At 36.6% G+C, this 144,179-nt stretch overlaps 5 protein-coding genes across 5 annotated transcripts; 4 read left to right on the top strand and 1 right to left on the bottom strand.

The window, feature by feature from the left end:
* The first annotated feature begins 45,427 nt into the window (after positions 1 to 45,427).
* LOC133321724 (uncharacterized) lies at positions 45,428 to 46,231 on the top strand. Its single transcript, XM_061530805.1, has one exon. It carries the CDS (start codon positions 45,428 to 45,430, stop codon positions 46,229 to 46,231), a length of 804 nt encoding a protein of 267 aa, XP_061386789.1.
* Positions 46,232 to 80,307: 34,076 nt separating this feature from the next.
* Positions 80,308 to 143,039, bottom strand: LOC133321723 (chromatin-remodeling ATPase INO80). The gene is made up of 12 exons (XM_061530804.1): positions 142,783 to 143,039; positions 139,382 to 139,575; positions 138,181 to 139,309; positions 137,065 to 138,106; positions 136,439 to 136,832; positions 136,032 to 136,372; positions 135,706 to 135,967; positions 133,867 to 134,034; positions 99,142 to 99,300; positions 92,205 to 92,307; positions 91,809 to 91,909; positions 80,308 to 80,703 (listed from the first exon to the last, which is right to left on the bottom strand). The coding sequence occupies exons 1-12, from the start codon at positions 143,036 to 143,038 to the stop codon at positions 80,308 to 80,310; spliced, it is 4,545 nt and encodes a 1,514-aa protein (XP_061386788.1). The 5' UTR covers position 143,039.
* LOC133321722 (putative serine protease K12H4.7) lies at positions 107,640 to 111,016 on the top strand. Its single transcript, XM_061530803.1, has 7 exons — positions 107,640 to 107,852; positions 107,921 to 108,102; positions 108,171 to 108,406; positions 109,995 to 110,232; positions 110,301 to 110,461; positions 110,534 to 110,821; positions 110,904 to 111,016. The coding sequence occupies exons 1-7, from the start codon at positions 107,640 to 107,642 to the stop codon at positions 111,014 to 111,016; spliced, it is 1,431 nt and encodes a 476-aa protein (XP_061386787.1).
* LOC133321721 (putative serine protease K12H4.7) lies at positions 115,440 to 118,095 on the top strand. The gene is made up of 5 exons (XM_061530802.1): positions 115,440 to 115,661; positions 115,732 to 115,913; positions 116,914 to 117,381; positions 117,461 to 117,630; positions 117,698 to 118,095. Exons 1-5 carry the CDS (start codon positions 115,440 to 115,442, stop codon positions 118,093 to 118,095), a joined length of 1,440 nt encoding a protein of 479 aa, XP_061386786.1.
* Positions 119,192 to 120,905, top strand: LOC133321719 (putative serine protease K12H4.7). Its single transcript, XM_061530801.1, has 5 exons — positions 119,192 to 119,401; positions 119,468 to 119,649; positions 119,734 to 120,201; positions 120,276 to 120,445; positions 120,508 to 120,905. Exons 1-5 carry the CDS (start codon positions 119,192 to 119,194, stop codon positions 120,903 to 120,905), a joined length of 1,428 nt encoding a protein of 475 aa, XP_061386785.1.
* Positions 143,040 to 144,179: the final 1,140 nt, after the last annotated feature.

Genomic DNA, 144,179 nt, shown 5'->3' with positions numbered 1-144,179 from the left:
CTATGGGGAGGTCTGCGGCCATTCGGCAAGGTATGCAATGACAATTATCAATACAAAATGTTTATCGACTATCAACAGCCAGCAAAAAGGAACAAGTTTTTTTTACCAAGTGGACATTTGACATTCTTGGGCCATTGGTCACTATTACAAGTTATCATGATGAGGATGATGACGGAGATACACTCTGGGTGGGGAAGGCGACAAAAGAGCCTATAAAACAAAATAAAATAAAACATCGAAAAAAGTAAAAGTTGTCATCAAAGTAACACCTTTCGAAATAAGGACAAATGAAAAGAAAACTCATGAAGGGGATAAAATCAAACTCGTTTTCTTTGGCGGAGATAAAAAGAGGAGGTGTTGCCAAAAATTGTCACTGTCCAATAAATTGTCATCTAAACAATTTTTATTACACACATAACTAGTCCTTATAAAATAAATACTTTTTTCAGTTTTGTTTGCGGAAGAGTGTCTTCTTGACCTTTGAAAATGGTCATTGTTTGAATGTTTGTTTTCCAGTTTCAGGAGGGTTGTCTATTTTGACAATATGCCATTTTCAAGTAGCCTTTGGTCATACCTTTTGTTTGAATCTTCAAACGCTGAGTTTTTTTGCCTGTTTGGTCATTATAAGTTATAACTGTCAACACCAACCATAACGAATGCGTTACGAGTTGGCCATTGATGTTGTGTCACAGCATTGTCCTTCGATGACAACAATGGTTATGTTTAAACTAAAAATATTGTCTTTTGTTTGGGTTCGGTTGGGGTTTCATTGAATGTTTGAGGTTAATAATGAAATGCAATATTTCAACCATTCGACAAGGTAGGTAAAATAAATAAAACTTTAGAACCTTGAAAATGGGAATAAAGAATATTTTTGGAGGCATCTGTAGCTTCTAAGGCGTGGATTTTTAAAGAATATTTTTTGAGGCATCTGTAGCTTCTAAGGCGTGGATTTTTAAAGAATATTTTTGGAGGCATCTGTAGCTTCTAAGGCGTGGATTTTTAAAGAATATTTTTTGAGGCATCTGTAGCTTCTAAGGCGTGGATTTTTAAAGAATATTTTTTGAGGCATCTGTAGCTTCTAAGGCGTGGATTTTTAAAAAATATTTCTGGAGGCATCTGTAGCTTCTAAGGCGTGGATTTTTAAAGAATATTTCTGGAGGCATCTGTAGCTTCTAAGGCGTGGATTTTTAAAGAATATTTCTGGAGGCATCTGTAGCTTCTAAGGCGTGGATTTTTAAAGAATATTTCTGGAGGCATCTGTAGCTTCTAAGGCGTGGATTTTTAAAGAATATTTCTGGAGGCATCTGTAGCTTCTAAGGCGTGGATTTTTAAAGAATATTTCTGGAGGCATCTGTAGCTTCTAAGGCGTGGATTTTTAAAGAATATTTCTGGAGGCATCTGTAGCTTCTAAGGCGTGGATTTTTAAAGAATATTTCTGGAGGCATCTGTAGCTTCTAAGGCGTGGATTTTTAAAGAATATTTCTGGAGGCATCTGTAGCTTCTAAGGCGTGGATTTTTAAAGAATATTTCTGGAGGCATCTGTAGCTTCTAAGGCGTGGATTTTCAAAGAATATTTTTTCAGGCATCTGTAGCTTCTAAAGCGTGGATTTTTAAAGAATATTTCTGGAGGCATCTGTAGCTTCTAAGGCGTGGATTTTTAAAGAATATTTCATGGAGGCATCTGTAGCTTCTAATGGATTTTTAAAGAATATTTCATGGAGGCATCTGTAGCTTCTAAGGCGTGGATTTTTAAAGAATATTTCATGGAGGCATCTGTAGCTTCTAAGGCGTGGATTTTTAAAGAATATTTCATGGAGGCATCTGTAGCTTCTAAGGCGTGGATTTTTAAAGAATATTTTTGGAGGCATCTGTAGCTTCTAAGGCGTGGATTTTTAAAGAATATTTTGGAGGCATCTGTAGCTTCTAAGGCGTGGATTTTTAAAGAATATTTCATGGAGGCATCTGTAGCTTCTAAGGCGTGGATTTTTAAAGAATATTTTTGGAGGCATCTGTAGCTTCTAAGGCGTGGATTTTTAAAGAATATTTTTGGAGGCATCTTTAGCTTCTAAGGCGTGGATTTTTAAAGAATATTTCATGGAGGCATCTGTAGCTTCTAAGGCGTGGATTTTTAAAGAATATTTCATGGAGGCATCTGTAGCTTCTAAGGCGTGGATTTTTAAAGAATATTTCATGGAGGCATCTGTAGCTTCTAAGGCGTGGATTTTTAAAGAATATTTCATGGAGGCATCTGTAGCTTCTAAGGCGTGGATTTTTAAAGAATATTTCATGGAGGCATCTGTAGCTTCTAAGGCGTGGATTTTTAAAGAATATTTCATGGAGGCATCTGTAGCTTCTAAGGCGTGGATTTTTAAAGAATATTTCATGGAGGCATCTGTAGCTTCTAAGGCGTGGATTTTTAAAGAATATTTCATGGAGGCATCTGTAGCTTCTAAGGCGTGGATTTTTAAAGAATATTTTTGGAGGCATCTGTAGCTTCTAAGGCGTGGATTTTTAAAGAATATTTCATGGAGGCATCTGTAGCTTCTAAGGCGTGGATTTTTAAAGAATATTTCATGGAGGCATCTGTAGCTTCTAAGGCGTGGATTTTTAAAGAATATTTCATGGAGGCATATGTAGCTTCTAAGGCGTGGATTTTTAAAGAATATTTCATGGAGGCATCTGTAGCTTCTAAGGCGTGGATTTTTAAAGAATATTTCATGGAGGCATCTGTAGCTTCTAAGGCGTGGATTTTTAAAGAATATTTCATGGAGGCATCTGTAGCTTCTAAGGCGTGGATTTTTAAAGAATATTTCATGGAGGCATCTGTAGCTTCTAAATAGGCGTGGATTTTTAAAGAATATTTTTGGAGGCATCTGTAGCTTCTAAGGCGTGGATTTTTAAAGAATATTTCATGGAGGCATCTGTAGCTTCTAAGGCGTGGATTTTTAAAGAATATTTCATGGAGGCATCTGTAGCTTCTAAGGCGTGGATTTTTAAAGAATATTTCATGGAGGCATCTGTAGCTTCTAAGGCGTGGATTTTTAAAGAATATTTCATGGAGGCATCTGTAGCTTCTAAGGCGTGGATTTTTAAAGAATATTTCATGGAGGCATCTGTAGCTTCTAAGGCGTGGATTTTTAAAGAATATTTCATGGAGGCATCTGTAGCTTCTAAGGCGTGGATTTTTAAAGAATATTTCATGGAGGCATCTGTAGCTTCTAAGGCGTGGATTTTCAAAGAATATTTCATGGAGGCATCTGTAGCTTCTTTTAAGGCGTGGATTTTTAAAGAATATTTCATGGAGGCATCTGTAGCTTCTAAGGCGTGGATTTTTAAAGAATATTTCATGGAGGCATCTGTAGCTTCTAAGGCGTGGATTTTTAAAGAATATTTCATGGAGGCATCTGTAGCTTCTAAGGCGTGGATTTTTAAAGAATATTTCATGGAGGCATCTGTAGCTTCTAAGGCGTGGATTTTTAAAGAATATTTCATGGAGGCATCTGTAGCTTCTAAGGCGTGGATTTTTAAAGAATATTTCATGGAGGCATCTGTAGCTTCTAAGGCGTGGATTTTTAAAGAATATTTCATGGAGGCATCTGTAGCTTCTAAGGCGTGGATTTTTAAAGAATATTTCATGGAGGCATCTGTAGCTTCTAAGGCGTGGATTTTTAAAGAATATTTCATGGAGGCATCTGTAGCTTCTAAGGCGTGGATTTTTAAAGAATATTTCATGGAGGCATCTGTAGCTTCTAAGGCGTGGATTTTTAAAGAATATTTCATGGAGGCATCTGTAGCTTCTAGGGCGTGCATCTGTAGCTTCTAAGGCGTGGATTATTAAAGAATATTTTTGGAGGCATCTGTGGCTTCTAAGGCGTGGATTTTTAAAGAATATTTCATGGAGGCATCTGTAGCTTCTAAGGCGTGGATTTTTAAAGAATATTTCATGGAGGCATATGTAGCTTCTAAGGCGTGGATTTTTAAAGAATATTTTTGGAGGCATATGTAGCTTCTAAGGCGTGGATTTTTAAAGAATATTTTTGGAGGCATATGTAGCTTCTAAGGCGTGGATTTTTAAAGAATATTTTTGGAGGCATCTGTAGCTTCTAAGGCGTGGATTTTTAAAGAATATTTATGGAGGCATCTATGGCTTCTAAGGCGTGGATTTTTAAAGAATATTTTTGGAGGCATCTGTAGCTTCTAAGGCGTGGATTTTTAAAGAATTTTTTTGGAGGCATCTGTGGCTTCTAAGGCGTGGATTTTTAAAGAATATTTTTGGAGGCATCTATGGCTTCTAAGGCGTGGATTTTTAAAGGATGTTTTTGGAGACATCTGTAGCTTCTAAAGCGTGGATTTTTAAAGAATATTTCTGGAGGCATCTGTAGCTTCTAAGGCGTGGATTTTTAAAGAATATTTCATGGAGGCATCTGTAGCTTCTAAGGCGTGGATTTTTAAAGAATATTTCATGGAGGCATCTGTAGCTTCTAGGGCGTGGATTTTTAAAGAATATTTTTGGAGGCATCTGTAGCTTCTAAGGCGTGGATTTTTAAAGAATATTTCATGGAGGCATCTGTAGCTTCTAAGGCGTGGATTTTTAAAGAATATTTTTGGAGGCATCTGTAGCTTCTAAGGCGTGGATTTTTAAAGAATATTTTTGGAGGCATCTGTAGCTTTTAGGGCGTGGATTTTTAAAGAATATTTCATGGAGGCATCTGTAGCTTCTAAGGCGTGGATTTTTAAAGAATATTTCATGGAGGCATCTGTAGCTTCTAAGGCGTGGATTTTTAAAGAATATTTCATGGAGGCATCTGTAGCTTCTAAGGCGTGGATTTTTAAAGAATATTTCATGGAGGCATCTGTAGCTTCTAAGGCGTGGATTTTTAAAGAATATTTCATGGAGGCATCTGTAGCTTCTAAGGCGTGGATTTTTAAAGAATATTTCATGGAGGCATCTGTAGCTTCTAAGGCGTGGATTTTTAAAGAATATTTCATGGAGGCATCTGTAGCTTCTAAGGCGTGGATTTTCAAAGAATATTTCATGGAGGCATCTGTAGCTTCTAAGGCGTGGATTTTTAAAGAATATTTTTGGAGGCATCTGTAGCTTCTACGGCGTGGATTTTTAAAGAATATTTCATGGAGGCATCTGTAGCTTCTAAGGCGTGGATTTTTAAAGAATATTTCATGGAGGCATCTGTAGCTTCTAAGGCGTGGATTTTCAAAGAATATTTCATGGAGGCATCTGTAGCTTCTAAGGCGTGGATTTTTAAAGAATATTTCATGGAGGCATCTGTAGCTTCTAAGGCGTGGATTTTTAAAGAATATTTCATGGAGGCATCTGTAGCTTCTAAGGCGTGGATTTTTAAAGAATATTTCATGGAGGCATCTGTAGCTTCTAAGGCGTGGATTTTTAAAGAATATTTCATGGAGGCATCTGTAGCTTCTAAGGCGTGGATTTTTAAAGAATATTTCATGGAGGCATCTGTAGCTTCTAAGGCGTGGATTTTTAAAGAATATTTCATGGAGGCATCTGTAGCTTCTAAGGCGTGGATTTTTAAAGAATATTTCATGGAGGCATCTGTAGCTTCTAAGGCGTGGATTTTTAAAGAATATTTCATGGAGGCATCTGTAGCTTCTAAGGCGTGGATTTTTAAAGAATATTTCATGGAGGCATCTGTAGCTTCTAGGGCGTGCATCTGTAGCTTCTAAGGCGTGGATTATTAAAGAATATTTTTGGAGGCATCTGTGGCTTCTAAGGCGTGGATTTTTAAAGAATGTTTTTGGAGGCATCTGTAGCTTCTAAGGCGTGGATTTTTAAAGAATATTTTTGGAGGCATATGTAGCTTCTAAGGCGTGGATTTTTAAAGAATATTTTTGGAGGCATATGTAGCTTCTAAGGCGTGGATTTTTAAAGAATATTTTTGGAGGCATCTGTAGCTTCTAAGGCGTGGATTTTTAAAGAATATTTATGGAGGCATCTATGGCTTCTAAGGCGTGGATTTTTAAAGAATATTTTTGGAGGCATCTGTAGCTTCTAAGGCGTGGATTTTTAAAGAATTTTTTTGGAGGCATCTGTGGCTTCTAAGGCGTGGATTTTTAAAGAATATTTTTGGAGGCATCTATGGCTTCTAAGGCGTGGATTTTTAAAGGATGTTTTTGGAGACATCTGTAGCTTCTAAGGCGTGGATTTTTAAAGAATATTTTTGGAGGCATCTGTGGATTCTAAGGCGTGGATTTTTAAAGAATATTTTTGGAGGCATCTGTAGCTTCTAAGGCGTGGATTTTTAAAGAATATTTTTGGAGGCATATGTAGCTTCTAAGGCGTGGATTTTTAAAAAATATTTTTGGAGGCATCTGTGGCTTCTAAGGCGTGGATTTTTAAAGAATATTTTTGGAGGCATATGTAGCTTCTAAGGCGTGGATTTTTAAAGAATATTTTTGGAGGCATCTGTGGCTTCTAAGGCGTGGATTTTTAAAGAATATTTTTGGAGGCATATGTAGCTTCTAAGGCGTGGATTTTTAAAAAATATTTTTGGAGGCATCTGTGGCTTCTAAGGCGTGGATTTTTAAAGAATATTTTTGGAGGCATATGTAGCTTCTAATGCGTGGATTTTTAAAGAATATTTTTGGAGGCATCTTTAGCTTCTAAGGCGTGGATTTTTAAAGAATATTTTTGGAGGCATCTGTAGCTTCTAGGCGTGGATTTTTAAAGAATATTTTTGGAGGTAACTGGAGATATCATCTAAAGCATATTTCGTCTATAAAGATCTTCGTCTCGAGATTATCCAGTCTTCTCGTCAAATTTGAAGTAATTGGAACACTCACAAAAATGTATCAACATCTTCCAACCTGAACCAGTTAAACAAATTAAAACATTTGGGGTTCAATTACTTCATCTTGGTCCCAAAGCGTTGTTGTAATTAAGCAAAATTGTATAGTCCACCAAGTTATGACCCACAAAAGCAACATCTTGAACATGATGTTAACTCTGTGTAAACTCATCTCATTAATTTGGAGACGAGAAAATAATTTTTGTTGTTTTTCTTTGCTTGCTTAAAACGTCACTCAGTCCGTCACTCACTGTGAAAGGCGCGCGCAAAAATCAAAACTGACAGCCGCGACAGACAGCAGACATTCGTGAGTCTGAGCAATGCGTGTGTGTGGTCACCAGCGACAACAGGCCAAATGACTCAATTATGATTTTTTTTTTTTTGTAGCTGTTGTTGGATTTTAGCCACCGTTTTTGGCTTTATTTGGCGCTTTGTTCATGCGTTTTTATTTCTCTGTGTGATAGCCACTTGCCTCATAATACCATAATTGACTTGAATTAAAAAATTAAGACAAAAAAACAATCATCTCAACTGACTGCCCAAAAAGTTAAATGAATATCAACTTTTATGGGTTTTTATTATTATATCATTCATGATAAAATAATAATAATAAAGAAGCTCACGAAAAAAAACCATCAGACAAGCATAAAACATAATTTAATTGACAGCAGGAGTTTGAGAAAAATTATTTCATTTGTTATTAACTAATTACTGTCAATATTAGGGGGTTAATAATATAATTAAATATGTGTAGCTCCCTTAGAGATTATAAAAGAAACAAATTAGAAGGCTAATAACAACTACAATTAAAAATATTATGTAAATGAAAATTCTATTAAATAAAGTTTATGTTTTGAAACATAAGACTAAGGAAATAAAGTTGTTTAAGGTTTGTTTCTTAAGTCTTTCGTTTTTTTGGATGGTTGGTGGTGGTGTAAATGACCAAGGTCAACTATTTTGCAAATAGTAGCTAAACAAATTAGATAAGGCGGATTGTTTATGAGAAAAACATCATATTTTCCATACAATAATTAAACAGAGGTAGGACCTGTAAGTTCAAAGTTTTGTCCAAAGTAAATCTCCCAATACTATGGAATTTGTTTATTTTGCGGTAATTTGTATATCCTCCAAAATACAGATACATTGTAATGAAATATTGCTCTTTCTCAGACTTTCTAGGCAAACATCTGTTATATTTGTATGTCTTGTACACTTTCCATGGGGGTCATGGGCACAAACTTGGTTGTATTCGAATTATAAAATGACTAACATCGAATACCTTATTTTTTTCCACGAAGGACAGAAATGAACTGTAGTATATATCGTGAAGAAAGAAAGAGGTTTGAGATTTTAGAAATCCGTTAATATTTCCCCTACATATTTCCCCATCTCAGTAAGGTAATTAGTGTTGTTATTTCTCAACAATTGAATTCGTAAATATGTAAAGCTGGACTTTTATGCCCAACGTTTTATTGTTTTCCTTGCACGTCCGGCATGCGATTTTTTCAACGCAGCTAATAATTCGTAAATGCGCTTGCAAGATGAAGTTTCCTTCACAGATTGAGGGTATCTCTTTGACCCATGACTTCAACTCTAGATGTGTTACGCAAAAGCACTTCGGTCTAGTATTTTTTTATTATTTTAAAGATGGTTTCTCTTATAGCGAATTTGCTGTCCTTTAGGATATTTATTACTATTAGCCTAGAGTTCGAATCAGTTCAAACACTCAGTTATTGCTACTCCAGCCAAATTTCGTTTAAATCGAACAAACATAGGCCCTTCGGTGCACCATTTACATAAAACCAAACGAAAATATATAAAAGGCCTATATCAAAATCCGATTTCAACAAACCTTATGACGCATCATTTTTTCCTCAATTGCAGTTGCTATGCAAAATTTTGCTCAATCGAACAAACATTGGGAGTTTAGTGTATCATTCACAAAAAATCGGACGAAACTATATATGGGAGCTATATCGGAATCTGAACCGATTTTAATAAAACTTCACAGACTTCAGTCTGGACATAATTCAATACTCTGTGCAAATTTATGTCAAAATCGGATAAATATCGGGAGTTGGTGTATCGTTCTAAATCGGACCAATATTAGGAGTTTGGTGCACCATTTACCTAAAATACAACGGAACTATATATGTGAGCTATATTTAAATCTGAACCGATTTTCTCCAATAGGGTTCGTCCTTGGGCCAAATAAGTGACATATGCCAAATTTCATCCAAATCGAGTAATAAATGCGACCTGTACTTTGTTCCCAAAAATAATTGGACGGGCAGATGGACATGCATATATCGACTCAGAAAGTGATTATATGCATATTCTCAAAAGGAACCATGGGTCTATCTCGATTCCTTTTGCCTGTTACAAACATACGCACAAAGACATAATACCGTGTACTACAGTATGGTGAATAGTATAAAAAATTTTAATTTTGAATTATATAATACTTAATACAATAAATATTGTAAAAAAATAACCAATCGGCGCAAAAACCCAATAGTACGGAATTAACTCGCGTTATAAAAAGCACGTCTGCATAAATACCTAATAAAAGTTTCGTGAAGAAATGTTTAATAATCACAGAGGAGGCCATCCGGGTGAAGTGAAAGCTGTTCTACCCTGGAAATTGCAAAGGGACTTAAATTGGACGTCGTAAACACATCTATGTTGCGCGGATATACGTCTAATTATGAGGGAAATCTATCTATCTATCCTAGCTTCACATTGTAGTGTCTTTTAAAAATCTCTTTTTTGGCAAAAAAAAGTAAACATTTGCTCACGATAGATGGCTCAGATGATTTGAATGAATCAGCAACACGGGTTAGTATTATTGAAATGCATATCGTCATCATAAATGCAAACGGACGTAACTACAGAAAAATTCGAAATTGACTATTTGTTTGATTATTGTTCGTCTGATCAAACTACATGTTCACACAAAAATTTAGACATCAAACGTCTAATTAAAGAAATTCAAACGGACGTAACTACAATAGTATTTGTTTTTTAATGCAAACAGACGTAACTACACTCCTGTAAAAAACTAATGCTCGAAACATTGAAGATAGAAATTCTGAACTTATATTAATGTCACTTCAGGGATGTTATATATTGAAAATGAGATATATCGGCTCCCATATAGCGGTACCCCAAAATTATTTTAAAGCTTTTTTAATTTTATTTAACAAATTAGCTTTAATTAGGTATTTTTGTTTCCCCCCTGGGTGGAAAAGTACCCTGTGCAAAGTTCTATCGCTATCGGAGAATTATTTTATGCTTTTAGTGGAACATTTACATAAAACCGGTCGAAACTGTATATGGGAGCTATATCGAATTCTGAGCCGATTTTCACGAAACTCAACACACATCACTCTAGACTCAATTCAGAACGCTATGCAATTTGATGCAAATCAAAAGAAATATAGGGACTTTAATTCACCATTTACACAAAATCGGACGAAAATTCGTGTGGGAGCTATGTCTAAATCTGAACCGATTTCAACAACGTCACTCCGGACTCAATTTGGTACGCTGTACAAATTTTAGTCTCAATCGGATAATTATTAGTCACTTTGTTGTACTGTATACCAAAGGAAAACCAAGGTAGTTTCTGACTTCCACGAGTCGCCCTGATGGCCACATGTTGTCTAGGGCCACAAAAATTTGCAGAGGGGTTGGGGAACACCAAAATAAGATTCCAATAAAAATTTGAAAGCTATAACGAATTTACTATGATTGTTTTAGAAATATTATCATTTAAGAATCGACTTTTGAGTTCCTACATCTAGATCAGATCCGTTTAGACTAATTTAAAACAAAAAAACTTCACGATAGTCCAACTTTATAATGAATTACAGAGCTATCTTTGGATGGGTGCAAATGTTCCACGGTTATTGATCTACGTATAATTTTTTGGTTATTGACCGTAGGGTTAAAACGAATTGGCTGTGATTTTGTATTTTCGGTTGGTCCCATACCTCCCAAATCTCGATATTCAAGTGTGTTTGACAATGTTTTACTTCGAATTGGCTCTAATTTAATATTTTTTATTCTCATTGGGTAGATGCCAATTGCCTATATTCACTTAGGTTTCGGAGTATCCCCCATGAAACGATCGCCCAATATTCGGTGTTGTGGTCACGTTTTTAAAACGAATTGACTCCAATTTGTTGTTTTTCATTCTCATTGGGTAGAAAATTAGTTTGAATATTGGCACATTTTTCTTGGTAGCCCCCATAGAGCGGTACATATCCTCATTTCTATATGTTGCTGACATTACTTACTTAGCTAGCTAGTGATAGAACGGTTGTTCCATAAGTCGAGCTCTTCCAATTTGAAGGACCATGTTCCGAGATGGTGTTTTCTACTTGATATTTCCATCTAGTTCATGGCCTTCCACTCCTGCGCGAACCATCAGTAGGCTCGCTTTTATATGCCTTTTGAGCTGGGGCATTCTCATTCATTCGCACAACATGGCATAGGCACCGCTGCAGCTCGATACGAATGACTATGTCCGCGTATAGATTGTAAAACTCGTGGTTCCTTCGACGCCGATATTTACCGTCGACACAGATTGGCCCGTAGATCATTCGGAGAATTTTTTTTCTCAAACACGGAATTAAATATAAAACAATATTATTCAGAAAAAAATTGTATATGTCTATGTTGGGACATAGACCTTATATAAAGCCAACCAAAAAATATGTTTGCGGTTTCGATGTCGATATTTTCGATGGTGGTCCATCTGATTGATCGATAAGCACAATCATCAAAGAATATACAGGCATGGATACAATATTAGTTTGTGAAAGTTCGAGAATTATCGCCTGCAAATCGACTTTAAATTATTGGAAAGGGAATTGGTGCAAAGAAATTTGGGCCTCAATTCCAATATTTCGATGAGTTACATTTATGCCGTAACAATGCGTATGTAGCCTGGCTGAGGGTATAATTCATATCATAGCAAATCATTCATCTCACTACATGTACCGAGTATGTTTAAAAATATGTTTAATTGAATAACATAGAATATATTTTATATATAAGGACCCACCATTTTAGAAATGTTGACCTCCTGGTCCTGGTAGAACGTTTCAGCACATTTCCGCTTTTACTAGTATTTGAAGCCTCTTCCGGTCACTTTAAAAAAAAACTCTTAACAGATATTAATTTAAAATATAAAATTCGAATATTCTCGGATTGCTTGACTTCAATATTACATAAAATCGACTTTACTTCGCACTTCAATTTTTGGCAGAAGAGGATACATTTTATTTGCAAAATAACATAAAATTCATTTAAAGTATAAAATTGTTGCCTTCTACCAATTTTTATTATTTCCATTTCAATTTTGAAAACCCATCCCATACCTCATAACTTTTTAACAAAATAGTATTGCCTTTGGTGTGGCACACAGTAGCTTTAAAATCTATTGAATACAGAATCTTTTCAACATACATCTTGCAGCAGAACAAAAAAAAAAACGTTATTGCAAATATTTTTTTTTCTAGCACCAAAAAACAACTGCAAAAAACTAAACTTTTTATCTGATTTAGTGGCATCATGCAATGTCTATAAATTATGGACACACGTAACGTACCGTTCCGTAAAATATAATGTGATGATGACATTTTTCGCTATTTTCTATAGACTGACTATTTATTTTTTAAGAAGAATTCCTACCTAGATCTAAACACTTTTTTATTCACATTTTTTTCTGTTGTTGTTATTGTTTAGCGTTATGACTTATAGAATTTATGCAAAACAAACTACAACAGCAACTATGAAAATGTCTACAAAAAATCCATATTTGCATAAATATCGTTTTTCCACAATTCAATTGAAGGTAAACGAAAAAATAAATACACATACATACAGACATATAAAGGCAACGTAATATCATAGACAACGTTTAGAAGAAAAAAATACTAGAAAATTTATGGAGATGAGCAGATGGCAGCCAGCACGTTACAGCTATTGCTGAAATGGAAGTTCCAACAGATAATATAAAATGGTTGGGTTTTTTTATTTAGTATTGTTTTTTTTTTTTTGTCTGACTGCCTGTTTTTAAATTATGTCTATGCCTAAACATATTAAAGCTTGTAGACAAAGGACTTAGAACACAAACTTGATTTGTGCAAAAATATATATTTATATGTTACATACATATTAGTTGCTTAACCTATGCGATTGAGAAAAATATTTTAAAGGAGTATACAAAACATCGTACATCGAGATGTACAGAAGTCAGAATGAAGTCCGAAAATTCTACCAACGGGTAAAACACCAAACCGAAGGCTTTGATGGAGGCACATCCTCCTGTAGAGATAAAGAAGGAAACCTGGTGACAAATACCGACGGCGTGTTGAGGATCTGGAAAGAGCATTTTGAAAAACTTCTGATATCAAACAGTAGTATTGAAGTGGATACCCCAGAACCAATAATAGATGACGGTATAAAGTGTATACCACCTAGCCAAGATGAAGTCAGAATAGCAATCAATCGGTTAATGAATAATAGAGCGGCAGGTGGCGATGGGTTACAAGCCGAACTATTTAAGATTGGTGGTAAGATGCTGTTAGAATGCATGCCCAATGATTGGAACCTCAGCATCCTGTGTCCCGTGCACAAAAAAGGAGACAAAACGAGATGTGCCAACTATAGAGGAATAAGTCTCTTTCCCATCGGTTATAAAGTGTTATCCAGCGAACTGTGTGAACGACTGAAGACAATGGTCAATGACATTATTGGACCATACCAAAGTGGCTTCAGACCTGGCAAATCCACCATTGACCAGATTTTCGCTCTGCGCCAAATCCTGGAAAAACCCCCACGAAAAACACATCGACACATTCCACCTATTCGTCGACTATAAAGCCGCATTCGACAGCCCTATCCGTTCAGAGGTGTATAAAGCAATGTCTGCGTTTGGCATTCCTGCAAAATTAATTCGGCTATACAGGATAACTTTAACAGGCACAAGATCAGCAGTTAAAGTTGGAAAGGACCTCTCGGAGCGCTTTAATACCGAACGAGTATTCAGACAAGGTAATAGCCTGTCGTGTGATCTTTTTAACATCCTGCTGGAAAAGCTCATACGAGAGGCAAAAGTGAACAGAAATGGCACTCTGTACACCAAACAACCCATATTACTCGCCTACACCGATGACATCGACATAATGGGTCGAGAGCGGTAACAGCCACCTTTGAACAAATTGAGAAGAAGTCTGCCAAATTGGGTCTGGCAGTAAACGGCGAGAAGTCCAAGCTGATGGTATCAACACGCAAGACGTCCAGTAGACTCGGACCAACTGTGGAACTTGAGAACTACAGCTTCGAGGTAGTCAAAGATTTTATATACCTTAGTACCGCCATAAATAAAACGAATGACATCTGTTTTGAAATTTGGAGAAGGATAGTGATGGCCAACCGATGCTACTATGGTCTGAGCCAACAACTCAAAAAAAAAAAAAAAAAAAATCCGAAAGATTTATGGGCCTATCTGCGTACGAGCTATTCTCGGACATCGACATTGTTAGACTTTTGAGCTGCAGCGACTACGTTGGCTAGGTCATGTTGTGAGAATGGATGAAGATGCTCCAGCCCAGAAGGCATATAAAAGCGAACCAGCTGATGGTTCACGCAGATGGGGAAGGTCACGAATACGATGGAAAGGCCAAGTCGAAGACAACATTGCTGAAAATGGTCTTTCAAATTGGAAAAACTGCACAAAAGACCGACGCGCCTGGAAATCTTTTCTAAGCTCGGCTTATAGAACGAAAGTTCTGTTACAAGCTAGCTAATAGCAAACCACTTACACCATGTCAATGGTGTCAGTGGTTTGCAATTCATCCAACTTCCAGTTTTCGTTGAGTCTATGTCAACATGGATCTAAAATTCCTTTTCCTAATAATTCGAAGTCCAAAGAAATCATAGTCCACAAATTTATATTTTCATAAAATAACTCTGGTATTTTGTATGGGTTTATCCCTATTTCAGCTCAGGGACTATTTAAAATATTTTATACACCTTACCTTAATTTTCCGAAAAGCACACATAATAAAGACAGTCTGTTAAAAAAAATATTTTAAGTTCGACCGGTACGAATTTTTTCTATCATTTCTTCGCAATACGAATAGAGACGACTGCACCATCCTGCTCGTAATTGAGCCAAATCTACTAAGGATTGCCTAGGCATTCGGCGGCTCTTCAGCTGCTATAGGTGGGGGCCCAGATCCAAGGACTGCAGTTAACTTGTATTAATTTAACACGTTGGAATCTGCATCAGTGAGCATGCACACTGACTTGATATTGAGACCTCTCTCTCTCTCTCTCTCTAGATCATGCAGATTCTTCCTGACACTCCTGGGTGGAAGATTTCTATTCAGAATATGGTAGCCAGAGGATACTTTCTTAAGCATTACTCCAAAGCATATTATTGTAGAGAAATAAAGCAAGGATCTTGGTCTACTGTTGCAGTTCTCAGTCCGTCGTTCTGACACGCCAGAATACTTCTTCTTTGTGTAGCACTAGTATTAGCGGACCACACAGGAAGCACATAGCTGGACACAGTCCGATCTATCGCTTTATAAATGGTCAAGAATATTTCATGTTCTGCGACCCAAGAGCTGCCGGCAAGCGGCTTGAGGACCTTGTTCCAAATTTTCGACTTGTGACAGATTGATGTGGTTTGCGCGGGCGATTTAAATACGCTATCGAATGTAACTCCTTGTGTTTTGGGGATGTTGGTGAACAGAATTTTATGTCCTTCGACCTGTATATCCAAATCATTTTAATTTCCGCAGTGCACGTGGTGAACAATGTGGCTGAAGATTTCGTGGCGTATATTGTCATATTCATCGCTTGGAAGAAGGCTGCTAAATATGCGAGATAGGTGTTAAACTATACACATATCGCTTATTTGCTAAAAGACCGCCAATAAAATCTATTTTGCAGGAAATGCGTTTAAGGTTTAAATTTACTCACACCTTATATGGGACAGAGGAAATTCTACAGGTTCTCAGAGTGTATATAAGATTCATCGGAATTTTTTATACAATTTTAATTTATTCCGATCTGATTTCCTCAACGATAAGACCCAACGTCAAGATCGAGAAATCATCTGAATACCGAGCGGGGAATACCGGAAAGGTATCACCGAATCCTAGAGAACTCTCCGTTTTGTTCTACAGGGTTTGGTTTTTATTCCGGAACTCCACATATGACTGGTATCCACACATATAGATGATTATCCAACGTTTCAAGCTTGACCGGAGAGAGAGAGCGTTCTTGACGTCCTCAAACAATATGGCATGAGTTATGGTATGAAAGGTCTTTGATACGCCAACACAGTTCTATGACACGACCGGTTCTAATGCAATGCTTACGGCATCCATGCTGAGAATGAGTAAAGGCTCAAAGGGATTCGCTACTGGCCCCAACAATTTACGATTCACCTTGACAGGCGACCACCCTGCCCATTGTCTAGGTTTCGGGAACAATATGGGTGGCAATAGAGAGCTTATCCAGCTGTTTCAGTCATACCTATATATTCCTCCATATATATTCCTTCAGGACCAAACGCTGTAGTTGACATAGCGCTACGGATGACCCTTGTAACATCGACTACTCTTAACTGTGGTGATACCTCCTCGGCAGGAAGATATCTCATACGACATAGTACTGTCGTCCTGTCGATATCAGGAAGATCAATCATCTGTTCGGACAAGACACAGCTTCGTCTCTAAATGTGACTAATGTAAGCGACTTAATCGTTGCTCCCAGATAGTACACATCGGTTCCAATGTTGCAAAACTTCAGATGCTCTAAACATTTATTCCACTTAGGCTACTTTCAACGTGAGTTCCCCTAACCTGGGATCGGCTGGGTTAGATTGACTGAGTCCATCACTCCCATTCTCTGTTGAGAAATTAGGTCTCATTTTGCTTATTCGATCAGCAAGAATAAATCTAGCGGCAAAGATATCCTGAAATTTTCGTACTTCAGAAGGAATGGCAAGTTCTCTGAAACGATGAACTCCATTAAACCCTACCAGTTGTAGGCGTTGCAAGCAGAATGTAATGCGGATAGGTGGACTAAAATTTGGCATGTCGGTTTCCCAATTGATATATTTGGTTTCTACCACATGTTGTATCCATCGTGGCTCTTTGCTGTAAAGAACCGTCAGTGAGTTGAAAACCTCCTCTCAGAAATATGTTTGATATCGTTAGAATCTTTCATAGCACATAATGAAGGATATAAAGTATCAGGATGGTCAAATTTTCCAATTTACATTATTTTTAAAGTTTTTGACAGATTTTCCAATGGAATTCTTATATGCAATTTTTGGTATAGAGGCTGTGAAACTGTATTTGATTTTTAACATATTTGTAAAGCGCTAAAGTTAGATTAGAGGTTTTCTTCGATGTAGATATATCTTCTTTATCTAGTCAGCGTAGTACTGTGTTCTAATGCAAAAATTACTTCGGGCAATATTTTAAAAATGAAAAGTTGCTCTCTAATTGGGGTCACGTTATTTTTTCAATTATCGACTTCCGAATTCGACGCTTTGACTCCGAATACACCGCTCTAAACTTCATACACTTCAAATTTTAATTTTCTTAATAAAAAATCATTTTAATTTCACAAACATTAAAAAAACACACATTTTTACATATCGCCTCCAGCCACACTCACTACTTAAATCTTATTAAACGTCACAAATAAATAAAATATATGGAATTATTAAAAAAAAAGTTATTTAAAATATTACCTAATAGTCATCTCCACCAGTTTGGCTTTTCAGATGCACAGCAATGTGTCTAGCATTGTGGATGTGAATGTGGTACCCAACCTGTGGCAGACTCCAGACATATTAACAAAATAAGTGAAATGCCAAATAAAAGAAGGAAAAAAATCCTCAACTTAATTTATAGTCTTGTACAGGTGCACATATTTAAATTTTCATTTTCCGCACAATTATGATTGTAAATGAATTTGTTGCTGGTAAGGAGGTTGGTTTAAAAAATGGGGTAAATATATCAGAAAATCTTAATAAAACTGTTCCGTTAAATAATTTCAAAGTCTTCCGCAATAATATCAAAACGTGGATCTACAAAAGGTCTTTAACACGACAAGACCTTCTGATAGACTATATGTAGACCTCTGAACTATTACATGAAGTACTTCTGGACTTATAAATACACATCTTACGTTCCTCTTTATCTAGAATATCTGATCATCTATATGAAGACAATTGCCTTATGGTCGAGGAACTAATGACGTTAGAAGAATAAGACCGTCAGCTCTTCTATGCAGAAACTCTTGAGTGAAAACGAAGACCTCCAGTCTATAGAGGAACAAACATAATTTCAGTTCTTGCATGGAAGTAGAAGACCTTCAGCTCTTCAATGAAGAAGAAGTACCCCAGCTCTTCTTTGAAGAAGACTTCCATCTCTTCTATGAAGAGGAAAAACTATACTATGAGAAGGAAGGTCTTCAGCTCTTCTATGGAAAAGAATGAAGAAGAAGAAGACCTTCAGCTCTTCTATGAAGAAGAAGACCTTGAGCTCTTATATGAAGTAGAAGACCTCCAACTCTTTTATGAAGAAGACCTTGATCTCTTCTATGAAGAAGACCTTGAGCTCTTCTATGAAGAAGAAGACCTTCAGCTCTTCTATGAAGAAGAAGACCTTGAGCTCTTCTATGAAGAAGAAGACCTTCAGCTCTTCTATGAAGAAGAAGACCTTGAGCTCTTCTATGAAGAAGAAGACCTTCAGCTCTTCTATGAAGAAGAAGACCTTCAGCTCTTCTATGAAGAAGAAGACCTTCAGCTCTTCTATGAAGAAGAAGACCTTCAGCTCTTCTATGAAGAAGAAGACCTTCAGCTCTTCTATGAAGAAGAAGACCTTCAGCTCTTCTATGAAGAAGAAGACCTTCAGCTCTTCTATGAATACGAAGACCTTCAGCTGTTCTATGAGGAAGAAGAAGACCTTCAGCTGTTCTATGAGGAAGAAGAAGACCTCTAGCTCTTCTATGAGGAAGAAGAAGACCTTCAGCTCTTCTATGAGGAAGAAGAAGACCTTCAGCTCTTCTATGAGGAAAAAGAAGACCTTCAGCTCTTCTATGAGGAAGAAGAAGACCTTCAGCTCTTCTATGATGAAGAAGAAGGCATTCAGCTCTTCTATGAGGAAGAAGAAGACCTTCAGCTCTTATATGAAGAAGACCTTGAGCTCTTCTATGAAGAAGACCTTGAGCTCTTCTATGAAGAAGACCTTCAGCTCTTCTATGAATACGAAGACCTTGAGCTCTTCTGCTCTTCTATGAGGAAGAAGAAGACCTTCAGCTCTTCTATGAGGAAGAAGAAGACCTTCAGCTCTTCTATGAGGAAGAAGAAGACCTTCAGCTCTTCTATGAGGAAGAAGAAGACCTTCAGCTCTTCTATGAGGAAGAAGAAGACCTTCAGCTCTTCTATGAGGAAGAAGAAGACCTTCAGCTCTTCTATGAAGAAGAAGACCTTCAGCTCTTCTCTGAAGAAGAAGACCTTCAGCTCTTCTCTGAAGAAGAAGACCTTCAGCTCTTCTCTGAAGAAGAAGACCTTCTGAAGCTCTTCTATGAGGAAGAAGAAGACCTTCTGAAGTTCTTCTATGAGGAAGAAGAAGACCTTCTGAAGCTCTTCTATGAGGAAGAAGAAGACCTTCATCTCTTCTATGACGAAGAAGACCTTCAGCTCTTCTATGACGAAGAAGACCTTCAGCTCTTCTATGAAGCAGAAGAAGACCTTCTGCTCATCCATGAGCAACGTTTTTTATGAGGACGAAGAAGACCTTCTGCTGTTCTATGGGGAAGAAGGAGACCTTCAGTTCTTCTATGAGGAAGAAGAAGACCTTCAGATTTTCTGTGAGGAAGAGGAATATCTTCAGCACTTCTATAAGGAATAAGAAGACCTTTAACTTTTCTATGATGAAGAAGAAGGCCTTCAGCTCTTCTATGAAGATGAAGGCCTTTAGCTCTTCTATGAAGAAGAAGACCTTCAGCTCTTCTATGAAGAAGAAGACCTTCAGCTCTTCTATGAAGAAGAAGGCCTTCAGCTCTTCTGTTATATGGAGAAGACTTTCAGCTCTTCTATGAGGAAGACCTTTAACGTTTCTATGAGGAAGAAGAAGACCTCCAGCTCTTCTATGAAGAATACCTCCATCTCCTCCATGATGAAAATCTTTTGACCTTTTTTATCCAAATGTTTTATTCCGCCATAACTTCTCTTCACCTGCCTCTTTTTTCACATTCAAAATTAGATAGGATATAAAACAAAAGATGATACATTCCCAACAACAAAACAAACAACCACATGAACAAATTAGAGTCGTTATCTGCCGCTCAGCATTTCTAACCACTTGCTTTTACCAAAACAGGGAAAAAAAAACTCCCGTCCATAGCAAATGGCCAAAACTGGCCGACTGGGCACATGTGCTGATACTGATCTACATACATTTTAACAAATTAACAAACATTTCGATGTACTTAGTCAAAAGACAGCAGAGGGAGCGGTGGCTGCTACCACAGCGGACGTTCCAAAGCCGAGGCTAACATTCAAACTAATGCTGCTACTGCTTCTGCTGCCGCTCATTGTTGCTACCATGGCGCCCAATTGTTGCATAATCGTCGCCAAATGTGGTGGCAAACGTCCAAACCGACACCCAGTAAAAGTTGTTGTTAATGTTTGTTGTTCTCTTTTTTTCGTTTTGTTGTTGCTGTTAGTGTTGTGGTGGCCTGCAACATGTTATTGTTCTAAAGCCAACATTAATTTGCATAAAGTGTGAACAACATTTTTTTTGCTTTACATTCTTCCTCTTTGGTGAAAAAGCAAAAACAAAATTAAAAGTGAAACACCAACTACAAAAAAATCGGAAACAATTTGCCACTTAGATGAGAGTGTTAATGAAAAATGTCTGCCATTCAGTGAAACAAACAAAGATGGATTAGCTCTAGCTAAGTGCGGTAAATGCAAATTGTTTTGTGTTTTAAATATGAAACAAAAGAAATGTTGTTGCTAAAAAGATTATGGCAAGATTATCAGTTCTAGTTGCTGGTAGTAATTGCTGATGATTGTAGGTTATGAGAAATTTTAAGTGAATAGAGAACAATTTGAATATTTTAAGTTTTTTATTCTATGAGAAATTATTGTGTGATTGAAGGAGTATTTAACGAATTGAGTACCAACCCTATTTAAGCTATTAACAAGTGAAAAAGCGTTAAGTTCGGCCGGGCCGAACTTTGGATACCCTCCACCATAAATATACTGATAGGTACTAGAAATGAAAATATAGGGAACATACCAAAAAGTGGACCTATACCGACATTTGTTAAAAAGGTAAGGTATGTAAACCATAATACAAATTTAAGAAATTTTTAAAGGATAATTATACCCTCAGCCTTATGGCTAATGAGGGTGTATACACTTTAACACGATGAAAATGTGCCTCATCGAAATATTGGTTCTAGACCTCATGTTTCTTTGGACCAAATCCGTTTCAGAAAATTAAGATTTCATCCAATCTTTGCCCATCTTATTATTTCTTCCAAACTTAGTTCAAATTCAAAGATGGGGAAAATCGGTCCACTCCTTCTGAAACCTCCACACAGGGGCTAGGTCTAAATGCGGCTATATTTCATTATCAAACCTTACGTTCTAATTTTGTATCTCGCTATCCTCCGCAGGTGAAATGATTACAATAGAGTCTTAGAACCAAACTCAAAACGCGGAACAAATCAGATAACTATTTTAATATAAACCAGTAAGGAAAGTAGTAAAGTCGGACGGGGCCGACTATATGATACCCTTCACCACTATGGGTATATTAAACAGGACTATTAACATGAAATTGGATGAAATATAATATGTTATATTTATCTAAATGTGAATCTACCTAGATCTGTCCATAAAGAATGTAAATCGACTTCAAACAAATATAAACAGGTCATCCGTTGGGCTATGCCTGCACTTCTAGAAAACGCAACTACGTAATTCTATGCTCAATTTTGTACGTTGTGCAAAATTTGATGTCAATCTGACTAACATGAGGAGTTTGATGCCCAATTTACTTGAAATCGGGCGAAAATATATATGGAAGCTCTATCCAAATATTAAGCGATTTCAAACACACTTGTCACAGGTGCGTAAATTACTTAAAATCAATCTATAAAGCAGACATCACTCTAGGCTCAATTCAGTACGTTATGCCAAATTTCGTGCAAATCGAAGGATATATAGGGACTTTGGGGCACCATTTACATGAAATCGGACGAAACTATATATGGGAGCTATATCTAAATCTGGACCGATTTTCACGAAACTTGGCAGGCATCATTCTAGGCTCAATTCAGTACGTTATGCCAAATTTCGTGCAAATCGAAAGATATATAGGGACTTTGGGGCACCATTTACATGAAATCGGTCAAAACTATATATGGGAGCTATATCTAAATCTGGACCGATTTTCTTGAAACTTGGCAGTCATCACTCTAGGCTTAATTCAGTACGTTATGCCAAATTTCGTGCAAATCGAAGGATATATAGGGACTTTGGTGCACCATTTACATGAAATCGGACGAAACTATATATGGGAGCTATATCTAAATCTGGACCGATTTTCACGAAACTTGGCAGGCATCATTCTAGGCTCAATTCAGTACGTTATGCCAAATTTCGTGCAAATCGAAAGATATATAGGGACTTTGGGGCACCATTTACATGAAATCGGACGAAACTATATATGGGAGCTATATCTAAATCTGGACCGATTTTCTTGAAACTTGGCAGACATCACTCTAGGCTTAATTCAGTACGTTATGCCAAATTTTGTGCAAATCGAAGGATATATAGGGACTTTGGGGCACCATTTACATGAAATCGGACGAAACTATATATGGGAGCTATATCTAAATCTGGACCGATTTTCACGAAATTTGGCAGGCATCATTCTAGACCTAAATGATTAGGCTGTACCAAATTTCGTGCAAATAGAAGGATATATAGGGACCGTTTACATTAAATCGGTTAAATATATATATATATATATGGGAGCTATATCTAAATCTGAACCGATTTTTCCCAATTTCAATAGGGTTCGTCCTTGGGCCGAATAAGTGACCTATGCCAAATTTCATTCAAATCGGATCATAAATGCGACCTGTACTTTGTTCACAAAAATACATGGACAGACAGACGGACGGACATGCATAAATCGACTTAAAAAGTGATTCTATGCATATTCTCAAAAGGAACCATGTGTCTATCTCGTTTCCTTTTGCCTGTTACAAACATATGCACAAAGACATAATACCCTAGAGTGACAGTGTGGTGATGGGTATAAAAAGGGGGTTATATGGGGACTACCCCAAAAAGGGGGCGAATATTAATAATTTTTGGTAGGGAGATTTGTTACCATATACGACAACAAAATACCAAATTGCAGCAAATGTGGTTAAAAAACGCGCTTAAGACCCCCAAAATACCGAAAATTGGGGGTACCCTTATATGGGGGCTATCCGAAAAAAATTACCTATATTCAAAATTTTTTGTGGGAAAATTTGGTACCTATTAAGAACTCCAAATACTAAATTGCAGCTAGTTCGGCGGAAAATTACGTTCAAAACCAACAAAATACTGAAAATTAGGAGGTACCGTTATATGGGGACTACCAGAAAAAGTTGACCTATATTAATAATTTTTTGTGGATACATTTAGTACCCAATAAGAACCCAATGTAGCTAATTTCAGCGAATTCGGCTGAAAAACGCGCTCAAGAACCCCAAAATACCGAAAATTAGGGGTACCCTTATATGGAGGCTACCCGAAAAAATGGACCTATATTCATAATTTTTTGTGGAGAGATTTGGTTCATATTAAGAACTCAACATACTAAATTACAGCTAATTCGGAGGAAAAATACGACCAAAACCCCCAAAATACTGAAAATTAGGAGGTACCGTTATATGGGAGCTACCAGAAAAAGTGGACCCATACTTATAATTTTTTGTGGAGACATTTAGTACCCCATAGGAACCCAATGTAGCAAATTTCAGGGAATTCGGCTGAAAAACGCGCTTAAGATCCCCAAAATACCGAAATTTGACGGATACCCTTATATGGGAGCTATGCCTAAACGTGGACCGATATATCCCATCTTCGAACTTGACCTGCCTGCAGACAAAAGACAACCCTATGCAAAATTTCAGCACCCTACCTCAATCACTTCAGAATGTAGCGTGATTACAACAGACGGACGGACAGACGGAGGGACATGGCTAGATCGTCGTAGAATTTTACCCTGATCAAGAATATATACTTTATAGGGTCTGAAATGAATATTTCGATGAGTTACAAACGGCATGACAAAATTAATATACCCTCCATAGTATGGTGGAGGGTATAAAAAAACACTCGAAATCGAGCTTCAAAATGTCAGCATCATTTAAAGGTAGATGCAGTTAAAATTTTGAAAAATGATACATAAGGGGCGTAGTCCCCATTTTGCTGGCTTCTAGTTTTACTTTGGCACGAAGACCGTGAAATGAGTGGCTTAATCACAAATCGATAGAGAACATAAAAAAACTGGTTCGCCTCAACCTGTTTTTACATATTTTTTTACATTGAAGTAGACACAGCTTCCACAAAAAAAAAAGTTTGGAGATCAATATCATGAACAGTTTGCAACGACAGATCAATTAACCCAAAACTATTAACTTTTTTCATATACTTAAGTAATTCCCGAGTTATAAAGAGGTGAACCTCCGCTTCAGCTATGTTAAAAAATTGGCAATATATATATATATATATATATATATACCCAAAACAATTAAACGACGAACCTCTTATCATTATATCAATAAAAACCCTCTTTAATGTTTTTTATTAAATTCCGACCTGCATTACCTGCAGCTCTTTCCACTTACCCCCAATTATCGAATAATTAGCATGTAAATTGCCACCACATTTTTTATTTACTTTTGAAAAGGGTAGATACAATAATACATTTCATTTTTTTATGAACAATTTTAAACTATGAATATTAAAATTTTTGAATATTCTTATCACATGTCGTATGTATGTCGGATCCATTCGAATTAGATCAATTTTAAACATTTGTAAAAATTTGCATAAAACACAAAAAACCTAATATATAGGTTTTATGCATCCGAAAAACATAAATGGAACCTTAGCTATTACAAAACTTATTAACTGCTTAATGAAAATTAAAATTAACTGTTGCAATTGTGGCACGCATGAATGGCTCATGATTATTGAAAATATTGAAGCACTTTGAATAAGTTCAGTTTTTTTTATTAAGGGTTTATTTAGTATTGATAGATTCTGGAATTTGTATTTCTCAATGACGTCTGAAAAATTATATCAATGTATAAATTATATCAAATGTATTCGATGAATTTCCAATAGTGGAAGGTTATGTGAGGTCATTGGTTTATATCATATTAGTTAATTATATGACGCCCTAAAGTATGCAATACAAATTAAGGTATTAATCTGCTAATGACCTTTTTAAGAGAAATTGAAAACAGACAAATTTCAGAAATGTATACCAGAAAAAAATAAGTATAATTCAAAAGCAATTTTTGTTATTTCGGTTTCTCCTTGGGTACAAAATCTTCCTACTACAAAAACAAACACTATTTGGCGCACCATCGAAAATTTGTGGATTTTGAACCCATTTCCTAGCTATTTTAAATACCAAGATGGGGTCAATAGCCGTGTTAACGTTAGTAAAAACAATTTTCTGATCAAAATATACGTAAAATGGAACCAAAATCAGATTTTCGAACCAACATTGAAGGCTTGAATAATTTTTGTAGGCCCAATTAAGGCGTGAATATTTTTATACCCTCCGCCATAGTATGGAGGGTATATTAATTTTGTTTTTCCGTTTGTAACTCATCAAAATAATCATTTCCGACTATAAAGTATATATTGTAAAGTACATATAGTCGCAGGCAGGTCATGTTCGAAGATGTGCTATAGCAGTCCATGTTTAGGCATATCACCAATATAACGGTACCTCCCAATTTTCTGTATTTTGGAGTTCTTGAAAGCGTTTACCAACCGAATTATATAAAATATAAATATAGGTCCACTTTTTCTGGTAGCCCCTTATATAAGGGTACCTTCAATTTTCAGAATTTTGGGGGCATTTATCTCATTTTTCAATTGAAATGACTGTAATTTAGTACCTTGAGTTGTTATTGGGTAGCAAATCTCTCCACTAAAAATTATAAATATAGGTCAATTTTTTCGGGTAGCCCCCATATAACGGTACCCCCAAATTTATGGTATGTTGGGGTTCTTCAGCGCGTTTTTCAACCGAATTCGCTGTAATTTGGACTTTTTAGTCGCATTGTTAACAAATCTCCCTACCAAAAAGTATAAATATTCGCCCCCCTTTTTATACCCTTCACCACACTGTGGTATTAAGTCTTTGTGCAGATGTTTGTAACAGGCAAAACGAAAAGAGATAGTCACATGGTTCCTTTTAAGAATATGCATAGAATCACTTTCTAAGGTCTTTCTGGCATAGGTCACTTATTTGCGCAAGCACGAACCCTATTGAAATAGGGAAAAATCGGTTGAGATTTAGATATAGATTTTTGTTTTACCGTTTTCTTTATTAAAAAAAACACGGTTTTAAGTTTTGAGCGATGTTAATTTATTTTCAAATTGAACACTAACTGATATTTTACAATTTTTATTGATGCTTTTAAATGATTTTTTAAATGAGAATAATGCTTATCTTAATTTTAATAATTCCGAAGAACTGTTACTATTGTGACCCAGTTCTTTGGAATTGATGATTTTGAATTTTAATTTTATAAAGTGATTGAACTTATAATAAATGCTTCCTTTCAATATGAATTATTACTTAGCTTTTGTAAGTTGACCCAATTATTTGGAGTTAAAGATAATTAATTAGTTAAATAGTACGGAAGTTAAATTTGGTTTGTTTACGAATGGGTGAAAAGAAAGATTGACAATTAAATAGTAAGGTGGTTCGTTATAATTTATAGAAAAGAAAGATATTAAGGTGGTTCGTTATAAATTATATTATAAACATTGGTGTGGCTATAACAATATAGCTCCCATATATTATCGCCCGATTTAATGTAAATGGTGCATCAAAGACCCTATATATCTTTCGATTTACACGAAATTTGGCACAGCGTAATGAATTAGGTGTAGAATGATGTGTGTTAAGTTTCGTGAAAATCTGTGCAGATTTAGTTATAGCTCCCATATATATTATCTTCCGATTTTATGTAAATTGTGCACTAAAGACCCACACACTTTTGTACAATGAACTATAGGTAATATAAATTAATCTGCGACAATTCTCGTGGAAATCGGTTCAGATTTAGATATAGCTGTAGTTAGTATAACCTAGAAGTTAGATAAAGATTCTACACCAAACTCCCCAGGTGTGTCCGATTGGCACAAAATGTTGCACAACATACTGAAGATACTATAACATAACGTGTGGCTTTTTTCTTAATCGATTCAGATTTAGATATAGCTTCTATATATAGTCTCGTCCGATTTTAAGTAAATGGTGCACCAAACTCAGATATTTATCCAAATAATCACCGGGTGTCCGATTGATATTTGCTTTAAATTGATTTACATAATTTTGTCCCATTGTAAGAAGCAACTCTATATCTGACCAAATGAAAAATTTAGTATAGGTTGAAAAATTACATGTTTATGGATCCAATTTCATTTTACTGGTCATTCAAAGATGTGACGTCTGTTAGGATTCACCTGTTGAATATATCCAAAGTGGTGAAGGATATCATATAATCGGCACCGTCCGACTTTACTACTTTTTCATTAGTTCCGTGTGCTGGGGTTATCCCCATATAGGCGTATTCTACAATAGTATGGGGGAGGATAGTCGTTACTCGAAATAGTCAGTTTTTACCAGGGATGGTCCGTGTGACGAATTTTTAGGTTTCCGACTGTCAAAAAGGTGTAAACGTCGAAAAGGTCATATACCTGTATAAAATGTAATTAATGTAGTAAACGTCATCTATTTGAATATTATTACCATATACCATTATTTTCAAGAATATATTTAATTTTTACATACATCTGACTTTTCCGTACTAAAACTGATACAAAATTCAAAACTTTTTGGAGAAGAAAATTTTTAAATTTGGTATGGATTTGAGTAAAGCATGCGTAATTTTCAAATTGTTTAATGGAAATAACTATTTCGTAAAAAACCTGATGGTTTTGGATGGGTTTTTGACGTATGTGTTATACGTCGGAAATGTATGTCATTTACGTCACTGTTTCTGACGGACCACCTCTTGTTCTTACCCTACAAAGTATGGAATTCTAAGACGATTTAGCCATCTGTTGTAATCATTCCGCCTTCTAAGGAGTTCGTGATAAAGAACTCGAACCTAACGATAATGAAATATTTCGGTCCCAGATAATGATACCTCCTGAAGGAAAGAATTGAGGTACCGAACTAAATATTGGTTTCGAAATTGACATATATCGGTCATTAATTAGGAGTAGCCCTCATATAATGATAACCCCAAATATTCGCCAATTCCTACACTATGTAATCAATATTGGTCCCCCCTTTAGGGCTATGCCTCACATAACTTTGCACTCTAAATTGCAGTAGTTTGAGGATTGTTATATACTTGTTCCAATGTACCATGCGTTTTCAGTATTGCTCCAGGTTTTGGGGTTTTCAGATTTTAGGGAAAAGTCCTATTAAAAATCTCAGAAATGTATATTTGATGTACATAATGGTTTACATAAATCGGTTTGTAGAATTGTGGGAATAAAATTATATTTTCATTTCAAATATCTTTCAGTATACCTATGGTGGAGGGTATTCAATGTTCGGCGCGATCGAATTTAACGTGGATTTTTAATAATTTTGGGCCCTATTAAGACGTGCGTTTTTAAATAATATTTTTTTTATGCCCAATTAAGGCGTGGATTTTTTAAATAATAATTTTTGTATGCCTAATTAAGGCGTCGATTTTTTAAAAAATAATTTTTTCCGCCCAATAAGGCATGAATAGGCCAAGTAAGGCCTGTTTATAGGCCTTACTTGGCCTATTGATTGAACGCGAAAAATTTAATGTTTTGGTATTTGTCCCATAACTTTTGAACTACTGAACAATTATTAAAAAATGTTCAAAAGTGCCTCTACAAAATAAATATTATATCTTAAAGAGTTATATTATTTTTATTACATTTTATTTCAATTATATAAAGTAGTACCACATAATAAAACTTTTGCAAATATATTTTTCTTTTTTTCCTAACATCATAATTCACTTTCCAAATGGAAACATTTATCTTATCCTTAAACTAGGATATACTTAATAATAATCTCTTGCTTAAACTAACAACTTAATTAAATAGCATAAAAAATACAATTTCTCTCTCTACTCCATATAATTTAATTTTCAGTGCCTTAATCCGCACCTTCACCACTTGGCGGATAATATAACGGAGTAGTACTGGCAGCCCTCTCGGAATTTGCTGGTGAGGGAGCAGGACTCATGGCAGGGCTGCGGTTAATCGGTGTGGCAGCTGGACTGCTACCAAGTGGTACAACCAAAGGGCCGATGGGTTTTCGGGTACGAGGTGCACCTCGAGAACCTATATTTACAGGACCTCCTGTCTTAATGCGTGGTCGTCCAGGACCACGTTTTACTGGAGTGGGCACAGCTGTGGGTGTAAACAAGCCTTCACCGGTATTGGTGACACTGGATTCCATTGATACTCCTACACCATCTGCAAAACAAACAAAAAAAAAAAACGAAAATAGACAGTTAATCCATTAGTGAGTGAATCGTTATGTATAACGATAGTCATCTTTATAAACAAAATATTTGGTTGCTACAAATGTGTACACATGTCGACAAGTAATTAATGTAATTAGATAATTGTCCACGGCCAATGATAACCCGATGCGGTAGCTGTGACTGTGACATTAGTCAGTGAGGTGAGTAATACATTTGTTTGTTGTCCGAAATCTACTCTTAAATGCTATCATTTGCAAACATATCACGTTTATTAGTTGACAAACAAACAAACATACGTATGTCCGAATGTTGTTTTTTGTGGTCTGGACACACAGACATGTCCAAAAACAAAATAGAGAAACACCATCTGGTCCCATCAAACGGGCATTATGGTAATGCAGAACATATGTAAAATTAGCCATAATGGTTTTTACGCTAATTAGCAAAAATTGTAATACAAAATCGTCGTTTGAAAAGGGCACCTCATTTGTGGTAAGCTGATATGTATGTGGCGATGTCTACACATTTGTTTTTACATTTATTTTAAATAATGGACAAACTGAACGATAAATTCTGATTTTACCAAAAGCGCTCCAATCACATTAATGAAGAGATATATCATTAATGGTGAGAATCAGTTTAATTTTAGAGTACAGAGGTAACACCAGACCGAAATATTCCTATAGAAGAAGACCTCTAGGTATTCTTCGTAGGACAGCTCTATAGATCTTCTTTACATACAACCTCTTGAGGAATGCTTCTTCATAAGAAAAGCCCGAAACCATGGTCTTTTTCATAGAAGAAGTATTCTTCGTGGAAGAGATCTCAAAATCTTCATGGAAGAGCTGGAGTGTTACTCTTCCTCATAGACGATCAAAACGTCTTCTTCGTCATAGAATAACTGATCTTTTCTTTGTCATAGAAATCTCCAAAGAAGATTTTTCATAACGGTATTTTTCATAGATTAACTGAAGGTCTTCTTCATAGGGAATTTATTTTTCAAAGAGGATCTGGCGGTCCCCTTATCTATATAGGAGCTAAAGGCCCTCCTCTTAATAGAGGAGCAGAAGTTCGTCTTCTTCCTCATAGAAGAGCTGGAGGTCTTCTTCATAGAACATCTGGAAGTCTTCCTCATTGAAGAGCTGAAGATTTTACTCTTCCTCATAGAAGAACTGAAGGTCTTAAAGGAGCAGAAGGGCTGGAGGTCTTCTTACAAGAACTGGAGGTCTTCTTCATAGAAGATCTGGAAGTCTCCTCATAGAAGAGCTGAAGGCTTTACTCTTTCTCATAAGAAACTGAATGCCATATTCTTCCTCATGTAAGAGTTGAAGGCAATCTTCTTTCTCATAAAAGAACTGAAGTTCTTCTTCCTCATGGAAGAGTTAATGTCTTTTTCCTCATAGAAGACCTGGAGGTCTTCTTCTTCCTCATAGAAGATCTGGAGGTCTTCTTCTTCCTCATAGAAGAGCGGGAGGTCTTCTTCTTCCTCATAGAAGAGCGGGAGGTCTTCTTCTTCGTAGTGGAAGATATGATGGTTTTCTTCTTCCTTATAAAATAGTTGAAGGTCTTCTTCATACCAGACCTGGATGCTTTCTTCTTCCTCATGGAAGTCATGGAGGTTTTCTCCTATTAGACCTAGAAATTTTCTCCATAGCCAATGTCTGCAGCCCTGCTTCTTCAACGAGGAGCCCTTCTTCAAAGAAGAATCCTAGATCTTCTTCATTGAAGAGACCAGGTCATTTTCATAGAAAAACCCTAGAAGTGGAGAAAGGAATGTTTTCTTCTTTAGGGAGGTCAACTTCACCAAAGAGCTGAAGGCCTTCTTCGTAAAATAGAGAGTTGTAGGTATTTTTCTAGGTCTTCCAGAAGAGCAGTAGGAAGACCTGAAGGTTTTCTTCTTCCTCATAGAAGGTCTCAATTTTTCTCATAGAAGAGTTGGATGTTTTATTCTTCTTCATCGAAGACCTGGATGTTTTCTTCCTCATGAAAGTCCAGAAGGCTTTCTTCATAGAAGTCTTGGATGTCTTCTTCATAGAAGTCCTTTAGGTCTTCTCATATTAGACCAGAAGGTCTTCATATAGAAGACAAGAAGTTTGTTTTTCATAGAAGACCAGAATATCTTCTGATAGAATACCAGAATATCCTATCTTCGCATAAAAGACCAGAAGGTCTTCTCATAGAAGACAAGAAAAAGGTTTTCCAATAGAAGACAAGAAGGACTTCTCATAGAGGGCCAGTAGGCCTTCTCGTAGAAGTCCAGAAGGACCTGAAAATCTTCTCATATTAGACGAGAAGGTCTTCATATAGAAGACCATAAGGTCTTCATATAGAGGGCCATAAGGTCTTCATATAGAAGGCCAGAAGAAGACCAGAATAGCTTCTGCTAGTATACCAGAATATCTGCTCTTAGTAGACCACAAGGTCCAGAAGGTCTTCTTCATAGAAGACCAGAAGGTCTTCTTCATAGGAGACCAGAAGGTCTTCTTCATAGAAGACCAGAAGGTCTTCTTCATAGAAGTCCAGAAGGTCTTCTTCATAGAAGACCAGAAGGTCTTCTTCATAGAAGACTAGAAGGTCTTCTTCATAGAAGACTAGAAGGACTTCTTATAGAAGAACAAAAGTCGTCTCATAGAATATCAGATGGTCTTTCATAGAAGATCAGATGGTCTTCTCACAGAAAAATCTTCTACTCTTCTCATAGAAAGCCCTCTAGCCTTTTCAAAGAAGACCCGAAGGTCTTCTCATAAACTAGAAGGTCCTCCCATAGATGACATAGATGTTCTCATAGAAGCCCAGAAGGACTTCTCATAGAAAAGCAGAGGGACTTCTCATAAAAGACCAGAAGGTATTCTCATAGAAGAAAAGAAGGTCTTCTCATAGAAGATTAGATGGTCTTCTCATAGAAGGTCAATCAAAGGCATAGGAGTCAGAAGGTCTTCTCGTAGAAGACCAGAATGACTTCTCATAAAATACAAGGAGGTCTTCTCATAGAAGAACAGAAGGTCTTCTCATAGAAGAACAGAAGGTCTTCTCATAGAAGAACAGAAGGTCTTCTCATAGAAGAGCAGAAGGTCTTCTCATAGAAGAACAGAAGGTCTTCTTATAGAAAATTAGATGGTCTTCTCATAGAAAGAAATCTAGCCTTAGTCTTCTCATAGAAAGATCTCTAGCCTTCCCAAAAAAGACCAGAAGGTCTTCTTTAGAACATTAAAATGTCTTCTTTTACAAGGATGTAGGCATATAGAAGACTAGGAGGTCTTTTCGTAGAAGATCAGGAGGTCTTCTTATAGAAGACTATGAGGACATTTTAAAGTAGACCAGTAAGCCATCTTGTAGAAGACCAACATTTTTTCATTTAGAATACCAAAAGGTCTTCTTGTAGAATTAGAATCTATTCGTTGCAATCGGAATTCTTATTTTCTCTTCAGTTTGTAGTATTGCAAAATTTGGGTATCGCGGATCCCACTGTCAATTTAATGACAACAAGTGCTGCTACCCACAACTACCTCCATTCTATCTAACGAAACTTCCATGGTGATGGTGACCACAAACCATCTATATTTACATTTGGATGGTAATTTAAAAATAGTAGACACTCAATCCCCATCAGACATTCACACAAAACATTGGTCAATGCAACAAATAGTTGACGCGACACAATGTAAACGTCGGTGTTGCTGCTGCTGTTGTTGTAATTTTAAATCGATTTAAATCCGATTTATGCAATTAATGTTAATTCGCGCAACAACTAGAAGCGAACACATACGAAATACGTGTTTCATTCGAAAAAAACTCCATTTGGTAAAAATGCTTTATGTTGTGTCAAAGAAAAGTAATTTTTATCGACATTTTGTATAATCCGCTTCGTAAACAAGTGGTCAGATTGAAAATGAAACGTGATGGAGTCGGCCAGTTGTTGAGTATGGATATTAGTTGGAAAATTGCAAAAAAAAAAAAAAAATACAAGATGTCAGCTATAATTTTGAATTATTTGATTAGCTACCACTTAATTTGTTAATATAAGGTTCTCAGTTAGATTGTGACATGCCAAATTTGTAATAACTGGGGAAGTGTATGTTTAAAATGAATTAACGGAAAACCTATACCTCTTCGTAGATTTAGCTTCAAAGAAACATAGTTACATCCATAGTCTTAAAGAAAGTTCCAAAAGCCACCTAAGTCAATATACCTAATTAGTCCCTATCAATGTTCAAGGTCCTATCACAATTTTCCAATCTGAATTTCTGTAGTTTGTAGTTTTTTTTCTCTAGCTATCGTTTTAGTTTTAGATTTTGCGTAAAGGCGAACTCGACACTAAAATTCTCCTGTGGTCCTCAAATTTCATATAGTGCATATGGGAAAGAGACTGATCAAGTTTTTATACCCTTCACCACACTGTGGTACAGGGTATTATGTCTTTGTGCATATGTTTGTAACAGGCAAAAATAATCGAGATAGACCCATGGTTCCTTTTGAGAATATGCATAGAATCACTTTCTGAGTCGATTTACGCATGTCCGTCCGTCCGTCCGTCCATGTTAAATTGTAAACAAAGTACAGGTCGCATTTATTATCCGAATTGGATGAAATTTGGCATAGGTCACTTATTTGGCCCAAGGACGAACCCTACTGAAATTGAGAAAAATCGGTTCAGATTCAGATATAGCTCTCATATATATATTTAACCGATTTAATGTAAACGGTCCCTAAATATCTTTCGATTTGCACGAAAATTGGTACAGCCTAATCATTTAGGTCTAAAATAATGTCTGCCAAGTTTCGTGAAAATTGGTCCAGATTTAGATATAGCTTCCATATATAGTTTCGTCCGATTTCATGTAAATGGTGCACCAAAGTCCCTATACATCTTTCGATTTGCACCAAATTTGGCATAACGTACTGAATTAAGCCTAGAATTATGTCTGCCAAGTTTCGTGAAAATCGGTCCAGATTTAGATATAGCTCCCATATATAGTTTCGTCCGATTTCATGTAAATGGTGCACCAAAGTCCGTATATATCCTTCGATTTGCACGAAATTTTGCATAACGTATTGAATTGAGCCTAGAATGATGTCTGCCAAGTTTTGTGAAAATCGGTTCTGATTTAGATATAGCTCCCATATATAGTTTCGTCCGATTTAAGGTAAAGGGTGCACCAAAGTCCCTAATTATCTTTCGATTTGCACGAAATTTGGCACAGCGTACTGAATAAAGCCTAGAATGATGTGTGCTAAGTTTCGTGAAAATCTGTTTAGATTTAGATATAGCTCCCGTATATATTTTTGTTCGATTTAAGGTAAATGATGCACCAAAGTCCCTAAATATATTTCTATTTGCACGAAATTTCGCACAGTGTATTGAATTAGGCCTATAATGATGTGTGCTAAGTTCCGTGAAAATCGGTTCAGATTAAGATAAAGCTCTTATATATACTTTTGTCCGATTTTATGTAAATGGTCCACTAAAGTCCCTATATATCTTTCGGTTTGCACGAAATTTGGCACAGCGTTATGAATTAGGTGGTTTATGTTTCCTGAAATCGTTGAAATCGGTTCAGATTTAGATATAGCTTCTACTTAGTATAGGTTGCAGAATGACATGTTTATGGATCCAATTTCATTTTACTGGTCCATTAAAAATGTGATGTCTGTTAGGATTCATCTGTTGAATATACCCAAAGTGGTGAAGGGTATCATGTAGTCGGCCCCGTCCGGCTTTACTACTTTCCTTACTGGTTTTTTTTATTATCGTCGACATGAATCAAAATATGTATAATTATATAGGGTATCATATAGGCGATCCCACCAACCTCAACCACTACCAGTTCATATTTTCCAAACGTTTGTGATATGTGTCAACAATATTTATGATGAAGTTGACTATTAAGATATGACTTAATATTCAAGATTTGTTGAGAAAATTTACGATGTTGTAAGACAGCAATTGAGGAGAATGGTTAGAGATTACAAACAAATATCAAAATCATATACGGAATTCAAAGGGAGGCATTGTACAGTCAAATTTGGTGATTTAAAGCTTAAATAGATCAAGGTCTTAGAATGGTGATATTTTTACAACAACAACAAAATATTTGTTCTGCCATCAATGTATTCCCCTTCAAACAGATCATTTTTAGAACAACGATTCTTAATTCAAATTCAAAAATGCCTTCATAGTACTAAAGTCGATCTGATATATCGTTTTGAAAAAAATGCGCATTTAATAAACGAAGAAAAAATATTTTCACTGACTTCCGTGATATCATTAACAATTCATCTTTAAAGTGGCACTTCACTTTAATAGGGGGAGGAAATAAAAAGGGGATGCTAACCCAAAAAACGATTTCCCGTCAGCGTTTCAAAAAGAAAACAAAAATCATAACACGTACTAACCCAAAAAAAACTTCGAACAGAAAAAGAACATCACTCTCCAGATGCTGTGTATGGATGTTCACCACAAACGAGGGTAAAAAACATTTTAATCGAAACAGAGGGAGGACGATTCGATATTTTAAACCCCAAAATTAAAACAATAAAATTTGTTTCAAGTAGGTATTAAAACATTTCTGATACAGTTTTAAGTGTTGATTGTGGTTAATCGGTGGTTTTTAATACAAAAGATTAAAATTTGAAATTTGGATGAGGAGCGGAAATAAATCTTATGCCACGTTTTTATACGGAAGGCAGACAGTAACAAGGGGAGGTCGATTTTAAAATAATCATTATTTTAGTGGATGAACAACTTACCCTCTGCATTTGATCCTGTCGCTGATGCGGGTCTTTGCAATGGTGTACCATTTCCACCGCCACGACGTGTGCTGCCTCGTGGTCGACCACGTTTTGTGCCACGAGGATGATGACGCCGGCGTATGGGACCAAGACCACCAAAGTCATCAAATAAGGCTGGAAATAAAAAAAAACAAAAAAATATTATTAACGATTTTTGAAACTTAAAATAAATAAAAAAATAATTACAAAATATTTTAATATTTGTAAATATTTTTCAAAGATATTTTATTTGTAGATTTTTTAAATATTTTTAAATACTATTAAAGGCGCCGATTTTTCAAAATAATTTTTTTAAGGACTATTACAGGCGTGGATTTTTGAATGATTTTTCTAAGGTCTACCATAGGCGTGGATTTTATAAATAATTTTTTTCAAGGTCTACCATAGGCGTGGATTTTATAAATAATTTTTTTCAAGGTCTACCATAGGCGTGGATTTTATAAATAATTTTTTCAAGGTCTACCATAGGCGTGGATTTTATAAATAATTTTTTCAAGGTCTACCATAGGCGTGGATTTTATAAATAATTTTTTTCAAGGTCTACCATAGGCGTGGATTTTATAAATAATTTTTTTCAAGGTCTACCATAGGCGTGGATTTTATAAATAATTTTTTTCAAGGTCTACCATAGGCGTGGATTTTATAAATAATTTTTTTCAAGGTCTACCATAGGCGTGGATTTTATAAATATTTTTTTTCAAGGTCTACCATAGGCGTGGATTTTATAAATAATTTTTTTCAAGGTCTACCATAGGCGTGGATTTTATAAATAATTTTTTTCAAGGTCTACCATAGGCGTGGATTTTATAAATAATTGTTTTCAAGGTCTAACATAGGCGCGGATTTTATAAATAATTTTTTTCAAGGTCTACCATAGGCGTGGATTTTATAAATATTTTTTTTCAAGGTCTACCATAGGCGTGGATTTTATAAATACTCTTTTTCAAGGTCTCACATAGGCGTGAATTTTATAAATAATTTTTTTCAAGGTCTAACATAGGCGTGGATTTTATAAATAATTTTTTTCAAGGTCTAACATAGGCGCGGATTTTATAAATAATTTTTTTCAAGGTCTAACATAGGCGTGGATTTTATAAATAATTTTTTTCAATGTCTAACATAGGCGTGGATTTTATAAATAATTGTTTTCAAGGTCTAACATAGGCGCGGATTTTATAAATAATTTTTTTCAAGGTCTACCATAGGCGTGGATTTTATAAATAATTTTTTTTCAAGGTCTACCATAGGCGTGGATTTTATAAATAATTTTTTTCAAGGTCTACCATAGGCGTGGATTTTATAAATATTTTTTTTCTTTTACTTTTGTAATCTAAAAGTTCTTTTTCCCTATTATTTGATCGCATTAGTGATTTTTTTTTCATTTAGAATTAAAATTCCACTGCTCTGCTACCACATGGTAATCAATTTTGTTTCCTAAAATTTACCTCTTGTATGGGGGATGATCTATATCACTTAGGAAGATCCTTATCAAACATATGCGGGCGATAAAGAACACAATTTCAGTTTGACCAACAAAAATTTTCGACTATGAAAGGCGTTGAGAGACACTTTTATGGTTATTTCAAAAAATTAAAACAAAAGATTAATGACCCACAAGCAGTGGTGGCCAGTCAATGAATGAGCGGAAAACGGAAATAAAATGCGAGCAGCATTCGAACCCAAAACGATAACGATGAACTATCATGAAATGTTATCAAATTAAATGGCCGTTATCAAATTAGAAATTTATTTAAGGCCGGAATCAAACAAATGTGGAAAATTTAAGACAGAAATAACGAAACTGGACAGACAGGCGGTTACGCTACCCGGCTACCTAATCAACAGTGGCAGCAACAATTGTCATGTATATCAACGATCAGACTGGGATCTATGAACAACAATGTTTGAAGTTGGTGGCAATGGTGGTGGTGGTTAGTGGATGGCTGGCTTTTTGGATACTTGATGTAAATGACGATGGTCGCGGTTGTGGTAACCTGTACTGGTTCCAAAAAAAATCGAAATACCTTCATTAAATGCCACCATGTTTTTTCAACAAAGTCTTCGTCGTCGTCATCATTACTTCTTTGATGGTGATTCGAAAAACCCCAAAATTGTGTTACTAACTCTTCTACAAATGCAAAATGTGACAGAAATACAATTTTTTCTTCTTTTGGATTGGTTTTATAGTTCAGGTGCCTATTTACGTTGGTGGCCCAGAATTCCATCACAACACAAATGGAAAAAAAAATAAAAATAAAGACATGTTAACCAGACCCAAAATGACATGTCTCAAACTCATTTTTGAAGCAAACAAAAAATATAGGAAAAAAATAAAAAAAAAAACTACAGCAAATCGAATAACTCAGTGAACACCACAACTCCAAAGACTATTGACCGATATACATAAAACATCGTAGCTTCTACAGAAAATCCAACAGACTAAGTGTTTTCGTTGTAAATAACCGAAAATATTGGTGGTGGTGCTGCTGCATACCTCTAAAACGAAAATACACAAAACTAAATGAAATTCTTCAAATATCAATTGCAGAACAGACAACAGAAACAACAACAAAAAACATGAATCGAAAATAAAATCACAACAATATGACAGTAACACAACATAATATTGATAAAACTTATGACAAGGTATACACACAGGCAACGAGGAATAGTGTAGCGGTACAAAGACGGAATACAGTGGGTATGAGATTTTTTTGCAAAATGAAGGATACGATAGAATATGAATGTTATATTTTTTATACCCTACACAACTATGTTGTCAGGGTATTATAGCTTTGTGCAGCTCCGAGAGTTTGTAACGTCGCGAAATATTGGTCCTAGACCCACCTTTAAGTATACCGATCGTCATATCTCGACTAGCTGAGTCGATCTAGACTTGTGTGTCCGCCCGTCCGTCTGGCCATTTGTAAACACGATACAGACCACAGTTAAGGACCAATCTTCGAAATTTTGCATATAGGATGGGTTCTGGCCAAAAACTTTATTTTTGTCGGTTTTTCTAGTCGCTCCAGAGGACGAAATTATGGCCCAAACATCTCGAATTTTTACACGAAGAAAGGGATCGGGACAAGGAATAAGCATGCCTGTTTTCATAGAGATCGGTCAATATTTAGCGGGTCAAATGGACCCTGACTTTTGTTTGAAAAATGACAAAATTGTTATTCTATAGCGTATATATTTACTCCTGAAAGACATAGACCCTAAAGTTGATAGTATAACCAAGAGGAGTGGTTTACCTTTAAATTGATACCAATTGCATTGTCGTGTGTACTCGGATGTGGGAGTTACACTTAAATATTTACAGGTCCTACTTTTCCATAAAGATCCAGGTATGGTCATGGACAACGCCTATAATTTTCGGTGATGATCAGATAATAATATTGGTATGAACTGACCCGAAAACTTATTTTTTTGTGTTTATTATGAGTCGATTTATAGGCCACTATTGAAAGCCGAACATCACAACACAAGAGGATCTGGACAAGTAATTAGAAGAGCTGTACTGAATATTAGTCATATTTGTATACGTCTAGTCGATCAGGGGGGGGGGGTGCAAATATCGCGAAATATTGCCCAAGCTCAGAATATCGAACCATAAAAAATTAGATTTTCGTGGAAGTTGTGAAGGGTATCATATGGTCGGTCCCATCCGACTATACTGCTCCGCTCACTGGTTTTTATTTATATTGTCAAAAGGCGTGGATTTTTAAAATGTTTTTTTTTCAAGGACTTCAACATGCGTGGATTTTTTTCAAGGACTTCAACAGGCATGGATTTTTTCAAGGACTTCAACAGGCGTGGATTTTTTTCAAGGACTTCAACATGCGTGGATTTTTTTCAAGGACTTCAACAGGCGTGGATTTTTTTCAAGGACTTCAACAGGCGTGAATTTTTTTTCAAGGACTTCAACGGGCGTGGATTTTTAAAATAATTTTTTTTCAAGGACTTCAACAGGCGTGGATTTTTTAAATATTTTTTCAAGGACTTCAACAGGCGTGGATTTTCAAAATAATTTTTTTTTCAAGGTCTTCAACAGGCGTGGATTTTTAAAATAATTTTTTTTCAAGGTCTTCAACAGGCGTGGATTTTTAAAATAATTTTTTTCAAGGACTTCAACAGGCGTGGATTTTAAAAATAATTTTTTTTCAAGGACTTCAACAGGTGTGGATTTTTAAATATTTTTTTCAAGGACTTCAACAGTCGTGGATTTTTTAAATATTTTTTTCAAGGACTTCAACAGTCGTGGATTTTTTTCAAGGACTTCAACAGGCGTGGATTTTTTCAAGGACTTCAACAGGCGTGGATTTTTTCAAGGACTTCAACAGGCGTGCTTTTTTTTCAAGGACTTCAACAGGCGTGGATTTTTTTCAAGGACTTCAACAGGCGTGGATTTTTTTCAATGACTTAAACAGGCGTGGATTTTTTTCAAGGACTTAAACAGGCGTGGATTTTTTTCAAGGACTTCAACAGACGTGGATTTTTTTCAAGGACTTCAACAGGCGTGGATTTTTTCAAGGACTTCAACAGGCGTGGATTTTTTTCAATGACTTAAACAGGCGTGGATTTTTTTCAAGGACTTAAACAGGCGTGGATTTTTTCAAGGACTTCAACAGGCGTGGATTTTTTCAAGGACTTCAACAGGCGTGCTTTTTTCAAGGACTTCAACAGGCGTGGATTTTTTAGGACTTAAACAGGCGTGCATTTTTTTCAAGGACTTCAACAGGCGTGGATTTTTTTCAAGGACTTCAACAGGCGTGGATTTTTTTCAATGACTTAAACAGGCGTGGATTTTTTTCAAGGACTTAAACAGGCGTGGATTTTTTTCAAGGACTTCAACAGGCGTGGATTTTTTTCAATGACTTAAACAGGCGTGGATTTTTTTCAAGGACTTAAACAGGCGTGGATTTTTTCAAGGACTTCAACAGACCTGGATTTTTTTCAAGGACTTCAACAGGCGTGGATTTTTTCAAGGACTTCAACAGGCGTGGATTTTTTCAAGGACTTCAACAGGCGTGGATTTTTTTCAAGGACTTCAACAGGCGTGGATTTTTTTCAAGGACTTCAACAGGCGTGGATTGACTTCAATGACTTAAACAGGCGTGGATTTTTTTCAAGGACTTAAACAGGCGTGGATTTTTTTCAAGGACTTAAACAGGCGTGGATTTTTTTCAAGGACTTAAACAGGCGTGCATTGTTTTCAAGGACTTCAACAGGCGTGGATTTTTTTCAAGGACTTCAACAGGCGTGGATTTTTTTCAAGGACTTCAACAGGCGTGCATTTTTTCAAGGACTTAAACAGGCGTGCATTTTTTTCAAGGACTTAAACAGGCGTGCATTTTTTTCAAGGACTTCAACAGGCGTGGATTTTTTTCAATCTGAATATTTGATTCAAAATGTTTTAAGTTCTTTCTTTCTCGATTGTCCTTGAAAAAGAATTGTTTAAAAAATCTACGCCTAGTGTTGATGGCCCTTAAAAATAGTCTTTAATAAATCCACGCCTTAAAGATGATTATCCTTCAGATAAATTTTTTAATAATCCACCCTTGGAGCATCCTTGGAAGGGTTTCCTAAAAAAATGTTCGCTTGTTGCTCAGAATATCCTTCAAATAATTTCCATATAAACCTACGACTTTTGTTACAGACTGACAATGTAAAAAATTGTATTTTTAAATTAAAAATCCAGACATGTACATCTGCTAGTTCTTAAAAACAGATTTCGAAAACACTGTCAATTTCACCAAAATTGTATAGCCAAAGAAATTCAATAAAATATCCCAAGCCTACGAAAAAGAAAAACTATTTTTTTTTTGGCAAGAAAAATGGAATAACAAAATAGGAATAACAAAATAGTAAAACCAAAAAACCTCTGCATGTTTTGAACCACAAAAATATAAAAATATTTTGATGAACATATTTTTTATGGTAATCATGGAGAGAATATTTTTTGTTTGTTACCCCTCCATTGGAAACCTAACTACCATCGATGGAACGGTGTTATGGTTCTCATTGTGTTCAATATTTCATTTAATTTATACATGAAATGGCAGGTTGGTAGTCACAAGTGAACCCAATATTCAGCCAGTCACTCAGTGAGGCATTCCTGCACTTAGCACAGTAAGTCATTCGAAAATGGTTTTCATTCAAAATGTCCATTTATCGATGACTATGACGAACTGTAACGAAGACAGTAAGTCAAAAAGCCAAAGGCCGAAGAAAAAACAACATCATGGAGTTACAGTGCCAAAAAAACCAAACCAAAAATTCTGCAAAAAGGGGTCTGATGATGAGGACAGCAAACATCGACTGCGACGTCGAACTGGTAGTAATTGTAGGCCGTGTTTGTTTTTTCTTTCTGATTTTCTTGAAATATTTTGTTGCTTCTTAATGTTTTGTTTGTATAACAAGCTATGAAATAACAACAACAACAACAACAAAAACCAACAACGACATGCAATAACCTATCAATATGGTAATAGAAAAGTAATAAATTGAATACTAAAGATAAATTTAAATTGTGGTAAAACATGATGTTGCCTGACTGACTGAATCAATGAATTGGTGAGATGGTGGCGCTGGCGGTAGTGGTGGAGCTTTGGTGGTTACCAAAAGTCGTTCAGTTACCTTCTTATGGAGCTCGTTTTTTTTTTTTTTTTTTTTTGATTGTGTGGAGCAACCTGCAAAAAACCTGGCGTTCCACTCATAAAAATCAGGCAACATAAAAATATTTCATTGCTTGCAACGCGAACAGGAGGAGCATGGCGGGGGCTCCCCTTCAAAAGGTAAATATTAAGATTTATGTTAAATTTAATTAGAGTCATTATTATTTATTGACAATCAAAACTATTAAACATAATGGAAATGATCTACCGAAATTGCCGGTTAACATGAATTACAACAGCCACCGCACGGTGCACCACTGACACCGGCACAAGTGGGAACTGTTGTTGAAAAAGCGAAATTCCTGCTGTGCGAACTGTGCGCGAGAGAAATGAAGACATAAATTCCAATATTTGTTGAAGTTGTTTTTTGTTTTCTTTTTGAATGAGAAATGTCAGATTTTTTTGTGGTCTAAGGAAATCATGAAATGTGAAATCATGTCAAGTGAAAAGAAATATCAGGGAGATCTTCGCAATAAATATGGTAAATTGAATATTGCTTGGGAAAATAAAAAAAATAATAATTAAAACCAGTGAGCGGAGCAGTATAGTCGGACGGGGCCGACCATACGATACCCTACACAACTACCACGGAACTCAAATTTTCTGCGGATGTTTATTCTGAGACTGGGCAATATTTCGTGATATATGCACCCTCTTGCACGATTAGAGGTAAACAGGTCCTCTTCCTCACACTGACATATTTTCCGAATATTACGAGTATTCAGTACAGCTATTGTCCAGATTCCCTTCACCGTGGGTTGTGTTGAGATGTTCGGCTTTCATTTGTGGTCTATAGATCGACTCGATAATAACACAAACAATTAAGTTTTCGGTCTTCTTCATTCCAAAATTATTATCTGATCATCACCGAAAATTGTAGGCGTTGTCTTTGACCATAACTGGAACCTCGTGGAATATTTCAAAGCGATCAGCGCTATAGTTCCGCTCTCTAGAGTCATAATAGGTTTCTAAATAATATACGAATACGGAGATGACTGTAAATATTTAGGTGTAACTCCCACATCCGACCACATACAACAATATAATTGGTATTAATTTAAAGGTCAACCACTCCTCTTGGATATAATATAAACTTCTAGGGTCTATGTCCTTAAGGGGTAAATATATACGCTATAGAATACAAATTTTGTCATTTTTCACACAAAAGTCAGGGTCCATTTGACCCGCTAAATATTGACCGATCTTTATGAAAACAGGCACGCTCATTCTTTGGCCTGATCCCCTTCTCCATGGAAAATTTCACGATGTTTGGGCCATTATTGCGGCCTCTGGAGCAACCAGAAAAACCGGCAAAAATTTAGTATTTGGTCCATTTCATCCCCTAAATATTAAACGATCTTTCCCAAAAACAATAGGGGTCTTCATTGGCCAGAACCCATCCTACATGCAAAATTTCGTGAAGATAGGTCCATAACTGTGGCCTGTATCGTGTTTACAAATTATAATAGACATACGGACGGACGGACACGCATGTCTAGATCGGCTCAGCTAGTCGAGATATGATGATCGGTATACTTAAAGGTGGGTCTAGGACCAATATTTCGAGGCGTTACAAACTTGTGGGGCTGCACAAAGCTATAATACCCTGACAACATAGTTGTGTAGGGTATAAAAATCACGTATATGATAGTCTTTGAAAAAAAATATTTTAAAAATCCACGCCTAAGGTAGTCTTTGAAAAAAAATATTTTAAAAATCCACGCCTAAGGTAGTCTTTGAAAAAAATTATTTTAAAAATCCACGCCTAAGGTAGTCTTTGAAAAAAATTATTTTAAAAATCCACGCCTAAGGTAGTCTTTGAAAAAAATTATTTTAAAAATTCACGACTTTGTTTTTGTCGTTGAAAAAAAAAATATTTTAAAAATCCACGCCTAAGGTAGTCTTTGAAAAAAATTATTTTAAAAATCCACGCCTAAGGTAGTCTTCGAAAAAAATTATTTTAAAAATCCACGCCTAAGGTAGTCTTTGAAAAAAATTATTTTAAAAATCCACGCCTAAGGTAGTCTTTGAAAAAAAATATTTAAAATAAAATACAAAATTCTATCATTGTTTTTGTAGTCAAATTTATGTCTTCAAATATTTTTTGTTTTTAATTTTGAAACATTAAAACTCGTATCAATTAAAATTATTTTTCTACCAAAATTCCAATTAGAGTCCCGATTCTGCTTTAAAAATTCAAATCTACCGCAAATTGTAGCCTCCCTAAATTATATTAAAATTTAAACCAAGTTACTATAATAATACCAAATTACAATGGCCAAAGGTACGGTGAAGGTCATAGTGAATACTAGAAAACTCCCAAATAGAGAAGATGAGGAAGAAGTCCAACAATGTATGCAACAACATCATCAAATCTACAATTTAGTTGAACATTTACGACAATGGATAGAGAAAAATAGTCAACCGAAGCGGTATAACTTCCCCAGACCATGTATCAGACGTGAACCCAGTCGCTGGGCTAAACGTGGTCCAATGGCGCGGAAAGATTGGGTAAGATTTTATAATTGGGCAGCGAAGAATGCCACACCCAAACCACCCTATCAACCAAAAATCCGCAGTAAAGATAAGGAAAAAGAGAAAAAGTCGGAACCGAAAGATCCCATACCATTTGAAGAGCTTATGGAACATGCCGAAAAATTGGCAACACCACGTATTCGCCGCCACAAATATGAATATCCCGCCGAAACGAAGTATCCATATGCACCACAAATTCATCCAAAGAAACCGCCGAAAAAAGATCGTGGTCGTCCATTTAAAACACCGGAAGTTCCACCGGATTTTCAGCATATCGAATTGGAAATTGATTTTTGGTCTCAATTGCGATTTCCCACAAGGTCGTCGACAGCTCTCTACAATCCTACGGAAAATATTTTGAAATTGGCTCAACCAAAAATTATACCACCTATAAAGCAGCATTGCCCCATCCCGGAAAAGCCTGTAGAATATGTGGCTCCAAGACGCCGCATGTCATATCGCCAGTGGCGTGAACATAAACGCCGGCTGGAGTATTTGGCTAAACCTATTTATCGTCCTGTTATTGATTATTATTATTCTTAGTCATCTCTACACCTAAAGTTATATTTATGTGCGTGAATTTTTTAAATACATTTTCCAGCAACGTAATTAATTTTTTAACCATGAGGCGTGAATATTTTTTAAATCATTTTTATTAAGGACTTTAAGAGCCTTAGGTGTGGATTTTTTAAATAAATTTTATCAAGGACGTTCAGAGCCTTAGGCGTGGCTTTTTAAAATAAATTTTATCAATGACTTTAAGAGCCTTAGGCGTGGATTTTTTAAATAATTTTTATCAAGAACCTTAATAGCCTTAGGCGTGGATTTTTTAAATAATTTTTATCAAGAACCTTAAGAGCCTTAGGCGTGGATTTTTTAAATACATTTTATCAAGGACTTTAAGAGCCTTAGGCGTGGATTTTTTTTAAATACATTTTATCAAGGACTTTAAGAGCCTTAGGCGTGGTTTTTTTTTAAATACATTTTATCAAGGACTTTAAGAGCCTTAGGCGTGGATTTTTTTTAAATACATTTTATCAAGGACTTTAAGAGCCTTAGGCGTGGATTTTTTTTAAATACATTTTATCAAGGACTTTAAGAGCCTTAGGTGGGGATTTTTAATTTTTTTCGGTTTATGTTCGGTTTTTTCTCATTCCACATAAAATATGTCAAACATTTGTCACGACAAAACAAAATCACTTACATCTGCTTCTAATTCTTCCCGAAATAAAAAATGTTTCTTTTTTTAAATAGAATCCTTGTGTTAATATCAATCTGGCGTTAAATATAATTTAGTATTTATTTTGATATTTCCGCTTGGATATTCTGCTGCTACAGTTTTTACTTAGTGGTTGTGTGTGTTAATCTCATCTTGTTTGTGGTTGATTTGTGTGGCATTTTAGAACGCCTTTGAGTGCGTGTGTTTGTGGAGGCTCGCTTAAGTGGAAGTGTTATTTGAGACGGCCGATAATGTGTCAATTTCACACGTGTTATACTTTGGGGAATTTTTTTACGAAGGCTCTGAAGGATGTGGATTTTTTTGGGGTAATTGAATTCATGGCATAAAAAATAAATGTGTAAGGAAAGTTGAAAAAGGGATATGCAGCAGGCGGACACATTTTTTGGAGCTCAGTTGTTTTTTAAAGGAAACATTAAAAAGTGTGTACAATAATGTGGCATATTTCAGGCGATACTTAAGTGTGACATTTTTGGTGGGGCATATGCCTAATTTTGAATCGATTTTATTTGAAAAATTATGCTGTTTGTGTTTTAGAAAAAGGAAATTATATGTCAGTTTATTAGGCGCTTGAACATGAAAGATTTGAAAATGATTTAAAAAAATCCCTTAAAAAATTATTTAATAAATCCACGCCTAAGTTGGCCATTGAAAAATATTATTTAATATATCCACGCCTAAGGTAGTCTCTGAAAAAATTATTTAATAAATCCACGCCTAAGGTAGTCTCTGAAAAAAATTATTTAATAAATCCACGCCTAAGGTAGTCTCTGAAAAAAATTATTTAATAAATCCACGCCTAAGGTAGTCTCTGAAAAAAATTATTTAATAAATCCACGCCTAAGGTAGTCTCTGAAAAAAATTATTTAATAAATCCACGCCTAAGGTAGTCTGTGAAAAAAATTATTTAATAAATCCACGCCTAAGGTAGTCTCTGAAAAAAATTATTTAATAAATCCACGCCTAAGGTAGTCTGTAAAAAAAATTATTTAATAAATCCACGCCTAAGGTAGTCTCTGAAAAAAATTATTTAATAAATCCACGCCTAAGGTAGTCTCTGAACAAATTATTTAATAAATCCACGCCTAAGTCTCTGAAAAAAAGTAAGGAAGTCTCTGAAAAAAATTATTTAATAAATCCACGCCTAAGGTAGTCTCTGAAAAAAATTATTTAATAAATCCACGCCTAAGGTAGTCTCTGAAAAAAATTATTTAATAAATCCACGCCTAAGGTAGTCTCTGAAAAAAATTATTTAATAAATCCAAGCTTAAGGTAGTCTCTGAAAAAAATTATTTAATAAATCCACGCCTAAGGTAGTCTCTGAAAAAAATTATTTAATAAATCCACGCCTAAGGAAGTCTCTGAAAAAAATTATTTAATAAATCCACGCCTAAGGTAGTCTCTGAACAAATTATTTAATAAATCCACGCCTAAGTCTCTGAAAAAAAGTAAGGAAGTCTCTGAAAAAAATTATTTAATAAATCCACGCCTAAGGTAGTCTCTGAACAAATTATTTAATAAATCCACGCCTAAGTCTCTGAAAAAAGTAAGAAATTCTCTGAAAAAAATTATTTAATAAATCCACGCCTAAGGTAGTCTCTGAACAAATTATTTAATAAATCCACGCCTAAGTCTCTGAAAAAAAGTAAGGAAGTCTCTGAAAAAAATTATTTAATAAATCCACGCCTAAGGTAGTCTCTGAAAAAAATTATTTAATAAATCCACGCATAAGTATCTGAAAAAAAGTAAGGAAGTCTCTGAAAAAAAATTATTTAATAAATCCACGCCTAAGGTAGTCTCTGAAAAAAATTATTTAATAAATCCACGCCTAAGGTAGTCTCTGAAAAAAATTATTTAATAAATCCACGCCTAAGGTAGTCTCTGAAAAAAATTATTTAATAAATCCACGCCTAAGGTAGTCTCTGAAAAAAATTATTTAATAAATCCACGCCTAAGGTAGTCTCTGAAAAAAATTATTTAATAAATCCACGCCTAAGGTAGTCTCTGAAAAAAATTATTTAATAAATCCACGCCTAAGGTAGTCTCTGAAAAAAATTATTTAATAATTCCACGCCTAAGGTAGTCTCTGAAAAAAATTATTTAATAAATCCACGCCTAAGGTAGTCTCTGAAAAAAATTATTTAATAAATTCACGCCTAAGGTAGTCTCTGAAAAAAATTATTTAATAAATCCACGCCTAAGGTAGTCTCTGAAAAAAATTATTTAATAAATCTAGACCTTATATATTTCTCTGAAAAAATTATTTAATAAATCCACGCCTAAGGTAGTCTCTGAAAAAAATTATTTAATAAATCCACGCCTAAGGTAGTCTCTGAAAAAAAATATTTAATAAATCCACGCCTAAGGAAGTCTCGCCCTAAAGTGGACCTTACCATGTTATGGAAATGATATCAGTTTAATTTTTTAAATTAATTTATTAACGAAAACAGAAACAATTCAAAATTAAATAACAAAAAGAAAGATACGTCACTTCAATACAAAAAGTAATTAAACATAAAATAATACAAATTGGTTATATTTTATTAAGTCCCAGACTTCAGTTCAGTGTTCTTGATTCTTGAAAGAAAATATTCCCGTTGCCAATCTAACGAACAAAAAATGCTGATCATGTATATTCATTTTCATAGATTCTTGAACCAATTCTTTGAGTATCTTGATAATAATAATTGACGTTTCGATTTCCCAACAAAAACTATAAAAAAATAAATATTAAGAAAAACAAAAATATTAAAAAAAAAATAACTCAACGGTTAAATAATGTCAACACTACATATTCGAACTACAAATCATTAAATTACAGATCAGATTACTAATTGCAAATTCTACAGAATAAAAATATTTCAATTTATTTTAAATTTAACATTTGTTTGCTTGTTAACCTTTGACAAGCCTTCGCATACTCTATTCACATACTGCTCGAAATTTTCACAGTATTAATTACAAAACATCTTATAAATATAATTTTTTTGTCTATAATAAACTGCCAAATTTAACGGCCGCATAAAAAGTTATTTGCTACTTGTTAACAAATAGTTTTGCTAATAATTAACAAAGTTTTGAGACAACTCCCAAAAGTAAAAAAAACAACGCACACACATACAGATACAATATAACACAGAATCTTGCTGTGTTACCCTGTAGGAAATTTTTTCAACACAATATTTTTTTATGAAAACTTAATCAAAATTTATTTTTCAAAACTTCGGTAGACAACAGATGCTCACACGTGCTTCCTGAGACAATATGGGACCCCAATATATTTATAAAGCTCCAAGCATTTTAAAACAATAGGGAGCTTCACAAAAATGCCAGAATAAGATAGAGTTTTGAGTCGAGTATTTATAGTCCCCAAACAACGGCGTTCTCTAAAATTTTCAATATTGGTCTACCAATATTGTGTTTACCATATATTTTTTTGGATATCAACATTTTATTTTTAAAAAATGCTAATATGGACCGATGATCAGGTCTAGTCCGCCAATAATAGTCCCAAATAACTTTCGTTAATTTTAGACATGGTTTAAAACTATTTGGCTCTAATTTGATATTTTGAGTTAGGACTGGTGGCAATTGGAAATATCAATCGCTCTTTTGTTATAGCCCCCAAACAGGGGCATTTTGATGAGGTTTGTGAATTTGTTTCTATATAAAAACCAGTAAGGAAAGTAGAAAAGTCGGACTGGGCCGACTATATGATACCCTTCACCACTTTGCGTATATTCTACATATGTATCCTAAGAGACGTCGCCTTTTCGAAGGAACATTGACATGAAATTGAACGAACTTAAATACGTGATCTAATATCAATCCCTACACATGTCATTCTGCAACCTATGCTAAATTTTGTAAATCGATTTAAAGCAAACTTGCACACGCTATTCAAACACGCATTGATTATTTGGTGTACAATAAACATAAATAAATCGAAATTATATATGGAAGCTATCTTATACCTATATTTGAAGGAAACTTGCCAGATATTAATTTATATTACCTTCAGTACGCTGTGTCATTCGGCTTAGCTAGGGGTCTTTAGTGCACCATTTACTTAAAATCGGACAAAAAAATATATAGGAGGTGTTTGTTAATCTGATCCGATTTTCACGAAACTTTGCACACATCATTCTACACGTAATTCAGTACGCTATACCAAAATCGAAAGATATAGGGGGCTTTGGCGCACTATTTACCTAAGCTTCGGTGAAACTATATAAGGGAGCTATATCTAAATATGAGCCGATTTAAACGAAACTTAGCACACGTCATTCTAGACTTAATTTAGTACGCTATGCCAAAATTCGTGAAAATCGAAAGATTTGCAGGGAACATTTACTTAAAATCGGACGAAACCATATATGAGAGCTATATCTAAATCTGAACCGATTTTCACGAAACTTAACACACATCATTCTAGAATTTATTCAATCAAAAGATTTTCAGGGACTTTGGTGCACCATTTACCTCAAATCGGGCGAAACTATATATGGGAGCTATATCTAAATCTGAACCGATTTTCCCGAAATTTAGCACACATTATTGTCGACTTAATTTAGTACGCTATACCAAAATTCGTGCAAATCTAATAATTTTCATGGACTTTGGTGCACCATTTACCTAAAATCGGACGAAACCAATTTCAATAGGGTTCGTCCTTGGGCCAAACCAATGGGCTGTACCAAATTTCATCCAATCCAGATCATAAATGCGACCTGTACTTTGCTCACAAAAATACATGGACATTTTCGACGTATATTACATACGGAGATGCATAAATCGACCCAAAACCATAAGGTTTTTGACATAATAACATTTTCATTAATGAAGGAAATGGGTCTATCTCGATTCCTTTTGCCTGTTACAAACATATGCACAAATACATAATACCCGGTACCACAGTGTGGTGAAGGGTATAAAAACAACTGAGGTCTGGGAATTTCTTCTACAGAGATCTGTGATTTTTTTCTATAAAAATACCTCAGATCAGAGGTCTGCGATTTTTATTTATATAGAAAAAAGCTCTCAGACCAGAGGCCTGTGATTTTTTTCTTTCATTGCTTCCTAAAGGAAAAAAATGCTTTCTGTTCAATAGAAAAAAATGTCCTCAGACCAGAGGGCTGCGCTTTTTTCTATAGAAAAAATGACCTCAGACCAGAGGTCTGCGATTTTTTTCTATAGATCAAAATAACCTCAGACCAGGGGACTTCGTAGAAAAAATGTCTACAGAGCAAAGGCCTGCTATTTTTTTCTATAAAAAGAATGCCTTCAGACCATAGGTCTTAATTTTTCTCTATAAAAATTAATGTCCTAAAACAAGAACAGAGGTGTACGTTTTTTTAAAAGAATGAAAGTTCCTAACTTAGGGCATTTATTCATTTTTTGGTACAGAAAATAAATTGCATACCTCCATTCTCGGGTTTTTTTTAATATAATTTTTACTTGAGACCACTGATGTCCTTCAGTATATGCTTCAGTATATAGGTCTGTTAATTTATTTCTATAACAATGCCTTCAGAACTGAGGCTGTGATGTTTTTCCTATAAGTGCCTTCAGAAATAGGATTTGTGAATTTTTCCAAAATGTTTGTTTTTTTTAATTTGCTAGACAGCATAAGGACCTCTGTTATCTTTAGAAGACCTAGAGGTCCTCTGTTTAATATTTATGACCTAGAGCTGTCATATTGAAAGAGAAGTACTGAAAGTCACATGACGACTTTTATTGACTATAGAAGACGATATAACGATGCCAATTGTCTCCTACTGACCTATTAAGACCTACAGTTCATATATTTCCTACAATAGACACACATGCCCCCTATTTCCTATAAAAAACCTAGAGGGCTCCCATTGGTGCCAAGAAAAATTAGGAGTATTCTAATGCATATAAAAACCTAGAGGTCTCCTATTATCTACAAAAAGACAATGGTAGTCTTGTCAATAGAAGTCCTTAAAATCACTTTATGTGTATACAGGTCCCATAAGTTTCTAATGTTTTTGGAAGGCCCATGGTGCTTTACTGTGTATATAATACCTAGAGTACTTTTATTGCCTAAAAAAGGTTCAGAGTTCTTCTATTGTCTATAGAAGAGCTAGTTGTTTTTTATCACGTACATAATACCAAGAAGTCTCGCTTTGTCTATAAAGAACTTAGAGATTTTCCTTCTTCCCTATATAAGTCCAGAAAAATTCGGGTTTTCTGTGGACAATATAAGGGTCTTAAAATAAACCATTGAAGTACCCTGGGTTTTTTATGGACTAGGCAATCACTCTGGATCTTCTATGGCTAATAAAAGCCCTTCAGGTTTTCTGTGAACAATATAAGCCTTCTGGGTCTTCTATAACAAGTTGAAGTACTCTGGGTCTTTTATGAACATTAATCTCTTTGATATTTCTAGAATCAATAGAAACCCTCTATATCTTCAATGGACAATAAAAATCCCTCTGGGTTCTCCCATAGACAAAAAACCCTCTGTTGAACAATAATATCTTTGATATTTCTGGAAACAACAGAAACCCATAGGTCTTCAATGGTCAAAAAATCCCTCTGGGTTCTCCCATGGCAAAAGAATCCCTTTGTGCCTTCTACGGACAATCAAATTCTGCAGGATTTTCTGTGAACAATGGAATTCCTCTTGGTCTACTATGTCCATGTAAATTTATTTATGTCTTCTCTGAGACTTCTCTATTCAATAGAAGATCTCTGGAAAAATTGGAGTCAAAGGAATACCTTGAAGTCTACCATAAAAGTTCTCTGGGTCCTCTGGATCTTCAATGGACAACAGGAAACCTCCGAGAAATATATAATAGTATCCCTGAGAGTCTTCTATAAAAAATGGAAAACCTCCGGTGACCTCTAAAATCAATATAAACAATCTGAGGCATCTATGGACAATAAAATCTCTCTGGGTCTTATCTGGGCAATATAAGCCTTGTTGGGTTTCTCTGGGTATTTTATGGACAAGACAATCGCTTTGGATCTGCTATGGTGAATAAAAGCCCTTTGGTTATTTCAAATTTAATATAAAACCGTGAGTATTACATGAATACTGTAGCTTTATGGATTTTGTTCCGTTTGAGTTATTTTATTATTTATATAGACCTTATATTGTCCATAAAATTGCTGCAGTTCGGCATCTTCGTATATAAGACTAAAAGGTCTTCCATTATCTAGGGAAGTTCCGAAGTCCTCTAATTACTTATGGAGGTCTTCCATTGCTAATAGGAGTTCTGAAAAACTATTAAAAATTGTTTCCTTCCCTGTTTAAAGCAGAAGACCTCCGAGAAATTGGGACCTCTATAGTCAATATAAACAATATGGATCTTCTATGGACAATAGAATCTTCCTGGGTCTTCTCTGGGCAATATAAGCCTTGTTGGTTTTCTCTGGATCTTTTTATGGACTAGAGAATCGGTCTGAATCTTCTATGGTGAATAAAAGCCCTCTAATTATTTTATAGATAACCGAAACCCCCTGGGTATTCCATGGGTAATGTAGCTTTATGGATCTTCTTCCATTTGAGTTATATCGACCTTCTATTGTCCATAAAATGTCTGCAGGTCAATATCTTCTTATATAAGACTAGTGAGTCTTCCATTATCTAGGGAAGTCCCGACGGCCTCTAGTTCCATATGAAGAACCCGGAGGTCTTCTATTGTCCATAGAAGGTATGTAAACCAAAATTTTTTTCTTTCCCACTTTGAAATTTTTCCTACCGACTACATCTATCCACCAGCCATTGCAATAAATTGTCCAACAATTCTTGTTTGTTATTGTATTTTTTAACAAAATAATTTAACAGCAAATCAAATAGACATTAATTCATCATTTATAATAATAATTATTATTATTACAATAACAAACATCCAACTACAAACAGCAACATGACTGACAACATCAGTGGAACGAAACACCAAAAACAAACAATACCACAAACACCATAGAGATAACAACAATCAAACAAGTGGTAACAGCAATAATAACAACAACAGTATTTACAAGCAAATATAAAAATCGCCGCCGTTAAAATTCACTAACTAAAAAAACTCGAACATTACTTAATTTGTTGTTAACCATGAAGTTTAGAGCGGTGCACAGCAGTAGATAGGTGCTGAGGTGCCACAAATCGAACGCATAAAATGAGCGAGTTTGAAGTGTTGCACACAGCCAGCGAACGGTGCGGCAGTCATGCGGCGGCCATTGCATGAATTTCAAATTTGGGAGTTGGTGCAAAATAATTCACACACCAAAAACAACAATTCGAACATTTTCACAAAAAAAGAGTAGCAACAACAACAACTGTAAATATTACACTAATAAATATATCATAGTTCGGTCGTACTAATGATAATTGGTTCAAAAAAGCCAACTAGTTAGACACTCTATGTTGTTGTTGGCTTTTTGGCAAAACCATGTGTGTGTTGGCAATTATAGGCCTCTCTTGAAAATCTAAACAATTTTTTTCGGAATATTTTTTCGCTTTTTATTGTTTTTGTCTATAAAAAAATCAGAAACATTTGTTACGCTGCTATTCTAGGCTTTTGTCATTGGTATTTGTTTTAGTTGTTGTTATTGCTGCTGCACTGCAAATATGAGATGCGCATAAATTTACACCTTATTGCCCCCTATAGTTTTTTCTACCAAAAAACAGCAACAACAACACACAATACAGTTCGCAATTTACAATGGATTCATGTTAACATAATCTCAGACATCGACTACGTGCAAACACTTTTGGTATTTGAAATTGGAGAGAACAATTTTTTCTAGAGGTGAATTATTATTTGGTAGGTAGATGGGGTCAATGTGGGCAATAAAACAGAAAAGCATACGACCTCAAGGAATCATAGTGAATCTCTGGTCCTTTAAAAACCAATAGATGGCTTCTGTAGTCAATAAAATTCACCCTGGACATTCTACGGGCAAAAGAATACCTCTGGGTTTGTTGTGGATAAAGGAGGTCTCTGAAACCCTTAGAACTTTTCTGTAGTCAAAATCTGGACCATATGAGCTCTCAGAGTCGTCAATAGAAAATATAAGTCCTTTGTATATTCGATAGACCATTGAAGATATCTTGACCTTATATAGACAAAAGAAATTCTCTGAGAATTATGTAGACAATAGACTCTGGGCATACTGAAGAAAAGGTGTATATAATAAGTCTTTTAATGTATATGGAATACCCAATAGAATAATAATATACTTTTTATTGCCTAAAGGAGGTCCACAGTTCTTGTATTGTCTATAGAAGGTCGAGTTGTTTTCTACCATGTGGAGAAGACCAATAAGTCTAATATTGCCTTGAAAATACTTAGAGGTTTTCCTCTGGAGAATACCAGAAAATGATATATTAACCTCGGGTCTGTTGTGGACAATATAAGCCATCAGGGTTTCTATAAACAATATATGTCCTCCGGGTCTTTTATGGACTAAAGAAAGAATCTCTTTAGTTCTTCCATGGCCATTAAAAACCCTTTGGGTCTTCTGTGGACAATATAAGCCATCTGGGTTGTCTATAAACAATTCTCTGGGAATTATATAGACAATAGAAGCGCACTGTACCTACTGATAAAGTCATTTGGAGCTCTCTGTGTATTCGATCGACAATAAAAACTTGCTTCAGAAATATACGGGTCTGGGTTTTCTATGACTCTTCTAAAGAAAATAGAAGCCCTCTGATTTTTTATGGACAATAGAAAATCTCCGGGTTTTATGTAATCAGTAGAGGACTTATAAATCATTTATAGACAATTAAAGTCCCATAGGTCTTCTACAGAAGATAAATATGTGTCTGTGTATTCTATGTTTCTATATATCAAATCGCGCCGGATATTCTGTGGACTATGAAATTTCTCTTTTTTCCCATGTAGATAAGATAAGCCCTCTGAGTCTTCCGCGCGCAATAGAAACCCCCTCTGGGTCAATTGCAGTTACAGAAATACCTCTAGGTCTACCTTAAAATATATCTGGGTTTTCTGGATCTTCAATGGCCATCATAAGACGTCCGAATAATAGATAATAGTAGCACTGAGAGTCATCTATACAAAATGGAAGCCCTCTGTGACATCTATAGTCAATATAAACAATATGTGTCTTCTATGGGCAATAGAAGCCCTTTGGTTCTTCTATCGATAATATAATCACTTTGGATCTTCTCTGGACAATATAGGGCTTGTTGGTCTTCTGTGGAAGATAGAAGCCCTTTTTGTCTTCTATGGGCAAAATAAGACATTTTATAATTGTATAGACAAAAGAAGCTCTCGATCTTCTATGGAGCATCTGGTACTCTATTTCTTTACGGCAATACAGAGAAGCTAGAGAAGGCTTCTATGAACAATGGAGGCCTGTGAGTTTTCTATATGCAATAGAAGCTATCTAGGCCTACAGGGGACAATAGAAATAGTAAAATACCATTACATCAGAAGCCTTCGGGATCTTCTATCAGCAACAGCCTCTTTTAAAGACTATAGAAGACTTTGGATAATCTATAGTAAAAAGAAGGTCTCCGGAATAGTTGTAGTCAACTGGGTCTCATAGGACAATATAAATCCTCTGGGTCTTCAATGGGTAAACGAAGTCTTCTTAATCTTCTCTGAATGTTTTATGGTCTAGATACGTCTTCTGAGTCTTTTATAGACAATAAGAGTCTTCTGGTTATTCTGTGGACAATAAAAACCCCTTTGGGTCTACTATAGACAATAGAAGCCCTCTTTGTCTTCTATGGACAATAACACGACTTTGGGTTTTCAATGACCAATGGAAACCTTCTGCGTCTTCTATGGACTATGGAAGCCCCCTGGGTCTGCTGTAAACACCAGGAGCTTTTTGGATCTTCTATCGACAACAGAAGTCTTCTGGGTCTTCTGTGGACTATATTCTATAGCACAAAGAAGGCCTCCCGAACATGGGTCTTCAATGGTCAATAGAAGCAAAATACGTCTTCTAATGGCAAAAGAAGTACTCTGAATCTTTTATGGCCAAGAGAAGCCTTCTGGGAAGCCCTCTACGTCTTTTATGGACTATGGAATCACTTTGAATTCCCCACAGACAATAAGAAACTTCTGTGTTTTCTATAGGCAATAAGACTTCTATTGGATCTACTATATACAATAGAAGTCATCTTTGCCTTTGGGTTTTCAATGGACAATGAAAGCTTTTTGAATCTTCTATCGATAACAGAAACTTTTTGTGGAGTCTATGGGCTATAGAAGCCTTATGAGTCTTCTATGGACTATAGAAGACCTTTGGATATCCTTATCATAAGGTCTTTGGAACTTCTATGGGCTATACAATATCCTAGGATATTTTGTGAATCTTCTATATTCAATAAAAACGTATTTTTTGATAATATAATCCCTCCGTATATATTCTTAAAAAATTGCGGACCTCAGTTTATCTGATGCCACATTTTTTCTACATAAAAATAATCGCAGAACTTAGTTCTGAGGTATTTTTTTCGTATAGAAAAAATCGCAGACCTTGGTTCTTGTGGGGGCATTTTTTCGTATGGAAAAATAAAATTCGCAGATCTCGGTTCATTTTTTTCTTCAGAAAAAATACAACATTTGTTCTGAAGTGATATTTTTCTATAGAAAAAAATCCGAACTCTTTCCTGAGGTGACATTTTTCTATAGAAACAAATCCTACCTCAGATCTAAGGTGATATTTTCTTGTAGAAAAAATTTCGTCCGCAGACCTCCGTACTTAGATGATAAGTACTGAGAACAAATTCTCAGACCTTCGTTCTGAGGTGATATTTTTATATAGAAAGAAATCCGACCTCAGTTCGAAGGGTATTTTTATAGGAAAAATTAGACCTCAATACTGACAGCATTCTTTTTTTCTTTAGAAAAATCAGATCTCAGTTCGTTTTCATTTCAAATTTATAAATATGTTATGAAGAGACAAATAGTATCTCATCTTAATGTCATGCACGAAGAGAAAATTGACCCATATTATCCTTGGATAAACAGTAAAAAAAATAAATAAATGAAGAAAAACAAACAAACAAGTGGACGATTCCGTGGCAGCATCGTCGTCAGTAGAAATTTAATTGAAAGTGAATCGAATTGATAAAAAAAAAGAAAAACGAAATACAAATTGTCGTCATCAGACGTCGCCATGGAATTGAGGAAAATCTTTGCATAATAATGAGCAGCTCTGGTTAAGTGGAAGTTGTCTTCATGTCAGTAAGTGGTATTGCAACGGTATGCTGACGACGACCATGTCTTTTAAAGTGGATTTTTTTTGCTTACACAAAAAATGCTAAATTTAATTTCAATTTAATTATGAAACTTTCAATTTTTGTGTCATTGGAAATAATCGAAAATAATGAGGAAATTATAAAAAAACAAAGATTTCAGACATTGATGGTGGAATAGGCGAAGATCTATTAATTTTTTTTTAATGTACAAATATAGCGTATCAGGACCCAAATAATTTTTCTGAATAGTAAATAATCGGAAATCGATTATTAGGAACAATAGTTCCTAACGAACGTAGATTCTTAAATATCTAAACCCATTTACATTCTAGAAATAATTTTATTTAATAATCATAATCTCTAGCATGCGAAACATATTGACCCAGATTTTGTGTATATATTACGCAAAAGTAATATGCATTTTTAATTAGTGGTCGCAGATAACACCCTCTCTTGCCGGTACAACAACAGCATTTTGACCCAATTTCAAGAGTAAATACATTATTACGTACTTCTCGGTTACAGTTATCTCGGTTTTATTAAAATATGATTAATGGAATTATTCAAAAAACGGAAATGTGATTTTTTTTTCTAAAGAATTATTACTTCAGCGATGTTTTTTCTATTTAATTAATTAACGTCACGTGCCTCAAAAACAAATGCAATAATAAATAAAACAAAGAAATAGGAAAATTACGAAAAAGAGTTGCCAGGGTATCAGTAGAATACCTATTAGAGACTCTCTATTGTCTATGGAATCTCAGAGGGTTTCTTACATTTTCTATATCGGGTTTCTATTACCTTCAGAAGCCACATAGAACTTCTATTATCGACATATATGGCCCCTATTTTCTGTACAGAGCCTTAAATTAGTTATATAGAATGCATATAGGCCATATATTTTCTATAGATGACAAATATGGCCTCTATACAATACCAATAGGGTATTATTATCTATAGATGGATGGATTATTATAATCTGCATAATACCTATAGGTCTTTTATTGGCTATAAAAGTTTTCTATTGTTTTATAAGACCCAATTATATATTTTTAATACCCCGAGAGAGATTTAATTGCCTACACTAAAGTCTCCTATTCTTCATAGTCCTATGGAAGACCAATAAACTCTCTACTAGAAACCTACACGGTATACTTTGTCCATAAAGACCTTGAGAGATTTTATTTTGTACAGAAGCCGTCTGTAGCCAATAGAAGTTCTGGAAGTCACCTATTCTTCATAGACGCCGTATAGTACTTCTATTGTTTTTAGAGGACCTAGAATGGTCCCACTGTCCCGTTGGGCTTTTATTGACTATAGAAGAACAATAGGGTTTCTAGAAGCCTATACGGTATATTTTGTCTATGATGGCTTCATTATCCATAGAAGCCTTAGGGGACTTTTGTCTATAGAAGTTCTAAATGAATTGTTAATGTCTGTAAAAGTCCCAGAAATCCATAGAAGACAGTTATGGATTTTGGCCTACATGTATACAACCTATAGAAGCTCCAGAAGTCTTATATTCTTCATAGAAGCCCTATATAATACCAATAAGGTTTCGAGAAGCCTAGACGGTTGTCAACAGAAGCCCTCGATAACCTATAGAAGTTCTAGAAGTCTCCTATTCTTCATAAAACCTCTGGGCCCCCATTATCTACAGAAGCCTCAGCAAACTTTTTTCTATAGAAGCCCTAGAGGATAGGTATGGTCTGTAAAGGTCCCAGAGAGCTAATAGTAGCCCTGAGAGTCATCTTTACAAAAAATAGAAGCCATTTGCGGCCTCTATACTTAATAGCTACAACCTGGGTCCTCTATGGTCAATAGAAGCTCTTTGGGATTTCTGTGGACAATATAGGCCTTATTGGTCCTTTTTCGCCTTTGTCATCTCTGCATATTCTATGGACAATATAATCCCACTGGGACTCTATTTCTTCTATGGGCAAAATAAGACCTATGAATCGTTTATTGGCGGCAATAGAAGCCCTCTCTTGTTTCTAGGAACAATAGAGGCTTATGGGTTTTCTGTGAACAATATAAGCTTTCTAAGGCTTCTGGGGACAATAGAGACCTCTATGTATTCTATACAAACTTTTCTATAGACGATATGAACCATATGGGTCTTCAATGCTTAACACAAGCAAACTGGGTATTCTTTGGCACGTAAGACCTCTGGGTAATTAAAAGCTCTGGATGTCTCATATTCTTCATAGAACCCCAGGAGGGCCTCCATTATCTACAGAAGCCTTAGCCTTTTTATTGTCTGTAAAAGTCCCAGAGGGTCCCAATTGTATAGAGAAGACCTAGAGCGCTTCTATTGTGTGTTTGGAGCTCATAGGGATCCTTTTGCCCATACAGGAATTTTATTTTCTGTAGACTGTAGACTCAGAGGACGACTATAGAAGGTCCATAAGGTTTCGACGAAAATCCACCTATTGGGTTTTTTGTCTTTAGAATATCTAGAGGTCTGCTTTGTCTATAAAATACCAACAGAGCTTTAGAGTATATGGAAGACTTATTGAATAAAAAATCTATAGGAATTCTAGTTTCTCCTGACGACATAGAAATCTGTCATTAAGTGATGTCTGAGACAAAAATGCCTTCTAAACTGAACTTTGTCAGTTTTTTCTATAGAAAAAATTAAGTCCGTTTTTCTATTTTCTACCGAAAATTTACCTATGAAGCTTACAAGACCTACAGGGCTTTAAAGTATATGGACGATATATTCACTATAGAAAACTTGTAGGAATTATCCTATCTATAGAAAATATGGATTACTTTTTGATAGACGACTTTGAAATATGTCATAAAGTGAGTTGTGAGATATAATTTTATTCAAAAAAGTCCTCTAAACTAAAGTCTGCTTCTATGGAAAAAATTACTCAGAACTGAGGTTATTTCAAAAATGTGTTCCGAATGAGGCCCTTTTTTCTAATAAAAACCACAGAACTGAGATCCCTGATTTTGAAACGAACTTTTAATATGCATTCAAAATACTTAAAACCACATCGAAGACCTACCTCGTAAATTGCTTTCCAAGAGATTTTTCTATAGAAAAATCCCCTCTGACTTCTACAGGAAAAATTTACTAAAACCTGAGATCTTTTTCCAGAACTGAGGTCCGTGATTTTTTTACCAAAAAGATCTGAATCTCTAAATTGTCTTTAAGTTTCTAATTTGTCTACCAGGATATTGAATAATACAAGTTATTTTTCACAGGAAATACCTAAAATAGGGGGGTACCCTCATATGAAGGTTATGTCAAAACATGGACCTATATTAAAAATTGTCAGTAAATATCCCACAAGAACCTGGAATGTCAAATTACAGCCACATGGGGCGGAAAATGGAACAAAAACCTTCGAATTGTCAAAAATGGGCAGGACATTAATTTTCGGGGTTATACCAAACCGAGGATATATAAGAAAAAATTCCTGAACAGATGTCTGCAAAATATTTTTTAATAGAAAATATGTCCTCAGAATTTGGTACTGCAGTTTTGCAATGCCCTTTGAAATGAGGTCTGCGACTTTTTTCTTTAAAGAAAATCCCTCTGAACTGAGGACTGCAACTTATTTCTATAGAAAAATTGCCTCCGATCTGAGCTTTGCGATTTTTTTTATAAATAGGGTTTGCAAATATTTTTCTATAGAAAAAAATGCCTTCAGGTGCACAGACGTCTATATTTTGCCCTCAGATGCTCTGAGGTCTGCGACTTTTCTCTGTAGAAAAACTGACCTCAAAATGAACTGAATTCTGCCACATTGGTGGGAAAATGCGACAAAAACCTTCAAAATATCGAAAATAGGCAGTACATTAATTTGGGGGCAATACCAAATCGAGGAACTATAATAAAATTTCCCTGAGCTGAGGTCTGTAATATATTTTCAATAGAAAAAGTTTCCTCAGAATTTGGTTTGCAATTTTTTCTATTGGAAGAATACCCACAGAAATGAGGCGTGCAAGTTTTGTTTTTAATTGAAAAAATCTCACAGAACTGAGGTCTGCAACTTACTTCTACAGAAAAATTACCTCCGAACTGATGTCTTCAACTTTTTTCTATAAAAAATCGGTTTGCAGAGTGGGGTTTTCTATAGTAGAAATGCCTTCAGATGCTCTGAGGCCTGTATTTTTTCTATAAAAACATTGGCCTCAGATTTTTAATAATAGCCTCAGCATTGCGACTTTTTCTATAGAAAAATAAATACCCTCTGATGAACCGAATTGTGTTTTTCTCTATCGAAAAATCAGACATGGTAACCCGGACAACTATGATTTAAAAATCATAACAAATGCAGATTACTATAATCAACAAACCGCAACGAAGTTAGTCGACTCAAACTGTTTTTTGTGTAATGTGCGTTTAAGAGCTAAAACAATAACCCAGGTATTCGCAAACACAGTCATCATCAACAACAAATTGTTGTATGCATTACAAAAGCCGCGAAGCTGCAAAGTAAAAGTGCTCCACAAAAAATATCTTCATCCATGTTAAGCTGTTATGATTTTGTTTTTTCTTCTCTTCTTTACACTGAATATTTGCACCAAAACACAAACGGTTACTTAAACGCACGTTTAAGCTATTAATTTAAATGCTTAGCACGCAATTGTTGTTATTTATGCAGTGGCTTATTTATGCAGAATTCATGACTTCATAATTATTTCATTAAATAACATAGTTGGTGTATGTGGAAACAAAACTATGATGTTATGCGTATTTTGCAATACGTCGAAGAAATGGCTAATAACAATCTTCAGGTATTGGGAATTATTTTTGAAAAAATAGTCAGAGATGGTTTTCTATAGGAACTCATATAAAAAACACGACCTAAGTTCTCATATGATATTTTTTCTACAGAAAAACATCCGACATCAGCTCAGAGCTGACATTTTTCTATAGAAGAAAATCTACCTCTATTCTGAGGTCAATTCTGAACTGGCATTTTTTCTATTAAAAAATTGCAGACCTATGTTCTAAGATGATATTTTTGTATAGTAAAAAATTAAGATTGTATAAAAATTGTTTTCCCTGGCAATTGAAAAAGTGAACATACCTAGACCACCAATAAAAATTTCTCCAAGTGACAAATTCCCAAACAAATTATATACATGCCAAAATAAGATGGAAAATAGCTAACAAAATAAATAACAAAAGCACAAGAACAATAAAAAAACGTGGACAACATTAGCACCCAACGAAATAAAACATGAAACCACACGATTCATCACAGAAAAAAAAAAAAAACAGTAACGAAAGTAGTAAAGTCGGACTGGGCCGACTATATGATACCCTTCACCACTTTGGGGATATTCTACATATGTATCTTTACAGATGTCGTATTTTCGAAGGAACGTTAAAATGAAATTGAACGTACTTATAAATGCGATCTTTACCTATAAGTAAATAGACTAACATCAATCCTTACACATGCCATTCTGCAATCTATTTCATACTTTTTAAATAGACTTTAAGAAAACTTTACGCACGCTATTTGGTATGCTTCACTGTCGAAATATATATAGGGACTTTGGTGCCCTATTTACCTTAAATCGATCGAAAATATATACGGGAGCTATAGCTAAATCTTCGCGAAACTAAGCACACATCATTCTAGACTTAATTCAGTACGCTGTGCCAAATTTCATGCAACTCGAAATGTATATAGGAACATTGGTGCGCCATTTACATAGAATCGGACATAACTATATATGGGAGCTATATCTAATTCTGAACCGATTTTCTCGAAACATGGCACACATCATTCTGCACCTAATTCAGTACTCTATGCCAAATTTAATGCAAATCGAATGATATATAGGGACTTTGGTGCACCATTTACATTAAATCGGACGAAACTATATATGGGAGCTATATCTAAATCTGAACCTATATATCTACATCTAAATCTGAACTGATTTTCTCAAAGCTCTATGCCAAATTTCATGCAAATCGAATGATATATAGCGACTTTGGTGCACCATTTACCTTAAATCGGACGAAACTATATATGGGAGCTATATCTAAATCTGAACCGATTTTCTCGAAACTTAGCACACATCATTCTAGACCTTATTCAGTACTCTGTGCTAAAATTTCATGCAAATCGAAAGGTATATAGGAACTTTGGTGCACCATTTACATAGAATCGGACATAACTATATATGGAAGCTATATCTAAATCTGAACCGATTTTCTCGAAACATGGCACACATCATTCTGCACCTAATTCAGTACTCTATGCCAAATTTCATGCAAATCGAATGATATATAGGGACTTTGGTGCACCATTTACATTAAATCGGACGAATCTATATATGGGAGCTATATCTAAATCTGAACTGATTTTCTCAAAACTCTATGCCAAATTTCATGCAAATCGAATGATATATAGGGACTTTGGTGCACCATTTACCTTAAATCGGACGAAACTATATATGGGAGCTATATCTAAATCTGAACCGATTTTCTCGAAACTTGGCACACATCATTCTGGACCTTATTCAGTACTCTGTGCCAAATTTCATGCAAATCGAATGATATATAGGAACTTTGGAATACCATTTACCTAAAATCGGACGAAACTATATATGGGAGCTATATCTAAATCTAAACCGATTTTCTCAAAACTTGTCACACATCATTTTGAGCCTAATTCATTACTCTATGCCAAATTTCATGCAAATCGAATGATATATAGGGACTTTGGTGCACCATTTACATTAAATCGGACGAATCTATATATGGGAGCTATATCTAAATCTGAACTGATTTTCTCAAAACTCTATGCCAAATTTCATGCAAATCGAATGATATATAGGGACTTTGGTGCACCATTTACCTTAAATCGGACGAAACTATATATGGGAGCTAAATCTAAATCTGAACCGATTTTCACGAAACTTGGCACACATCATTCTAGACCGAATTCAGAACTCTGTGCGATATTTTATGCAAATCGAAAGGTATATAGGAACTTTGGTGCACCATTTACATAGAATCGGACATAACTATATATGGAAGCTATATCTAAATCTGAACCGATTTTCTCGAAACATGGCACACATCATTCTGCACCTAATTCAGTACTCTATGCCAAATTTCATGCAAATCGAATGATATATAGGGACTTTGGTGCACCATTTACATTAAATCGGACGAATCTATATATGGGAGCTATATCTAAATCTGAACTGATTTTCTCAAAACTCTATGCCAAATTTCATGCAAATCGAATGATATATAGCGACTTTGGTGCACCATTTACCTTAAATCGGACGAAACTATATATGGGAGCTATATCTAAATCTGAACCGATTTTCTCGAAACTTAGCACACATCATTCTAGACCTTATTCAGTACTCTGTGCTAAAATTTCATGCAAATCGAAAGGTATATAGGAACTTTGGTGCACCATTTACATAGAATCGGACATAACTATATATGGAAGCTATATCTAAATCTGAACCGATTTTCTCGAAACATGGCACACATCATTCTGCACCTAATTCAGTACTCTATGCCAAATTTCATGCAAATCGAATGATATATAGGGACTTTGGTGCACCATTTACATTAAATCGGACGAATCTATATATGGGAGCTATATCTAAATCTGAACTGATTTTCTCAAAACTCTATGCCAAATTTCATGCAAATCGAATGATATATAGCGACTTTGGTGCACCATTTACCTTAAATCGGACGAAACTATATATGGGAGCTATATCTAAATCTGAACCGATTTTCTCGAAACTTAGCACACATCATTCTAGACCTTATTCAGTACTCTGTGCTAAAATTTCATGCAAATCGAAAGGTATATAGGAACTTTGGTGCACCATTTACATAGAATCGGACATAACTATATATGGAAGCTATATCTAAATCTGAACCGATTTTCTCGAAACATGGCACACATCATTCTGCACCTAATTCAGTACTCTATGCCAAATTTCATGCAAATCGAATGATATATAGGGACTTTGGTGCACCATTTACATTAAATCGGACGAATCTATATATGGGAGCTATATCTAAATCTGAACTGATTTTCTCAAAACTCTATGCCAAATTTCATGCAAATCGAATGATATATAGCGACTTTGGTGCACCATTTACCTTAAATCGGACGAAACTATATATGGGAGATATATCTAAATCTGAACCGATTTTCTCGAAACTTAGCACACATCATTCTAGACCTTATTCAGTACTCTGTGCTAAAATTTCATGCAAATCGAAAGGTATATAGGAACTTTGGTGCACCATTTACATAGAATCGGACATAACTATATATGGAAGCTATATCTAAATCTGAACCGATTTTCTCGAAACATGGCACACATCATTCTGCACCTAATTCAGTACTCTATGCCAAATTTCATGCAAATCGAATGATATATAGGGACTTTGGTGCACCATTTACATTAAATCGGACGAATCTATATATGGGAGCTATATCTAAATCTGAACTGATTTTCTCAAAACTCTATGCCAAATTTCATGCAAATCGAATGATATATAGGGACTTTGGTGCACCATTTACCTTAAATCGGACGAAACTATATATGGGAGCTATATCTAAATCTGAACCGATTTTCTCGAAACTTGGCACACATCATTCTGGACCTTATTCAGTACTCTGTGCCAAATTTCATGCAAATCGAATGATATATAGGAACTTTGGCATACCATTTACCTAAAATCGGACGAAACTATATATGGGAGCTATATCTAAATCTAAACCGATTTTCTCAAAACTTGTCACACATCATTTTGAGCCTAATTCATTACTCTATGCCAAATTTCATGCAAATCGAATGATATATAGGGACTTTGGTGCACCATTTACATTAAATCGGACGAATCTATATATGGGAGCTATATCTAAATCTGAACTGATTTTCTCAAAACTCTATGCCAAATTTCATGCAAATCGAATGATATATAGGGACTTTGGTGCACCATTTACCTTAAATCGGACGAAACTATATATGGGAGCTATATCTAAATCTGAACCGATTTTCTCGAAACTTAGCACACATCATTCTAGACCTTATTCAGTACTCTGTGCTAAAATTTCATGCAAATCGAAAGGTATATAGGAACTTTGGTGCACCATTTACATAGAATCGGACATAACTATATATGGAAGCTATATCTAAATCTGAACCGATTTTCTCGAAACATGGCACACATCATTCTGCACCTAATTCAGTACTCTATGCCAAATTTCATGCAAATCGAATGATATATAGGGACTTTGGTGCACCATTTACATTAAATCGGACGAATCTATATATGGGAGCTATATCTAAATCTGAACTGATTTTCTCAAAACTCTATGCCAAATTTCATGCAAATCGAATGATATATAGGGACTTTGGTGCACCATTTACCTTAAATCGGACGAAACTATATATGGGAGCTATATCTAAATCTGAACCGATTTTCTCGAAACTTGGCACACATCATTCTGGACCTTATTCAGTACTCTGTGCCAAATTTCATGCAAATCGAATGATATATAGGAACTTTGGCATACCATTTACCTAAAATCGGACGAAACTATATATGGGAGCTATATCTAAATCTAAACCGATTTTCTCAAAACTTGTCACACATCATTTTGAGCCTAATTCATTACTCTATGCCAAATTTCATGCAAATCGAATGATATATAGGGACTTTGGTGCACCATTTACATTAAATCGGACGAATCTATATATGGGAGCTATATCTAAATCTGAACTGATTTTCTCAAAACTCTATGCCAAATTTCATGCAAATCGAATGATATATAGGGACTTTGGTGCACCATTTACCTTAAATCGGACGAAACTATATATGGGAGCTATATCTAAATCTGAACCGATTTTCTCGAAACTTAGCACACATCATTCTAGACCTTATTCAGTACTCTGTGCTAAAATTTCATGCAAATCGAAAGGTATATAGGAACTTTGGTGCACCATTTACATAGAATCGGACATAACTATATATGGAAGCTATATCTAAATCTGAACCGATTTTCTCGAAACATGGCACACATCATTCTGCACCTAATTCAGTACTCTATGCCAAATTTCATGCAAATCGAATGATATATAGGGACTTTGGTGCACCATTTACATTAAATCGGACGAATCTATATATGGGAGCTATATCTAAATCTGAACTGATTTTCTCAAAACTCTATGCCAAATTTCATGCAAATCGAATGATATATAGCGACTTTGGTGCACCATTTACCTTAAATCGGACGAAACTATATATGGGAGCTATATCTAAATCTGAACCGATTTTCTCGAAACTTAGCACACATCATTCTAGACCTTATTCAGTACTCTGTGCTAAAATTTCATGCAAATCGAAAGGTATATAGGAACTTTGGTGCACCATTTACATAGAATCGGACATAACTATATATGGAAGCTATATCTAAATCTGAACCGATTTTCTCGAAACATGGCACACATCATTCTGCACCTAATTCAGTACTCTATGCCAAATTTCATGCAAATCGAATGATATATAGGGACTTTGGTGCACCATTTACATTAAATCGGACGAATCTATATATGGGAGCTATATCTAAATCTGAACTGATTTTCTCAAAACTCTATGCCAAATTTCATGCAAATCGAATGATATATAGGGACTTTGGTGCACCATTTACCTTAAATCGGACGAAACTATATATGGGAGCTATATCTAAATCTGAACCGATTTTCTCGAAACTTGGCACACATCATTCTGGACCTTATTCAGTACTCTGTGCCAAATTTCATGCAAATCGAATGATATATAGGAACTTTGGCATACCATTTACCTAAAATCGGACGAAACTATATATGGGAGCTATATCTAAATCTGAACCGATTTTCTCGAAACTTGGCACACATCATTCTGGACCTTATTCAGTACTCTGTGCCAAATTTCATGCAAATCAAATGATATATAGGGACTTTGATACCCCATTTACCTTAAATCGGACGAAACTATATATGGGAGCTTTATCTAAATCTGAACCGATTTTCTCGAAACTTGGCACACATCATTCTGGAACTTATTCAATACTCTGTGTCGAATTTCATGCAAATCGAATGATATATAGGGACTTTACCTTAAATCGGACGAAAATATATATGGGAGCTATATCTAAATCTGAACCGATTTTTTCCAATTTCAATAGGGTTCGTCCTTGGGCCAAATAAGTGACTTGTGCCAAATTTCATCCAAATCGGATTATAAATGCGAACTGTACTTTGTTTACAATTTAACATCTACAGACGGACGGACGGACATGCATAAATCGACTCAGAAAGTGATTCTATGCATATTCTCAAAAGGAACGATGTGTCTATCTCGTTTCCTTTTGCTGTTACAAACATATGCACAAAGACATAATACCCTGTACCACAGTGTGGTGAAGGGTATAAAAATAGTGATGTCTGTAGTTTTTCCAGGCCCTTGTTCTGATGGGTGAAAATAACTAAAAAATAATAAAACACTCACACACACACTCAGGGACAGAGACAATAAAAACGCTTTTTCGAAACGAAAGAAAGAAATCAAATCGAGAAAAATATGAGGTTAAACATAAAAATTCATCAAAATTCATAGAAGATTAACATAAGAAGCTAACAATATTCGTGGTTCACGCGATCTCCAAAAAATTGCATAAATTTATGCTAATTTCGAAACAACCGAAATGCTCAGCGCAGCAGTCCAGGGAAAAAGCTATTTCTTGGTGGGCCATCAACAGCTACCACCAACTGTTGTTGCTTCTTGGCTGGCAGCTTGCTGGTCTGCCACTGCTTCAAGGTGGTGGAAATAGTTCTTCAGCTTTTCGGTTGTTATCAATTCGCTTGGTTTCATGTGGCGGCGGTGGTTCGTTTTCTTCTGCCTGGGAGTTCTTTTGAAGGAATGGATCATGAAAAGTGTTGTGTTGTTGTAGATGGAATTGTCAAGTTTATTTGTTGCACACAAAAAAGAACAACAACAACAACGAAAAAAGTTTAGTTTATATTTGGACAACGGTTTGTGGGATTTGTTTTTGTCATTTTTTTTTTTTTTTTTTTTTTTTTTTGGGGAAAATTGAAAAATTTGTCACACACAATAACTGCACCTCAAACCGAAGCAAACAATAAAGTCATGAAATCAGAGATTAGAAATAATTTCACACAAACCAACAACACAAATAAATACAACACAGAAGGCAAATTGAAATACAATAAAATTGTGAAACACGAACTAAAAAAAGAAATATTGTATGAAAATTATGTTGTAAAATTCAGGTCATTCCGTGTGGTGTCAGAAATGAGGAGGTTAGCATACCAATAAAGCCCTCAGTTGGGAACTGAGGTCTACGAATTATTTTCTATACGAACAAATTGCCCACAGTTGAGAAATAAGGTCTGAGATTTTTTTCTGTTCGGAAAAAAATGCCCTTAGTTGACAACTGAGGTGTACGTATCCTCAGAACTTATCTACGAATATCTTTCTATAAAAAATGAGGTCCTAGGCTAAACTAAGATTTGCGAAGTTTTTCTATAGTTTTTCCTCAGTTTCAGAGAATTGAGAGAATTTGTATATTTAAAAACAAATTCTCATTAAGCTTTCAACTATTTCATTTTGAGTTTATGAATGTTAGGAAATTCCTTAAGCACAAATTGGCGCCCAACCTTCTGATTGCAAACAACAAATTTTCAACACAAAAGTAAAAATTTATTTTCATTTGGAAGTATTAAACAGAATCGCATGCCCATAACGGAGTCCAAGGGTTTGAATTTTGTACAAACAAAATTTGGCGCCCAATGTAGGGCTCAATGACAATCTTTGCGAGTTTTTTTATTCATATTATATTATATTTAGATTCTTACAATATACATCCAATATGGTTGGATCTGCAACACAATGTGGCGCCCAACGTATCGCCCATATCAAAGGCTTAAATTTATTGGCCTCATAATTACTACTTGTAATAACTTTTAACACATTTGTTATCGGAAGCCGTATGAGGAACAGGATAACCATTATGATGCCCCAAATAAAAAAAAACCAACTGAGACCCTTTCAAAATGTGTATATTGAAACAGTTTTCAAAAAATTATAACATATTTTCAAGCAGAAGCCGCCCAATGTGGGGCTGACATCAATAAGTCTTTTAAAACCTTTAGAAATTATATATTTCTCCCATTAATGTAGACAGAACTTTACTGTTCCAAGAAGTCGTGTTTGTCTTCTATGAGTTCTCATTTTAGAACAATTCGATTTGGCGCCCAACATGGAACTCACCATCCATTAATCATAGAGAAGTTTCTTCATTGAAATTTTTAGGTTGGCAAAATCTGATGTATGAACAGGGATTGACCATGTGACCTAGTTGGCACCCGACGTGGGACTCAAATCTAAAACATATATCTGTTTGGCTTCAAGAATAGCAAGTTTTTGAACTTATTTTTCAAACTTCTAGTATGCAGGAAGTCGTAATCCTTATTTTTGCGTCTCATGGACTGAAATTAAAAACTTCTAAATGATTGTGTTGTGGTCAGGGTAAAATAAAACCTATGAAGACCATCTTCTGCTCTTCAAACTTCTTTTCATCCATATATCGACGTCTCCGTACCATAGTATGCTAAGTCTGAATAGTGAGTTTTTCAGTAGAAGCTCTCAAAGTATGGAAGTTTCATATGTCTTACGGGCCATGCGAAGTACATTTTTGCTTATAACTTTGGTTTGGATTGGCCGATGAGTACCAACATTTCAGAGAATATAAATTAAGGACCGTAGTATTTAAAAACGTAAAGAACTTTAAAACATGCTAAGTCGACTTAGCATACTATGGTTCGGAGGAAATTTAATCATATTTGTTGCCTATGAGCTCCCATTTTCGACCAATTCGATTTGGCGCCCAACATGGAACTCACAACAATGAATTATTTTACCCGTCATCATAGAGACATTTCTTTATGGAAATTTTTATCTTATGTCCGAATTGGGATTGATCATGTGTTCTAGTTGGCGCCCGAAGTGGGGCTCAATTGTTAAACATATATTTGAATGATTTCAAGAATGACAATTTTTATTGAAACTTCACTTTTTATCTGCCCTTCAGCTTTTCGATAGACTTCTTGGACCTTTAACACGGCAATAAATAGTATATGGATCATCTATACAGATCTCCTGTCTCTTTTAGTTTCGCTATAAACATCCCTTAATACACTCCAGGACGTGCAAAAGAACTCCTCGGTCCTACAACACATCAATGAATAGTCCCTGTTCCGTTCGATCGAATATATTGATACTCTGACCAGTCAGATAACCCATACAGGCCTCTAATTCATTCAGCTCGCCCTGCTTCAACATGTCTATAAAGACTATCTTTGACTCGTCTGTAAAAACACAGCTTATTTTATTTCGTCCATAGGGACTTCGTTCAGATCGCCTATGGGGACTCGCCCAACTCGTCTATATATAATCTCTTCCACTAGCGTACCAAGACTGCGTTTTGTTCGTCTAAAAGGATCCCCTTCAGTTTGTCTATAGAGACTCATTCAGCTCTTCTACAGATACTCCCTGCTTCAGCTAGTCTATAGAGACTTCCTGCTTCAGCTCGTCTATGGAGACTCCCTGCATCAGCTCGTCTATAAAGACTCCCTTCAGCTCGTCTATAAAGACTCCCTTCAGCTCGTCTATAAAGACTCCCTTCAGCTCGTCTATAAAGACTCCCTTCAGCTCGTCTATAAAGACTCCCTTCAGGTCGTCTATAAAGACTCCCTTCAGGTCGTCTATAAAGACTCCCTTCAGGTCGTCTATAAAGACTCCCTTCAGGTCGTCTATAAAGACTCCCTTCAGCTCGTCTATAGAGACTCCTGCTTCAGCTCCCTTCAGCTCGTCTATAGAGACTCCCTTCAACTCGTCTATAAAGACTCCCTGCTTCAGCTCGTCTATAAAGACTCCCTGCTTCAGCTCGTCTATAAAGACTCCCTGCTTCAGCTCGTCTATAAAGACTCCCTGCTTCAGCTCGTCTATAAAGACTCCCTGCTTCAGCTCGTCTATAAAGACTCCCTGCTTCAGCTCGTCTATAAAGACTCCCTGCTTCAGCTCGTCTATAAAGACTCCCTGCTTCAGCTCGTCTATAAAGACTCCCTGCTTCAGCTCGTCTATAAAGACTCCCTGCTTCAGCTCGTCTATAAAGACTCCCTGCTTCAGCTCGTCTATAAAGACTCTCTGCTTCAGCTCGTCTATAAAGACTCCCTGCTTCAGCTCGTCTATAGAGACTCCCTGCTTCAGCTCGTCTATAGAGACTCCCTGCTTCAGCTCGTCTATAGAGACTCCCTGCTTCAGCTCGTCTATAGAGACTCCCTGCTTCAGCTCGTCTATAGAGACTCCCTGCTTCAGCTCGTCTATAGAGACTCCCTGCTTCAGCTCGTCTATAGAGACTCCATGCTTCAGCTCGTCTATAGAGACTCCCTGCTTCAGCTCGTCTATAGAGACTCCCTGCTTCAGCTCGTCTATAGAGACTACCTGCTTCAGCTCGTCTATAGAGACTCCCTGCTTCAGCTCGTCTATAGAGACTCCCTGCTTCAGCTCGTCTATAGAGACTCACTGCTTCAGCTCGTCTATAGAGACTCACTGCTTCAGCTCGTCTATAGAGACTCACTGCTTCAGCTCGTCTATAGAGACTCACTGCTTCAGCTCGTCTATAGAGACTCACTGCTTCAGCTCGTCTATAGAGACTCACTGCTTCAGCTCGTCTATAGAGACTCACTGCTTCAGCTCGTCTATAGAGACTCACTGCTTCAGCTCGTCTATAGAGATTCACTGCTTCAGCTCGTCTATAGGGACTCACTGCTTCAGCTCGTCTATAGAGACTCTCTGCTTCAGCTCGTCTATAGAGACTCTCTGCTTCAGCTCGTCTATAGAGAATCCCTGCTTCAGCTCGTCTATAGAGACTCCCTGCTTCAGCTCGTCTATAGAGACTCCCTGCTTCAGCTCGTCTATAGAGACTCCCTGCTTCAGCTCGTCTATAGAGACTCCCTGCTTCAGCTCGTCTATAGAGACTCCCTGCTTCAGCTCGTCTATAGAGACTCCCTGCTTCAGCTCGTCTATAGAGACTCCATGCTTCAGCTCGTCTATAGAGACTCCATGCTTCAGCTCGTCTATAGAGACTCCATGCTTCAGCTCGTCTATAGAGACTCCATGCTTCAGCTCGTCTATAGAGACTCCCTGCTTCAGCTCGTCTATAGAGACTACCTGCTTCAGCTCGTCTATAGAGACTCCCTGCTTCAGCTCGTCTATAGAGACTCCCTGCTTCAGCTCGTCTATAGAGACTCACTGCTTCAGCTCGTCTATAGAGACTCACTGCTTCAGCTCGTCTATAGAGACTCACTGCTTCAGCTCGTCTATAGAGACTCACTGCTTCAGCTCGTCTATAGAGATTCACTGCTTCAGCTCGTCTATAGGGACTCACTGCTTCAGCTCGTCTATAGAGACTCTCTGCTTCAGCTCGTCTATAGAGACTCTCTGCTTCAGCTCGTCTATAGAGAATCCCTGCTTCAGCTCGTCTATAGAGACTCCCTGCTTCAGCTCGTCTATAGAGACTCCCTGCTTCAACTCGTCTACAGACCCTCTTCAGCCCATTTATAGAGACTCCCTTCAGCTCATCTATAAGGACCACCTTCAGCTCATTTTAGCTCTCTGTAAAGATTCCCTTCAGATCGTCTGTAAAAACTCCATCGCCTCGTCTATAGACGAAAATAAAAAGTCCTCAGTTACTGAGGAAAAATTTTCACCCAACAATTAGTCTCTGTGGAGTTAAAAATAAATATATCGGTCAACACAAACAAAATTTGTTGTTGCTGATGCTGCTGCAACAAAACAAATTTGTGTGAAAATTGTCAACTCAATTGAATTTGCATACACAACAGCAATCACTGTTAAAACATTATCGAAGATAGCCGAATGGACAAACCAAAACATATATCAACTCCCATATGGAAGAAACATTGCTTCTGGGGGAATAGCAGCAAAGAAACGCATACAATTGGCTAGAAAGTCCAATAACAGAAACAACAATCCTGGTCAACATATATGTGTGCATATCTGTATCTATGTATGTGTCCGGAGGAGAGGAGGATAAAAAGTATACCACTTGTGGGATATCTTTCTCTGATGTTTTGTTTTTATTCTTCGTTTCAAATCGGTGCGGTCGTTGGTTGTTTTGAATTCATCCAACATGATTAGTTTAACCGTTGTCCGGTGCCTTGTATTGTTTGTTCGGATCGACGTCGTCATCGATGTAGTTGTCGTGGTTTGTAATTGTTGTCATTAGGAATTGTTATTGCTCTATTGTTGGTTGAAGTTGGCGGCGGTTGCAATCGATCGGTCGGCGACAAATCCTATTCTAAAAAAAAACTGCTAAAATTTTTACTACTGGCGATTGTGTGTTCGGTTCGTTCGTTGCTCCTGTCAAATGTTCGCTGTTTGTTTTTATACTTTTTCGAATTACTGATTGTATTTTCAGATGATTCCGATCAAACAGACATCAACAAATTGTCAACATTATTGAGAAATTGTAATAAAAAAACGTATTCAGGCCACCAAAAACAAAAAACCGAACATCAGCAAACAATCGAACAAGCGAATGTATGCGACAAATGTCAAAACTCCCGAATGGTTTACAGAGGCTAATACAAATCGGAATTTAAACAAACCAAACCGAAAAAAGAAAAACAAGCGATGAAACTTTCCAATTATGTTTGATGTTGACTTGCTGCAGGTTGTGGGATGTGTTTTGACAAAAAAGACAAAGAAATTATTTGGAGGATGGGGAGAAAAAGTGGGAATTTCAGGGGACTAGAATAGTCTTTGTAGACAAGCTATAGAAAGTCTTTATAGACCATCCAAAGAAGGGCTGCCATCTAACATTGCCTAGAAACAGCGCGTCTTTGAAATTGTGTTGCAATGGTTGAGGTTCTTGCTGGTTTAGGTTTGCCATTTACCACTGGCTGACGCTATCTGCTATCGTTCCTATTTTGTGTTATCCTCATGTTTTGATGTTGATGACGATATTGATTATTAGTATGTCAGGGTCTTCGGTTACATTTCAAAAGGGGGAAATTCAATCGCCTTTTTAACTAATATTCGAAACCCACTTTGAACGAATTTTAAACCCAGGACGCATTGTTCCATTTGGTTGGGGTCTTTGCTTGTTTAGTGTTCCCACTTAACTCTGGATGGCACTATCTTCTGTCGTTTCTTTTTTCTGTTATCCTCATGTTTTGATGTAGATTACGATGTTGGTAATTTGAATGTCAGGGACTTCGGATGTTTGTTATATACAGGGAAGTCAATCCTCTTTTTCCAAATATTCGAAAATCACTTTGCCGCCTGAAAACAAGTCTCTATGATGAAAATACGTTTTTCAAATCTTTTCCACTAATTTCCAGATTCTCCTCCTTAAGTCAGTTCAATTTTCATTATTTTTTTCGCTCTCTGTTAATGTTCGATATGATACATCATCTGCACAGCATATGGTCGGCCACCTACTTTTATTTGCTGATTGGCAAAATTCAATGTTTGTTGACTACCTACGACTACCTGTTTGCTTAACTATGTTAATTGTCAAACTTACTTTTTTGTGTGTAACAAAAAGTGATTAAACAGAGATTTAGAAAAAGAAAAAACAATAGGAAGTTTTTAATAGAGCCAAATTGACTCATATGGAAGTAATAATGAAAGGTGATTGGCCGTGTTGCAGTACGGCCTTTGGAGTATAAATATTTATTAGAATTAAGAGTATAGGAGTCAGGATAACGCATAATGTTCGAATTTTATATACAATTAGCCATGACGCGGGAATTCGAAATATCTATCTGTTACAAAAATGTATATTGGAAGTTTTACAAAACTATATTACTAACCAAACTAAATGCCATAAAGTCCGCCTAACGCCATCAAAATACCTATAATGAAGCACGTCATTCTATGGAGGTTATATAAAACATGGACCTATAACGAAAAAATCACTGCAACTATAACGAAAAAATCACCACAACTACTGCACAAAATGCAAGAATAGGTTGTTCCATGTTTTTTTCTAGTCAACGATAGAGGGCTGGACTACACACCGATCAGTACCGTTTTCAAATGCCGTCGGGGGAGGAAGCAAATATTTCAAAGTGGTTTTCGAAAATTTGCAAAAAAGATTAAATTCATCCGAAGCCCCTGACATTCTCACGCACCACAAAATACGAAAGAAAGGAGATAGCTCCATCCTGTGGAAATGGCAACAATCAATAAGCAATTATGAAACTCCTCTGACATTCTAATAAATAATCTCGGCTTCGACATCAAGTTTATTTCTAGACAACGATAGATGGCGACACGGTGAGAAAAAAAATTAGGTTTTCAAAATGAAATGTATCTGAAGCCCCTGACATTCCAATAACCAACCTCTGCATAAACACATGACGTTAACTCAAAATATCAGTTAGCGGCACCCACTGGAAAGTGTCCACATTATATAAGCAAGGACCTCAACCATTGCACAAAATCCACGAAGGCGTTGCTTTTGGCCAATGAACGATGGGTTCCCCATTACGTAGGATTGGCTACAACAGATCTACTTAGCTGGAGTATGCGAGCAATTTGAACATGCACTAGTTGATGTTCAAAAGAGGTTCTTACAAGCTATGTTGCTAAGGTGATAGTGATATATATATATATATATATATATATAATTTGAGCCAATCGTTATACCCCAAATATATTTTAAAGCCGTAAGATACCAGTTGAAGATAAGCTTGATATAGATAAATGCTCTTTATTTATTTATTTATTTCGTCCGACCCATGGGCTGAAAATTCGTTCAAAAGTGGTTTTGCGAATATTCGAAGCTCCCTAGCAATCTAATAACAAAACTCAGCATTTCCGTCTCCATATGAGGATAGCACTAAATAAGAATGGAAGGAGATACCACCAGCCAGAGGAAAATGACAGCATTAAAAAAGTAAGGATCCCAAACACAAAATTTAACGATAGATGGCAGCTCCATCACCTAGTAGGGTTGCAGCAGGCCAATCATCAACTTAGCTTGAATATAAAACCATTATTTCATTGGTTTTTAACGAAACTAACCCAAGGACCAATCTAGTAAGATTTCAATTGTAGTAGCCCTATCCTCTGAAGAGGAATAATATGGGAAACATTTTCCTTACCTTCAAAAAAATAAAAATGTAGTACAGCCACGTCTGTGGGAAAGTGCCTTTAAAATCTTAAAAACGTAGGAAATGAAATCGTAACTATATGGGGACCTATACTAAAACATGGTATTAAAACAGGTCTTTATAGACAAATGCCCTATCGCCACCTAGTGGAGAATGGCAATTGTCTTGTCCATGTAATCGGGATGGTGTGAAATACGCGAAAATCTGAACATACATTTGTTGATATTTTAAACAGGTCCTTAAATTGGACTGACTTCCGCACAGTATAGCCGCCAATCTGATACCAAAACCCGGAATTAAAAACACTTCTTTTTGGACGAATGCCCTTAGTAATAGCGCCACACAGTGGAAAATCGCAACATTACATAATCAAGGACCCTAACCACTGCATAACATTTAAGGCGACCTTGTTTCTAGATAACGATAGTAGAAAACACTTATTACCTCGTAATAAATGCAGATCTTTACAGGCCGCGTTCAAATAAAAATTTGATTTCTGATACATAAATAATGATTCAAATTAAAATGAGCCATGTTTTGGCTGCACATTTAGTGTAAAGTCATATAAAAGATATTAATTGAAAATACCTTCGGTCTTATTGACAACCCGAATTTAAACGTGGCATACTTTGGACGGAGTGCCCTTACCGAAACTTTCACTTTAGTTCTAACTTGTATAAGTGAACAACACGTTGGGAGCCAAATTACTTTTGTTGTCCTATCAAAGCTACCAGTCGAAAATTATGTTGATATTATTATATTTTCTTTCGTCCATGTGCCCTTAAAATATATTTATAATTAAATCCTAACGTCGGGCGCCAAATTTAGATTAACGTTGTTAAAAACTCAATTTTAATTCATTCCTTGAAAAAAACAAAAGGGGCTAAATAACCCATTTTTTTAATAATATCCAACATTTCTATCAGTAATTTCTTAAATTTCTAGGTACTTACTCGGCGATTCTCCACCACCCCGAGGACTTTCACAATCGACAATTAACGCTTCATTCTCCGAATCGTCATTGGCCAAAATTGGTGTGGCCCCAGGGACATATGTCTCACTGGTGCTTGTGCCAGCAACCTGTGATGTGCTAGAGGTTTCCGAAGCCGCCACATCTATGGAATCATCATCCAATGCTGAAGTGGAGACCCCTGCTGCGGCAGCTGCTGACACATCTAATTTTAGACGTTTTGCTGATGGTGAACTTTGCCATAAATCATCATTGCTGTTAGTTGTTGTGCTACCGATGGTGTTGCCAACACCACTGGGAGTGGCTGCTGGTGTGGTTGTGCCGCCAACGGAATTAGTAGCTGCTGCTGCTGAAGATGCCTGTAAAGAAAAACAGAAACAGAGAACAGCAAATAAAATTAAATGCAAAAAAATTGTTAACAAAAGGGAGAGTTAGTCCATGATGTAGTTTTATTTTGCGAAACAAAACTAGCGGAAGTATTTAATCTTAAATCTGTAAAAAATAATAAAATTAAAGTAAAAAACGCAAGGAACCATAGTAGTTACAATTCAACTCCACCTTCCAAGACGTCATGTTCTTTGGGTGACCATTTATTGTTCTCTGCCATTCGTCGTCGTTCGTTCTACTTCCGTGGAAATATTGTTTTATATTTGTAAATTGTGTTGTTGTTTTTTTTTTCTTATTCTCCTCTACGGGATGAGCTTCTGTTGAAGAGCCCTCTGACATTTATTGCTTAGTCATACATATCATCATCTATGACGATTCGGTTCGGTTTCCTGCACTCCACCTTTTTGTAACAAAAGGTGTCATTTTAGTTTTCCTTAACACAGTTCAACTATAACTGAAGTTGCTTGGCCATAATAGCACCGCACAGGTTAATACAAAAGCGTTAACAATAATAGTTGCTATCCCCCATACCCAAATACAACATTTTTCAAATAGGGGGAAATGTATAGAACGCAAATTGAAAATTACTATATATTCAAATGATACTGAGGGAGCAAACAAGCTATTAGCATAAAGTTGCTACACTGATAAAAAAGTAAGAAATCACACACATTGAAAACTATTTTTTGAGAACATGTTTGAGGGACAAATATTTTATATTTATAGGCGGCAAAAAATAACACTTCGAAAGAAAAAAAATAAGAAAATCCGAATTTTTATAGACGACTGACACATTTAAGTCTTTTTTAATAAGAATATCAAGGCTCATTAAGAAAGACGGAAAGAAGGAATATGTTGGGCGCCAATATGAGCATAAAGATTCTACCAAGACCTCAAATTAAGAATACGTTGTAACCTCTTTAATAACCTTTAATAGTAGTGCAGAGGATTGTTTCCCGGCTCAAATACCAGCAATGGAAAAAAATGGTTTTCAAATATTTCCATCTCAGCATCAAAAAATGAGAATAAAAAAACTAGGAATGAAAAGAGATAGCGCCACCTAGAGGAAAATGGCAACAATAATTACAAGGAAGCGTTGTTTATAAGTAACGATAGATGACACCCTCATCACATAGCAGTGGTTATAGCAGATCAATTGCCTACTTAGTTGGAAAAAAACCCACCGAAATGATAAACGAAACTAACGTAATGACTAATCGACAATACATTACAAAAAAAAAAAAAAAATCCATAAACTCAGCATGACAATAACATCAAACTGACCACCTAGAGGAAAATGACATCACTACATACACGTAAGTTTTGTTTATACGTTGTAATGATAGATGACAGTCTCATCATCTATCAGAGGCTACAACAGACCAATAACCAACTTCAAAATCAACACCAACACATTAGGATAACACACAAATAGGAAAATGACAACGCTAAATAAGCCGGGACTCCAACCACTGCCCAAAATTCTAGAGTTGGGTCGTTCCGGAAAGAACAAGTTCAAATGATCTATTCCACAAAGGATCTAGATCTCTTGTATTGATCCAGTTGTTCCTCTTTCAGCTAGTTTCTTTTGACCGAATTGCCTGGTACCAATGAACGATTGAACTATAGAATTATGGAACTAAATGAATAACAAACAAATTAACTTAAACAGAATGCTGACAATTGACCTTTATAGGCGATTGATATCTTTAAGGCTCAAGTTGGACGTCGAAGTCAAATTTACAGCCTTCAGTTAAAAAATAATGTTGATATTGGACATCAAAGGACCTTTACAGACAATTGATTTCTTAAAACCATCTAATTTGGACTCCAAAATTTAAATTTCCAGTTTTCAATTAAAAATAAGTTAAATCTGTTGAAGAAAAGATGTTTTGGCCTACTGATATTTTGAAGCCCATAAAAACTTAGTTATATATTTGAGGTCCACGTTGGGCGCCAAACTATCCATAACGTCCCATTTAATACTTCTTTCTGAAAACCATTTAACTTTTATGGGGTTCGTCGCATTTTCCCGCAAATTCACATAAAATAATGCTGATATTGATGACAAAGGACCTTAATAGGCGATTGATTTCCTAAAACCATATAATTTTAGCCCCACTTTGGACGCCAAAAGTCAACTTTTCAGACTCCACTTAAAAATAAGTGAAATCCTATGAGAGATTTTTTGGATGACTGACGTTTTGAAGCATTTAAAAACAAGTCTCAACTTTGAGTTCCCCTCGTTGGGCGCCAATGTAACTATAAATTCTCATTGAAGTCTTATATATGAAAATAATTAAACTAAATTAAACTAAAATAATCCAAATGTAAGTTATCAATAGATGAGGTTTGTCGTATTTTTCCACCGAATTGGCTGTAATTTGGCATTCCATATTCTTGGAGGGTGAAAACATTTTCGTTTTCCCACCGAATTGGCTATTTTGTTAATCCACGTTATAAATGTAATTTAGATGATTCCAAAGAAATTTGCGATAGGATTCAATGTCCACATCGCTAACCAACATTGGGGTCAGCAAAGCCTCCTCATACTCAACAGAATTTCCACCTCGCTTGAAAATCGGAACTGCAGGAAATAATTCGTCGTGGCTGCGGACATTTCAAGCATCGTTCTCGTATGTGTCGGTAGCGGTAAATGGGGAAAGTGGAGGAAGGCAAAGCGCTTATGCAGCGACTTCAGTGGTATATGGAATAATATCCTTCTGGCAGATTGTTACAATGAAGAGAATTGGAACAGTAAGCTCCTGCAAAGAAGTCGTCATTGCTGTGGACCTTTTAACCTTAAGTCTCGTATGCGTCCCACTAGTGGGAAGACGAAAGCCGGACCAAGTGATAATGCTTCACAGAAATTATCTCAACAAAAACTGAAACATTCCCAATCGACGAATCGACACATGATTGTGGCTGACCAGAGAGTTGTCACTGGTTGCTGCCCGGACTTATTCTCAAGACCTTATTTTTATTGACCACGGCTGATCATTAGCAGACTCCATATAAAAGCAGTAAATAATTTGACCCCAAAACGCCGTTAGAAATATCGCACTAACAAGGCGGGGAGGAATAACTGAGGAGTAACAAATGTGCTTTGTGTTTGGATTGGAACAGATTCATTTGTGCCTTCTTTCTTCGATATAGATCATGTTTAACAAAAATGTTTTCATGGTCGAATTCTCAAAACCCTCTTCTCTTGACATTATAGTTTATTTCTCCCTTTTATGTCGGTCTCTAGACGACTTGCGAATTAGTTTGTCGATCTGTAGAGCATTTGTAAAAATGGAAAAATTCTTATGGACGGCTTTACTAGGAGTATGTTGGTCTATGGACGACTTGACACTGAAACTGACAGTATATAGCCCACTGGGCATAGAGTCTAGCAACCAATTGATAACCTGCAAAGGTGTCTGTCGGTCTACAAATGACTAGTCAAGCAGTCTATCTCTCTATTTAGAGATCTATAGGCGACTTGACAAGGAGTATTTCGGTCTATAGACGACTTGACAAGGAGTCTGTCGGTCTATAGACGACTTGACAAGGAGTCTGTCGGTCTATAGACGACTTGACAAGGAGTCTGTCGGTCTATAGACGACTTGACAAGGAGTCTGTCGGTCTATAGACGACTTGTCAAGGAGTCTGTCGGTCTATAAACGACTTGACAAGGAGTCTGTCGCTCTATAGACGACTTGACAAGGAGTCTGTCGGTCTATAGACGACTTGACAAGGAGTCTGTCGGTCTATAGACGACTTGTCAAGGAGTCTGTCGGTCTATAAACGACTTGACAAGGAGTCTGTCGCTCTATAGACGACTTGACAAGGAGTCTGTCGGCCTATAGACGACTTGACAAGGAGTCTGTCGGTCTATAGACGACTTGACAAGGAGTCTGTCGGTCTATAGACGACTTGACAAGGAGTCTGTCGGTCTATAGACGACTTGACAAGGAGTCTGTCGGTCTATAGACGACTTGACAAGGAGTCTGTCGGTCTATAGACGACTTGACCAGGAGTCTGTCGGTCTATAGAACAAGAAGTATATCGGTATATAGATGACTAATCAAGCAGTCTGTTGGTCTATAGAGGTCCATAGATGACTTCATAATGAATCTGGGGATAGATAAGTGTTTTTTATGGGCTGTGAATATACTCATTTTAAAGAATTTATTGTAAATGAGACCGTCTGTACGACTTCATAAGTTCTCACAGAAAAACGAATATCTGACTGTGTCTTGAAATTTTTTTCTCAGTGTACTTCCTCTGTATAAAAAAAACATTTAATTCAATGTTCATTCTTTTGTTTGGAAATTTAACATTTTCTTAACGGTGTTGTTGTTGCTTCGTTTTTCATAACAAGTAATCTTAAGGGAGCAACAGCAAAACAATGCAAAGAAAACAAAACAAGAAAATGAAGAACTTAAAACGCAAATTACAAGCACGGCTTAATGAAAACAAAACGATGAAAAAATTACGTTCAAGAGAACCAGGAAAGAAGTGGTGCACGTAAAATAGGAGCGCCCTCGTTCAAGAGTAAATCATTGGCTTTGTTTTCTTTTTTGTTCTTCGTTTTTCAAATAAGAAGTTAGCTCGGCAGGTAGGTATGCATGCAGAAGTAAAGTTTTCTGGAAATTCTTTGGCATTGCAAGAAGTTGTCAATTTCAGTCAAACAACAAAAATAAGGAGAACTTCTATTGTTGCTGAAGGCTGGTTGGTGACGAATGAATGCTAACGACAAATTGCAAAAGCAGCAAGTTACCAGTGGCAAACAAACATGCAGTATGGCTGAATGAATGTCGGAACGAGCGTAAAGAAATAAATGAATGAATGAAATGACTGACTTGATGACTGACGACTGAGTGAGTGAGCGAACGGGTGAATTATGGCGTGGTCGTTGTCGTAACTGTAGAAAATTGTTAAATTAATAATATTTTAGAGCTTCTGGAAAATTGTTGCCATTATTAAGAAGTTGGAGAATTTATTACAGCTACTACTACCGGCTGGCGGGGCGGATAATTTGCAAGATTATAACTAACATACAATACACCTACAGAACACATATAAAATGGATAGCGTTATGTTAATTAAAGGTGTAGTGGAGGATATTGTGGAGAATACAATAAAATCTGCATATATGGTCCGTGTGGATACCCCACAATCCCTTTCATGGTAGTCAGATTTGTTTTTTCTTTAAACAAGTGTTACAATTTCAATTTGCAAAGTTAACCATGGCCTTATTGGTTGGCTTCAATACCATAAACAAGACTTAGCCATCGTATAAGGAGCCATAGTGGCTGACCACAACAGCAGCAACTAGAAGTACAAAACAGCAACAACAAAAACTTCTATTCCAGGCAAATATTTATTGTTATTCTTTGTCATGGTCATGTGATTTATAACAAGAGAGTGGCGGAATAAGTGTCACATGTTGCTATTTGTTGTATGTGCTATGGTCACACAATGCCAGAACTTTATTCTTATGGGCCATAATGGACACAACACAGATATATACGTAACTTATATTTAAATGTAACAATGAACTAGGTTTTGGTCACACAAATTGTGGCAAAACCAACTTATTTACGTTTTTATAACTTAATCTGAAGGTGGAAACCAACAACAACAAAAAGGGGAATATACCAGGTATGGAATGGAGGATTAGATATTACTGCAAAGGGAAATATTTGTAAGAAATTATTCGAAAAAAATATTAGGAAAGACAAAGTACCAGTTGACTATAAATACTTCTTTCCCAATAGTAAGTTCTTCTTCCCAATTCGTAAGGTGTATGAAAACTTGGTAAAAATCGGGAGCCTGCATGGACAGTTTTGTTCTCTAAGGCCTACATTTCATCAGGACTACAACTCACCACCGTCGTACAGAAACACTTGCTCAACTTTTGTTCTTGGAATTGTCAGCCTCACAACTTCGAGGAGGCCGAGAATAATTTATACAGGGTTGTTATTGATGTTGCCCCTCCTTTCCAGATCATATTCCACTTCGTATTCAGATACAAAAGCTGTGATGCAATATAGTAACTACTTAGAGGATTCTCATGTAATTTTTTGATGTCTTGGCAGTCGATTATGTGATATTTTAGTCTGTTTAACAATTAGATTTTACAATAATCCTGGCTAGACTGTAAAACCCGATTCCAAACATAACCTAATATTGTCGATGCAGTACCTGCTTGGGTGTAATCGTCGTGAACATCTCTGTCATAGCCATATTGAAAGGTTCTCACCACCCCAATTTAGAGATAGAAGTCCAAGGGTACAAGTATCCGACCAGGAAGTACATAAATTTGGAGATCATCGACAGAGATGTAGGTACGTAGGTAAGCAACAGTAAACACAACACAGCTAATATCAGAATAGGACAATTACTATTGGGCACAAAATCATGGTAAACGTTTTGCTACATTTTTATTATTTGTCTTCATTTTTAAAGGTCTTCGCACAATCTAACCTGATAGTCTGCAGTACGATACTGCATTTTTTCTGGCTGGCTAATTGTCATTATCAAACCACAATACACAACAAAAAAAGATGAAGAACTTCAGGTCCTTGATGGAGAAGAAGACCTTCAAGTATTCTATGAAGAAGAAGAAGACCTGCAGTTCATCTTTGAAGAAAGAGACCTTAAGGTCCTCCATAAACAAGAAAGAAGAAAATCTTCAGATGTTCTCTATAGAAGACGACATTCAGCTCTTCTATGATGAAGAAGACCTTCAGCTCTTCTATGATGAAGAAGACCTTCAGCTCTTCTATGATGAAGAAGACCTTCAGCTCTTCTATGATGAAGAAGACCTTCAGCTCTTCTATGATGAAGAAGACCTTCAGCTCTTCTATGATGAAGAAGACCTTCAGCTCTTCTATGATGAAGAAGACCTTCAGCTCTTCTATGATGAAGAAGACCTTCAGCTCTTCTATAGAAGAATAAGACCTTCAGCTCTTCTATAGAAGAAGAAGACCTTCAGCTCTTCTATAGAAGAAGAAGACCTTCAGCTCTTCTATAGAAGAAGAAGACCTTCAGCTCTTCTATGGAAGAAGAAGACCTTCAGCTCTTCTATAAAGAAGAAGACCTTCAGTTCTTCTATGATGAAAAAGATCTTCAGCTCTTCTATGAAGAATACCTTAAGGTATTCTATGATGAAGAAGACCTTCAGCTCTTCTATGAAGAAGACGATCTTAAGCTCTTCTATTAAGAAGGACATCTTTTCTATGAAGAAGGCCTTCAGCTCTTCTATGGAAAAATACATTCATGATTTTTATAAAGAAGAAGACCTCCAGCTAGTTTTATGAAGGAGATCTTCAGCTCTTCCATGAAGAAGAATAATTTCAGATCTTCTATGAAGGAAAAAAACTCCGCTTTTCCATGAAGAAGACTTCCAGCTCTTCTATGAAGAAGACCTCCAGCTCTTCTATGAAGAAAACTTCCAGCTCTTCTATGAAGAAGACCTCCAGCTCTTTTATGAAGAAGACCTCCAGCTCTTCTATAAAGAACACCTCCTGATATGCTATTAAGAACAATGTCCTCTACGATGAACCCCTGCAGCTCTACCTCCAACTTCAGAAGAAAATATTCTGCCTCTGAATATTATATCTGCTGAACTCCCCACCGAGACAGGTCAAGGTAATTTTTTCAAGAAACAGAAAAAACTCCCGCTTTTTGCAAAGCTCAAATTGAAATCATTGAAGCATTATATTTATGTTAAGATAACAGAACAGAGATACAAAAAACTACCGAATCATTTCCGATAAGTTAATGCATATCATGGTAAACAAGAGGAGTGAAGAAAAAAAGTAAATGAAAAAACAACAACCAAGAAACATAACAAACGGACGCACAACCGAACCTCAAAGACGAATGATATTGACCAGAACCAAACAGAGGAAGAAAAGGAAACAGAAAAAAATAATACCCTGTACCACAGTGTGGTGAAGGGTATAAACAGTTCATTGTTATACATTCCGCTGATGTGTATTTTTTTCTGTCTGCTGGACTTGAATATTTTTACAATATTGTTGCGTGCCACACTTTTAAAGATGTTGAAAACAAGCAACGTTCCGATAAATAAACCAAAATCGGACCTTAGAAGTAAATTTCCTTTTTTGAGTTAAATGCTCTGGTTTTTATATTACAAAAACAGACTTAAGAAAACAGTTGGCATATTCCTTTGTCCCAGATGTTTTTCATAGTTTTGTTGGGAGAGAAGGGAGGTCCAACTAACCTCTCCCCCCATATAGTTTTGGACATGAAAACGCATAATTTACCACATTAAACATAATCAACGTTCCATTGAACGAACAGCAGAAGAAAATCATTTAGCGAAACCGAAACCAAACGACAATAAATACACACACACACATAGAGGTAGCGCTTATTATTACAGGCCACGAAATAACGACAACGAAATGTAACGAAGGAAATCACAGAGTGCAGAAGTAAGAAATTTTAAGTTAAGAAACAAAGTTGTAAAAATAAATAAAAAATACTATAGTGGACCATATTAAGAACCAAGTTGCTTTGTTGTTATCCCCCAGACCTTCGAAAATCCAAAAAGCCATGACGTCTTCTTCACCAAAGGAACTAAAAGTTTTCTCTGCTGCCACTGTTACTGCTGTTCATTTCCGAAAAGGGAAATGAATGAATGGGTGAACTAAATAATAGTAGGACCCTAAATGGTCATTTTAGTTTCTCTACAATGGCACTGAATTGAGTTGTCATCAAGTACTTTGCGTTTTTTTTCTGTACGAAGTCCATTAACAAATGAAAAAAACGCCAAAAGAAAAGTAGGAAATTAATTATGTGTGCGTGGAGTGCGGTCTAGTTCCCCAAATTATTATATAGATATCCTTCTATATATGTTCTGGAGGTGCTATTAAATGTCATGAGACGAGAGGAGGGAAAATGCGAGAAAACGTACCTTTCGAAGGTTACTCTATATTCTAAGTGGAATTTTCGAGGCACAATTTTTAATAAAGTATTCTTCTTCTTCATAGAAGAGCTGAAGGTCTTCATCTTCATAGAATAGCTGGAGGTCTTCATCTTCATAGAAGAGCTGAAGGTCTTCTTCTTCTTCATAGAAGAGCTGAAGGTCTTCTTCTTCTTCATAGAAGAGCTGAAGGTCTTTTTCTTCATAGAAGAGCTGAAGGTCTTCTTCATCTTCATAGAAGAGCTGAAGGTCTTCTTCTTCATAGAAGAGCTGAGAGTATTCTTCTTCATAGAAGAGCTGAAGGTCATCTTCTGAAGACCTTCTTTTTCATAGAAGAGCTGAAGGTCTTCTTCATAGAAGAGCTAAAGGTCTTCTTCTTCATAGAAGAGCTGAATGACTCCTTCTTTATAAGAGAGTGGAAGATTTTCTCATGTTTCATAGAAGAGCTAAATGTCTTCTTCTTTATAAAATAACTGAAGATCTTTTTATTCATAGGTTTTTCTTCGATTCATCCTGGCCTATAAAGACAGATGGTCTATAAAGACGTCCTGGCCTTCAGATGGTTTATAAAAACCCCCTGGCCATCAAATCTACTATGAAGGCTCCCTGAGCTTCAACTCGACTACAATGACTCTCTGGCCCTTCAGTTCGTCTATAAAGACTCCCCCCAGCTCGTCTCTAAAGACTCCCTTCAGCAAGTCTATAAAGACTCCCTTTAGCAAGTCTATAAAGGCTCCTTTCAGCTCGTCTATAAAGACTCCTTTCAGCTTGTTTATAAAGACTCATTTCAGCTCGACTGTAAAGACTCCCTTCAGCTAATCTTGAAAGATTGCCTCCGTCTACAAATACTCCCTTCAGCTAGTCTAAAAAGACTCCCTTCAGCTAGTCTAAAAAGACTCCCTTCAGCTCGTCTATAGAGACTCCCTTCAGCTCGTCTATAGAGACCCCCTTCAGCTCGTCTATAGAGACTCCCTTCATCGAGGCCCTCCAGCTCATCTATAAAGACATCTTCTGTGTTTATAAAGTCTGCCTTCCGATTCTCTATATATACTCTCTCCAGCTCGTCTATAAAGACTCCCTTCAGCTTGAAAGTTTCTCTGGGGTTCAGAAGGCCTACTCGACTTCTATAAGAAGTCCTACTGGTCTTCTTCTTCTCTCATCTCCATTCCATTTTTCCAAATTTCCTTAATTCACATTGATTGAAAAATTATGCAATAAATAAATTAAAGTCAGTACAAAAAAGTGAAATTACCACAATTTGAACGTAATCTTAAATCGATCTATGCTTCTTTTCAATTATCCCAGCCAACTTGAGAGAGTGAATGTAGTCATTTATATGAAAAACACACACAAACACACATTCGAAACTCTATTAGACATTATTAAACGTTTAATCTGCGCAAGATTAAAATCAGTATTCATGCGTATTTAGGCCGTCGTCATCATCATCTATACAACCGAACAACCAGCCAGGTTTTATACATGGATGAATGAGGATGAGAATGGAAAAAGTCAGGTTTCCATGACTTAAAGGCAAAGAAGAAAAAAAACAACACCTAATGTGAAAGAGGCAAGTGTGCATGTGAGACCGAACAACGCCACCGTTTAACCACTTTAGCCATATTTGACTTAGCACTCGTTTTGCATGTGGTGTTTTTTAAGGCTCAGATCTCAGATGTTGCGGATGAGTGGTGTTCGTGGTGAAAATGTACAGACAACGGCGGCTTGTTATTTTTTGTGTACATATGAAGAAGATGAAGAGGATCATTGTTAAGACGGAAGTGATTGACGGGTAAATGATTTTTTTGGTTTTTCGGTGATGATCAGGATGATGGAAATATATATTGGTTTGGAGGAGCCTCAATGAAGTTAGTCTTTGGGGCATGGGATAGATTTTTTTATAGGGAGAAGATGTAGAAGTGTTACGAAAGCAAGTTCGAAATTTCGGGTGAACACAAATTCGAAATATTATTGAGGAAGCTTCTCATTATCTACAAAATAACTTTACAGACTTCAGCATATTGACTTCGCCAAGGTTCCGGGTTTTTTATAACTGTTATTTTTTAGATCCATCCCAATACACCTAATCCACTTCGATCGAGTCTTAAAAAATAGAAGTATTTCTTTACTTACCTTTGGCTGCCGCTTTCTTTTCTCTCCGGCAGATTCTTTATTGCCGCTACCACTGCTACTGGCCGATGCAGAATCCTGTTGTCCTTCAATCTTTTGGCGATCTGGAAAAATGAGGAAAATATATGAAGTCTCTATAAATGAGCTGAAGAGCCGAACGCCTTCATGGAGTTCCTGAATCTCAGGAATCCTTGTAGACGAGCGACCCTGAAGACAAGGGAGTTTTTATAAACGAGCTAAAGTCCAGGGAGTATGAGCTGAAGATCTGAAGATCACATTGCCTTTATATACGAGCATAACCTCAGGACTCCTTATAGCTCTTCTCTTCTATGGAAAAGAAGACCTCCCAGACTCTTCTTCAGTTTCTTATTATTCATAATTGCTATCATAGTTACTTACATTTCGCTTCTATTTCCTCATCATCCAAGAGTAACGAAACAACCTCCTTTGGTTTCAGGGTGTCGGGTTTAAAGTTGCCGCCACTAATAACCATGCGTTGGATCTAGAAAGAAAAAGCAACAACAAAAATCAAAAAAAAATTATATAAATTTAATAATATATCCAATATTTACAATAACAAAGATAAATAGCTTCCGAAAACATATTATGTAAATTATGTTGGGCGCCACTTTTGAGCCGCATTAAAATAAACACCCTCAAAAAATATGAAAAATAATATCCAAAACCACAAAATTTCTTAGGATTTATAATCATCACCATTCGAAAAAGGAAGTAACCACAAAAAAATTATGGATATCCAAATAAAAAAATTAAAAAAAAATACCGATCAAAACCCGAATCGTAAGCAGCGGATGATCATTATCATTAAAACCACATTCCAAGAGGTTATTTAATATTTTTTCGTGTATAAATTAATAAAAGAAACCCTCCTTAAAAGAAACCTTAGAGATAACACCGAAATGTTAACTGCGACAAAAAATATTTCAGGAGCGTTAAAGCGGCGCGTTGCTGCACCACTCAAGTCCTAATCAATATTTAACCCCTTTCATAATGAAATTAAATCGTGGCAACAACAACAACACGAAGACAAAAATTATGTATGAATAACCCTTGCAAATGATCCTCACGTGCAAATGAGAGAAGAGGAAACAGCAAGAGAGGAGTGGAGAGGAAGATAAAAATTGTCTAATATGTAAAGTGAGGACAGTGGGACAGGATAGGGAAAAGAGGAGCTGAAAGAAGTATTTATAGGAGTCTCAATAGACAAGCTGAAGGGAGTCTTTATTGACAAGCTGAAGGGAGTCTCTATAGAAGAGCTGAGGGTAGTCTTTACAAACGAGCTAAGGGGAGTCTTTATAGACGAGCTGAAAGTAGTCTTTATAGATGAGCTGATGGGAGTCTTTATAGACGAGCTAAAGGGGAGTCTTTATAGACGAGCTGAAGGGGAGTCTTTATAGACGAGCTGAAGGGAGTCTCTATAGACAAGCTGAAGGGAGTCTTTATAGACAAGCTGAAGGGAGTCTTTATAGACGAGCTGAAGGGAGTCTTTATAGACGAGCTGAAGGGAGTCTTTATAGACGAGCTGAAGGGAGTCTTTATAGACGAGCTGAAGGGAGTCTTTATAGACGAGCTGAATGGAGTCTTTATAGACGAGCTGAATGGAGTCTTTATAGACGAGCTGAGGGTAGTCTTTACAAACGAGCTAAGGGGAGTCTTTATAGACGAGCTGAAAGGAGTCTTTATAGACGAGCTGAAGGGAGTCTTTATAGACGAGCTGAAGGGAGTCTTTATAGACGAGCTGAAGGGAGTCTTTATAGACGAGCTGAAGGGAGTCTTTATAGACGAGCTGAAGGGAGTCTTTATAGACGAGCTGAAGGGAGTCTTTATAGACGAGCTGAAGGGAGTCTTTATAGATGAGCTGAAGGGAGTCTTTATAGACGAGCTGAAGGGAGTCTTTATAGACGAGCTGAATGGAGTCTTTATAGACGAGCTGAATGGAGTCTTTATAGACGAGCTGAATGGAGTCTTTATAGACGAGCTGAAGGGAGTCTTTATAGACGAGCTGAAGGGAGTCTTTATAGACGAGCTGAAGGGAGTCTTTATAGACGAGCTGAAGGGAGTCTTTATAGACGAGCTGAAGGGAGTCTTTATAGACGAGCTGAAGGGAGTCTTTATAGACGAGCTGAAGGGAGTCTTTATAGACGAGCTGAAGGGAGTCTTTATAGACGAGCTGAAGGGAGTCTTTATAGACGAGCTGAAGGGAGTCTTTATAGACGAGCTGAAGGGAGTCTTTATAGACGAGCTGAAGGGAGTCTTTATAGACGAGCTGAAGGGAGTCTTTATAGACGAGCTGAAGGGAGTCTTTATAGACGAGCTGAAGGGAGTCTTTATAGACGAGCTGAAGGGAGTCTTTATAGACGAGCTGAAGGGAGTCTTTATAGACGAGCTGAAGCAGGGAGTCTTTATAGACGAGCTGAAGGGAGTCTTTACAGACGAGCTGACAGACGAGCTGAAGGGAGTCTTTATAGACGAGCTGAAGGGAGTCTTTATAGACGAGCTGAAGGGAGTCTTTATAGACGAGCTGAAGGGAGTCTTTATAGACGATCTGAAGGGAGTCTTTATAGACGATCTGAAGGGAGTCTTTATAGACGATCTGAAGGGAGTCTTTATAGACGAGCTGAAGGGAGTCTTTATAGACGAGCTGAAGGGAGTCTTTATAGACGAGCTGAAGGGAGTCTTTATAGACGATCTGAAGGGAGTCTTTATAGACGATCTGAAGGGAGTCTTTATAGACGATCTGAAGGGAGTCTTTATAGACGATCTGAAGGGAGTCTTTATAGACGGTCTGAAGGGAGTCTTTATAGACGAGCTGAAGGGAGTCTTTATAGACGAGCTGAAGCAGGGAGTCTCTACAGACGAGCTGAAGCAGGGAGTCTCTACAGACGAGCTGAAGCAGGGAGTTTCTATAGACGAACTTAAGCAGGGAGTCTCTATAGACGAGCAGACGGGCTAGTTTTTATAAACGAGCTGTGGGGAATTTTTTAGGCGAGATGAAGGGAGACTTTATAGACGAGCTCAGTGATTCTTTATGACCAGCTGAAGTTTAGGAAATCTTTATAGAAGATCAGAATCCCTGGGAGTCTTCGTAGACGAACTCATGCAGGGATTCTATATAGACAAGCCTTTATAGATGAGCTAAAGACCAGGGAGTCTTTTTAGGTGAGCTGAAGGGCCTGGAAATCAGTGTAGATGAGTTGAAGCCTACAGTGTTTTAATATAAGATTTTGAGTTCCGAGCTACTTTATTGACGAGCTGTAAGTTGTAGAGCATTTATATGCGATGAAACTGAAGAGGGGTACTTACAGACGATTTAAAGGTTGTATTTATAGGCGACCTAAATTGAGCCATAATATAGGTCCTGAAAGGAGTCTTTATAGACGACCGTAAAGTTGACTTAGAATGCGACCTACATGTAGTATTCAAAGAGATCCTGGAGGTAGTTCCGCCTGTATATGGATTTTACAGATGATTTAAATTGTTTAACCTAGTCCCACTGTACCCAACTCCGCAATAGGTTTCGATATCAAAACTATAACAAAATAAATTTAATACTAAAAACAACAACAACTACAAGCCGGGGCGTAACAGATATGTCGCCTACCACAGAAGCGATCGACAAACACACAAAAAACAAAGAAGACAAACAACAACAACAATTGTAAACATAACTAAGTGGAGGATAACAAACAACAACAACAACAAAAAATAAGGCTGTATAATTAGTTTCCGGTAAAAAGATACTGGCACACAGGGATGGGACCACGAAGAAAAAGATAAACACAACAACACTTGTGAAAAGTGAATTGAAACAAGAAGAACAACAACAAGAACAACGGAGACGTAGATCAGTGATCATATTCCTTATTAAATATTCTAAAAAACACCCCCTCCCTTCCTTCCTCCTATCACTCCTCAATCTACTACAAAACAAAAATTAATGAATGAATGAAAATAATGAATGAACGCAATGTCGCTTTTTTTATAATCCCTTACTATCAAATGGCTCCGCACTAGCCATCACAAAATAACAAGTTCCCTAAGGAGAATTAACAGCAGCTTGGGAGGTATTATCCCGCCTCAGCGCGAAGAAGTGGCAAAAACCCACAAAGCTTAGCCTACCACATAATTATTATGTTACACTTTAAAGTTGCGTTTGTAGTTGTTGTTGTCATTACACTTATTGTTGTAAGTTCTTGATAAAGAAAAACAACAACTGCAGCAGCAGCAAAAACAATGAATGAAAAAAACGCCAAACTTTGTAGTTCTGCTCTTTTGAGGTTATTTCAATTGTTTCCTGAATAAAAACACGTGCCTAACTAATATGCGGGTTTTGTGATACAACCAACAACAACCTCGTCGTCGTCGGATACGATTGGATTTCGCTAAATGACAGTAGAAAAAACAACATGGGATATTGTCTCATTGTTTTAATTTCTGTGGTTTACTCTTCCATTCATGTTGATCGGATTCGGATGCGTAGTACCGTGTTCTTTTTTTTCTAAGTTTGACGAACTGTCTCTTGCGTAGTCATTCATAATGACAATCTGTGTTTTTTTTACTACATCGTAAAAACCGCATTTATATCCATAAAATAAAAGAAGCAGAATGAACGTTGGAAAAATGGACTGAAAGGTCAGGGATTACATATATATGCAAGCTGAAGGAAGTCTTATAGGCCCAAAGGCGAGGACTTTATAAACGACAAGGTAGCATTATAAACTAGAAGGACCCATGTGACAGTTAAGTAGATGATTCATCTGTTATAGCCATTCTTTGGCGTTGAGGCTAGATCTATCGTTGCAAAGAAATAATTTGATTGCTGTGGTTGATGTCCTTGCTTATTAAGTGTAGCCATTTTACTCTGGGTGGCGCAATCTCCTGTGATTTTGTGTTATCCTCATGTGTTTATTTTAAGCCCAGGTAGGTTATTAGAACTTCAGGGACCTCGGATATCTTTCAAATATTGGAAAACGAGTTGAAGGATCAGATATACATTTATGATCGATGTAGCACTCTGAGCCGAAGAACTTAAAAAGGAAATGTTATTTGTATAGAAGACATTCATGGCGTAATTATATATAGACGAACTGAACCAGGTGCTCTCTATAAACCAGACTACATGAAGGAATAAATGGACTGAAATGTCAGGGTTTATTTATAGACTAGCGGAAGGAAATCTTTATAGGCCTAAAGGCGAGGACTTTATAATCGAAATAACGACAAGGTAGCATTATAAACTAGAGGAAGAACCAGATATTATTTGTGTTTCGTTCCTGATAAACCTCTTGCAAGTAAAAGGCTTCCACTCATTGTGTTAGTTTCGTTATCATTGTTTTTCATCTGTTATAGCCTGCCCTACGTGATGAGGCTGCCATCTATCGTTGCCTGGAAATAACAATTCCTAGGATTTTTTTGTTTTGGTTGATGTCCTTGCATATTAAGTGTAGCAATTTTCCACTGGGTGGCGCTATCTTCTGCCATTCCTATTTTGTGTTATCCTCATGTGCATATGTTAAGACCCAAAGACGAGAAACTAAAGGGCGAAGACAGTATAGACGAGACAATGACAAGGTAGCAGTATAAACTAGAGGAAGGACCAGATATTATTTGTGTTTCTTTCCTGATAATCCTCTTGCGATAATGATTATCCCCATTGCGTTAGTTTGGTTATCATTTTGTTATTGCAGCTATGTGAATGATTCATCTTTTATAGCCTGCCCTATGTGATAAGGCTGCCATCTATTGTTGCCTAGAAACAACGATACCTTGCATTTTTGCTGTGGTTGATATCCTTGCTTATTAAGTGTAACCATTTTCCTCTGAGTGGCGCTATCTCCTGGCATTCCAATTTTGTGTTATCCTCCTGTTTTTATGTTAATACCGAGGTAGGTTAATAAAAAATCAGTGGAGCTCTGATACCTTTCATCTGCATCTGGATTTAAACCAACTTTCTCCGTAAAGAGTGGACCTCTGATACCTTTCATCTGCATCTGGATTTAAACCTACTTTTTTCGGAAGCAATCACTTCGTAGTGATTGGAATGGTTGGAACCTTGTTTATTTAGTGTTGCCATTTTCCTCAGAGTGGCGCTACCTCCGAATGTTCTATGTTTGTATTATCCTCATTTGATGATGTTGGCTATTAGAATGTCAGGGGCAAGGGTCAGGGTATGTAAGCCTATTTGTACAAATATTTGAAAACAAGTTTAAGAACAAGAATCCGCTGGGTGTTCAGGATTTTGTAGTCTGAAAGCCTATTCACTGAACTTCGTCATCCGAAGAGACTAAATGTCATAGACTATTTATGGGCGAGATAAACAGCCAGAGAGTCTTTATGATCGATGTGAGGTTCAGACACTCTGCGCTGGAGAACTTTAAAAGGAATGGTGTTTTTTTTTTATAAAAGGCATTCATTATAGACGAACTGGAGGGAATCTCCATATATAAAGTGTATCGCGTGATTTTCTATAGACGAACTGAACCAGGTATTCTGTATAAACCAGAATACATAACGGAAGGAAGGATCAATACAGAATACCTGAATGATCAGTGAGTCTTTACATATGATGGAAGACGGAGAATCTTTTTAGATCAGTGGTTAGGGGATCATCATATGTTGAAGAGGAGGGGAGTAGGTATAAAGACGCACTGAAGAAATAGTGGGTATATTTAGAAATAAGCATATTAGGCGATCTGAAGGCCATGGAGGCACTAAAGACGAATTGAGCCAATGGACAATGCTCAGTCAGTTGGCGAGGCAGAGGCATGAAATAGACGAGCTGAAGCCTAGTGAGTCTTAGCAAACGAGCTAATGATAATGGGTCTCTATTATCTAAAGACCAGAATTGGCGATCTGAGGGTCATGGAATCATTGTAGGGTTAATTAGCTCGATAATTAATGATCTGTTTGACGAAATGTTAAGGATTTCCTGACTTCCAGAGGAAATTCTTATAGATAATCTAATAACCATAACAAATGCGCTTTATGCTGGAATGGAATATTTAGGAACAAGTTAAAAAGAACAGGAACGGGGTATTTTTATAAATAGTATAGGCTTTATTCGGTTTTCTAAAGAAATTACGACGTAAAGAGGTTTCATATTTAGATTTGTTTTGAATTTACATAGCTCCTTTGTAAAGATTCAATGATAGAAGGAGAAGACTAAAAACCCCTATGGAAATTACGGAATAGAATTTATAAACAACTAATAACAATTATATATTCGCAAATTCGAAGAGAATCGAAATATAAAGCTGCGTTCCAACAATGACGTATCATTTGCGGAATTTTATATATATATATATATATTACTTACCTCACTCTTCTCTCGTGCTCTTTGCAAAATGCGCTCTTCAATTGTTCCCTTGCAGATCAAACGATATACTGTAACTTGTTTCGTTTGACCCAAACGATGTGCACGGTCCATAGCCTGCTGATCAACGGTGGGATTCCAATCGGAATCATAGAAAATGACCTAAAAAACATAAAAAAGAGAAATTTAAAATTTAATAAGAAATAAATAATTGTTGGGTGCTGAAAAATATGATAAAATATATCCGAATATGCCTACACGAGTTTAGTATTAAGAATGCTGAAGTCCCGGTAAGGCAAACATATATGCTTGCATAAATAAGAAATACGCCAATATAAAATATAAGATATTGAACATCAGCGACGAACCAGATTACTTCAAATCTTGGCATATGACTACGATCAGAAAGGAAAGAAAAAGGAAGAGCCAAGACCGAAATGTGGAGTTTTTGTACACTGTTTTCGTCAATTGCAGTAAAGTGGTACATCATGAATTTTTTCCACAAGGTCGTACGGATAATATATGGAATATTACCATGAAGTTATGCGTCGTACATTTGTCCAATAGATTTAATGTATACATTAACCTATAGGTTCGGTTAAATATTACGAGTTGCCAACAATGGATCAAATAATCCATCCGATTCACATGAAGTTTAAAAGTTTTTAAAATATTGACTCTTTGTGGGGGAGTTACCAGAAGAAGTGGGTCCCATATTCCGATCTGATCTAGGCTTGGCAAAAGTATTACGATTTGCATATTATGGATTAAATCGGACAATCCATAACGCCTATACAAATGTTCAACATTGTTTACCGATGGGTCTCATCTTCGGACTTTGGTACAAATATTACGATCTGCACAGTTTTGATGAAATTTAAGGTTCCTTTCAATTCATATGAGATTTACAAATTTTCAAAATTTGAAAATTTTGTGGGGGTGTTACTAGAAGTTTTGCACGGCAATTCACATCTTGACGTTTCCGGTGCTTAGATATAAAAAACGATTTTGCAGACATATTTTACAGATTTTAATCATAAACTCCCAAAAAAGTGGTTGTAATCGAAAAAAAGAACTTCCCAAAGAAGAGAACCAAAGTAGAAGCTCCTGGTATTCTTTTAATTTTTAGACCTGGAGGTTTCTATGGAATACTTTTTAAATAATAGTAATAAAATTATCACAGTAGTTTTATAATTTCCAATCTCACAATATCCTCTTCCGAGTACCAGTATAAACAAATTCCTTTAAAAATGTTTTCAATTCCCTTCAAATTCAAATCCTCAAAAAAGGATTAGATTTCTATTTCCGCTCCTAGTTTGAGATTTTTATGAAATAAAATATCAAATACCGGATATAAGGCCTCACATCTATGTTATTCGAAAAAAATCATATACTTTTTATAATAACAAACACTTTTTTGAAAGTGGAACACGTGTTCCAATCAAAAAAAAAATATTTGAAGCAAAAACTAATTTGATATTTTAAAAATAGAAAAAAAAGAAGAAGACCCATAAAAAAATCAAAAGATATTCAAATGAGGCACTAGATAGACAATTTGTATTTGGAAACCTCAATCAATGTCTTTCGACAACCAAAAAGAAATTGAGGCAAGCCTTACAAAGGCGATCCGGGAGAAAATAAATCGAAATGTTTTATTGTTCTTGTTTTTATTCACTGCAAAGGAATCTCTAATTTCATTTGCTGGCAACGATCACTCCCATACCCTTTCCTTTCTTTGAATATGCGGAAGTAGTATCTTGTCTATTACTGCGGGCCAAGAACAAGAACAACAACAAGATTTAGTGTTTTTTTTTTTGTGTGCCAAGAATTTGACGCACGTGATTTGTGGAACACTTGCGGCTTCTGAGCAATGAATTTTCCGCTCAAAGCACTTCTGTGTGTGCATAGATTTTTCAATTTTCCTTTTGTGTTTCTGTTGTTGTTTTATTCAAATCAATTTTCATATCATTTGAAGTATTTCGACATTATAAATTAGAACAACAAAATGCATTTTTCTTTATTTTGAAAGAAAACGAAATAGAAAGGGTAAAAATACGAGGCGTCAAAATTCTTTATTAGGAGCGCATCACTTGAATGGCTAATTATCGAATTAAGAGTGCAACGAGTGGAATAAAAGAGTCCTCCTTTCACATTGATGAGGGTAAACAATAAATAAAGGGTAGACGGCGAGAGGCGTCAACGATTTTCTTGTTTTAGGTTTTTATTTGTGCATAAATTAAGTACTTCCGCTTATATGTTATATGACTGTCGGATGATTAGGTTTTTGAAGCCGAATACTATTTTTAACACAATCCACTCCTTGGTCTCTCAATAGATATGTGGTGGGTATACTATTTGTAGAAGATATGCGAAAGGGATTGTAGCTATTTTTGAACATTTTTTTTAATTTTTTAGCTGTTCGGAAGCTCGACCAACTAACCTACAAATTCCACGACAATCGGCATTTTCAGAAAACAAAGCATTATCGATTCCGTTTTTAAGTGCACCGAAGTAGCATTTACCGGAAAGTAGGTAAGTGGCATATTGCCACTGCAATGATAACAGGCCTTTAATTACTTCGGCGTATGTTTGTTTCAAGCTTTTGGAGGTTTAGGTCAAATAACGGTATGGGGGCACTTGATAAGACAATAGACGTAGTTACCAGTGGGGACCATAGAAAGAAAGTTTGAATGCCAGTGACAAAAAACCCTGGGAATGAAATATCCGGAAAATAAAACACTAGAATTGAATCGGCAATTTTTATCACAGACCCCCATAGATCCCAAACAATAGGGCGCCCAGTACAATTGTTGAAAAAGATAAAGATTTAATAGTTACGTTAGTTTTCAAATTGAAACAAATACCAATCATATAAAAGTCTAGCAGAGGTAAGATTTACTTCAGTGGACTAGCTATTGGCGAACATAACTCAAATCCCACAAAAATGAGGAAGATTATATTTACGGGGCTACTATCCTTCTTCGTATTTCTTCAAGGAGTAACAAGTTCGAATTTATTCTCTAGGACCTTCAATGAGTTACATGACGATCCCGGCCCACAAACCTCAAGTCGTGTTTGGGTACCCACAAAATGGATAGAACAAAAATTGGATCATTTCGATGAAAATGAAACCAGGACATGGCAAATGGTAAGGAGGAGCTTTTATACCTTCTTCTAAATATAAAAAATAATATCGAATTTGTTTCTCCCAGCGCTACTTGGCCAATGATGAATTCTATGAAAAAGGTGGTCCCATGTTCATTTATGTGGGTGGTGAGTGGGCAATTTCTCCTGGGGCCATTACCAGTGGCCATCATTATGATATGGCTAAGGAACATAAAGGATATTTGTTTTATACGGAACATCGTTATTATGGTCAAAGTAAACCTGTGAGGTGCGTGTTTCAGATCAGATGTGAGATTTTTGAAATATTAAATTGTTGATGTTTTCCGTTTTGTAGCGACTTATCTCCCGATAACATGAAGTATTTGCATGTTCGCCAAGCCTTGGCTGATTTGGCCCACTTTATACGCATCATGAAAGTCACCATTCCCGGCATGTCAGAATCGAAAGTGTTTTTGAGTGGTGGTTCCTACTCGGCCACCATGGTAACATGGTTTAAGAAATTGTATCCTGATTTGGCTAATGGTTGTTGGGCTTCCAGTGCTCCCCTGCTGGCAAAGAGAGATTTTGTGGGTAAGTTTCACAAATGACAATTTTCTTCCACGACGAAGACCACCAACCCTTGACCTGGAGCTCCTCTATGGAAACAGATTGAGCTGTCCCATGGAAGAATATCTTCTTCTATGGCATAAAAACACATTCTGTTCTTCTATAGCAAAAGAAACCCTTCAGCTCTTCTATGGCTCTTTAAATCTTCTATGGCGAAGAAAAAGAAGACCTTTAGCTCTTCTTTGGAGAAGAAAAAGACATTCAGCTCTTCTATGAAGGATACATTCTGCTTTTCTATGAAAAATAATTTCAGATCTTCTCTGAAGGATACCTTCATCTCTTTTATGAAGGATACCTTTCTATCAAGAAGATCTCCAGGCTCTTCTATGAAGAAGAAAACCTCCAGGCTATTCTACGAAGAAGACGACCTCCAGGTTCTACTACTAAGAGTAAGACATCCAGGCTTTTCTATGAAGCAGAAGACATCCAGGCCTTTCTGTGAAGAAGAAGACCTCCATGCTCATCTATGAAGAAGACCTCATGCACTTCTATGAAGATACCTCCAGGCTCTTCTATTAAGAAGACCTCAAGGCTCTTCTAAGAAGAAGAGGACCTCTAGGTTATTCTACGAAGATGAAGGTCTCCATGTTCTTCTATGAATGATGCCTGCAGGCTCTACTATGAAGAAGAAAACCTCCAGGCTCTACTATGCACTTCTATGAAGAAACCTCCAGCCTCTTCTAAGAAGAAGAGGACATCCAGTCTCTTCTATGAAGATGAAGGTCTCCATGTTATTCTATGAAGAAGAAGGCCTCCAGGCTCTATTATAAAGAAGAAAACCACCAGGCTCTACTATGAAAAATACCTCCAGGCTCTACTATGAAGATCAAGGCCTCGATGTTCATCTATGAAGAAGAAGACCACCAGGCTCTTCTATGAAGAGGACCTCATGTACTTTTATAAAGAGACATCAGACTCTTCTATTAAGAAGTCCTCCAGGCTCTACTATGAAGGTTTTTCTAAGAAGAAGAAGAGGCTTTTCTATGAAGAAGAAGACATCCAGGGTCTTCTAAGAACAAGAACCCCAGTCTCGCCTATGAAGAAGAATACCTCCAGACTCTACTATGAAGATGAAGACCTCCAGGCTCTACTAAGGCTCTACTATGAAGAAGAAGACCTCCAGGCTCTTCTATGAAGAATATGACCTCCAGGCTCCAGACTATTTTATGAAGAAGACCTCCAGACTCTTCTATGGAGAGGAGGTCCTCAAGTCTCGTCTATGAATAAGAAGACCTCCCCTCTTACCTATAAAAAATAGACTTCCAGGCTCTTCTATGAAGATGAAGACCTCCATACCCTTCATTGAAGAAGACATTCTGATTTCTATTAAGCCCTTTTCTTCCCTATAGCTAATCTTTTATTGTTATATTTCTTTACAGAATACAAAGAGGTTACCGGTGAATCTATCCGCCTGATGGGTGGTGAAAATTGTTATGAGCGTATACAAAAAGGTATTATGGAACTCGAATCAATGTTATCGAATAATCGCACGGCTGAGATGAAAAGCCTTTTGAATATCTGTGATAACTTCGATGAGAATAATAAAATGGATGTTTGGACTTTGTTTTCACAAATATCGGATATATTTGCCGGAATTGTACAAAATCATAAGTAAGGACATCTCTCGTCCTCCTCGTATTTTCCATAAACCCATAAAAATCCCCACTTCTATTTCCAGCAATAATACCATTCAGAAAACATGCAATAAAATAATGGAAGGTGATGATAATTTAGGTGGTCTACTGAACTTCCTTAAACCCTATTTCAAGAGTAAAAATTGTACTGAAATTACCTACAAGGATATGGTGGATAGTTACAATTATACCTCCTTCGATAAGGGAATGTGTAAGTGGTGAAAAATATTCCGACCAAATTCAATTATTCATATTCTAATAAATGTGTTGCCATCCACAGATCGCCAATGGTTCTATCAAACCTGCAACGAGTATGGTTGGTATCAGACATCCGGTTCCAAAAATCAACCATTCGGCACCCTCTTCCCGGTAAAATTATATTCCCAGTTGTGTTACGATCAATTTGGCGAAAAGTTCACTGAAGAATATATTGAGAGTCAAATTAAGGCGACCAATGAATTCTTTGGAGCTTTGAATCCTCAGGTGGAAAATGTCTATATGACTCATGGCCAATTGGATCCATGGAGAGCTATGGGCGTGCAGGAGGAGGGCAAGGCAACAATTATACCATGTAAGTAGAAGAAGTCATTCAACTAGAGATTTAATTTATATAAACCAAACATTTGAATTTCGTTTTCAGTGCGTGCCCATTGCAAGGACTTTGGTTCGATAAGTGACAAGGATACACCGGAATTGAGAGCATCGAAGGAAAAACTGGCTGAACTTGTAAGGGAATGGCTTAAATGAATGGAATAATATTTGTATGTGGATATGGATAAAAAAATAAAAGAATCTGAAATATTTTCGAAGTTGTTTTGTTTGAAAATTGGAGAATAGATCTCAATGTCCTGATTTCCTGTAAATTAGAAAATTTGTTTTATTGTGAAAACGCTCTTCTATAACGAAGAAGAAGGCCTTTAGAATTTTCTATGAAAAAAGGCCCATAGAATCTTCTATGAAAACGAAGGCCTTCAGCTCTTTTAATTAAGAAAACGTTCGGTTTCTTCGATGAAAAAAGCAACCCTCAGCTCTTCTATTGATGAAGAATGCCTTCATATCTTCCATAGAAGAAAAATAAAACCTTCTGCTGTTCAATGAAAAAGAAGACCTTCAGCGTTTCTATGAAGAACACCTTCAGATCTTCTATTGAGCAGAAGTCCTCCGACTCTTCATGATTCTTGCTGTTTCTATGAAAAAAGAGAAGACCTGCAGCTCTTCTATAAAGAAGCCCACCAGCTCTTCTATGAAGAATGCTTTCAGACCTTCTATGAAGAAGACCTTCAGTTCTTCTATGAAGAAGAGCACCTTCAGCTCTTCTATGAAGAAGATGACCTTCAGCTCTTCTACGGCGAATAAGACCACAAGATCATCTATGAAGAGGATCTCTTCTATAAAGAAGATGACCTTCAGCTCTTCCATGAAGAAGAGGACATACAGTTCTTCTATGAAAAAGGGAACCTACAGCTCTTCTATGAAGAAGAGGACCTATAGCTCTTCTATGAAGAAGATGACCTACAGCTCTTCTATGAAGAAGAGGACCTACAGCTCTTCTATGAAGAAGAGGACTTTCAGCTCTTCTATGAAGAAGAAGAAGACCTTCAGCTCTTCTATGAAGAAGACCTTCAGCTCTTCTATGAAGAAGAAGAAGACCTTCAGCTCTTCTATGAAGAAGAAGAAGACCTTCAGCTCTTCTATGAAGAAGAAGACCTTCAGCTCTTCTATGAAGAAGAAGACCTTCAGCTCTTCTATGAAGAAGAAGACCTTCAGCTCTTCTATGAAGAAGAAGACCTTCAGCTCTTCTATGAAGAAGAAGACCTTCAGCTCTTCTATGAAGAAGAAGAAGACCTTCAGCTCTTCTATGAAGAAGAAGAAGACCTTCAGCTCTTCTATGAAGAAGAAGAAGACCTTCAGCTCTTCTATGAAGAAGAAGAAGACCTTCAGCTCTTCTATGAAGAAGAAGAAGACCTTCAGCTCTTCTATGAAGAAGAAGAAGACCTTCAGCTCTTCTATGAAGAAGAATACCTTCAGCTCTTCTATGAAGAAAAAGACCTTCAGCTCTTCTATGAAGAAGAAGACCTTCAGCTCTTCTATGAAGAAGAAGACCTTCAGCTCTTCTATGAAGAAGAAGACCTTCAGCTCTTCTATGAAGAAGAAGACCTTCAGCTCTTCTATGATGAAGAAGAAGAAGACCTTCAGCTCTTCTATGAAGAAGACCTTCAGCTCTTCTATGAAGAAGAAGACCTTCAGCTCTTCTATGAAGAAGAATACCTTCAGCTCTTCTATGAAGAAGAAGACCTTCAGCTCTTCTATGAAGAATAAGAATAAGACTATGAAGAAGACCTTCAGCTCTTCTATGAAGAAGAAGAAGACCTTCAGCTCTTCTATGAAGAAGAAGACCTTCAGCTCTTCTATGAAGAAGAAGACCTTTGGTTCTTCTATGAAGAAAAAGACCTTCTGCCCTTCTATGAAGAAGAAGACTCTCAGCTCTTCGATGAAGAAGAAGACCTTCAGCTCTTCTATGAAGAAGAAGACCTTCAGCTCTTCTATGACGAAGAGGACCTTAAGATCTTCTATGAAGAAGACCTTCAGATATTCTATGAATAAGGAGAAGACCTCCAGTTCTTCTATGAAGAAAACCTCCAGTTCTTCTATGAAGAAAACCTCCAGTTCTTCTATGAAGAAGACCTCCAGTACTTCTATAAAGAACACCTCCGGCTCATCTATAAAGAAGGCCTCCATTTCTTCTATGAAGAACACCTCCAGCTCTTCTATGACAGTTCACACATTTAGCCTTATCTAAACCAGCGCGAGTAGAAGGTGTGCGGAAGCTATCTCGTTGCATAAATTATCTACCCATAGGAAAGGAATATTTCGCCCATAATTACCGCTGATTGCAACAGTGTTCCCAAAAAGAATACGACACCAATCAAAACGAATTGTTTGGACGTTTAATCAATTGATTGCTAGCATTTAAAGCTATAGATTACCTATCAGCAGGGTATCAGCCTATCGGGTATTAACAGTGTGAAGATAAGATTTATGAAAAAAAAAATAACAACCTAAATTATATTGCCATTGACGGCAATCGCCAAACCGTAAAGCCGTTAGTCTTTTGGTGACTCTCTCCAAGAAAATATGGCCAAAATAACTTTAATTTTCCTAGCCGTGGTAGCTATAGCCACCTTGGTCTTAGCCGAAGAAAATAATCCGCAGGCTTTTATAAATATTTTCAACCAAAAACACAAGGATCCGGGACCAGAGGCAACTGCTCGTGCCAATGTTGTAACCAAATATATTGACCAAAAATTGGATCATTTCGATGATAAGGAAACCAGGACATGGAAAATGGTAAGTAGAGGGTGAGAGGAGATGATATATCGGGAGAAGAAAAGTCTTACGATTTTGATATCTTTTAGCGTTACATGGAAAATGATGAGTTCTATGAAGAAGGTGGCCCCCTGTTCATCTATGTTGGTGGTGAATGGGCCATTTCGGCTGGTTCCATTAGCAGTGGTCATGTTTACGATATGGCCCGTGAACATAAGGGTTATTTGTTCTATACCGAACATCGTTTCTATGGTCAAAGTAAACCAGTGGAGTAAGTAATTTTTGGGGGATGTGAAGGGATTCGTAAACGAAGTAATTTAAAATGTTTTTGTTTTTCAGGGCCATGACAAATGAAAACATGAAATATCTGCATGTCCGCCAAGCCTTGGCTGATCTGGCCCATTTCATCCGCACCATGAAGGAAACTATTCCTGGCATGCAAAATTCCAAGGCCATTTTAACTGGAGGTTCCTATTCCGCCACCATGGTAACATGGTTCCGTAAATTGTATCCTGAATTGGCTGCTGGTTGTTGGGCTTCTAGTGCTCCTCTCTTCGCAAAGGCCAATTTTTATGGTAAGTGAGATACATTTTAAAGATATTAGACAAAAAAAGATAAAGATAATTTATCGTATAATATTGAGGGAAAAAGAGTATATAAAATAGGTAGATCGATCAGGCCCAGTCGTGGATTTCTAAAGAATATTTTTCAAGGCCCATAGAAGCAGGGATTTCTTAAATAATTTTGTTTAAAATATATCCATTATCTACAAACTTAGAGAAATACTGGAAAAATTATCTACGTCATCTAAAGGATATAGATATATACTTTATATTAACACAGCGAAAAAAATTATTAATGTTATCCGAATAAAGTAGATAATTTATTTACCATATCTGAATTCTTTAGATAAAGTATTAACGTTATCCAAATAATGTAGATAAAGTATCTACGGTATACAAATAATGCAGATAAATTATTTATCGAAATAATGTAGACAAAGTATCTACCTTATCCAAATAAAGTAGATAATTTATCTGCGTTATCTACGTTATCCAAATAACGTAGATAAAGTATCTACGTTATCCAAATAACGTAGATAAATTATCTATGTTAACCAAATAACGTAGATAAAGTATCTACGTTATCCAAATAATGTAGATAAAGTATCTACGTTACCCAAATTATATAGATAAAGTATCTACGTTATCCAAATAATGTAGATAAAATATCTACGTTATCCAAATAGTGTAGATAAATTATCTACGTTATCCAAATATTGTAGATAAAGTATATTAAAAGATCCGCTTTATCTAAATGACAATGATAATTTATCTACGTTACATTAATGACATGAATAATGTATCTACATTATCTTAAAAGAATGGATACATTATTTATATTACTAAAATTACATAGATACGGTATTTACGTTATCTAAGTAATAAAGATAAATTATCTGAAGTATGCCACAGATACGTATCGAAGTTATCCGGATAACATATATGAAGTATCTGAGCTTTGTGATGCGGATAATGTATCTACATTATCTAAATATCATAGATTAAGTATCTGAGTTATGTACATCTTATGGATATTGTATCTAAAAGCCACAAATACGTATCTAAGCCACATATACGTATCTCAGTTATCTGTATAACATTAAAAAAGTATCTAAGTTATCCATATGATGGGGATAAAGTATGTAGGTTATCGGAATAACATTGACACAGTATCTGAGTTATCTAAATGTAACGGATAAAGTATCTACGATATACATATAACGTAGAATATTTATCTAAAATGTAAAAACCGCATGGATAAATTATCTACGTTATCCAAATTAGGCAAATCTATTATCTATATTATTCAAATCATTCGGAAAATGTATCTACGTTATCCAAAAAACGTAGATAAGTTATCAACGCTATTCACAAACCTGGAAAAGTTGCCTATGTTATCAAAAATGTTGATAAGTTATCTACGCTAACCAGAAACGTAGATAAATTATCTACATTATACAAATAAAGTCGATATAATATATACGTTATTTAAATCGATTAAACAATCATACAATATAATAAATAATTGAAGAATTACCTCCCAGATACTACCTTGATATCCCAAAATAACTAATGAGTCGATGTTTCCTTCCATTTACAGAATACAAAGAAGTTATGGGTGAATCAATTTTGCTGGTAAGTGGTCAAACCTGTTACGATCGCATTCAGCATGGTATCGCTGAATTGGAATCGATGATTGCCAATAAACGCGGAGCCGAAGTTAAGGCTATGCTGCGTTTGTGTAATAACTTTAATGAGGACAGCGATTTGGATGTGTGGACACTGTTCTATGAAATTTCTGAAATTTTTGCCAATTTGGTTCAGACGCATAACCATTAGTAAGTCTAAAAAAAGGATTAAGGATATTCCGAATAACAAAATATATTTTCCATTTTTTTAGTGGCAGCAGCATTCAAAATGCCTGCAATACAATTATGGCTGAGGAAACCGATCTACTTGGTGTGGCCAATTATATTGTCAAGAATTTCGGTAGCAATGGTTGTAATGATTTGACTTATAAAACCTATGTTGCCGTGCTAAAAGATTCAGCCTATAGTGGTAACATAAGTAAGTTCTGTTCAATTTAAAAATACAGAAATTTTAAAGCCAAATTTAATATATTTTCAAAAATTACCTCAGTGCGCCAATGGATCTATCAAACCTGTAATGAATATGGTTGGTATCAAACCTCTACCTCGGCCAATCAACCATTTGGCAGCAAATATCCTTTGGTCTATTTCACAACAATGTGTGCCGATGCCTATGGCCCAGAGTTCACGAATGAGTACATACAACAACAAATTGATGGTACCAATGAATTCTTTGGTGGTCTGACACCTGTAGAGAATGTTTATATGACCCATGGTCAGGTGGACCCATGGAGAGCTATGGGTATTCAAGATGAAAATTTAGCTACCACTATTCCATGTAAGGCCCAATAGAACCAAAATCAGGAAGAGAGTATTGTTATTAAAATATATTATTCTCTCTCTCTCTCTCTTGTTTTCAGATCATGCCCATTGCAAAGATTTGGGTTCGATTAGTGATAATGATACCCCCGAATTGCGTGCCTCCAAGGAGAAAATTGCTCAATTGGTTAGAGAATGGCTGTCCGACGAATAAACAAATAAATGATATCGATATCCGCTAATAAATAACAGTATTTATTAATTAATTGTAGTCAATAAATAAGCCCAATGATTACCTAGCTAGCTGGATGACTGCCTTATGACCGAATGAAATATGAGTTATTGTAATTTTGTTTGTTATGGGGTTTAATGTGGTGATAAGATTATGTGGACTTGCTTTGAACAGGGCCACGAACAAACATATTGAAATTGTTGTAATTGCAAGTAACTAATTCATAGCAACTTATCTAATGTTCGGAATCTTAGATATGTGCTATATAACAAGTATAAACGATGACTGGATTTAAAAAAATCAAGGTCCGGCAAAACGTAGATTTTTTAATAAAATATTTTTTCAAGGTCCAGCAAGGCGTGGATTTTATGAAGAATATTTTTTCAAGGCTATCCACCAAGGCGTAGATTTTTTAAAGAATATTTTTTCAAGGCTACACAAAGGCGTGGATTTTTTAAACGAATATTTTTTCAAGGCTACACAAAGGCGTGGATTTTTTAAACGAATATTTTTTCAAGGCTACACAAAGGCGTGGATTTTTTAAACGAATATTTTTTCAAGGCTACACAAAGGCGTGGATTTTTTAAACGAATATTTTTTTCAAAGGCGTGGATTTTTTAAACGAATATTTTTTCAAGGCTACACAAAGGCGTGGATTTTTTAAAGAATATTTTTTCAAGGCTATCCACTAAGGCGTGGATTTTTTAAAGAATATTTTTTCAAGGCTATCCACTAAGGCGTGGATTTTTTAAAGAATATTTTTTCAAGGCTATCCACTAAGGCGTGGATTTTTTAAAGAATATTTTTTCAAGGCTATCCACCAAGGCGTGGATTTTTTAAAGAATATTTTTTCAAGGCTATCCACCAAGGCGTGGATTTTTTAAAGAATATTTTTTCAAGGCTATCCACCAAGGCGTGGATTTTTTAAAGAATATTTTTTCAAGGCTAGCCACCAAGGCGTGGATTTTTTAAAGAATATTTTTTCAAGGCGTGGATTTTTTAAAGAATATTTTTTCAAGGCGTGGATTTTTTAAAGAATATTTTTTCAAGGCTACACAAAGCCGTGGATTTTTTAAAAAATATTTTTTCAAGGCTACACTAAGGCATGGATTTTTTTAAAGAATATTTTTTCAAGGCTACACAAAGGCGTGGATTTTTTAAAGAATATTTTTTCAAGGCTACACAAAGGCGTGGATTTTTTAAAGAATATTTTTTCAAGGCTACATAAGAGGCGTGGATTTTTTAAAGAATATTTTTTCAAGGCTACATAAGAGGCGTGGATTTTTTAAAGAATATTTTTTCAAGGCTACACAAAGGCGTGGATTTTTTAAAGAATATTTTTTCAAGGCTACACAAAGGCGTGGATTTTTTAAAGAATATTTTTTCAAGGCTACACAAAGGCGTGGATTTTTTAAAGAATATTTTTTCAAGGCTACACAAAGGCGTGGATTTTTTAAAGAATATTTTTTCAAGGCTACAAAAAGGCATGGATTTTTTAAAGAATATTTTTTCAAGGCTACAAAAAGGCATGGATTTTTTAAAGAATATTTTTTCAAGGCTATCCACCAAGGCGTAGATTTTTTAAACGAATATTTTTTCAAGGCTACACAAAGGCGTGGATTTTTTAAACGAATATTTTTTCAAGGCTACACAAAGGCGTGGATTTTTTAAAGAATATTTTTTCAAGGCTACACAAAGGCGTGGATTTTTTAAAGAATATTTTTTCAAGGCTACACAAAGGCGTGGATTTTTTAAAGAATATTTTTTCAAGGCTACACAAAGGCGTGGATTTTTTAAAGAATATTTTTTCAAGGCTATCCACTAAGGCGTGGATTTTTTAAACGAATATTTTTTCAAGGCTACACAAAGGCGTGGATTTTTTAAACGAATATTTTTTCAAGGCTACACAAAGGCGTGGATTTTTTAAGGAATATTTTTTCAAGGCTACACAAAGGCGTGGATTTTTTAAAGAATATTTTTTCAAGGCTATCCACCAAGGCGTGGATTTTTTAAAGAATATTTTTTCAAGGCTACACAAAGGCTTGGATTTTTAAAAGAATATTTTTTCAAGGCTATCCACCAAGGCGTGGATTTTTTAAAGAATATTTTTTCAAGGCTATCCACCAAGGCGTGGATTTTTTAAAGAATATTTTTTCAAGGCTATCCACCAAGGCGTGGATTTTTTAAAGAATATTTTTTCAAGGCTATCCACCAAGGCGTGGATTTTTTAAAGAATATTTTTTCAAGGCTATCCACCAAGGCGTGGATTTTTTAAAGAATATTTTTTCAAGGCTATCCACCAAGGCGTGGATTTTTTAAAGAATATTTTTTCAAGGCTACACAAAGGCGTGGATTTTTTAAGGAATATTTTTTCAAGGCTACACAAAGGCGTGGATTTTTTAAAGAATATTTTTTCAAGGCTACACAAAGGCGTGGCTATCCACTAAGGCGTGGATTTTTTAAAGAATATTTTTTCAAGGCTATCCACTAAGGCGTGGATTTTTTAAATAATATTTTTTCAAGGCTATCCACTGAGGCGTGGATTTTTTAAAGAATATTTTTTCAAGGCTATCCACTAAGGCGTGGATTTTTTAAAGAATATTTTTTCAAGGCTATCCACTAAGGCGTGGATTTTTTAAAGAATATTTTTTCAAGGCTATCCACTAAGGCGTGGATTTTTTAAAGAATATTTTTTCAAGGCTATCCACTAAGGCGTGGATTTTTTAAAGGATATTTTTTCAAGGCTATCCACTAAGGCGGGTATTTTTTAAAGAATATTTTTTCAAGGCTATCCACTAAGGCGGGGATTTTTTAAAGAATATTTTTTCAAGGCTATCCGCTAAGGCGGGGATTTTTTAAAAGAATATTTTTTCAAGGCTATCCACTAAGGCGTGGATTTTTTAAAGAATATTTTTTCAAGGCTTTGGAAGACCAGAGGGTCTTTTAGAAGACCAGAGGGTCTTTTAGAAGACCAGAGGGTCTTTTAGAAAACCAGAGGGTCTTTTAGAAGACCAAAGGGTCTTTTAGAAGACCAAAGGGTCTTTTAGAAGACCAAAGGGTCTTTTAGAAGACCAAAGGGTCTTTTAGAAGACCAAAGGGTCTTTTAGAAGACCAAAGGGTCTTTTAGAAGACCAACGGGTCTTTTAGAAGACCAAAGAGTCTTTTAGAAGACCAGAGGGTCTTTTAGAAAGACCAGAGGGTCTTTTAGAAGATCTAAGGGCCTTTGAGAAGACCATAGGGTCTTTTAGAAGACCAAAGCATATTTTAGAAGACCAGGGGGTCTTTTAGAAGATCTAAGGGCCTTTGAGAAGACCATAGGGTCTTTTAGAAGACCAAAGGGTCTTTTAGAAGACCAAAGGGTCTTTTAGAAGACCAAAGGGTCTTTTAGAAGACCAAAGGGTATTTTAGAAAACCAAAGGGTCTTTTAGAAGACCAAAGGATATTTAAGCAGTCCAAGGGGTCTTTTAGAAGTCCAAAGGGTATATTAGAAGGCCAAATTGCCTTATGGAAGACCAAGGGCTCTTATAAGACACCATATGGTCTTATGGAAGCCCCAAAGGGTGCAATAGAAGACCGAATGGTCTTCCAAAAGACCAAGGGGACTTATAGAAGACCAAAGGGTCTTATAAAATACCAAAGGGTCCTATAGGAGACTGAAGGCTCTTCTAGAAGTTCAAATGCTGCATTAGAAGACCAAGGGATTTTTTTCGTTGGTCTTCTATAATACCAACGGATGTTATAAAAGACCAGAGGGTCTTGTAGAAGAAAATCTAGTCTAAGAGAATACCAAGACCTATTGTGGATACCAAGGTGTCTTATGGAAAGCAAAGGGTCTTATAGAATACCAAAGAGTTTTATAAAGGGTCTTATAAAATACCAAAGAGTTTTATAAAGGGTCTTATAGAATACCAAAGGTTCTTGTAGAAGATTACAGGATTCTATGGAAGACCAAAGACCAAAGCATTTTAAAGAATACCAGTGGGTCTTATAGAAAACTGAAGGGGCTCTTAGGAGGTCGATGTTTTTATAGATGGTGTAGATTCTTGAAGATGACCCGACGTCATTTTAGAACATTCGATTGTATATAGAAGACGAAATGTTCTTATAAATGACCAAATGGCCTTCTAGACCATCTGACCCGAAAAACAATTTTCTAAAAATAGATTTATTTTTATTTAAAAAAAGAAAAACACAGTAAATCTAAATTTATTCCAAAAGTCCAAGCCATGACCGTTGGTTATCAACGCTAATAAATTTTATTCTAATCACTCAAATCAAACCCTGAAAAAAAATCGCATTCTAGAATTCCAATATCAATCTTTAGAGATGTCAAGATTGCAAAAAACCGAAAGTTTTTGCACAGATATTAACCCAAAGCCATCATTCGAACCTATTATTCGCAATCATGAAATTGAAGCTAACGGTAGTGGGTCTATTAGCTGTGACCGTGGCTTTTGCCACAGCCCTTGAGGACGTGAAGGATGTTCCAGCATTTGTGCGTAGTTTCGAAAATTTATATCGAGCTCCTCCGCTACAATCGCACATGGTAAGCAGAGCTGTAAAAACGGATTGGATTACCCAAAAATTGGATCATTTCGATGAGAAGGATACTCGTACCTGGCAAATGGTAAATAAAAAGTGTAGATCTATTTTGGACATGAGAATTTTTGAAAATTTCTTTGACTGCTTAATTTTAGCGCTATATGACCAACGCTGATTATTTCAAACCGGGTGGTCCCATGATCATCTACATTGGTGGTGAATGGGAAATTTCAGCTGGTAGCATTTCATATGGTATCCTAGCCGATATAGCCAAAGAACACAATGGTATGCTGTTCTACACCGAACATCGTTACTATGGCCAAAGCAAGCCGACCAAGTAAGTATGCGGATTCAAAGATGATATAACTTTTTTGGTAAAAAGATAAGTTATCTGCTTAGATAATTTAGATGTGAAGCAAATATAACACGGATAAGTTATCTATGTTATTTTAGCAAAAAAGATTATATAGCTACGTTATATGAATATTGTGTATAGAATATATCTGCATTATCAAGATAATGTGCATAGATTATCGTCATCTTCTATATAACGTGAATAAGTTATCTTCATAACGGGGATAAGTTATCTACTTAACGTGGATAAGTTATCTACCTAACGTGGATAAGTTATCTACATAACGTGGATAAGTTGTTATACCCAATCTACGTTATCCAAATAACCTGGATAAGTTATCTATCGTGGATAAGTTATCTACCTAACGTGGATAAGTTATCTACGTAACGTGGATAAGTTGTTATACCTTATCTACGTTATCCAAATAACCTGGATAAGTTATCTACCATACCTACATAACATAGATATGTTATCTTTTCCACATTATCCAAATATCGTTGATATGTTATCTATGATATCCAAAATAACATCGATACGTTATCTACGTTATATGGATAACATAGATACAATATCCACGTTATATAGATTATGCCGATATATTGTCCCCGTTATATAGATAATGTAGATAGCATAAAAAATGTATACACCGAATACTTCAAAAATTTATAAATATAATTCCAACAATATTGATAACGTTATCTATGTTATCTACATTATCTAAAAAACATGCTAAAGTTATAAAATATCTAAAAAAGGGGGACAAATGATGCAGATAGTGGCAAACTGGACAATTTACCTTTATCTACATCATATAATCAAGTAAGATAATTTTTTTTTATTTGTAGGACATACGTAGATAACTTATCTGCGAAATAAAATTATCTGCCTTATAAAATTATCTGCCAAAAAATGAATACCCTATACTAATTTATAAATGACCGCGCAACTATTTTCCTCCTCCCCACACTCCTTCCAATTCCAGAAACCTTTTGGTAGAAAATTTGGAATATTTGCATGTGAAACAAGCCTTAGCCGATTTGGCCCATTTCATTCGTTATAAACATGAAACTGTTCCCGAGCTGGCCAACTCCAAAGTGATCATAGCTGGTGCCTCCTATTCAGCCACAATGGTTGTGTGGTTTAAAAAACTTTATCCTGAATTGGTTGCTGGTGGTTGGGCATCATCGGCACCCATCTTGGCTAAGGTCGATTTTGTCGAATACAAAGAAGTTGTAGGTCAAGCTTTGAGAGAATTAGGCTCCGAAAAATGCTACAATCGTGTCCAGAACGGTATTGCAGAATTGGAAGAGATGATTGACAATAAACGTGCCGCCGAAGTTAAGGCCATGCTGAAGCTATGTAATAATTTCAATCACAATAATGATTTGGATGTGTGGTCATTGTTCGGTTCCATTTCGAATATATTCGCCGGTTATGTGCAATATCAATCGTAAGTGAAAGTATCAATATCAGCCATGAATGGTAATTGGGATGATAATCGGAATATTTATTCTTGTTCATTTTTGCAGTGAAGGAGATATCCCCTACATATGTGACTACATTATGTCCTTTAAAGATGATTTGACTGCCATTACCAACTTCTTCCTGTTTGGTATGGGTTTCCCCAGCGGCTGTGTTGATGTCAGCTACAAGAGTACCGTTAACTATTATAAGGACAGCACTTATGTCTATGGAGCATGTAAGAAGAAAAAAATCTCCAAACCCCTAAGGTATCAAAAAATAATTATTTACCATTTTTTCTTCAGCCCGCCCATGGTATTTCCAAACCTGCAATGAATATGGCTGGTATCAAACTTCGGGTTCGCGTAATCAACCCTTTGGCACCAAATTCCCCGTCACCTTTTATACCACTTTGTGTACCGATGTCTTCGGCAGGAAATATTCGAATGAACAAATCAATAAATTGGCCGATCAGACCAATGCAGATTTTGGCGGTATGAATCCCGAAGTTGAAAATGTCTATATGACTCACGGGGCCTTAGATCCATGGAGTCCTATGGGCCATGGTTTGGAACAAGGAGCTTCTGTAATTCCCAGAGCATCACACTGTGCTGATTTCGGTTCGATTAGCAGTGCTGATAGTCCTGAAATGCGTGCCTCTAAGGAAAAGCTGTTGGAATTGGTTCGTGAATGGTTGAAATAAGCTACCGGGGAGAACTTCGGAAATTAAATAAAATAAAATGCAATATTTATAATTAATGTGGACCATTATTATTCGCTACTTTTCGACATCTCCGAAAAACAGAATCTGCTATTTTATCAGGAGTAGAATTTCAGTTTTTCTACAAAGAAGACACTCTGGTTTCTTGAAAGACTTGAAAGACTTTTCTTGGAAGCCTAATAGTATTATATGGAAATCTTTTGAGTTACTATGAATAATTCCTTCTGGCCTGTGAAGAGGATCGAATATATGTGGCCTTCTATGAAGAAGACTTTCTGGCCTTCTATGAAGATGAAGATCTTCATTGTATGGAGACCTTCTGCCTTCTATGAAGAAGACTTTCTGGCCTCCTATGAATAATAACTTATGGCCTTCTATGAAGAAAACTTTCTGGCCTTATATGAGGAAGAACTTCTGGCTTTCTATGACGAAGATCTGCTTTCAATGACGAAGATCTTCAGGTCTTCTATGTAGAAGACCTTCTGGCCTTCTATGAAGAATACCTTCTGACCTTCAATGAAAAAGACTTTCTGGCCTTCTATGAAGAAGACTTTCTGGCCTTATATGAGGAAGAACTTCTGGCTTTCAATGAGGAGCACCTTCTGGCTTTCTATGAAAAATATCTTCTGGCCTTCTTTGAAGATGGCCTTCTGGTCTTCAATTAAGAAGGCCTTCTATGAAGAGGACCTTCTGCCCTTCTATGAAGAAGACTTTCTGGTTTCTATGAAGAAGTCATTCTGACCTTCTATGAAGAATAACTTCTTGCCATGAAAAAGACTTTCTGACCGTATATGAGGAAGAATTTCAACGTACCGAACTCTACACCATGTCCGCTCGCTGGCTATCAACGATAATAAATTTTGTGCTAATCAGTCGAATCATAATAACATGAAAAACCCAATACAAAATATAATTTTTGATAAGCAATTTCCCGCCCGGCGCAAAGCCAATTGGTCATTCAATAAATTTCAAAAATCTAACGTAAAAAAATCTTATCGATTTCAAGATTATCAGAAGAACACAATTTTTCGCACAGCTACCCTCGCTTTGGGCCACTTCGATCCAATCATTCGCAATCATGAAATTGACGCTGACGGTAGTGGGTCTATTGGCTGTGACTGTGGCTTTTGCCACAGCCAAGGATGTTCCAGCATTTGTCCGTAGTTTTGAAAATTTACATCGAGGACCTCCCGAAGACTCTCACATTGAAAGCAGAGCTGTAGAAACGGAATGGATTACGCAAAAATTGGATCATTTCGATGAGACGAATGATGGCACCTGGGAAATGGTAAATCAAAATTGCGGATTTTTGAGAAGATAATTTTGAAAACGTTTTATCTCTGATTGATTTCAGCGCTACATGTCTAACGCTGAATATTTCAAAGCTGGTGGTCCCATGATCATCTACCTTGGTGGTGAATGGGCAATTTCACCAGGTAGCATTTCATCGGGTATGTTGGCCGATATAGCCAAGGAACACAATGGTATGTTGTTCTATACCGAACATCGTTACTATGGCCAGAGCAAACCAACCAAGTAAATATTGGAAATTTTCGGGATGAGATAATAGATAACTTTTCAGATAATGTGTGTGTGTTCTCTTCTTCCTCTCCTTTATAGAGACCTTTTGGTAGAAAATTTGCAGTATTTGCACGTGAAACAAGCCTTAGCCGATTTGGCCCACTTCATTCGTTATAAACATGAAACTGTTCCCGAGTTAGCCAATTCGAAAGTTATCATAGCTGGTGGTTCATATTCCGCCACAATGGTTGTGTGGTTTAAGAAACTCTATCCTGAATTGGTTGCTGGTGGCTGGGCATCATCCGCACCCATCTTGGCTAAAGTCGATTTTGTCGAATACAAAGAAGTTGTGGGACAAGCTTTGAAAGAACTGGGTTCCGAACAATGTTATAACCGTGTTCAGAACGGTATTGCTCAATTGGAAGAGATGATTGCCAATAAACGTTCCGCCGAAGTTAAGGCCATGCTGAAACTGTGTGATAATTTCGATCATAATAATGATTTGGATTTGTGGTCATTATTTGGATCCATTTCGAATATATTCTCTGGATTTGTGCAATATCAATCGTAAGTTTAATTAAACAAACATGAATTCCGAATGGGAAGATAATCGGAATATTTGATTTGTTTGGGTTTTGCAGTGAAGGAGATGTCCCCTACAGATGTGACTACATTATGTCCTTTGAAGATGATTTAACTGCCATTGCCAACTTCTTCCTAGTTTCTGTGGGTATCTCCGAGGGCTGTGTTGATGTTAGCTACAAGGATACCGTTGCCTATTATAAGGACAGCACTTATACCAAGGGAGCTTGTAAGTAAAAAAATGTTACTTCTACTCGAAAATGTATTTAAAAATTCCTCAACATTTTTTAGCCCGTCCATGGTATTTCCAAACTTGCAATGAATATGGCTGGTATCAAACTTCTGGGTCACGCAATCAACCCTTTGGCACTAAATTCCCCGTCACCCTGTACACCACTTTGTGTGCCGATATCTTTGGCGACAAATATACGAATGAACAAATCCACAAATTGGCCGATCAGACCAATGAAGATTTTGGCGGTATGAATCCCGAAGTTGAAAATGTCTATATGACACATGGTGCCTTGGATCCATGGAGTGCTATGGGCCATGGTTTGGAACAAGGTGCTTCTGTCATTCCCAGAGCATCACATTGTGCTGATTTTGGTTCGATCAGCAGTGCTGATAGTCCTGAAATGCGTGCCTCCAAGGAAAGACTATTGGAATTGGTTCGTGAATGGTTGAAATAAGAAGGGGATTTTTATAGTCTTTTTTTAAATAAAATACTTTTTTTATAAATTATGTGGATTTTATTATTTGTGAAGAAGACTTTCTGGCCTTCTATGAAGAAGACCTTCTGGCTTCCTATGAAGAAGAGCTTCTGGCATTCTATGAAGAAGATGTTCTGGCTTTCTATGAAGAAGACCTTCTGGCCCTCTGTGAAGAAGTAATTCTGACCTTCTATGAAGAAGACCTGCTTGCCTTCTATGAAGATGACCTTCTGGCCTTCTATGAAGAAGATGTTCTGGCCTTCTATGAAAAAGTCCTTCAGGCCTTCTATGAAGAAGACCTTTTGGCCTTCTACGAAGAAGACCTTTTGGCCTTCTACGAAGAAGACCTTTTGGCCTTCTATGAAGGTGACCTTCTGGCTTTCTATGAAGAAGACCTTCTGGCCTTCTATGAAGAAGACCTTGCGGCCTTCTATGAAGAAGATTTTCAGCCTTCTATGAAGAAGACTTTCTGGCCTTCTATAAAGAAATCTACAACTCTTCTATGAAAGAATATGAGCTCCAGTTCTTCTATGGAAAAAGAAAACCCTCAGCTTTTCAGTGAAAAAAGAAAAGCTTCGGATCATCTCTGATATGAGCTCAGGTTCTTCTATGAAGTCTTCTATAAAGAGGATCATTGGCTCCATGATTCATTTTGTTTTTGTATTATCGATTACAAACTTCGAATTATTTCTCTGGAATTCATTTGAGGGGCGCTAAATGATCCAAATACATAATAATTGCCAACATATAAGCCATGTTTAAGTAAATTTTTATTAAGCCCATTAACATGGTGATCTGAATACTAATTCCGCTCACAATAATTCGATCATCCCTCAACAACAAAAAAAACTTGTAATTATTATTCATGTCAATATCCATTGATATTTTTAATAAAACATTTGCGAACAACCTGCAAATGGTTGTTCGGGGCGATATTTGTGGAACTCTTTAAGAAGATTTATGACAATTTATTAGTCGCCATGGAAGTTTCATAGCTTCCAAATCTGTTTCTTTGTTATATTCCTAAAAAAAATAATTTGACTAAATACCAGAAGCTAATTAAATATGCCAGACATGTTATCAGATCACTGAGGCTTCTTGAAACGAAAATAAAAAAACATTATCGACAAATTTGGAGGAGGGTTGAAAGAAGGAAATTTGTTTTGGGATTTTTTTCTTTAAAGATGATTTCACTTCACAAAAATTGCTACCGTAAAAGATGTATTTTTGTCTTCGGCAAATTCGTCTTCTTCAGCTAGATAGACAAATGTCAAGGATGTCCAGAAGTTGCAGTGTGTTTATCTTGATCTCACCGGCACGGCAGCCCATACATCAAATGACATTGAAATAAAAATTTGTTTAAATCTTGTCAAAACATGATTTAAAACTTTGCAAATTGTGTTCACACCACACACACTCACAGACAATTGCCAAATTGTGACGATCGATGTTCAATCGGTATAACAGGGATGGGAACAGTCATAAGAACAGAAGACCTTCTGGCCTTCAACGGAAGACAAATACCTTCAGCTCTTCTATGAAGGAAAAAATAACTTCTTACCTTCTATAAAGAAGACCTTCTGGCCTTCTATGAAGAAGACCTTCTGCCTTTCTACAAAGAGGACCTTCTGCCCTTCTATGGAGATAACCTTCTTGCCTTCTACGGAAGACGAACACCTTCAGCCCTTCTATGAAGGAAAAAAATACCTTCTGGCCTTCTATTACGCTGACCCTCTGACTAGAGAACAGCTTCTGCCCTTCTATGGAGAAGACCTTCAGCTCCTCTATCAACAATACATCAAGATCTTCTATTGAAGAAGACTTTGAGTTCTTCTATGAAGAATAGAAACTCCAACTCGTCTCTGAAGAAGACCTTCTGATCTTCTATGATGCAGACGACCTCCAGCTCATGATGCAGACGACCTCTAGCTCTTCTATGAAGAAGATCTTCCCAGAAGAGCTGAAGAAGAAGACCTTCTGCTCTTCTATGGAAGACGAAGACCTTGAGATCTTCTATGAAGGAAAAAACAGCTTCTGGCCTTCTCTGAAGAAGATCTACCGCCCATCTATGAAGGCGATCTTCAGCTCTTCTATGGATGTCGAAGACCTTCTGTAGAGAAGACTTTCTAGCCTTCATAAAAAAGATCTTCTGACCCTCTGTAAAGAAGACCTTATGGCCTTTATAAAGAAGAAAAGAAGACAACTCTTCTATCAATAAGACATCAAAAAAAGACTTCTAGCTTTTCTATTGAAGACGATTTTGAACTCTTCTATGACGAAAAGGGCTTCAAATTCTTCTATGAAGAAGACCTTCAGCTCTGCTATGATGAAGACGAACTCTGGCTCTTTTATCAAAAAGACCTTCTCATCTTCTATGAAGAAGGCCTTCATCTCAAGAGCTGAAGAAGACCATATCCTTTTCTATGAAGGAAAGGAAATGTTCTATGAAGAAGTCTTTCTGTTTGCCTATGAATCAGACCTTCTGACCTTCTATAAAGAAGAGGTTCTGACCTTTTATGGAGAGACCTTCTGTCCTTCTATAAAAACGACCTTCTGGCTTTCTATCAAGAAGAACTTCTGGTCTGCTATAAAAAATACCTTCAGCTCTCCTTTGCAGAACACTTGCTTTCCATGAAGAAAACCTTCTGGTCTTCTATGAAGGAAACCATTTGGCCTTCATTGTAGATAAACTTCTAGCCTTTTATGAAGAAGACCTGTTGGCCTTCTATGAAAGAGACCTGCAGTTGTTCTATGGAAAAGACCTTCTGGCCTATACGAAGAAGATCTTCTGGTCTTTTATGAAGAGGACCTCCTATGTAGAAAACCTCCAGCTCTTCTATGAGGAAGAAGACCTTCAGCTCTTCTATGAGAGGGAAGACCTTTAGCTCTTCTATGAAGAAGAATGCCTTCAGCTCTTCTATGAAGAAAACATCCAGCTCTCCTATGAGGAAGAAGACCTTCATCTCTTCTATGAGAAAGAAGACCTTCAGTTCTTCGATGAAGAAGACCTTCAGCTTTTCGATGAAGAAGGACTTTAGCTCTTCGATGAAGGAGACCTTCAGCTCTTCGATGAAGAAGTCCTGGAGGTCTTCTTCATAAGGCCTCATGATTTTCTAAAAAAATACATCCTGGCCTCCCATCCCTGTCATCCTCAACATACCTATCCACATGAGAGTGCCAATGATCCCACCATGGTGTAGATATCCCTTGAAGTAGCATGAAAGAAAAAAATTCCAAAGAATTATCAACTCAACGACAAGAAGAAGAAAAAGAAGAGCTGTGGAAGCAAATTTAACACCACACAACACGTTCGTTGAAAAGAAATTTTGCCCGAGCCAAAAAAAGATCAGCTATTGATAATAAGTTGCAAAGGGTGTATACAATATGGAATGATAAAAAAATTTTAAAACAAAAAACTCGCAGTTCGAAAAGCTTCATCGACATTGTAAAATGTAATTAAAACAATAATCCATCACACCATCAACCACACCCTATTGAATTAGCAATGTGTGCATATCAATGTACTCACACGTTTCGAGATTTTTTTTTTTTTTTGCCTTTAAATCTTTTTTATCTTCTTCTTTACTTTTCTGTTAAGTTGTTTTCCTATGAGTAAGACAAAAAGTTAACACCACCCAATAGCAAAAAAACGAAACATTGATTTAAAACCGAAACTCCAGAGATTGATAAAAATCGATAGAAAACAAAGAGCATGCTGCCATAAATAACAGAAGGTTTTTTCGCTTGTAATTTTTTGTAAATCGATAAGTCCCCACTATTACAGCAGAATATGACTTGAGTTCAATTTTTTTATAGAAAATGATAAACAAGTCACAGGCAATAAATTTGTAGTTGGCCATAATCCATTTCTGATTAGGCTGAAAAGTAGTAAATACATGGGAAGATAAGATTCGATAGGAATTGTTAATTCTAATTGAATAAAAATAAAATCCTAAAAGTAGGCAGCAATAGCTTTAAAATCAGACACCAGTTCTGAGGATATTTTTCTTCTATAGAAAAATTTTAAAACTTCAGTTGAGATCTATATAAAAAAATCAGACCTCAGTTCCCAACTGAGGGCATTTTTTTCGTATGGAAACAATTTGCAGACCTCAGTTTCCAACTGAGGCAATTTTTTTTCGTATAGAAACAATTTGCAGATCTCAGTTTCCAACTGAGGGCAATTTTTTTTCGTATAGAAACAATTTGCAGACCTCAGTTTCCAATTGAGGTCAATTGTTTTTGTATAGAAAAAAATTCGCAGATGTCAGTTTCCATCTGAGAGACCTCAGTTCTCAACTGAGGTCAAATTTTTTTTCGTATAGGAAAAAATTGCAGATCTCAGTTCTCACAAGAGGTTCACCTTTTTTCTTGAAAATCATAAAACCTCCTCCTAAAAGTAGGCAATAATATTTTCCCTTAGATAAAATCTAAATTCAAAATTTATTCACAAATCACATTATCACAAATACTGTCAATATCCGGTATTCGGGTTAATTGATTTAGAAAATATCTATAATTGTGCCGTGTTTTCGGACCTAAGGATACATATTTTCGAGGTCTTAATCCAGCAATTGTAGATACAATAGAATAACCACGATTTTCCATGGCTTGCAGAGTCCAATCCTTAACATTCGGATCACATTTGATGCAAACTTTTCCCAGTGACCAATCGATAATGTCGATATGGTTCACTTTGAAAAGTAAGGCATCGGTTTTCAGGAGCTTTCGAAGTTTCCGTGAGTCACGATATTTTTCTGCTGCCGGTAGATAGGCTTCAATGCAACAACAATGGGTGAAATGTTGTAGAACAGGTACAAATTGCCCCTCACATTGTTGCATTAGAGGATCTAGGCGGGAAAGTAGCAAAGGGAAGTCATGCGTCCTTGCGGTACACATTAAATAGACCAGTGGGCCAATTTGCATTTGAAGGAAGTGTAATGTGGGTTCTCCCTCCTTTGGTTCAGTCGTTTCATTTATGGTCCGCTCCACAATTGACCAGGGAATATTTTCGGCAAGAGCTTTCTTGATGGCTTTCGAAAGTCTCTGATTTGTCAAGGGGTCTTGGGACTGACCTTCATGAACTGCAGAACGTATCTCTCGCAACAAATCATCACGTGTTCTTTTGGGTTCATAATATTGTTGGGATTTTTCGACCTCTTCTAATCTCACTGCAGGTTGTTGTGGAAATGCGGTGCTTGTGGAATTGAGAGAAGGAATTAAGCCACTAATTCCATTTGCATTTAGAACATCCTCCAATTTCATATTATTCGGATAAAATTTTCCCAACAAATTTCTTTGTTGAGCTGGAGCTTTCACAGCACTCTCATTCGTTTTCCGTATCTTCTGACATTCTGGCTCTCTTGGCTGGTTTATATGCCAATAATTCCTTAATTTCTTACAACTATCAGCGATTTTTTCAAAATGATAAATATTTTCTTGGCCATGGATCCCTGATTTCTCCTGGCGAACCATACGCCTTAACATTTTATAATATTTATCACAACTCGTTCGTAAATCTTCATCAGAATCGGTGATACGCTCTTCACGATTGGTGTTATACAAATTATTGGAAGGTCCTAATGCTTCTCCCCTAAGGTTCCTTGCAATAACACTACGTACACCTTTGACATTGCAGGCAATAGGTGCTAAGGCTTTCCGGCGGTAGCGCTCAACATCCTTGATTAGGCCACGTAAGGTATTCAAGCGATTTTCAGCAGTTTCTTCTGGTAAGGGGAAGATGTTTTCCATTTTTATAGAATTTTTTTTTCAAATTATTTACGGAGAATTTTGTATTTTATTTAGTTAAAAAAAATTAAACGATGTCAAAATATTCCCATGTTGCCATGAGGTCTAAAAAATTATTGATTACATCTAGGATTCAGCAGGTCATAATGACATTCATATATACGCAGTCGCTTAGCTAATAGAACAATATCGTGTGAATATCATAATCGGAGACCATCTCCCTTTCATCGCAGCAGAAGAGAAGCAACAATCACGACAGAGGGTTCTACGATCCGAACATCTGGTACCTCAACCCATTGTGTAAAAGTAATAGGGCTGCTACAACAACAACAGACAAGAGTAGAGTAGTACCTGCTAGTCGTATACCCCAAATGGGACCAAACTTCCCAAAATAGGTCACGGTGCTTGGAAATGAGCGTGATGAGCACCTACGAGCATAAGCGGAAAAAGTGGCTAGACCACCTTAAGCTTTGCGACATTTGAGCCGCAACAAGTAAATTGTGGACAACAGTTAAATCACTCTCGAATCCCGAAAGGGAAAGGGACGTAAAAGCGCCTGACCCGAAGAGGTGCTCGAGTTTTTTAACCGGCAGTTCATAGAGCACCCCGAGAGTGACAAGGCGAAAAGTAGTGTGCTTCGTCGTATTAGAGCCCTCCGAGCCGAGGAGGTACCACCACAATTTAAGAAGGATGATGTTGCAGATGTCATTCGAAACGCTAAATCATCCAAAGCGTTGGGCCGGAAGGAATCACAATGGTTGGACCTGGAGTAGAGTACTTAACTGCTGCACTCAACCTGTCGTTAGCCACCCACAATGTTCCTGAAGCCTGGGAAATAGAAGATTCACTACTCCTCCCTCTGATGAGAAGTAGGTTTGCAGCCCCTCACAATCAACATGAATTCCGGAGGATGTCCAGTACAACTACAGCATAACACGCCATAACCACACATGTGTGCAGAGGACTTAACGAGAACAGTTTTAGTGGCTCTTGACTTATCGAAAGCCTTCGATACTGTCAATCACGTCAAGCTGTTCGAGGACATAAAGACCAATTTCCGGCCTAGTTAGAAACATTTGTGGTCGCCAGTCATATGTGGAATTCAGAAACAGGAAGTCTAAAACCCGTAGAGTGAAATAGGGAGTTTCCCAAGGTGGGGTCATATCTCCGGAACTGTTTAACCTCAACCTTTCTGAAAATCCACAACTACTGGACGGCATAGAGATCGTAATGTATGATTTTACGATCATAGCGTCAGGTTCCATTAGCGATGACATTTGTGAAAGGTTAAATGTCTATATAGCTGAGTTAGTACAGTTCTTCCATCTGAGGAATATGAAGATATCCGACGCTAAATCCACAGCCACTCTGTTGAGAAATGGACGGCTGAAAGCTCCCTCCCTCTGAACATCATGGTCGATGGTGCACTAATTCCGACCACAAACTACACAAACATTTGTGTGTAATGTTCGATAGCTTATTTAAGTCAAGTCCCCGCTATTTGCGATAAGATGAGAAGCAGGAAAAAGGTCCTCAAGTCGCTTGCTCTTGAGGTGCTGATAAAGAAATCTTTTTGACCACATACAAAGCAGTAGATACACAGTGGAAAAACATTGAAACCTGTCAGAATGCCGCCCTGAGAACTGTGATAGGGTGCCACCTTATGACACCAGTGGATCGTTTATATGAGGAGGCAGTGGTCTACCCATACATCGTCACAACACGATGTTGTTGATGCATTACCTGCTTGGGTGTATCTCAGGAATCATCCAGGCATGTAAGGAGAGACCGACATGATCTCCAAATACCTTATGGAAAAACCTAAAAATGTATCAAGCTCCTTTTTGAATTTGGAAATAGAGGGACCAGAACCAAGCAATTTTTAGTACAGTACGCTGTATTTCGTTGCTACATCAATAATAAAGGTCCATTGCTGTTCTTCTTCTTAATCTGATTCTGTTTCTAACTCCAAGTTCAGGAAGGCTGCGACCTATATCGGTTGTGTCCAACGTGAATATGGGGTTAGGTGAGTTGGTTTGGCTGGGTAGTTGAATAGGTGTAACGTATGCGGCGCAATACTGTTCTCTTCGCCCTCTCTCGGGGTCCTCTATAAACTGCCGGTGGCAATTACACGCGCACCTCTTCGGATCTGTCACCTCAACGCCATTAAATGAGACAGACGACCGATCATCCTTTCTCCCAGGGTCGTTACCAACAATTAACTCACTCTTGTACTGATGTTGCAACACTTCAGATGTTCTAGGCACTTTGTCCGCTTGTTCTCGCCGACAAACCTGTCCACCCCATCAACCGTTGTCTGATTCAGGGGTTAGTACGACGAAGCTCAACACGCTATTCGATAATCCCGCTGCCTCTGCTGGAGAGATTGGTCTTAATTCGGGTATACGATCCGCAGGTATATAGTGAGGGGCTGCAGCAAGCATCAGAAGGATTGGGCAGTTCTCTGAAGTGACGATTGGTGAAATTCCTGAACTCTTGACAATTGGCTTTCCTATGATTAAGGAAAGTGCCGCGTTCAGAAGTTATGAAGTCGTGTGGTCTGTTGATGTATATGATAATAGGGAGCTGATCTGATCCCAATGAAATGACGGGTTGCCAAGCCACGACATTCGTCAGACCTGGAGACACGATGGAAATGTCGGGTGAGCTTTGGCAGTATCCCCTTATCCTGGTGGGTATTTCCCCATTCACCGTGCAAAACGTTGAGCTATCAATTTGATCGGCCAATACCATGGCCCTCGGGTCATTAACTAGGACTGAATGTCATAACTCATGATCTGCATAGAAATTCCCTAGCGCCAGATCATAGCCTTCCAAAAGATGACTAATGTCAGGCGGGGCACAGCTATTTAACGGCGTACGATCCTTTCTAATAACGTTGTATCCATCCCAACTGTGAAGACTACAGGTGTTGTTCGTTTTCGAGATCGCCGCGACCATAATACTTCTTGGACTCATAAAATCGACAATCTAGTTGATTTTCCCTCGAAGTCCATCGCAGTTGAATTGTAGAAAAGATACGTTATCAGGAGTTGTGACAGCAATGTGCGGTGTTAGCGGAAGCGGCACAGAATGCTGCTGCGGAGATTGCGGGGGAGTCACGTAATCCGAAGACGCTGGGGACTGCATTTGCGCAGCATGAAGCAACTTAGCCCCTTTAGCTATTCTTCTGTATACGGCTAAGGCCGAAACAACTCCTGAAATGAACCCATTCTCCGCATCCATTGCATCTCACCTAGATAGATCTGTGGTGAATGCTGTTGTGACAAACTGGGCGGAACCATGAGGTTTGTCTCAATCCCGACACGGACCAAAAGAATCCGGAGCAGACATTCCCTGTAATGTAGATCCCAAGAACCGGCCGTGATGGGATTGTAATAAAGGTCCGTGGTTTTGTTCGATTCCGTCTCGTATTAAAATCACCCGTAGCAGGGATTTGTTGCTCCCGCATTAGAAAAACAAAACAATACATATGTATATAACAGAATTGATGTTAGGCCTACTGCAGATCTTCTCTAGATAAAGGTCTGTAGGTACATTATCCCTAAGAGATCACACACACATTTTAACACCTTGCCTTTTCATACAGAAATTATATTGAAATTTATTTCTCCGCTATTTTCCCACACACACGCAAAATCTTGAAAGCTTTGTTTTATTTCGATAATTTCCAATATTTCAACAATTTACAAGGCTGTGGTAAAATTTTCAAATTTTCTTCGGCAAGCTGCAGCAATTCACAAAATACTTTAACTGAGAAAAGGAGAATGAAGAATTTTTTTCTCAAATATTCCCATAATCGGTTTCCAATGTTAAGGCAAAACAAAGTGAAACGAACAAAAAAACGAATCCGCCACAGTTAAGTAGGGATAACTAGCCGACGACGACAACCAGTAAACATGTTAAATTTCTTTGTCATCCTCACAGTCTATAAATCACAACGAGGAGTTTTCTCCCCAAACTAAATACCAACAACAGCAACAACAAATCAATGAGGCAGCCAAGTTAACCACTTAGGCATGGTAACAAAACGGAGGACTAACAGCCAGTTAGGGACGATGTGAGGAAAAAAACCAATTCGTATTTGGTCTAAAGTCGTTCTTCTTTTAGTCCTCCACCATTGTGCTATAATTTAATGTTGAAATCAAAGAACAACAACAAAACGAATAACAAAGAGGAAATAACCATCGAAAATATGTTTTATCTCCCCAACAAATGGCAATGATGGTACTTTGCCCTGATACTTTGAGGTTTAACTCACTCACATCGTGTATCGTATGTTGATCGTTTGTTTCTCAAGATTGTACAGATGATGGTGATGAAGAAGAAGTTTGTCTGTCGAACTTCTGCCCTTCTCCGCCTAATTTTTTTCGTATCGATTATGTTGACAACATTTGGCGACATTGTAGTATTGTTGTTGCGGTTACATTAACTCCAATGTACGATGATGTACGAGTAGTAAATGTTCTGATTTGTGTGTGAACAAAAAAAAACTGTAGATACGAGGGAAGAATGGGTAGGATGGGAAAAAATTAAAAAAATCGGAATATTTACAGAAGTCTCTTGACTATAAAAAAAGACTTAATGTTGACCTTGAATAAATCTTAAAAGTGGATTGCCGAAAATACAGGATCGTAAAAGGGTTTGATATAAATGGTAAATTTATAGGCATTCGTTCTTACGAGTCGATCATCTTTGAAAGAGTCTCAATAGAGGACACTGAATTTGTCTCAATAAATGTCTGATTATCACAACCTTATATTACAACACTAGTATATACTTAAAAAAAGCAGAACTGAGGTCTGATATTAAAAAGAAATCATCACGACTGAGGTCTCAGACACTCTGATTCTACCCATCTATAAAGACTTCCTTCTGCTGGTCTATCAAACCTTCCTGGTCCTTCATCTCACAGATTCACGTTTCAGTTCATCTCCCTCAAAATCGCCCTCGCATATAAAGACTTCGTCTTCTTGTCTATAAAGTCTTCCTTCAGCACGTCTATAAAAACACCCTTCAGCTCGCCTATAAAGACTCCCTTCAACTCGCCTACAAAGACTCCTTTCAGCTCGCCTACAAAGACTCCCTTCAGCTCGCCTATATAGACTCCCATCAGATCGTCTATAAAGACTCCCTTCAGCTCGTCTATCAAGACTCCTTTCAGCTCGTCTATAAAGATTCCATGCAGTTCGTCTATGAAAAACTCCCTTCAGCTCGTCTATGAAAGACTCCATTCAGCTCGTCTATGAAAGACTCCCTTTTCAGCTCGTCTATGAAAGACTCCCTTTTCAGCTCGTCTATGAAAGACTCCCTTTTCAGCTCGTCTATGAAAGACTCCCTTCAGCTCGTCTATGAAAGACTCCCTTTTCAGCTCGTCTATGAAAGACTCCCTTCAGCTCGTCTATGAAAGACTCCCTTCAGCTCGTCTATGAAAGACTCCCTTCAGCTCGTCTATGAAAGACTCCATTCAGCTCGTCTATGAAAGACTCCCTTTTCAGCTCGTCTATGAAAGACTCCCTTCAGCTCGTCTATGAAAGACTCCCTTTTCAGCTCGTCTATGAAAGACTCCCTTCAGCTCGTCTATAAAAGACTCCCTTCAGCTCGTCTATGAAAGACTCCCTTCAGCTCGTCTATGAAAGACCCCCTTCAGCTCGTCTATGAAAGACTCCCTTCAGCTCGTCTATGAAAGACTCCCTTCAGCTCGTCTATGAAAGACTCCCTTCAGCTCGTCTATGAAAGACTCCCTTCAGCTCGTCTATGAAAGACTCCCTTCAGCTCGTCTATGAAAGACTCCCTTCAGCTCGTCTATGAAAGACTCCCTTCAGCTCGTCTATGAAAGACTCCCTTCAGCTCGTCTATGAAAGACTCCCTTCAGCTCGTCTACAAAGACTCCCTTCAGCTCGTCTACAAAGACTCCCTTCAGCTCGTCTACAAAGACTCCCTTCAGCTCGTCTACAAAGACTCCCTTCAGCTCGTCTACAAAGACTCCCTTCAGCTCGTCTATAAAGACTCCCTTCAGCTCGTCTATAAAGAATCCCTTCAGGCCGTCTATAAAGACTCCCTTCAGCTCATCAAAATCGTAATAGGGTTCAGTATACATTGAAGATTTTATATAGGCATTCGGTCTTACAAGTCCATAGAGTTGCCCTTCTTAGGAAGAGTCTGTACTGAGGAAACTGAATTGGTCTCAATAATTAGCCTTTATCAGAACCATATATTACAACCCTCGTATATTCTAAAAAAAAAAATGAGAAACAGATAGTCAAGATGCATTCATTCATATATTGTTGAGCTGTGGTACCCTCCAAAGTTTTTTTGGTTTTCTTATCTTTTTTGTGTTTAGTAATTGTACGTTTGGTTTAGAATTTAACTTTCAATATTTCATTGTGACTGCTGCTGCCGCTGATTCTCATGATTGCTAGTTTTATGACCGTGTATGTTTTTTGTTAACTTTCTGTGACCAATTCATTGCAAATTTCCGTTTGTTTCATGCCACAGTTATTTGGGATCAATGTTGCGGCCAAAATAAAAAAAAAAAACATCGAAATCATTTGTTTCGGTTGCCACAATATCGCAAAAAAACATAACATTCGATTTGTAGTTTTAGAATGTTTGGTAAATGTTCTGGTTTTTTTTTTTTTGAATTGGAGTTGGGGTTTTTTTACCGATTTTGTGTCATCCCAATTCAATGCCACAAAGTGTGAGAAGATTTTTGAAATGGAGTTTTTTAAAGAGGTTTTTTTTTTGAGACTGGCTAATTTTTGATAACGGAAGTTTTTGAAATCCTCACACAAAAACTGGTGACTAGTACCAGCAATTTGTATACATTAGTTTTAGGCAGTACCATTCCCGAAGCGGTTCGATCTAATTCAGTTTGCATCTTAAAAGGGACTACATTATTTATTTATTTCATTTTAATTCAATAGTTCATTGGTACAACTCAGTTAATTCGGTCAATGAACAGGACAAAAATAGATGAACGATTGGATCATAAGGAACTTGGAATGAGGAACTTGGTGAACTAAATAAACGAAAGAACTGGATCTAGTACTGATCCCTCATTTCTCCTTTGAAGTAGTTCATTCCGGAAAAAACCCCAACTCTTGTAAACATCTCACAATAAAAAATCACTTCATTAAGGTATATAGAAATAATACAATCGGGTACTTACCGTATCGGCAGCCGTTAGATTAATACCCAAACCACCGGCTCTTGTGGACAGCAAAAATACAAAAATATCCTGACGTGATTGAAAATCTGCGACCATATCACGACGGGCTGATATTTTACTGGAACCATCCAAACGCATATATCGATGTTTACGATGCCACATGTATTCCTGGAAAAAATAATAGAAATATTAGAATTGAATATGAGAATATAAAAATCTGTCAAATAAACTGGTCTATAGTCCGCTTTTTAAGTTTTAAGATCCATCTGAACTCGGCTATAGGCAGACTGACTGGTTATAAAGACGTCGTCTACAGGGATACCGACTTTTTTGGAAGGCGTCCTTAGGTAGACCGAGTCCTTTTCAAATCGTCTATAGGCAGACAAACTTCTTGTCAAGCCGTCTATAGAAACAGACTTCTTCTTCTAAAGTAATTTTAGAGGCAGAGACTTCATGTCTGACCCTTTAGCTCGTCGAAAAAAGACTTTCAACTTGACTCCCTAAACCATTTAGCTCGTATATAAGGACTTCCTGGCCTTCAACTCTTTGACCCTTCTGTTCGTTTATAAAGGATCCCTGACACTTCAATTCAATTATGAAGACTCCAATATACTTAAGCCCGTCTATGAAAAATGTCTGGCTCTTCAGGTTGCCTAAATGTCCAATTCTAGAAACAATATTTCCTACAGCTCCCCTGTCAAGACACACGCTTTATATTGACTCCCTCCAACTCATTTATAAGTGATTCTACAAAGACTCTCTTATGCTGGTCTAAAATTATTCCCGTGCAACTCGTATATAAGACTACATCAAGCTTGTCTCCCCCGACTCACTGGTCCTTCACCTCCTTCTAAGGACCATAGTTCTAATCGACTATGAAAACTGCCAAGATCATCTCGTGTAAACATTTTTCGGTTAAGCTCTACAAAGACTCCCTTCATCTGTAGAGACTCTCTTTTTGACACTTAAGCTCAACTAAAAAATCTCCCTCAACTTCCAACTGGTCTAAAACGATTTCGGGACCCTTCAGCTCATTTAAAAGGACTTTCTGACCCTGACACTGCGTCTCATCTATAAAGACTCCCTGCACATCAATTCGTCTTTAAAGAGAAGCTGACACTCTTCTGCTCGCCTGTAGACTCCCTTCAACTCATATGTAAGGACTCCCATCAGCTCGTCCTTATCATCGGAGTCCTTACATATCTCCCATCAGCTCGTCAATAATAACTGCCTTCGGGTACATTATCTTTGAAACCATTTTTTCCGGGAATCATCGGTTTACAGACTGGCACACTATCCACTGCATTATGCCATCACTCTGACCTTTCAATTGATCTATAAAGAATCCATGCCCAACAGCTGGTCTTCCATGGGCTCCTTTCGATCGCCTTTAGACAATTTTCGGTTTGTCTATAACGACTGTTTTCTGCTCGTATATAAAGACTAACTTCAGGTCTATAAAAACTCCATCAAAAAGTGTAGAAAGGTCTTTGTAAATAAGCACAAAGGTTCCCATTCTGGTCGTGAAGACAGTTTCCTTACAGAACGTCTCGCCTAAAAAGACTACTATGAAGGCTGAATATAACTCGTCTAAAAAGTCGCTCCTTAGCTAGTCTATAAAGAATCCCTTCTGCTCGTCTAGAAAGATTCGTCTATAAAGACTGCCTTTAGTTCGTCTCTAAAGACTCACTTCTGTTCGTCTAAAATACTCCCTTTAGTTCGTCTATAAAGACTCACTTCTGTTCGTCTATAAAGACTCCCTTCAGTTCGTCTATAAAGACTCCCTTCAGCTCGCCTCCTTTCAGTTCATCTATAGTCTGATTATTTTATTTTCCTTACCTCCAATAAATCAATCATTTTGGTCATCTGCGAATAAATCAGCACACGATGACCTTCAGCCTTGAGACGAGTCAATAAACTATCCAATACAGATAATTTACCAGCATCCGAAATAAGTGTTTCCTTATCGGGTATAACAATAGAGGACCAACCAAATTTGGGTGTCAACAATTCCATGCCAGAATTAACAACTTCCAGACCTTCAGGATTTTCACAATGCAAATGGCGTATTTGAGACCAGGCAGCGGCACGACTTTCACAGCTAAAGAATTAAACAAAATTTAATTAAAATAATACTTTACTGAATAAGGAAAAAAATAACTTACTATAAATGCCTATTATAGGTATTAACTTTCTGATTGAGTCCATATAGGAAACGTGGCATATCCAATGGTTCACATTGATAGTATTGCGGCAAACGCCGCTTATGTTCAAATTCTGGCAGTAGACGTAATGGTTCTTTGGAAAGCTTCTTGGTATTATTCGATGAACCACCCGCTGTATTCATAATTAATTCCGATTCAGCCTCATCAAGCATTTCATTTTTAATTTCAGCTTCTTCAATGTTTTGTTTATATTTGCTACGTATCACCCGATGTTCGATGGTCTCTTGCATGTTACAGGTTTTGTAGTCGCCAAAGGCATATACTGAGCTTTCCTTGGAGGTCTAGAAAAAACGAGAAAATGCAATTTATATTGAATGGGGGAAGTGAGTAAAATTGTATATTCTTACCAATCCCGTAAACAATAGCTGCCTTATAACACTTGTCTCAAAGAGATAATTTTTATTTAAAGGATTCTCCAATGTGGGTTCGAGTAACTGAAATCTTGTGGTTTTATACTCCGGCGACCACCATTGTCGGCGATAGGCCAACAATTGTTGTAGTAATACTTTACGGCGATAATGTTGTAGTAGTGTTATTAAACCATTTATTGTTGTATCTTCCAAATCTTTGGGCGATATATCACAGAGTCGTGTGAAACTAAAACAGCCTTCATTGGCCACATTTAAATCTATATAGCGGGGATAATTCTCATTCGATTTCAGTTGAGCATTCGAGGTTGAGGGTGATGATGGTTCATGGAACAAGGAATGATGTGAGTAGTCGGCTTTGAATATGGAAAAACTGAAATGAGAAGAAAAATCGTTTATTAGGCCCAAGAAAAAAATTTAAAAAGTTAGAGGCGAGCTGAGGGAAGCTTTTATAACTGAACGGAGAAAAGGAGTCTTTATTGAGGAGCTGATGACAGTCTCTATAGACGAGCTGAAGCCCTGAGAATCTCTATAGATTAAATGTGTTTATTAAAGACCTCGAGTACGTTTGTCTATAAATAATTTTATATTCGTTTCATACTCACCGATTATAAAGTAAATGCCTTTGACTTGGCAGAGATCTATACAGCAATCCATCGTCGAATACCAATCGTGGCAGTACATATTCCTGACACTTCATTACAAATGGACTTTTGGCATCGCGACGTTCAAACAACTCTGGATGATTACACACTTTACGAAATTGCATAACGAGATTCATAAGATTCGAAGTGAAATTACGATCTATGTGATGGCTACCATCACCAGTTGTGCCACCACCACCTCGAGTCAAATTCAAAAGATCTTCGATGCGGATTTTTTGTTTCAATGCCATATATAAAAGTTTTTGACGTATTGTCAACGGACAATAGACCATAATTTCTATTTTATCTGATAATTCATTTTCAACATCTTTTTTGATACGTCGCAACATGAACGGCTTTAAAATCATATGTAGTCGAGAGATTTGTTTCTCGTCAATACCAGTCTTATTTTCTGCATGTGATTCGATATCTTTAGAGAACCATTCATTAAATTCATCATGTGAATCGAAGAGCGTGGGCATAATAAAATGCAGTAGGGCCCACAATTCGGCCATACTATTTTGTATTGGTGTACCACTGAGCAGTAAACGATTGCGACAATTAAAACCCAATAGCAATTTCCAACGCATTGATGAGGCACTCTTAATGGCTTGAGCTTCATCCAATACCATATATTGCCATTTGATGCGATTGAAATATTTATAATCGGAAACAATTAGTTGGTAGGAAGTGATGACAACATGAAAGCTGGCATCGCGGGTGTGTAAATCTTTTTGTTCCCAAAATTGTCGAAGAATTTTCCGTTCATTTGGTGAACCCCAATAGGGGACGACATTAAAATCTGGGGCAAAACGTTCCAATTCCTGTTGCCAATTGTGTAACGTCGAAGCGGGAGAGATAATCAAAAATGGACCCCAAACACCATAATGTTCGGCAATGTGACAAAGAAAGGCTATGGACTGCACAGTTTTACCCAGACCCATTTCATCAGCCAAAATGCCACTGATGCCTTGGTCATAAATATTGGCCAGCCAGGTCATACCTAAAGAACAACAAATAATTAATTAAAAATGGATTTATTTTAAATAAAATTTTCTAATATCACTTCGTACTCACCCTTTATTTGATATGCCTTCAGAGATCCTCTGAATATTGATGGCTGCGGTAGATCGGCTTGTGTTTTTTCTGTCAACAGGGACTGAGGTTTATCTTCCTCCTTAATATAATCATTATGCCCGGATGATTCTTTTTTAATGCTAACATCAAATCTCTTTGCCTTATTTTGATCATTGACAAATGCCTCTTCGGCCTGCTGTTGAGCCAATTGTTTCATTTCTTCCGGATCATAATCATCATAGGCTGCCAAACGTGGATTTGCTTCTTCATCCAATTGATTGAGAATACGCAGCTGTTCCGCCTCGGTGCCTTGACCCAATTTTTTCGACATAAAATGAGCATAGAGTTCCGTTTGGGTTATCAAGAAATTAAGTTTCCTTTGTTGTCGTTTAACCTCGATTAATTCTACATCCATTTTACGTTGCTCCTCAGCCTCCTTTTCCATGCGACGACGTGTATCTCGTTCCACTCTCTCATAACGTTTCCAATATGATAACATTTCTCGAGTCAGACGTTTTGCCCTCCAAACCGTTTCCTTCATAACTTTTTGTGAAGCCATTGCTCGTTGGCGTACCACCTTCATACACATTGTAGCGGCCCGCTTACAATTCTGTACCATTTCTTTGTGATTATTGCTGCGAGCACGTTGACATCTACCCAGCTCCTTTTTGGCCATAAGTTGCCATACACGTTTACGTCTTGCAGCCAATGCCTCGGGTGTACGCGGCAGACCCTGTTGACTCTTTCGCCTTCTTCCTCTACCCGAATAGCCAGGAGTTAATGCTGACATATCACGTGAATCAAATGTCATAGACGTTTCAACGTCTGATTGTACATCAACATCTTCATCATCGTCTTTTAAATTGCCAGAAGTACCCGGAACAGGTGGTAATTTTTCTTTACTCTCCTTTGCGCCTCGCTGAGGATCCTGTAATAACTTATGTTTCATTTTACGTGGTTTACGTATTTTTGGAATTTTTGGTAACTTTGGCAAGGGGGCGATTTTTATCGGCTTCTCCTTCTTCGTGCGACGTTTTCGCTTTCTTACACCCACAATGGATTGTTGATGTTCGGTGAACATATCATGATTTGATAAAAGGCCACTACCATAATAGGCATATTGGGTGTTCTGCAAAATAATAAACAAAAACATTTAAGAATTAAAAAAATCACTTCCAGGGGTAACACATTTAATACTCACTGTGGGTTTTTTGTAATAGTTCTCCCTTAGCTTCTGCTGTTTCATATGTGTCCTCAACATTTCCTTTACATAATCATCTTCATCACTGATATCGGTTTCAGTATCTGTGTCGCTCATTATCACATCATATAACCATTCACGATCGGCCGTCAGCTCACTGAAGTTGTAAAGGGATGCCTTCAATGCCTGGCGTTCTGAAATAAAATTAAACGGAAATATTGGTAGAGATTGGATTAAGTAACACCAGCAGTATCTATGGATTGCATAAAAGTGATTCAAAGTTAGTCTCAATAGACTTGTGCGGAACCTGAGCAGTAGACGATTACGACAATTAAATGTTATTATTGGAGGTTTCGAACGCATCTTATGAGGCACGCATCTTAGACGAGCTGAAGGAGAGATTATAGACGAGATGGAGAGATTCTTTCGCGACGAATTGAGTCTTTCAAGGCAAGCGGATGGGAGCATTTCAATGTGAAGGGATGTTACTTTTTAGACGAGATGGAGGGAGTTTTCTAGACGAACCGAGTATTTCAAGGCGATTTGAAGGAAGTATTTCAAGACAAGTTGACTGTAGTATTTCTAGAAATGCTGAAGGGATTCTTTATGGACAAGCTGAAATGATTTTGTCCTTATAGACGACTAGAAAAAAATTTACCAAAAGAAGAAAATTGCCAAAGTCTTTAAAGGCGTCATGAAGTTAGTATTTAAGTCGAGTTTAATAAGAATCTATATGTAGTCTTCAAAGGCGACCTGAAGAGAGTATTTAAGGAAATTTGGTGGTAGCCTTAAAAGGAGACTTAAATGGTGTAATTAACGCGAATTGGATGGGATCTTTGCAGCCGACTTCAAGGAAGACTATAAAACCGACCTTAAAGGAGTCTTCAGAGACGAGTTGAAGGTAGTCATAAAAGGCTAATATAAGAAAGTATTTGAAGTAGACTGGAATGGAGTCTTTAAAGACGACTTGGAGGTCATATTTAAAGACAAGATGACGGGAGTCTTTAATAGCGACATAAAGGAACATTAAGGCAATTTTTAAAGGTGACATGAACCATTAAAGACTTTGTGTAGGTTGCCTTTGAAGACTCGCGACTTGAATGGAGTCTTTAAACGAGAGTTGAGGGAAGCATTCAATGCGAATCTGAGGCAGAATTTAAATGAGACTTGAAATGACTCATTTAAGGCGATTTGAAGGAAGTCTTTAAAGGGGTCATGAAGGAAGTATTTAAGTCGAGTTGGAGGTAGCCTATAAAAAGAATCTATAAGTAGTCTTCAAAGGCGACCTGAAGAGAGTAAATAAAGTCGACTTGAAGGCAGTCTCTAAAGGCGACCTGAAAGGAGTATTTAAGGCGGTTTAGAGGTAGCCTTTAAAGGAGACTTAAATTGAGTAATTAACGCGAATTCATTGAAGTCTTTAAAGGCGACTTCATCGGAGAATATTAAAGCGACCTTAAAGGAGACTTTAGAGGCGAGTTGAAGGCATCTAAGAAAGTCTTAAAAGTAGACAGGAATGGAGTCTTTAAAGGCGATTTGGAGGTCACCTTTAAAGACGAGATGACGGAAGTTTTTAATATCGACATGAAAGAACATAAAGGACATTTTTAAAAGCGACCTAAAGTATTAAAGACTTCGAGTAGGTCTCCTTTGAAGACTCACGACTTGAATGGAGTCTTTAAATGAGTGTTGAAGGGAGCATTTAATGCGAATATGAAGCAGAATTTAAATGAGACTTGAAATGAGTCCTTTAGGCGTGTAGAGAACATGAAAGGAGTTCTCACAAACGTCTTGAACAAATTCTATATAGATGGTGATAGTAGGAAGGTTTGAGGGTGATTTGATAGAAGATTAATAGACTATTTGAGGATTTATGGACCATTAGGTCTGTCTTAAAGGAAGATTTTCCAACTACCTGAAAAAGTCCTTTCCTAAAAAAATGTTGTAGGTTAGGATAGAATTAGATGAAGGTATCAAAAAAAGTGAAATCTCAATTGACTATGAATAAAAAATGTATATCGTAAAGGCCTTGATAGAAGGATGGATACATATTAAGGATACCAAGGAAATTACGACAGGATGTTGGTTTAGGTCTTCATTGTATCTGTAGGTCTTTGGAGACCGTTTATTGATGTACAACTTCTACGGATGCCTTCGTCAGAAGTTGTGTGTGATAGCATTCCACAGGAAACGCATAGTCTAAAACAAATTATTTTTTCTTCCCCGACATCATGGTCAAATATGATTGACTGTATCGAACTGTTTAAACAGTTCTAAAGTTTACCTTGAGAGGGTAGCAAAAATGAAATGCTGTTTCAGGAACGGAAGCAACTGATATTTTAATATCTGGTCTTTTTTGAGAATTGGAATTGTCCGATCAGCCTTCCCAATCGATAAACTAGAAGTTTCATATTTTCTGGTCAGATACACAAAATCGACCCTTGAAGCAAGCCTTCTTAATATGAGCCTTAAAATACCGTTTTCAAGAGCTTTAAACTAATTTGTTTTAAAAATTATTGTCTTTACTTCTCTATATGTGAATGATAAGGGCCGTAAGTTTGGCTTAAGATTATTGTAAATTCATCCGGAATGCTGATCCTGGTGTCAGAATTGCGATTTTTTTACTGAACTTGATAGACAATTGATTTCTACCTTCGATATCGTATCGCTGCGTTGGTAAATGTTCAATGAATTGAAATTAAAAGAAAATTACAGTGCGATAGCTCTAGTTACCATTTGTCCATAGAAGAACGTATTACATCACAAGCACCCATATTGTTTTTTCAAAATTAAAGAAGGGTCCCTCGGAATTTTGGAGACCAATATCTCAAAATGTGTGAACTTGTTTGGTAAGAATATTATATTTTTGTAATAAGGGCTTAAAACGCTTTACATTGTTACCCACATTGCCTTAGTAAATTTTAATATTTATGAGAAAATACAAGGGCCCAACTAAACTTTAGAGGCCCATTTCTCCGAAAATATCTATTTCCTCAATAACAAAAAAGAAGGATACCATTGTAATCAGGGCCCCATGGACTACTTGTGGTAAAAGTTTCAAAACGTTCCCGGAGAGGGCCTTAACTAGACTTGTTCCGCGACATTGGATCACCAATAAATTTTGAAAACCGTATAAGTATGTCATGGTAAGTTACGCTGGTCGAGCTTCAGGTAAATTGCTAGGAAATCGCGTTTATCTGTGAATGTCACTACCCAGCTCATCCTATCGACCACGTTTTGGTAAATTATCTCCTTCGCGATTATATCCCTTACAAGTAGCAGCAAAAATTCTAAATTCAAGCGTTAAAAGGGTCTCCCAGCCTTTCCGGCTTTCTTTAGACCCTCCGGCCATCTGTCCAATTAGAAAAAATCCGAAAAACCAACTCTTTTTCTTTTCAACTCACCTTGCTTGGTTCCCACTTTCTTTGATTTTTTCTTTCGGCTGCCACCGGCAGCACTTTCATCATCATATGACTCCTCGCCAGGCGTGTCATCTGCCTCCGACTCTTCGGGACTAGTTATTGGCCGCGACAGCACCTCCCTAGCCTGCTGCATAAATGGACGCATATCCAAGGCGGCCTCCAAACGTTGAATATGCAGTGGTTCAGCCATTTGTACCGCAGGCAATGCCGCATTCTGTTGTTCAATAATTCCATTCATTGTGCCACGCCAAAAATATCTATAAAATGCGTAACAGTTAATACAAAATTCTTTCAAAATCGCTTTATTTTTCCACTCACATTTTTTTATTTACTCAAATACCAATTGAATATTTCTTCAATTCTTTTGTTTTATATAAGCCCTGGGCCGTGAGAAATTCAATCAATTGTGTCAGCACTTTACACTCTGCTTGAACACATTTTCTTTCCGCTTGTCGAATTTGCGTTATCTTCTCGTTTCCATTTATAAATATTCTATATTTTTTCGTGCTAATTTATTGTTTTTTGTCTTCTTGTGTGTGGCCCTAAACGAGCTTGTTTGGAATTTAATTGAAAAACGTTCCACTTTCGAGAAGACAAAATGGTCGATAAAGTAGAACTCAAAACGATATAACGAAAATATTTACGAATAAGGTGGAATGGAGACGGCATGAGAACCGCATTGTTGACAAATGTGAACAGCTGTTCGGTCATATGTGAGCAGCTGTTGAAAGGTTGTAATTGAACGTATGGCGTCTATGGAAGTGTGGAAGCGTAAATACACAAACGGCCGTGATTACACAGTGGGAGTTAAACGGTGTTCGAAAGCATTTCTGAAAATGAGATTCTTATTTTGTTAAAATTATTGCTTCTGTTTACTCGATGTTTGATAACAATTGTTACTAAATGCTGTTTACCAAAAATTCAGTAAAAGAGAGTCAAGAAAGAGAGCAATTTTCATATTTCATCAACTGAAAACTTACTGAAAGAATTTTATGCAGTAAGATTTGGCAAACTCAGTAATTTTTGAATCAGCTGTTTTATAACCAATCGACAAAAATTATGTGCAAGATATCCAAACATTTTTATTTCCAAAGCCCATTTTTAAACTGTGTTTTATAAAAAAATCATGGCAATATTATGCCATGATAAAAAATTTAGAAAATGGAAGATAATTCGCGAATCGACTGATTTTTTGCTGAATATTTCTGAGTGTTGTGTTAAAAAATGGTTTACTCTCTGAAATAGAACTTACTGAGTAAACATTACTGGAAAAGTAACCAGACACAACTAATAAAAGTTTCGATTTTTTATCTAAAATATATTTTCATATTAAAAAAAAAGAAATCAAAACTTTTAAATCAGCAAAATACAAATAATTC

Source organism: Musca vetustissima, unplaced genomic scaffold, assembly GCF_032173495.1.
Source record: "Musca vetustissima isolate MV318-11 ecotype Yass unplaced genomic scaffold, APGP_CSIRO_Mvet_v1 utg81901, whole genome shotgun sequence".
NCBI classification, from domain to species: Eukaryota; Metazoa; Arthropoda; class Insecta; order Diptera; family Muscidae; genus Musca; species Musca vetustissima.
This window is presented reverse-complemented; position numbering and strand designations above follow the sequence as displayed.

Excerpts from the sequence above, each read along its gene's own strand:
- LOC133321724 (XM_061530805.1), top strand. The coding sequence starts at position 45,428 with ATGGCCAAAGGTACGGTGAAGGTCATAGTGAATACTAGAAAACTCCCA.
- LOC133321722 (XM_061530803.1), top strand. The coding sequence starts at position 107,640 with ATGGCCAAAATAACTTTAATTTTCCTAGCCGTGGTAGCTATAGCCACC. Across the intron at positions 107,853-107,920 it reads AAACCAGGACATGGAAAATG|CGTTACATGGAAAATGATGA; the intron begins GTAAGTAGAGGG and ends GATATCTTTTAG. Across the intron at positions 110,462-110,533 it reads AGCCTATAGTGGTAACATAA|TGCGCCAATGGATCTATCAA; the intron begins GTAAGTTCTGTT and ends AAATTACCTCAG.
- LOC133321721 (XM_061530802.1), top strand. The coding sequence starts at position 115,440 with ATGAAATTGAAGCTAACGGTAGTGGGTCTATTAGCTGTGACCGTGGCT. Across the intron at positions 115,662-115,731 it reads ATACTCGTACCTGGCAAATG|CGCTATATGACCAACGCTGA; the intron begins GTAAATAAAAAG and ends GCTTAATTTTAG. Across the intron at positions 115,914-116,913 it reads GGCCAAAGCAAGCCGACCAA|AAACCTTTTGGTAGAAAATT; the intron begins GTAAGTATGCGG and ends TTCCAATTCCAG.
- LOC133321719 (XM_061530801.1), top strand. The coding sequence starts at position 119,192 with ATGAAATTGACGCTGACGGTAGTGGGTCTATTGGCTGTGACTGTGGCT. Across the intron at positions 119,650-119,733 it reads GGCCAGAGCAAACCAACCAA|AGACCTTTTGGTAGAAAATT; the intron begins GTAAATATTGGA and ends TCTCCTTTATAG. Across the intron at positions 120,446-120,507 it reads CACTTATACCAAGGGAGCTT|CCCGTCCATGGTATTTCCAA; the intron begins GTAAGTAAAAAA and ends AACATTTTTTAG.
- LOC133321723 (XM_061530804.1), bottom strand. The coding sequence starts at position 143,038 with ATGAATGGAATTATTGAACAACAGAATGCGGCATTGCCTGCGGTACAA. Across the intron at positions 139,576-142,782 it reads GAAAGTGGGAACCAAGCAAG|AACGCCAGGCATTGAAGGCA; the intron begins GTGAGTTGAAAA and ends ATTTTATTTCAG. Across the intron at positions 139,310-139,381 it reads ACTATTACAAAAAACCCACA|AACACCCAATATGCCTATTA; the intron begins GTGAGTATTAAA and ends ATTATTTTGCAG.